The 130180-nt window shown below is 47.6% G+C and overlaps 3 protein-coding genes and 2 long non-coding RNA genes across 22 annotated transcripts; 2 read left to right on the top strand and 3 right to left on the bottom strand.

Moving 5' to 3' along the window:
* Positions 1-12785: 12785 nt before the first annotated feature.
* Positions 12786-19749, bottom strand: LOC133239505 (spermadhesin Z13). Its single transcript, XM_061403774.1, has 4 exons — positions 19579-19749; positions 17207-17236; positions 16193-16334; positions 12786-13322 (listed from the first exon to the last, which is right to left on the bottom strand). The coding sequence occupies exons 1-4, from the start codon at positions 19622-19624 to the stop codon at positions 13136-13138; spliced, it is 405 nt and encodes a 134-aa protein (XP_061259758.1). The 5' UTR covers positions 19625-19749; the 3' UTR covers positions 12786-13135.
* A 248-nt stretch (positions 19750-19997) lies between these two features.
* On the top strand, positions 19998-25250 carry LOC133239508 (uncharacterized). Its single transcript, XR_009733857.1, has 2 exons — positions 19998-20650; positions 21154-25250. It is a non-coding gene; the product is annotated as an uncharacterized LOC133239508 (long non-coding RNA).
* Positions 25251-26714: 1464 nt separating this feature from the next.
* LOC133239503 (carbohydrate-binding protein AQN-1-like) lies at positions 26715-35043 on the bottom strand. 3 transcript variants are annotated; one of them, XM_061403770.1, is made up of 6 exons: positions 34835-34900; positions 31917-32087; positions 31373-31402; positions 30192-30327; positions 28229-28416; positions 26715-27018 (listed from the first exon to the last, which is right to left on the bottom strand). In XM_061403770.1, the coding sequence occupies exons 2-6, from the start codon at positions 31957-31959 to the stop codon at positions 26981-26983; spliced, it is 435 nt and encodes a 144-aa protein (XP_061259754.1). In that variant the 5' UTR covers positions 31960-32087; positions 34835-34900; the 3' UTR covers positions 26715-26980. The 3 variants fall into 3 exon arrangements, with proteins under 3 accessions (XP_061259754.1, XP_061259753.1, XP_061259755.1); XM_061403769.1 differs by lacking the exon at positions 31917-32087 and having other exon boundaries at positions 34835-35043; XM_061403771.1 differs by lacking the exon at positions 31917-32087 and having other exon boundaries at positions 26715-27004; positions 34835-35040.
* A 10949-nt stretch (positions 35044-45992) lies between these two features.
* LOC133239499 (deleted in malignant brain tumors 1 protein-like) lies at positions 45993-91462 on the bottom strand. 15 transcript variants are annotated; one of them, XM_061403751.1, is made up of 29 exons: positions 91356-91462; positions 80815-80877; positions 79755-79784; positions 77819-77848; positions 75323-75367; positions 73944-74267; positions 73147-73176; positions 72529-72555; positions 71178-71501; positions 70360-70389; positions 69755-69781; positions 68341-68664; positions 67532-67561; positions 66930-66956; positions 65930-65959; positions 65049-65372; positions 64608-64634; positions 63992-64024; positions 63174-63200; positions 62545-62577; positions 61728-61754; positions 61099-61131; positions 60006-60035; positions 59628-59769; positions 57783-57991; positions 56516-56700; positions 49235-49623; positions 48374-48642; positions 45993-46552 (listed from the first exon to the last, which is right to left on the bottom strand). In XM_061403751.1, the coding sequence occupies exons 1-29, from the start codon at positions 91414-91416 to the stop codon at positions 46386-46388; spliced, it is 3297 nt and encodes a 1098-aa protein (XP_061259735.1). In that variant the 5' UTR covers positions 91417-91462; the 3' UTR covers positions 45993-46385. The 15 variants fall into 15 exon arrangements, with proteins under 15 accessions (XP_061259735.1, XP_061259739.1, XP_061259738.1 ...); XM_061403755.1 differs by lacking the exon at positions 65930-65959; XM_061403754.1 differs by lacking the exon at positions 66930-66956.
* LOC133239507 (uncharacterized) lies at positions 88453-118888 on the top strand. Of its 2 annotated transcripts, none has more exons than XR_009733856.1 (3): positions 88453-89505; positions 103055-103236; positions 107907-110026. It is a non-coding gene; the product is annotated as an uncharacterized LOC133239507 (long non-coding RNA). The 2 variants fall into 2 exon arrangements; XR_009733855.1 differs by lacking the exon at positions 107907-110026 and adding an exon at positions 110041-118888 and having other exon boundaries at positions 88454-89505.
* The last annotated feature ends 11292 nt before the right edge of the window (positions 118889-130180 follow it).

Raw genomic sequence — 130180 nt, 5'->3', positions numbered from 1 at the left:
ATTCTGTTGTTTTCCTCTATTTCTTTGCATTGATCGCTGAAGAAGGCTTTCTTATCTCTTCTTGCTATTCTTTGGAACTCTGCATTCAGATGCTTATATCTTTCCTTTTCTCCTTTGCTTTTCACTTCTCTTCTTTTCACAGCTATTTGTAAGGCCTCCCCAGACAGCCATTTTGCTTTTTTGCATTTCTTTTCCATGGGAATGGTCTTGATCCCTGTCTCCTGTACAATGTCACGAACCTCATTCCATAGTTCATCAGGCACTCTATCTATCAGATCTAGGCCCTTAAATCTATTTCTCACTTCCACTGTATAATCATAAGGGATTTGATTTAGGTCATACCTGAATGGTCTAGTGGTTTTCCCTACTTTCTTCAATTTAAGTCTGAATTTGGCAATAAGGAGTTCATGATCTGAGCCACAGTCAGCTCCTGGTCTTGTTTTTGCTGACTGTATAGAGCTTCTCCATCTTTGGCTGCAAAGAATATAATCAATCTGATTTCGGTGTTGACCATCTGGTGATGTCCATGTGTAGAGTCTTCTCTTGTGTTGTTGGAAGAGGGTGTTTGTTATGACCAGTGCATTTTCTTGGCAAAACTCTATTAGTCTTTGCCCTGCTTCATTCCGTATTCCAAGGCCAAATTTGCCTGTTACTCCAGGTGTTTCTTGACTTCCTACTTTTGCATTCCAGTCCCCTATAATGAAAAGGACATCTTTTTTGGGTGTTAGTTCTAAAAGGTCTTGTAGGTCTTCATAGAACCGTTCAACTTCAGCTTCTTCAGCATTACTGGTTGGGGCATAGACTTGGATTACTGTGATATTGAATGGTTTGCCTTGGAAACGAACAGAGATCATTCTGTCGCTTTTGAGATTGCATCCAAGTACTGCATTTCGGACTCTTTTGTTGACCATGATGGCTACTCCATTTCTTCTGAGGGATTCCTGCCCGCAGTAGTAGATATAATGGTCATCTGAGTTAAATTCACCCATTCCAGTCCATTTAAGTTCGCTGATTCCTAGAATGTCGACATTCACTCTTGCCATCTCTTGTTTGACCACTTCCAATTTGCCTTGATTCATGGACCTGACATTCCAGGTTCCTATGCAATATTGCTCTTTACAGCATCAGACCTTGCTTCTATCACCAGTCACATCCACAGCTGGGTATTCTTTTTGCTTTGGCTCCATCCCTTCATTCTTTCTGGAGTTATTTCTCCACTGATCTCCAGTAGCATATTGGGCCCCTACTGACCTGGGGAGTTCCTCTTTCAGTATCCTATCATTTTGCCTTTTCATACTGTTCATGGGGTTCTCAAGGCAAGAATACTGAAATGGTTTGCCATTCCCTTCTCCAGTGGACCACATTCTGTCAGATCTCTCCACCATGACCCACCCATCTTGGGTTGCCCCACGGGCATGGCTTAGTTTCATTGAGTTAGACAAGGCTGTGGTCCTCATGTGATTAGATTGACTAGTTTCTGTGAGTATGGTTTCAGTGTGTCTGCCCTCTGATGCCCTCTTGCAACACCTACCATCTTATTTGGGTTTCCCTTACCTTGGGCGCGGGGTATCTCTTCACGGCTGCTCCAACAAAGCACAGCCGCTGCTCCTTACCTTGAACGAGGGGTATCTCCTCACCGCAGCCCTTCCTGACCTTCAGCGTGGGATAGCTCCTCTAGGTCCTCCTGTGCTCGCGCAGCCAGGGCTCCTTCTACATGGGGTTGGTCCTCCCGGCCGCTGCCCCTGGCCTAGGGCTTGGGGGCATGGGGTAGCTCCTCCCAGCCACTGCCCCCGACCTCGGACGTGGGGTAACTCCTCTCCTCGCCGCCCCTGACCTCGGACGCGGGGTAGCTCCTCTCGGCCGCCCCCCCCTCCCCGACCTCGGACACAGGGTAGTTCCTCTCGGCCACTGCCCCTGACCTCGGACGTGGGGTAGCTCCTCTAGGCCACGCTTAGTGCGCGGTTCGCAGCCGCCTGACTAATCCTGATATGTTAGAATGTGTATTATGGGAGTGGGTCTGGTAGAATCTTTCCATTGTTAAATTTTTTAATCCTGTTATCCTAAAATGTAAATTGTGGGAGTGGGTCTGTAAAATTTTTACAACCTTGAGACATTCTTTTGATTTATTGTAATAACTAATTTTAAAAGTATATAAGTCCCTTACTAAAGACTAGCAAGGGGGACACTCTCTGTCCCCCTTCTGATGTCTATGTCAGAAACTTTCTCTGTTCCTTTTCTTACTTTGATAAAACTCTGCTACAGGAAAGGTTTTGAGTGATTAAGCCTGGTCCCTGGTCTCAAATCTAAATCTTCTTTGGAGATCAAGACCAACATGGTTCACTGTAAGTTATCATCTTGGGGGCTTGTCTGGGATGTTCAGGACAAGGTAAGAACACTCAGAGCTCTAGCCTCTCTGCTTTCTCAGTATATATGTTTTCTGCTTTACTAACTCTTCAATGTGCATTGTGAATGAATGACATGCCCTGTGCAAAGCAAGTGATGAGCCCTGCTCTGTGGTTTCGAAATGCCTTGTAATGACTGAAGGCAGCCCCAAAAAGGGAAGCCTTGTTGGGGGTTTATACCAACCTGCCAGCGCCAAAAGACACCCAAGGTCCCTGAGAGGGGAGCGACCAGAAATGGGCAAAGCCTGTGGGCCAAACTTTCCTTTCTCAGTCAGCTTTTCCTGGTCTCTTTGACTGTTTCATAATTGCGTGGGAAATTAAAACTACTAACCTAATCTGATGGAGAAGGCGATGGCACCCCACTCCAGTACTCTTGCCTGGAAAATCCCATGGACGGAGGAGCCTGGTAGGCTGCAGTCCACGGGGTTGCGAAGCGTCAGACACGACTGAGCGACTTCACTTTCACTTTTCACTTTCATGCATTGGAGAAGCAATGGCAACCCACTCCAGTGTTCTTGCATGGAAAATCCCAGGGATGGGGGAGCCTGGTGGGCTACCATCTATGAGGTTGCACAGAGTCAGACACGACTGAAGTGACTTAGCAGCAGCAGCAACCTAATCTGATGGATCATAGACTTTCAATGGACTTGTGATTCATGCCGGTCAGTACAGTTCAGTCTCTCAGTCATGTCCAACTGTTTGTGACCCCATGGATTGCAGCACACCAGGCCTCCCTGTCCATCACCAGCTTCTGGAGTTTACCCAAACTCATGTCCATTGAGTCAGTGATGTCATCCAACCATTTCATCCTTGGTTGTTCCCTTCTCCTCCTGCCTTCAGTCTTTCCCAGCATCAGGGTACTTTCAAATGAGTCAGATCTTTGCATCAGGTGGCCAAAGTATTGGAATTTTGGTTTCAACATCAGTCCTTCCAATGAACACTCAGGACTGATTTCCTTTAGGATGGACTGGTTGGATCTCCTTGCAGTCCAAGGGACTCTCAAGAGTCTTCTCCAACACCACAGTTCAAAAGCATCCATTCTTTGGCGCTCAGCTTTCTTCACAGTCCAACTCTCACATCCATACATGAGTACTGGGAAAACCATAGCCTTGACTAGACAGACCTTTCTTGGCTGTCTAGTCTCTGTAATGTCTCTGTTTTTTAATATGCTGTCTAGGTTGGTCAGTACTATTGCCTGGAAAATCCCATGGGTGGAGGAGCCTGGTGGGCTACAGTCCATGGGGTCGCTAAGAGTCGGACATGACTGAGGCGACTTAGCAGCAGGTTGGTCATAACTTTTCTTCCAAGGAGCAAGCATCTTTTAATTTCATGGCTGCAGCCACCATCTGCAGTGATTTTGGAGTCCCCCAAGATAAAGTCTGTCACTGTTTACACTGTTTCCCAATCTATTTGCCATGAAGTGATGGGACCAGATGCCATGATCTTAGTTTTCTGAATGCTGAGCTTTTAAAGCCAATTTTTCACTCTCTTCTTTCACTTTCATCAAGAGATTCTTTAGTTCTTCTTTGCTTTCTGCCATAAGGGTGGTATCATCTGCATATCTGAGGTTATTGATATTTCTCCCGGAAATCTTGATTCCAACTTCTGCTTCATCCAGCCTGGCATTTCTCATGATTTACTCTGCATATAAGTTAAATAAGCAGGATAACAATATACAGCCTTGATGTACTCCTTTTCCTATTTAGAACCAGTCTGTTGCTCCGTGTCCAGTTCTAACTGTTGCTTCTTGATCTGCATACAGATTTCTTAGGAGGCAAGTCCAATTTCTTGAAGAATTTTCCACAATTTGACTGTGATCTACACAGTCAAAGTCTTTGGCATAGTCAAAAAGCAGAAGTAGATGTTTTTCTGGGACTCTTCTGCTTTTTTGATGATCCAGTGGATGTTGGCATTTTACTCTGGTTCCTCTGCCTTTTCTAAACCCAGCTTGAATATCTGGAAGTTCACGGTTCACATACTGTTGAAGCCTGGCTTGGAGAATTTGAGCATTACTTTGCTAATGGGTGAGATGAGTGCTCCTGAAAAGATGAAAGATGATGCTGTGAAAGTGCTGCACTCAATGTGCCAGCAAATTTGGAAAACTCAGCAGTGGCCAAAGGACTGGAAAAGGCCAGTTTTCATTCCAATCCCAAAGAAAGGCAATGCCAAAGAATGCTCAAACTACAGCACAATTGCACTCATCTCACACGCTAGTAAAGTAATGCTCAAAATTCTCCAAGCCAGGCTTCAGCAATATGTGAACCGGAACTTCCAGATGTTCAAGCTGGTTTTAGAAAAGGCAGAGGAACCAGAGATCAAATTGCCAACATCCGCTGGATCATCGAAAAAGCAAGGGAGTTCCAGAAAAACATCTACTTCTGCTTTATTGACTATGCTAAAGCCTTTGACTGTGTGGATCACAATAAACTGTGGAAAATTCTGAAAGAGATGGGAATACCAGAACACCTGATCTGCCTCTTGAGAAATTTGTATGCAGGTCAGGAAGCAACAGTTAGAACTGGACATGGACCAACAGACTGGTTCCAAATAGGAAAAGGAGTACGTCAAGGCTGTATATTGTCACCCTGCTTATTTAACTTCTATGCAGAGTACATCATGAGAAACACTGGACTGGAAGAAACACAAGCTGGAATCAAGATTGCTGGGAGAAATATCAATAATGTCAGATATGCAGATGACACCACCCTTATGGCAGAAAGTGAAGAGGAACTAAAAGCCTCTTGATGAAGGTGAAAGAGGAGAGTGAAAAAGTTGGCTTAAAACTCAACATTCAGAAACTAAGATCATGGCATCTGGTCCCATCGCTTCATGGCAAATAGATTGGGAAACAGTGACAGACTTAATTTTCTTGGGCTCCAAAATCACTGCAGATGGTGACTGCAGCCATGAAATTAAAAGACGCTTGCTCCTTGGAAGGAAAGTTATGACCAACCTAGACAGCATATTGAAAAGCAGAGACATTACTTTGCCAACAAAGGTCTGTCTAGTCAAGGATATGGTTTTTCTAGTAGTCATGTGTAGATGTGAGAGTAAGACTATAAAGAAAGCTGAGTGCAGAGGAATTAGTGCTTTTGAACTGTGGTGTTGGAGAAGACTCTTGAGAGTCCCTTGGACAGAAAGAAGATCCAACCAGTCCATCCTAAAGGAAATCAGTCCTGACTATTCATTGGAAGGACTGATGCTGAAGCTGAAACTCCAATATTTTGGCCACCTGATGCAAAGAGCTGACTCATTTGAAAAGACCCTGATGCTGGGAAAGATTGAAGGCAGGAGAGAAGGGGACCACAGAGGATGAGATGGTTGGATGGCATCACCGACTCAATGGACATGAGTTTGAGTAAGCTCCGGGAGTTGGTGATCAACAGGGAAGCCTGGCGTGCTGTGGTCCACAGGGTCACAAACAGTCAGACACAACTGAGACTGAACCGAACTGAATTACTCTTGGAAATGAATGTTTTAAGGGTAAGGGGAAAGAGGGAACATGAAATTGTCCTCCTTCCTTCTGGGAGCCAAGCAGTTCCAATAACAGAGCCACTTTGTCAGATGTATTCTTGAAGGACTCAAGCAAGCGCGCATGCTAAGACTTTATGCTAAGTTGGTTGACATAGAATGGGGAGAGAGGGACATGCCTAGTAAATTCCCAGAGAGACTATAGGAGGATCTCCACAAGTTTCCTGATGTTGATCCTGCAAGTGCAGAGGAGAAATAATCCTAAAAGATAGGTTTCTCACTCAGTCAGCTCCAGATTTCTGCCATAAGTTATGAAAACAGGTGTTTGAACCAAATCAGTCTTTAAAAAACTGTTACAGCTGGCTCAGGCAGTATATTATGATAGAGAATACAAGGAGGAAAAAAGAAGCAGACAAAAGACTCAAGACCCATTGAGGAAAAATGCCCAGAGGAACCCAGGTGAAAAGGGATGGGCTTGCTATTACTATGATGAGGAGGGGCATCTCAAGCTAAGTTGCTCTCAGGCGTCTGAGCTGCCCCCAGCTCTCTGTCCAGTCTGTAAAGGACCACACTGGAGGAGAGACGGCCCCCAGAGTTGTAGGCCCCAGGGGTCAGGCTCTCAGGACAATCAGGACTGAAGGTGCCCAGGGGTCCCCACACAAACTCCCGTCCCAATAACATGTGAGGAACCCTGGGTATCAGTAACTGTGGGAAGCCAGTCAATCAATTTTCTTTTGGACACTGAGGCATCTTTCTTTGTGCTCACTGAAGCCCCTGGTCCACTTTCCTCCTGATCCACTACTGTAATGGGACAATCAGAGACAAATGCTATTATTTCAGTCATCCTTTAAGCTGCAACTGGGACTCTGGGCTCTTTTCTCACGAGTTTCTGATTGTGTGGAGTCTCTCTCATCTGTGCGGAGTCTCTCTCACCCCTTCTGGGGAGGGATTATACTGAGCAAGGTCCAGGCCTCTATTTTCATCAATGTGGAGACTTCTCTTTCTCTCCCATTAATTGAACAAAGTGTAAATCCTAAAGTGTGGGCTAATGGAAAAACTTGGGTTGAGCACAAAATGCTGTTCCTGTCATTATCAAGCTCAAAGACCCTAACCTATTTCCACATCAAAAGCAGTACCCACGAAAGCCCAAGGTTAAGGAAGAGTTAAAACCCATCATTGAAAAGTTAAAGGAGCAGGGGCTATTCATTCCCTATAATAGTCTATGCAACACTCCTATTTTGGGTGTGAAAAAGTCAAATGATGAACAGAGACTAGTGCAAGAATTATGAATAATAAATGAGGCTGTGGTTCCTTTTACTCATATGCCAAAAACGAACAGATTTTCTTGCTTACAGGCCTGAGTAGACACTGAATGGATTGAAGCCTTTCCCTGCCATGGTGAACAGGCAAAGGAAGTTATAAAATTTTTAATCCATGAAATTATTCCCAGGTTTGGGCTGCCACAGAGCCTCCAGAGCAACTATGCTCCACCTTTAAAGCTGCTTTAATTCAAAGGGTGTCAAAAGCTCTAGGAATGGAATATCACTTACACTGTTCCTGGAGACCCCAATCTTCAGAAAAGGTTGAAAAGGCTAAGGACATTATTAGAAGAATCCGTGTAAGCTAACGCAGGAAACACAGACAGTTGGTTTAAAGTTTTACCCATAGCTTTAATGAGGGCTTGAACTGCCCCTAACAAGAAGGGACTGTCTCTATGGGAGACCATTTTTGCACACAGATATTGTCATAGACCCTAAAGCCTTAGAACTAACTATTTGACTCAGCTTTCAGCTTTTCAACCTCCTCATCAATTGAAGGCTTTCCATGGTGGGTTTCTCTGGTTGAAGAAAAGACTTTCTTCAACTCTGTGAATATCTTCACCATCAGCAACCACGTGTGATGTCTCTCTTTAGTCTAATGATATCTAGCAATCCTAAGATGGACTGGTGTAACATTTTGTACCTTAACTATGGATATACTGTGACTTCCAACTTTGATTATACATTACCTTGGTTTAATGACTGTTTTGCTGCACATAAATAGGTAAATGCATCTAGATCTGGTGGTTTCCTACCTGATGTTTATCAAACATGGGATAAGATCATATGGCTAACTCCTTAAAAGGGATGCCTACTATCTAACACTCCTATATGCTTGTAACAAATGGAGCCATCCCCAGAAGTTAGCTGACAACTTAATTAGAATGATTGGAAACAATTGGGATTTTTGCCTCATTAAATATGCAATGTGATCATTCCTGTGTTTTCCAATCCCAGTTCAGGTCCTCCCTTTGCCTGCCCAGGAACTGATTGGAACTGGATCCCTCAGTCATGCTGGTTTGCTCCAAACGGGACTTACTGGATATATGGCTCTTACCTACAGGCATGGCTTCCCCCTGGCTGGATAGGGAGATGCACCTGAGGTTTACCTTTTACTCATGGCTTTGTATTTTTAGAGCTTCCAGAGAATCCTGCCAATCTGCCACACCTTAAAACTCACTGGGCAAGGTCTGTATTTCACTGGTATGATTATGTGGTTGCAATATTCATTCCCTCTCTGGGAACTACAGATGTTATGCTACAAGTTGATGCTCTAAGTTTACTCAGCAGGCTTTACAAGAGTCTCAAAAAGCTATTTCAGCCCTTACTACAAATTATTATATTAAACAAATACAAATTAGAAAGGTGGTTTTACAAAAACAGATTGGCTTTAGATATTCTAACGGCTGCACGAGGAGGAACTTGTGCTATTATTCATACCCAATGTTGTACATAATACCAGATATGAGTACTAATGTTACTCACTTTACTAAACACATGAAGAAGATGATTCAGGCTATGGATTCTCCTGAAGTCTCAGTCACGTCACTTTTGGAAATGTTAACTAGCTCCCTATGGTGGAAAACTATCTTAATCGTGATAATTCTAATTTTTCTGCTTGAACTATTTGCTCCCTGCACTTGTAGCTGTGTAGCTGAATTTGCTTCCAACCGTTTGAAAGCTTTTAAGTTACGAATGGTTGTATAGCCTCCGAAAAGTACCACAGACTCCTCCAACTATTATTTGGAGTCCCTGGATCAGAGGCCCTCAATATGAGGGTTAGGGGAATATGTTGCCTCAATAGTTAGGGACGATACCCTTCAACAGCAGGAAGTAGTTATGGAATGAAAACGATGCCTCTTTCCCTTGGCAACATAATTCTCCTTAAAGAAAAGGGGGGAATGAGATGGTCAATTCCTAGGCAGGTTGCTAAGAAGTCCGGGGATTCCAAGGACGAGATAGGGGTCTGGAATTCTCAAGGAGGAGGAAAGGACACATGTCTTTTTTTCCCCCGTCTACACTCCTTAGTCTTAGTCACATAAAATGTTTTTTTTTTTTCCTTTAAGCCGGGAACTGATGATTACACAACAAACAAACTCAGTTTAAACTCTGTACTATGGATTATATAACAACAATGTATCCTGTTTGAGAAATCTGTATGCAGGTAGGAAGCAACAGTTCGAACTGGACATGGAACAACAGACTGGTTCTAAATAAGAAAAGGAGTACATCAAGGCTGTATATTGTCACCCTGCTTATTTAACTTATATGCAGAGTACATCACGAGGAACGCTGGGCTGGAGGAAGCACAAGCTGGAAGCAAGATTGCCAGGGGAGACATATCAATAACCTCAGCTATGCAGATGACACCACCCTTATGGCAGAAAGTGAAGAGGAACTAAAAGTCTCTTGATGAAAGTGAAAGTGGAGAGTGAAAAAGTTGGCTTAAAGCTCAACATTCAGAAAACTAAGATCATGGCATCTGGTCCCATTGCTTCATGGCAAATAGATGGGGAAAAAGTGGAAATAGTGGCAGACTTTATTCTGGGGGCTCCAAAATCACTGCAGATGGTGACTGCAGCTGTGAAATTAAAAGAAGCTTACTCCTTGGAAGAAAAGTTATGACCAACCGAAACAGCATATTAAAAAGCAGAGACATTACTTTGTCAACAAGGTCCATCTAATCAAAGCTGTGGTTTTTCCAGTACTCATGTATGGATGTCAGAGTTGGACTATAAAGAAAGCTGAGCACCAAAAAATTGATGCTTTTGAACTGTGGTGTTGGAGAAGACTCTTGAGAGTCCCTTGGACTGCAACGAAGTCAAACCAGTCCATCCTAAAGGAAATCAGTCCTGAATATTCATTGGAAGGACTGATGCTGAAGCTGAAACTCCAATACTTTGGCTACCTGATGTGATGAACTGACTCATTTGAAAGGACCCTGATGCTGGGAAAGATTGAAGGCGGGAGGAGAAGGGGATGACAGAGGATAAGATGGTTGGATGGCATCACTGACTCAATGGACATGAGTTTGAGTAAACTCTGAGAGTTGACAATGGACAGGGAGGCCTGGTGACCATGGGGTTGCAAAGAGTTGGACATGACTGAGAGACTGAACTGAACTGATCCTGCTTGAGGACAGTTTCTCCTTTCTGAAAACCTTCTGACTAATCCTGATATCAAATGTATATTATGGAAGTGGGTCTGGTAGGATCTTTCTGTTGTTAAGTTATAATCCTGTTACCCTAAAATGTAAATTGTGGGAGCAGGTCTGGTAAAATTTTTACAACCTTGAGACATTCTTTTGATTTATTGTAATAACTAATTTAAAAAGTATGTAATTCCCTTGCTAATGACTAGCAAATGGGGCATCCCCCCTCTGATGTCTATGTCAGAAACTTTCCCTGTCCCTTTTCATACTTTAATAAAACTCTGCTACACAAAAGCTCTTGAGTGATCAAGCCTGGTCCCTGGTCATGAAGCTAAATCTTCTTCTTCAGAGATCGAGAATTCAGCATTGTTCACCATAAGCTATCAATTGTTGAGTTATCCATTCAGCTTAATCATGGTGTACTAATTGGGAACCCTCAGAAGCGAGCAGGTGAAACCTGAAGTGCTGTAAGGATGCACTTCTGGCCCAGGGGACAATGTGAACTATGGCAGGAAGATGCCCAAAGTTCTACTGGGCCCAATATTCAGTGTGTGATGGCTCAGCCCTGAGAAAGCGTATAAGGAAGAAGACATTAAGAGGGAGGGAAGGTCAGATGGAAAGGATTTTATAAGCTCTAAACAGGCTTCTCTGTCCATGGAATATTTCCAGGCAAGCATACTGGAGTGGGTTGCCATTTCCTTCTCCAGGGATCTTCTTGACCCAGGGATCAAACCCTGGCCCTCCTGCATGGCAGGTGGATTCTTTACTGATTGAGCTATCAGGGAAGCCCCAAACTCTGCTAAGATGGGTAAATTTAATCTTAATGGCAGAGATTCATAGAAGGGCTTTCAACAGGAAGTGAAAATGGAATCAGATCCTGTTTGGATACATGTGCTGGATAGTGGTGGGTGAACTGGAGGAGATCAGGATGAAAGCTTTCCTAATATCTACAACATCAGCAAAGAAAACCCACCTCCAGGAAACTCACTTGCGGGAGGGAGATCCCAGCATGGCTCTGAGCCGGCCTCATTGGGCATTGTTCCTGAGGGAGTTGATGACCCAGCTCAAGGTCCATGAAGAGGCCCCCACACCACCCCTTCGACTCTGAGCAGAAGTAAAAGACTTGAAGGCAATTTGATCAGTTCCAGGCCTACAAGAGGCTGGGCCATTCAGGCACCATTGTGCTTTTTGATCCTCCTAACATCTGATCTGATAAAATGCTGTGTCACCCAACTTTGATGAACTGACAATGCAGGCTTTATGTTTTACTCTTTTCAGAACTTCAAAAGTAACCCTGATGCAGTACTAGGCTAGGGGGAATCAAAGAGATTCAACACATTCTCATCAAATATTCTTTACCATCAACCATGTTGCTAGAAAGTTTAGCAGAGAGTTGGGCCAGCATCTCGTTTCTCTTTCTGGGGAGGTTTTCGTTGTGAAGGTGAGAGAAAGAGTCAAAATAGGCACAACTCCTGTCTCCAGACAGGCCTCAGACAAAGGAGAATTCCTCTGGTTTTAAAGACCTTCAGAGAGGATTTCAGTCACTCTCAGTGATGCCGGAGGCTCCGACACTGTGAAATGAGGACTCACAAACAAAACAAAAAAACAATTCCAGACTCAGGTAAAGAGACTTTATTCAGAATGATTACAGCAATAAGTAGAATGATCCAACCTCTAGACTGACAAGTTTTTAAAGCTCAGGAGTAAGAAGCGTTTCCTTCCAAAGAGGAGACAGATGACTGGGACAGACACAGAGGGAGGGATGGGGTCAATATGTGATGAGACAGGTGAGCAGAGGACGTCTCTCGTCTTGCTCAGCTGATTCCTGAAATCTGCAAGGACCTTTGTTCTCATTTGTAATGCTTGCCCAGCCTTAGGCACAAGGCAAATGTCACTAATCTCTGGGATTGGAGAGCAGCTTAAATAGACTTTGGGTAAGTCAAATCAATAAGCATTTTCTTCCAACTGATAATTGGGGGAAACTTTCAGCAAAGCATTAATGAGGAAAAAAGCAATTTCGGGGACTGTGTCTTGTTTCCTCTGGGTTACATATGTATCTATATACCTGCATAACACCTATATAATGAACATAAATTTCCATTAGTATACTAATATACATATATATGTACGTATACATATATATATAAAATATATGTACCTGCTATATATCTACATATTTACTATACACCTATAGACCTTATACATATGTATTGTATATTCCCTGATGGCTCAGTGGTAAAGAATCCACCTACAGTGAAGGAGACGCAGGAGATGTGAGTTCAATCCCTGGGTCAGGAAGATTCCCTGGAGGAAGAAATGGCAACCCACTTCAGTATTCTTGTCTGTAAGACTCCATGGACAGAGGAGCCTGGTGGTCAACAGTCCATGGGGTCGCAAAGAGTCGGACACGACTGAGCACAAACATGAGATACTATCTGTACCTCAAATTTAAAATGAATTTATTGGAAAATGCCAAAGGGATTTTTAAAAGATCAGGAAGGGAAATTTTACATTTGGGAGGAAATTTTCACATCATCAAGATGAAAAATACAATTTGTCAAAGAATTTTCATATCAGGACTTTCCACCTCAAAAATCCGGGGTTTGCAGAAAGGCTGGGATAGAACTGGTGGATGATTCTGGAGAGACTCAGTAGTCACCCTGCCTGTCACTCACCCAGTGATGGTCAAGTTTATTTCAACAGTCACGTAAATACCACACACCTAGCTCCCATGGAGCCATTCACAGACAGGGGAGGGCACGGCAGCAGGTCTCTGCTCTCTAAAACCTACCCTACAACACACGACGGAAAATTAAGAAGAAATTAGGCGCTGGGTGGTTGGGCTTTCTTGTGTACTTGACGGTCATGGTGTTGGTACAAGATGTGTATTCCGCGTGTGAAGTGTCACAAATCTTCCGTGAATTAGAAGATTCTGGCGGCCCCTCTATAATCTCGAGAGACTCTTTATTACAGTTGAGGCTGTTGCAGCAGAGGAAAAAGCACGCATCAGCCTTTGGAATTGTGGCCCCTCCAGCAGGCAGCCTCCCCACCTGGACCCGACCCAATCACATAGATTTGCTCACCAGACTTCTCAGGCATGACGCCCACAGGGAAGGAGACTCACCCTTCTGGAGAGGGGCGTCACCCAGGACCCTCCCCTCACATGACTCCACATCTCCTGGGAAGCCCCACTGATGGCTCAGGGAAGCCCACCCTGGTCTTTGGGATCAGGACCCCCTGGAGGGCACAGTATGGCCAACCCCGAGGACCGTTTCCTTGGACAAGCAAAGAGTCAGGTGAGGCTCAGATACGAGAGTGTGACACCACTCCTGGTTCATCCTTTGTACCCCTAGCACAGGGGGCCCAGGACCCCCTCGTGGGCTCCAGGACCTGCAGAGGTGAGAGGGGCGTCCAGCTCTCCCCACTGTGGGCAAAGTGCACACACGGGGTGTCACACTCCTGCTGAGGTCTCCACCTCCTCCTCCTGCCCATCAGACCTGACCCCACCCTGTCTTCCTCTCTCAGCCACCAGCGTGTGTCCCACCCAGGAGGAAGACTGGAGCCTCTCTGGGTTAAAACGAGACACAGAAGGGACATCTCACCAGGACACACGCTTGGCACTCTCTAAGTTAGTTGAGCTAACTTTTAGTTAGTTAGCTGTGCCCTCCCCTGTTTAGTTAGTTTGCTCTTAGACTGATTCCTTCCTTGGTGCCAAGGACAGTGAGAACAAAAATAAACCTCTGCAAAAGTGGAGAGGTCAATCAGGGGAAGTTTTCCATATAACCTATCCCTCTGACCATAATAGAAATATGATGCAGGAAATGCCTGCCTCCTTCAGCCCTGGGGTGTAGTTTGGGGAGATGGTCTGAGCCCTGCTGTAGGGCAGGCATCTCCAGGTTGTCCTCACATGGAGCAGCTCCTCAGCCCAGTGGGAGACCTGACCTCATAGAAGGTCTGGAGGGACAGGGCCCTCAGTCACTAGAGAACATCACCTGTCTCAACCACCACCCTGGGCCGCATGTGGCCAGCCATGGAAATGTGGCTCCTGTGTTTGTATCTATGAAGACTAACCTGCTATAGAAGTGCTGTATTTTATTGCTACATTGCAAATGCTTGCTGTTGCCACATCATTTCATTCACTTTTCCCGTTATCATTCCTTTACTCTTTCTTTCAATGGTTCATTCATTCATTTATTCAGTCATTAGTTAAAAAATTATTCCCTGACCCCCCAAAGATTAAGCTGCTTTCTCTAGAGCAAATTTAGACATAAGCAGGAGTGATGTTATGCTGTCAGTCTGAGAGAGTCATTTCCTAGGCAGGTTGATAAGAACTCTAGGGGTCCCCAAGGAGAGAGGGGTCCAGAATTCTCAAAGAGGAAGAAAGGACAAACTTTTATTTCCTCATGAAATTAAAAGACACTTACTCCTTGGAAGGAAAGTTATGTCCAACCTAGATAGCATATTCAAAAGCAGAGACATTACTTTGCCAACAAACGTCCGTCTAGTAAAGGCTATGGTTTTTCCTGTGGTCATGTATGGATGTGAGAGTTGGACTGTGAAGAAGGCTGAGCGCCGAAGAATTGATGCTTTTGAACTGTGGTGTTGGAGAAGACTCTTGAGAGTCCCTTGGACTGCAAGGAGATCCAACCAGTCCATTCTGAAGGAGATCAGCCCTGGGATTTCTTTGGAAGGAATGATGCTAGAGCTGAAACTCTAGTACTTTGGCCACCTCATGCCAAGAGGTGACTCATTGGAAAAGACTCTGATGCTGGAAAGGATTGGGGGCAGGAGGAGAAGGGGACGACAGAGGATGAGATGGCTGGATGGCATCACTGACTCGATGGACATGAGTCTGAGTGGACTCCGGGAGTTGGTGATGGACAGGGAGGCCTGGCGTGCTGTGATTCATGGGGTCGCAAAGAGTCGGACACGACTGAGCGACTGAACTGAACTGACATTCCTTAGGATTATATAACAATAATATATCCTGCCTGAGGACAGTCTCTGGATTAAACCTTCTGGCTAATTCTGTTATCTTAAAATGTAAATTATGGGAGTAGGTCTGGTGAGGTCTTTACAACCTCCAGATATTCTTTGGATTCATTGGAGAGTATATAACTTGATTGCTAACACTAGCAAGGGGGTACTCTTTCTTCCCCCTTCTGATGCGTATGTCAGAAGCTTTCTCTATCTCCTTTATACTTTAATAAAACTTTATTACACAAAAGCTCTGAGCAATCAAGCCTCATCTCTGGCCCCAGATTGAATTCTTCTCCTCCGGGGGCCAAGAATCCTGGTGTCTTCGCGTGATTCAACAACAACCTTTCAAATTCCCCCAGAGTTTTGCACGGATTAATGGATGGGGCACAAATCCGAGAAAGATCTGCCCAGCTGTGGACAGAGTCAGAGCAGGGGTTTGAGGTGTGATGGAAAAGTTCTTCCTCCAGTGAACTTGTGAACTAGGAAATGAGGACCCTAACCAGCAGGTGGTGAGTCTAGGAGAGGTGGAAGATACCTTCTAGGCAGAGGGGACAGTGTGAGCAAAGGCTCAGAGCTGCCCAATAGTCTGATGGGTCCACAGCTCAGTGTGCTGGCTCAGCTCAGAGAGAGGGCAGAGGGGAGAAGAAGTTAGAAGGGAGGGGAGATCAGGGGTCCCCTGGAGGGATCTGAAAGTCATGCAAGGAGGGTCAGCTTTATGCAGAGGGCAGAGGGCCACTCAGGGTCATCAGCAGGAGTGAGCTGGAGTCAGGATGTGTCCGAATGTGTGTGCTGGGTGGTGCAGGGGGAACGGGAAGAGGCCAAGAAAGACACCTTCCCATAAAACCACAACATCAGCAAAGAGCACTTACTGGACATCGCGTACTTCCAAAAGAATTCTGTAACCTGGGTCCATCTTGATGATCCAGAGGCATTCCGTATGCAGTCCCAGATAGGGGAAGATCACTCCATATTCCTCTCCATAAAGGTCCCCACACAAATGTTTATCTTTAACTGAAGAGAGAATTACAGGTGCCCAGGAGCAGCACCAGGCCGGCGGGGAGGGTACCACCCCTGGGCGCCACACCACCGTACATGGTCCTAACTTCCCCTTCCGCCAATCACAACGGAACCTCCAGGGTCTAAGTCTGGAGTCCCCCAAAAGTGAATCTTATCTTGTACTCTGCAGAACATAGCAAACCCACACACACGTTACTGCAATTTGTTCTGACACCTGAATATAGAAGAACTTCAAACTTGCATGATGAAACATTTTTCATCAAGTGAGGATAAAGACAGTACTTTCTTCAGGGGTGTTTATCATCAAAAGACTTCCTATTTGTAAAAAATGCTCATCGAGTACCTGGGCCAGAAGTCACCAGGGAAATCAATCGATCATCAGTCGATCAATTATCAATCATCAGTCAGCCCTTTCATCAGGAGGAAGCCTGTCCCTCTGCCCAGAACCCCTCCTGCTGCCAGCACACCCTCTGCCTGGACACGGTGACGCTCCTCGGCCCTCCAGGCTCCAGCCATTGGAGGCGGCTCCGTCATCCTGGGACACCGGTGCTGTGGAGAGGTGGTCCCACCCCTGCCCAGTGCGGTTGTGCAGGCAGGAGGGCAGGGGAGGCTTTTGGGCTGTGGAGGAGGAAAGGTGGGGAGGGGAGGAGGAGCACGGTGGGAGTCATGAGAGGTCAGGGTGTATGGGACCCTAAGGACTGTTAAAACCAAGGCTGACGGTCAACTCCGGAAATGCCAAGTTCCTTGGCCTTGGTTTACCAAGGTAAAATGGTAAAGTGTTTTCAGGAGAGCTATTGAAACTGCAACCCCCAAGCACTTCTCTGTGTGATGAGCAGGAAAGGATGAAATAATATCTGTGCACTTACCGAGAAGCCCGTCAGTTGAATCCGATGAGGCTGAAAGAAACAAACAAAAACACGGAAAGTCAAGATGACAAGGTGGAAGTTACGGAAGAGTCGAGCCTTTCGCATAGACAACGTGGAGAAGGGCTGAGTCTCAAGGAAGATGCAGAGCACAGACAGAGAAGCCTGGCTGTCCCTGTCCCCGGGACGAACCTGGTCTCATGGGGCAGGGCAGCATGGAGGCCTGGCCCTCCACCTTCAAGACTCCCTCATCCAGCTGCTTTCTCCTCGTCTCTCCGATTGCACCATGTCTCCTGTGATGCCCCCACTCCGGAGCCAATTAGAGGTCAGCACTCGGGGTGCTGACCCATCTGTCCTGATTTCCCCAAGAATTTCCCAGTCTGAGCATTGTAAGACCCTCTCCCAAGAAACCTCTCCAACCTGGTCACAACAAGACATTTCATCACTCTAATGAACGTGAACTGTTTGGACAATTCTTTACTGAGGTCAGCGACCAATCTGAGGTTGAACAAAATGAAATCGATTTTCCGCTAGAGAGAAGTGAATCATCTGAATTTATGAAGTTTCACTGTAGCAGGGAACTGAGTCCAGGGCTTCTGTCAAGGGTGCTGATCCAGCCCCTCAGGCGCCACCATTGATGAGATCCTGGCTTGTCCTCACGATGTGATCAGTGGGCGCAGACAGTGCCTGAATCAATGGCCCTGGGGCTCAGAGCAGCTCAGATGAGAGCTGGATGGCTTTAGACAAGGCATTTGTTGTCACAAACCTCAGTCCTTTCAGCTATAACCTGGAAATATAATAGTAACAGCCTCCTTGGTTCCAGAGGACAGTCCACGCATACACAGCTCTATGCCCATCCCAGAGAGGCTGTCCACTATGCTCCCTGCCACTGGCAACCTCCCACCACATTCATTTCCTTTCCCATAAACACTGCTTTCCTCAGTAAATTGAAATCAACAAGCGCTCTGGAAGCTATGTGACCATAGATGTCAACCAGGACACCGGGATCTGTCTCCAGCTGCCCGTCCTGAGTACTGAAGTGGCATAGGACTGGGGGCCACAAAGGAAACCTCCCTACCCTCCATGGATGGATGGGGCATCCATCACATCGGCTCTGAAAATGCAAATCAAGGTTATTCTGAAAGCAGATCTCAAAGGCAGAATCACACATCTTCCCACCGTGGACCCACACGTCTGGTGACCTCCTCTGATTTGAATCTGAGGTCCCGGCTTTGAAGCAGGGGAACCAGGAGCCCCATGTAAGAGTTCACCCCAAAACACGCTGCCTTGATCTGTTGATTTGAACTGATGTTGCTTGAGAAACGGCAGAGGCAGGAAGGCTCTGATGGACCTGTTTTTACCTATAAGCTGCCCACAGACTGTCCCAGGAGAGAACCGTGACCCCCCCTCACCCAAGACCAGGAAGATGGGAAGGTCCTGATCACAGGAGACTGGGATAAATGCTGAGACGGATATGTGCTCACATGCTGACAGCATAAGCCCGTCCTCCCCACCTGCCTCCCACCGGGCTCCTAGTCATGACCACAGTTGCCTGCAGGGGAGCAGGGGATGGGGAGGGAAGCAGAGTGTGGGTTGATGAAAAGAGCAGTCTGAGCAGAAAAGGGGAGAGAAGAGGGAAGGACAGAATGAGACCCACAGAGAACAAGTAAAGAAGGAGACAGAGGCTTCCCTGAAGGCACAGCTGTCCTCTGCTTTCCCTCCAGCACTGAGAATCCTCATGGGTCCCTCCGTGTTCAGTGCAGGCCCAGCGCCCAGCCCCCTGCAGGGCTAAGACCCCCGTCAGGAGCTCCTCAGCCCTGCTGGAGCTGCTGCTCCTGCGGGTCATTCCTGAGCTCACGTTGCTGCCACGTCTCCCTCCCTGGGGGGCAGATGCTGAGCACCCAGTCTGTCCTGGGACTTCTCCAGGAGCCTCTGTTTCCCCTTGGATGCCCCCTCCAATCAAGTCCAGCCTGAGTCCCACTTCCCGCACCCACACCATCACACTTCCAAGACCCCTGAAAAGCTGCCTACGACTGGTTCACCTCTAGGTTTGGACTGAGGACTGGCTGTCCCACCGGGCATCACAGGGGATATTGGCATAAGGCTGAGGTAGAGGGGAGGAAGAGGCCCAGAAAACACATGTCAGAACAAGGAGGGAGAGCCCAGAAAATGTTTAAGAGTCATTATATGCTCAGCCCTGGGTCATGGCCGTGCTGCTGAACCCTCCTTCTCCAGGCCAGGCTGAGGGTGGCATCTCCTTGGAGGGGGGCAGCTTGCAGACCCTTTTCTTGGGCAACAAGCGAACTGCACAGAATCTCTAGGTTGAACAGGAAGCAGAGAGGCCTGGGGGCAAGGGGCTGGGGGCCAGGCTTTACCTGTGCTTAGCAGCAAGGCCCAAGGGATGACACTGGACAGCTTCATCTTCGCAGCCTGGCACCAGCCTCAGCAGTGAGCCCGGCCTCGGAGGCCTGGGGCTATATACACACAGCAGCTGACACCTGACCTCCTCCTCCCCTGGAGCCCAGCCGGGCAAGGCTACAGGAACCCCGGGTTCTTTAGGAGAAACGGGTTGCCTGCTGCTTGCCCTTGTCTATGTCAGAGATTTTCTGTGTCCTTTCCCACCCAGACTGGGAAATGATGGCCTGTTTCTTCTCTCCCTCTCCTGTTTTTGTGGTCCTCAATGAAGGTTGGTAAATTAGCCACAGACCACCAGGATGCCCTGTTTGCAGGGCTCTCTTCCCTGAGGTTCAGCTGCAGCGTGTCCACCTCTAGTTACTTCATAAAGCTCAGTATGACCTGGAAGGAGAGGAACTGAGACCCAGAGAGACCAAGGGACTTGTCCACATCCCAGGGTGCCAGTGGCAGAAGCAGGACCAGTCTGATATCTTGGCTGCCTGGTCTTAAGAGGCCTCCTGTGTCACTCAGGGCAAAGGCAGGTAAACAGCCCCCCATCTGCTCCAGGTGTGGGTCACAATTGGTGGGGCAGCTGGAGTACATGTCAGCCTGTGTGTGGTGTGTCCACAAGGGAGAAGGGTGTGCATATGTTGGCATTTATTCTATACTTATACCAAGACCCACATGGTTCAGACTAGTGAGGGTGTTACAGTTATAAGAACCCAGAAGAGCTCCTTGTTGAAAACATGCATCAGAATCTCAACACGAGGAGGATATATAAGCCAACTTTCTACCAGGCATTTATCCAAGGAAATGAAAAGATGTCCACACAGAATACTGTGTATGAATATTCATAGTTGCCTTATTCTATCAAAGAGTGGTAAAAACCCAAATGTCCATCCATCCATCCGTCGTCCAATGCATAAATTAAACATGGTCTGTCTATACAATGGAAGTCATTCTCCCATTTAAAGGAACAGCAAGTCAATTGCCTTTCAAGGACCATTACAATTACATACCAACCAGGAGAACACGATGTCCATATTCCTGAAGGTAAGCAACTCTGAGTTTTATTAAATTTTTCAGAATTCCTTGCAGATTAGAAACGCTCATAAATCAACTTTTAAAATGTGCATTTCTCCAAATTTCAGTAATTTGGTCTCTTTTCCATGTGTCTTTAGCTCGATGCTAGGCCTTTGGTGACATGCATGTTCTTGCATATCTTTGGGCCAGTTTCTATTAGTATTGCATCACTCACTTTTCCTTATGGGTTGTAGAAACTTCCTGTTCTAAGTCATATCTTTCTTTACAGAAGCCCTAATGGGTTCACAGTGGGAGAAACATTCCACCTCAAGCAGAGCCCAGGGAAGCTGCCTGAGCCATCTGGTCACTCAAGCTCTCCTGAGGAGTAGGCTGATTAGACAGGGTCTCCCTCTCAGAAAACAATGCTGGTTCTGCGCCGGTGGTTAAGCTCCCTGGTTGTGACTATGATAACATGCAATAATTCCTCACAGTTCCCCTTCCATCTAGAATCTCTCTTTCCTCATCATTTCCAGGTTCCTTTCACACTCCACTACACACAGAATGCTTCCTGGCCCTGGTCTGTGGAGAGGCCAAGGAGCTGCCCATGGATGGAAGTACCTGGATGGAGGGAATGCGGGAACCATGGAAGGAAGGCAGTTCCTCATCTTACCTCCCAGCCCAAGCAGCCTGTCTTCATCCTACGTCATCCCACATCAGGCTCGCTGTCCTCCCCTGCAGTGTCCGTGCAGCGCTGCGGCTGCCTGGGGTGAAAAAACCAGTCTCTTTTCTAAGGGCACTCAGGAATCAAAGTCTCAGGTTCCTAAATTCACAACAGCCTCTGGAGAAAATTTATGGGGTAACAGCAGCTTTTGAGGACTTCCGTCTCTCAGATGGTTGTCCCAAACCTCATACCTGGTTTCTGAGGTTCCTAAACAAGCCTGGTCTCCTTGCTTCTAGCCCCTTCCCCGTGGACTGCTCCCTGGCACACCTCTCCTCTCCTCTCCATGAGATGCACTGGGTGTCTGCACCTGGCTCAAAGACCCTCTAAGTACCTCCCTCTCCATCAGAGCTTCCCAGCTGCTCTCTTTCTAGACCGTCCCATGGGTAGGCATCATCTCCTTCTCAGTGACCATGCTTTTATTCTCAGGGAGGAGCTGAAGGGTCTGCTGGGCATTTTGTAAGCTGCCTTCCCAGAATCACAGGTTTATTCAGCATTTGTTCCCCTTGCATGTGTCACAGGCCTTGGGAGAAGCTGATCCCAGACCCAGCTCCAAGGACTGGCCTCAGTGGTGAAGGAGGTGGTGTGAGTGTCCCCAGGAAGCTCCCCATCCTGGCGATGTGCAGGAATGAGCATGTCCCCAGGTGAAGGGACAGGGGAGGTCTGGCTGCAGGGGAGGTGGGAGAGGTCTGCTCCACGTCCTCCCCACTGAGGGTGAGGCCAAGTCACAAGGGAGGCAGAGCAAGAGGATGGTGGGCTGCCAGCCCAGAGCCGCTGGGCAAGCTCACCCCAAAGCCCCTCCCTTCCAGCTCCAGGAAGGAGCTGCCCGTCCTTGTGGTTGAAGGCGTTTGGGATGGCATGTCAGTCTTTTGAAGGAGGAAATATCCTCACCCCTTCAAGGTGCCATGAATCCCAGAACAAAAAAGTGTTCCTAAAATTTCTTAGAGAGTCTTAAAAAAAGAAATACATTCTATCCCCTTTTTGAATCCCCAAGCTGGCAAACCTGCTCCAGCTCTGTTTTGGTGTGTGTGTTTGTGTAGAGTAAAAGCAAAAATTTCAAATCCTGCAACAGAAAATTGACCAAGGGTGATGCCAGCCATTCTGTACTGCTCGTAATGTAATGGAATTCTTTCCAAAGACTCATCAGTAAAGAAGCCGTCTTGCTAGGTGTTTTTCATAGCTGCACTTTATGATGTTAAGCTTGTACCCGTCAGTGAGTGGTTTCTAAGAGTTTTATTTGACATCATTAATAGTTACAGAATTTTGTTTCATTTGTTTTGAATCTATTGATGTGTCATTATAGATTTTATGTTTATTCTGTTAACATGACAAGTTCCTCTAAATAGGTTTTTGGTGTATCGTTGTACTCTTGGGATAAATCCTTATGCTTTACAAATATTATCACACTACTAAGTCCAGTTTCTAAAACTGTATTCTATTTCATTTTTTGCTCTTTTATTGACATCCATGTTCTTGAATTAGATTGCATGACATTTTCTTTCCTGTATTGTTCTTTCCCATTACTCGTATCAGATTATACTTACATCAGATTATTCTAAATTTATAAAATGAGCTGGGTACCCTTTTCACTTCCTCAAGATATCTTGGAAAAGTTAAAGGTCATCGAAACAGTGATTTTCATTGTTAAACTCCCTGGAACTATCAACTTTCTGAAAAGAAATCTTCTCATTATTAATTCCATTTTTTTTTAATTATGAAAGTATGATAACATATTTACAGGAGATTTGGAAAATGTAGAACAAAGTTTTATATAGGTTATGTTCAGCTCAGCCTAGAATGGAAGAAATATGATTCCCAAATTAACCTGTGTGAAGACTGGCTGGAAAGAAATGCAGTACTTTACAGGATCATTGAAAATGCATGTGTGAACCTATACTCATTCACTCATTCATTCATTTAAGAATTGCAACTTGGACATTGGAGTCCCACAGTGGTACAGCCACACAAGGAATAAACAAATGATAAGTTAAATGACCCAGGGATTTATACAAGGTAAGTGAGGGGGGAAAAGGAGCGAGATCCCTGCACCTAAGAGGTGTCAAGAAGATGATAAGGTAACATTAGCCCTCAATCTGAACCATGGTATCCTATATGGGGGTGGGGGGGGCGGTTCTGGCAGAGGGCATGTGAGTCAAAAGGTTTGGACAGATGCGATCCTGGCAGATGAGATCATGTGACAAAGGCATGGAGTTGCCCCAAATTCTTCAGTCTCCAAAACTCAGTATGTGATGGTCCAGCATTGAAAGGAGCAGAGGGGAGAAGAGGTTAGAAGGGAGGGAAGCTCAGAAAAGGAAAGATTTTGGAAAACTAGGCTAAAGTGGGTAAACTTTATCCTGAAGACAGAGATCCAGAGAAGGGTTTTCAACAGGAAGTGCCAATGGAATCAGATGTGTTTAGACGCGTGTGCTGGATGGTGAACTGGAAGAGACCAGGGTGGGATCTTTCCTAAAATCTACAACATCAGCAAAGAAGCCCCACCTCCAGGGAACTCACCTGAGGAAGGGAGACTCCAACACGGCTTCTGAGCTGGTCTCCTCAGGATGGTCCAGATAGACGAGTGCTGCTCTCAGGGGAGCTGATGACCCTGCCCAAGTCTGGGGAGAGACTCTACATCCCCCACCTGACGAGTGGTGCTCTCAGGGGAGCTGATGACCCTGCCCAAGTCTGGGAGGAGACTCTACACCCCCACCTCTCCAAAGAGAACAAGGTAACACAGAGGAGGATCCGGTGTGCCCTCGTGTGTGGGGTTTGTGTCACGCAGGCAGATATTATGCTTCTTGGTCCTCCTAACATCTTGGCCTCTGGTAAAATGCAGCATCAAAACCTGAATCTGGGAATATTACTAAGCCATAAAAAAGCACAAATTTGAGTCAGTTCTAGTGAGGTGGATGACCCTAGAGCCTGTTAGAGAGAGTGAAGAAAGTCAGAAAGAGAAAAATAAATATTGTATATTAGCACATGTATATATGGGATTTAGCTTCCAAGGTCAGACGAGATTGGCCACGTTCAGGATGGCATGGGCATATCAAACCCATCAATCCTAAAGAAAATCAGTCCTGGATGTTCACTGGAAGGACTGATGCTGAAGCTGAAGCTCCAATACTTTGGCCACCAGATGTGAAGAACTGACTAGTTGGAAAGGACTCTGGTGCTGGGAAAACTGAAGGCAGGAGAAGGGAACAACAGAGGGTGAGATGGTTGGATGGCATCACCAACTCAATGGATAAGAGTTTGAGCAAGCTCTGGGAATTGGTGATAGACAGGGAAGCCTGGCATGCTGCAGTCCATGGAGTCGCAGAATTGGATATGACTGAGTGACTGAACTGAAACTGATGGGATTTGGGGCTTGGGTTCACATGGTAAAGAATCTGCCTGCTAATGCAGGAGACCTGGGTTTGATCCCTGGGTCTGGAAGATCCCCTGGAGAAGGGAATGGCAACCCACTCTAGTATTCTTGCCTGAAAAATTACATGGACAGAGGAGCCTGGCAGCCTACAGTCTATGGGTTTGCAAAGAGTTGGACATGCTGCAGCAACTAACACTTTACTTATGGGATCTAGAAAAATGGTATAGATGAACCCAGTGGAGATGCAGATATAGAGACTGGACCTGTGGACACAGTGGCACAGGGAGAGAGTGGGACGAATGCAGAAAGTAGCATCAACATATATACACTAACACGTGTAAAATGGGTAGCTGGAGAGAAGTTGCTCTATAACATGGGAAGCCCAGTCTGGTGCTCGGTGAGGACCTAAAGGGCTAGGATGGAGGAGGGGAGGGAGGCTCACGAAGGAGGAGATATATGTAAAATTACGGCTGATTCATGCTGTTGTATGGCAGAAACCAGCACAACATTGTAAACATTAAAAACCAAATAGCAAATGAAGCAACTGACAAACAACTAATCTCAAAAATATACAAGCAACTCCTACAGCTCAACTCCAGAAAAATAAACGACCCAATCAAAAAATGGGCCAAAGAACTAAATAGACATTTCTCCAAAGAAGACATACAGATGGCTAACAAACACATGAAAAGATGCTCAACATCACTCATTATCAGAGAAATGCAAATCAAAACCACTATGATGTACCATTTCACACCAGTCAGAATGGCTGCGATCCAAAAGTCTACAAATAATAAATGCTGGAGAGGGTGTGGAGAAAAGGGAACCCTCTTACACTGTTGGTGGGAATGCAAACTAGTACAGCCACTATGGAGAACAGTGTGGAGATTCCTTAAAAAACTGGAAATAGAACTGCCTTATGATCCAGCAATCCCACTGCTGGGCATACACACTGAGGAAACCAGAAGGGAAAGAGACACGTGTACCCCAATGTTCATCGCAGCACTGTTTATAATAGCCAGGACATGGAAGCAACCTAGATGTCCATCAGCAGATGAATGGATAAGAAAGCTGAGGTACATATACACAAAGGAGTATTACTCAGCCATTAAAAAGAATACATTTGAATCAGTTCTAATGAGGTGGATGAAACTGGAGCCTATTATACAGAGTGAAGTAAGCCAGAAGGAAAAACATAAATACAGTATACTAATGCATATATATGGAATTTAGAAAGATGGTAACAATAACCCGGTGTACGAGACAGCAAAAGAGACACTGATGTATAGAACAGTCTTATGGACTCTGTGGGAGAGGGAGAGGGTGGGAAGATTTGGGAGAATGACATTGAAACATGTAAAATATCATGTAAGAAATGAGTTGCCAGTCCAGGTTCGATGCACGATACTGGATGCTTGGGGCTAGTGCACTGGGACGACCCAGAGGGATGGTATGGGGAGGGAGGAGGGAGGAGGGTTCAGGATGGGGAACACATGTATACCTGTGGCCGATTCATTTTGATATTTGGAAAAACTAATACAATTATGTAAAGTTTAAAAATAAAATAAAGTTAAAAAATAAAAAATAAAAAAAAATAAAAACCAACCAACCAACCAACCAACCAACCAACAAAAACCCCTGAATCTGATGATCCCACAAACAAAACATGTTTTATTCTTTGCATATCTTTTAAAGACACCCGAATGTAGTTCTAGTTGGCCAGTGGGCATTTGAAGAAATTTAATGTATCACCATCAAATATTCTTTATCACCAACCACATTGTCAGAAAGTTTAGCAGAAAGATGCTCCAATGTCTCTACTCTGTCTTAGAGGTTTATCTTGGGCACAAGAGGGAAATAGTAAATAGGCAAAGTAACTATCCAAAGACAGGCCTCAAAAAATAAAAACCTCTATGATTTTAAAGAACTTCAGAAGAGGTTCCTGTCATTCTCACTGATGTCTGATTCTCTAACCTGTGACATGAGGACATTTAGAGTAAAAGAACAAATCAAGACCAGGTAAAGAGACTTTATTCAAAATGATTATAATAACAAGTGGAATGATCCAACAACAAGACTGGCAAGTATCGAAAACTCAGGAATAAGGAATCTTTCTTTGCAGGGAAGAGACAGAAAGCTGGAAAGGATGGAGGAGACTGGATGGGACAAGCAGATGTGATCAGATAGGTGACCAGGATGTGTCTCTCCTCGTGGTCAGCTGATTCCAGAAGAGTCTTCCAGCAAGATTGTTTTCATCTGCAACACTTGTCCACTCTTAGGTGTGAGCACGATCACTAAGCTGTGGATGGAGAACTTAACTAGAGTTTGGTTAAGTCAGTTACACAGGGGCATCCCTCATAGCTCAGCTGGTAAAGAATCCGCCTGCAATGCAGGAGACCCTGGTTCAATACCTGGGTTGGGAAGATACCCTGGAGAAGGCATGGGCTACCCACTCCAGTATTTGTGGACTTCCCTTTTGGCTTGGGGCGCTTCCCTAGTGGCTTAGACGGTAAAAGCATCTGCCATGATGCGGGAGACCCGGGTTCAATCCCTGGGTCAGGAAGATCCCCTGGAGAAGGAAAGGACAACACACTCCAGTATTCTTCCCTGGAAAATTCCATGGATGGAGGATCCTTATAGGCTACAATCCATGGGGTCACAAGAGTCAGACATGACTGAGTGATTTCACTTTCACTTTCTTGCCCTTGTGGCTCAGCTGGTAAGGAATCCGCCTGCAATGCAGGAGACCTGGGTTCAATCCCTGGGTTAGGCAGATCCCCTAGAGAAGGAAAAGGCTACCCACTCCAGTATTCTGGCCTGGAGATTTCAGTGGACTGTACAGTCCATGGGGTCGCAAAGAGTCGGACATGACTGAGTGACTTTCACTTCACTTCAATTAAACAAGCATTTTCTTCCCATTGATAAGTGGGGGAAAAGTTTAGCTGATCATTAATGAGAAAAAAGAAACAGTTTTGAGAAACTGTCTGATTTGCCCTAGGTGACACATGTATACATTTGTACGCATAAATGTTTGGTGAACATAATATACATTTTGTGTAGTAAATGGCGAATATCCATCCTGCTATATCTATATCCTAAGATATATATGTGCGTTATATCTACATATCTGGTAAATATATGCGTTTTATATAGTATACTATGTAGTACACATTTTAAATGTACACACTAGAAATGCTTAAGGTTATAAGATCCAGAAAGGGAAATTTTCTATTTGGGAGGAATATGGGACATAATCAAAGGGAAGAGTAAAATTTGAAAAGAATTTTCATATGGGTCTTTCCAATTCCACTATCTCAGATGCAGAATGTTGAGAATGAGCGGGTGGATGTCTCTGGAGAGACTCACTGGGTCATCCTGACTCTCGCTCACCCAGTGATGATCATGCAGAACTTAGATTCCACCTTATTTCAGCAGTCATGTAACAGCCACATGCCCAAGTGGCCACAGAGCCACGCACGGACAGGAGAGGGCACTTCAGCAGACCCCTGTCCATCTCACCTACCTGATGGACGCCCGTAGTAAAATATATCAAAAGAAGATACTGGCTGGTTGGAACTTCTGTAGTACTTCACGGTGATGACATTGGAAGAAGATCGAAACACCAGGTGTCCCCCTGAACAGAACTTCCCAAATGTAGTACTGTCTGGCAGCCCGTCTGTGATTTCCACATACTCTTCATTACAGTTGAGGCTGTTGGAGCAGAGGGAAGGGCAGGCATCAGCCTTGGGAATCGTGGTCCCTCCGGCAGGCAGCCTCCCCAGTCCAGACCCCACACAATCACACAGCTTTGTGCACCAGACTTCCCAGGCTGGTGCCCACGGGGAAGGAGACTCATCCTTCAGGAGTGGGTGGTGGCCACCCAGGACCCTCGCTCCCACAGGGGCTGCAGGTGACTCCTTGCCTCCGGGGCAACCCCCCTGACGGGGCTCAGGGAAGCCCGCCCAGGACTCTGGGATCAGGAGCCATGGGAGGGCACAGTACAACCAACCCTGAGGACCGTTTCCTTGGGCACAAGCACGGAGTCAGGTGAGGCCCAGACAGGCGTGTGTGATGCCACTCCTGCTTCACCCTCTGCACCCCTGGCACAGGGGGCCCAGCACCCCTTCTTGGCCTCCAGGATCTACAGAGGCGAGAGGGCCGTCCAGCTCTCCCTGCTGTGGGCAAAGTGCACACTCGGGGTGTCACACTCCTGCTGAGGTCTCTGTCTCCTCCTCCTGCCCATCAGACCTGACCCCACCCTGTCTTCCTCTCTCAGCCACCAGCGTGTGTCCCACCCAGGAGCGAGGCTGGAGCCTCCCTGGGCTAAAACGAGACACGGAAGGGACATCTCACCAGGACACACACTCAGCTCCCTCTATACTAGCTCGCTCTTGGACTCACTCCTTCCTAGTCCCATATCCAAAACTTGTCTTGGGGAGTGTCAAAGAGACAATAATGAAAACTTTTAGAATAATCTATCCCTCTGATCCTAACAGAAATGGTGATGTAGGAAATGCCTCCCTCCTTCAGCCCTGGCGTGTGGGTTTGGTAGATGGTCTGAGCCCTGCTGTGAGGCAGGCATCTCCAGGTTGTCCTCCTCACATGGAGCAGCTCCTCCGCCTAGTGGGAGACCTGATCTCACAGAAGGACACGGCCCTCAGCTATAAGATGATAGAACTAATCTCAGCCTCCCCTGACGGTGACCTTTATTCCACAAATGAGAATGTCACTTCCAGGTTGAAATATATGAAGAATAACCTGCTACAGAAATGGTGTAACTATTGCTACTTTGGAAATACCTTCTGGAGCATTATAACTTCCTTCATACTTTCAAACATTTATTAGATCTTTCATTCAGTTATTCACTCCTAGGTAAAACAAGCAAACAAGCAATAGACACGCATCCTAGGAGAGACAAACTCAGACGTCAGCAGGAGTGATGTTATGCTGTCAGTCCCCCAGAGTTTTGCACGGATTAATGGATGGGGCACAAATGCGAGAAAGATCTGCCCAGCTGTGGACAGAGTCAGAGCAGGGGTTTCTGGTGCGATGGAAAAGTTCTTCTTCCAGTGAACTCGTGAACTAGGAAATGAGGACCCTAAGCAGCAGATGATGAGTCTGGGAGAGGTGGAAGGTGCCTTCCAGGTAGAGGGGACAGTGTGAGCAAAGGCTCAGAGCTGCCCAACCGTCTGATGGGTCCACAGCTCAGTGTGTGCTGGCTCAGCTCAGAGAGGGGGCAGAGGGGAGAAGAGGTTAGAAGGGAGGGGAGATCAGGGGTCCCCTGGAGGGATCTGAAAGCCATGCAAGGAGGGTCAGCTCTATGCAGAGGGTAGGGGGCCATGCACGGTCATCAGCAGGAGTGAGCTGGAGTCAGGATGTGTCTGGATGTGTGTGCTGGGTGGTGCAGGGGAAACAGAAAGGGGCAAAAAGGGACACCTTCCCATAAAACCACACCATCAGCAAAGAACACTCAACTGAGCACTGACCTGAGAAATGGAATTGTCAGTACAATTCTATAACCTCTCTCCAAGAGGATGGTCCAGGTACACTTTGGCTCCCATGAGGAATAGCTGGAGATCCTCCCAGAGAAGTTTCTGCGGACTCCCCCACATTTTCTAGCGTCTACAACAGAAGGCAGTTTTCTTGGTGCCCAGAGGCTGTGACAACCCCTGGGTTGGAGGGCGGGGGTTGCTGTACCATTCTTGGGGCCCACACCATCATTAAACCTTGTGATTTCCGGATTCCAGAAATCACAAATCAACATCAATGATCCAAGTCTAATGACCTCCAAAAAAGTGATTTTGATGTTTTACTCTTTTAAACATCATAAAGGGAACCATACCCATCACTGAAATTTGTTTTGACCCCTGGAAACAGATATATTTAATCCCTCTTCAGCAAATAAATCTTTATCATCAACAGCATGGTCAGACTGAAAGTCAAAAGGTGCACACAAACCCCTCCTTCTGGGTGCTGTGTGTCTCTTCCCAGTGAAGCCTGAGAAATAGCAAAGGAACAGCCTGAGGAGCCAGACCCCTCAGAGCCATGAAAACCCACTCACTGTGCAGACCTGCAGGGAGCACCGGGACCCACTCAGTGACGCTCAGGCTCCACATCTGTACGTGAGGATAAAAGGAGCATTTTCCTTCGGGCATTTGGATCTAATGAGCTCCTGGTTGGAAGGTGCTCAGCCAGTGCCTGGGCCTGGAAACCTCTAGAGCACACAGCACATCTCTGGTCAGCTGCACCCTCTGACCCGGTCCATCACGATATCCTCACTCCCTCTCCCTGTGAAGCTCTCATCTCTGACCCTGAAGATGGTGATGTCCCCCAGCCATTAGGAGGCGGCTCCATCCTCCTTGGCCACCTGCTTCATGGAGATGTGGCCCCTTCCTCCTCCCCGCAACCCCCAGTGAGGCTTCTCCTGATTTTGGAAGATGCGGTGGGGTGGAGAGAAGGAATGAGGCAGACGGGGCGTCCTCAGAGGTCAGGAGAGACTGGAGTTAGGGATTGTGATGACGGAGCCAGGCTGTGAAGTACAGAAAGCTATGTTCTTTTGGTAACGGGTACGTACATCTCCCTTGTAGAGAAGCCACTTGCACCTGAACTTTAAGGCTCATCTCTACGTGATGAGGGGAAGTGGTGAAATCACATCGTCTACACTTACCTTCATCCGATTCTGTTGAAACCGTTGTGGCTGAAAGGTAGCAAAACAGAAAACATCGTGAAAATGAGAGGTTACAGAGGGGTCAGGGTAAGAGAATGGAAAACGCACAACCCAGTGACGACGAGCCGTGTGCCAAGGGATGGCCGTGAGAGGAGAGAAATGCTTCGCTGCCTCCACCCTGGGGACCGTCCTGGTCACACAGGGGAAGGGCAGAGGGACGGCCTTCGAAGGCTAGCCCATTCAGCTTGATGTCTTTGTTTTCCCCAGATCTACTCAGTTTAGGGCCAACGTTCTCTCTCTGCAGCCAGAGTTGGAAGAGTCAGCCCCCGGGAAGGTGACCACCTTGTCCCTTTAGCCTAGGGTTATCCAGGTCTCAGCACTGAACCACCTTCTCCCAGAAAATGTCTCAGTCCCGGCCAAACGAAGAGAGTAGTTCACCCAACTAGGACATGAATGTTTCTCATTAATCCTTTGGTGGTGAATTTGATGTTGTATTGAACACATTGAGTAAAATTTTCAGTTAAGGAGAAGTGAACCATCTTACTTTGTAGAAGCTTCACTGTATCAGGGACCTGAGTTAGGTGCATGGATCCAGGGCCCTGCTTTCAATCACGTGGCCTCCCAGAGTGGACCTGCACTGTGGCTTATCTTCACGATACAACAATCAGGCGTAGCAAAGCTTAAGAATATCTGATTCTTGGCCCTCGTCACAGCCCTGTGGGGATGAGAGATGCATGGCTTTGGACAAGTCATTTTCTCTCCTTAAGCCTCAATCCATTCATCTCTAAAATGGAAATGAACAGTAAGAGCCTCCTTGGTTCCAGAGGACAGTCCACACACACATAGCTCAGTGCCTGGTGCAGGGATGCTCCTCACTAGGGACCCTGCCACTCATTCATTTCCTTTCCCGTAGAAACTGCTTTCCTTGGTAAATAGAAATCAGCAAGCCCTCTGGAAACTATTTGACATAAACGTCAACCAGGACACTGGAGTCCATCCCCACCTACCCTTCCTGAGTCTGAAGTGTCATTGGATTGGGGGCACAGTTACTTTCAAATTTCTTTTGATATTGATTTCTAACATAATTCCACAGTGATAAGAGAACAGACTATGATTTCAACACCTTTAGACCATGAAAGTTTTGTACCTTGTCTTATGTCCCTGGATATGTTCCAGTGTCTCCTAGTTTATCGTCTATAGGAACCTGAATAGAATTGGTATCTTACTGTTGTGTGAAAACTGTATAAATCTTAATTATGCTGAATTGGTTCACAGGGCTTCTCAGGTCTGTTATATTCTTTTACTTCTCTGTATATTCTTTCTATTAATTTTGAGAGTTTGATATTAAAACTCCAATGAAACATCTTATTTATTTTAAAAAATAACTGTAATAGATAGCGGAACTATATGTAACTTTGTTCTGTATTTTCCAAGTCTCCTATAAATGTGTTATCATACTTTCATAGAGGGATGGTATGGGGAGGGAGGTGGGAGGGGGTTCAGGATTGGGAACACGTGTACATCCGTGGTGGATTCATGATGATATATGGCAAAACCAATACAATACTGTAAAGTAATTAGCCTCTAATTAAAATAAATTTAAATTCAAAAAAATAAATAAAAATTAAAATATAAAAAAAAATCCTCCCCACCCTGGGGCATCCATCACAGTCTGCTTAGGAAGACACAGATTAAGGTTTGCCTGAAAGCAGGCCTCAGGGACAGAAGCAGAAATCATTCCTGTCCCTTCAGGTGACATATCTGGCCTGGACCTACACATACAGTGACCTCCTCTGATCTAGAGTCTGAGGTCCCGACTTTGAAGCAGGGGAACAAACAGCCCCTTGTAGGAGTTCAAGACACATCACCCCAAAACATGCCATCTTGATCTACTGACGATTTGAACTGAAGGCACTTGAGAAACAGCAGAAGCAGGAGGGGCTCTGATGGACCTATTTCTACCTACAAGGCGCCCATGAAGTGTCCCAGGAGAAGGGCTGCCCCTCCTCACCCCCACCCCGGGCCTCATCACAGGAGCCTGGGATGGACCCTGAGAAGGATCTGGGCGCACACACTGACTGCACGACCCTCTCCTTCCGCTCGGCCCCCACTCAGCTCCTAGTTGTGACCCACCATTGACTGTAGGGAGAGAAGCGGGGAGGGAAGAAAGAGCCTAGTCATGGGGACAGTCCCTGATAGGAAGTGTGAGGGGCAAAGATGAGCAGCGGAGGAAAAACAGGGAGAGGGGAGGGAAGCTGAGTGAGGCGAGAGGAAAAGAGGAGACGGAGCTGAAAAGGGCAGAGGAGGAATCACAAAATGCGACAGACAGAGAGACCCAGGAAGGAGGAGACAGATTTCCCTGAAGAAATGGCTGCCTTCCTATTCTTTCCCACCAGCACTGGGAACCAGCATGAGTAGTGAGTCCCTCAGTCGTGTCAGACTCTTTGAGACGCCATGGGCTGTAGCCCACCAGGCTCCTGTGTCCAAGGAATTTTCCAGGCAAGAATACTGGAGCAGGTTGCCATTGCCTTCTCCAAGGGATCTTCTCAACCCAGGGATCGAACCCGCATCTCTTGAGTTTCCTGCATTGGCAGGCAGATTCTTTACCACTAGCGCCACCTGGGGAGCCCAAACCAGCGTGGGCCCCTCTGTGTTCAGTGCAGGCCCAACGGCTAGCCCCTTGAAGGATTATGACTACCTGTCAGGATGGCCTCAGCCCTGCTGGGAGCTGCTGCTCCTGCTGGTCATTCCTGAGCTCATGTTGCTGCCACGTCTCATTCCCAGGGGCAGAGGCAGAGCAACCCACTTGTCCAGGGGCTTCTCCAGGGGCCCCTGCTTCCCCTTAGATGCCACCCTCCAATCAGGTCCAGCCAGGGTCCCACCTCCAGCACCCACACTGGTCACACATCCAAGACCCCTGAAAAGCTGACCACGACTGGTTCACTTCATCCAGATGTGGGTGAGGGCTGGCTGTCCCGCAGGGCATCCCAGGCGAGTGAAAGTCACTCAGTCGTGCCCAACTATTTGCGACCTCGTGGACTATACAGTCCATGGAGTTCTCTGGGCCAGAATACTGGAGTGGGTAGCCTTTCCCTTCTCCAGGGGATCTTCCTAACCCAGGGATTGAAGCCAGGTCTCCCGCATTGCAGGCAGATTCTTTACCAGCTCAGCCACCAGGGAAGCATCCCAGGGGACATTGGTTAAGGCAGAGGGGCCCAGGGAATGCGTGCCAGAACAAGGACAGACAGCCCAGAAAATGCTTAAAAGTCATTATATGCTCAGCCCTGGGTCACGGCCATGCTGCTGAACCCTCCTCCTCCAGGCCAGGCTGAGGGTGGCATCTCCTTGGAGGAAGGCAGCTTGCAGATCCTCTTCCGTGGCAACAAGCAAACTGCACAGAATCTCTAGGTTGAACAGGAAGCAGAGAGGCCTGGGGGCAAGGGGCTGGGGGCCAGGCTTTACCTGTGCTGAGCAGCAAGGCCCAAGGGATGACGCTGGGCAGCTTCATCTTCGCAGCCTGGCACCAGCCTCAGCAGTGAGCCTGGCCCTGGAGGCCTGGGGCTATATACACACAGCAGCTGACACCTGACCTCCTCCTCCCCTGGAGCTCAGCTCAGCAAGGCTGCGGGAGCCCCGGGTTCTCTAGGAGAAGCGGGCTGCCTGCTGCTTCCCCCTTGTCTATGTCAGAGATTTTCTGTGTCCTTTCCCACCCAGACTGGGAAATGATGGCCTGTTTCTTCTCTCCCTCTCCTGTTTTTGTGGTCCTTGATGAAGGTTGGCAAATTAGCCACAGACCACCAGGATGCCCTGTTTTCAGGGCCCTCTTCCCTGGGGTTCAGCTGCAGCATATCCACCTCTAGTTACTTCATAAACCTCAGTATGACTTGGATGGAGAGGAACTGAGACCCAGAGAGACCAAGGGACTTGCCCACATCCCAGGGTGCCAGTGGCAGAAGCAGGACCAGTCTGATATCTTGGCTGCCTGGTCTTAAGAGCCCTCCTGTGTCACTCAGGGCAGAGGCAGGTAAACAGCCCCCCACCTGCTCCAGGTGCCGGTCATGATTGGTGGGGCAGCTGGACTACATGTCAGCCTGTGTGTGGTGTGTCCACAAGGGTGACCTGGACACACATGTCGGAATTCTTTCTGTTTATGATATAAAGACCACGTGGCTCAGTCCGATGAGTGTCAAAGTTGTGAGAACCCAGCAGAAGCCCCTGTGGAAGACAGTCTAGCAGGTTCTCAAATGTTCCACACTAGTTTGTATATGGGCCCAGGTTTCTACCAGGTATTTACCAAGGAAATGAAAACATGCGTCCACACAGAGAATTGTGCATGAATATTCATGGCAGCGTTATTCATTAGAGACAGAGTGAAAAAAATCCAAATTTCCATCATCTGATAAATAAATAAAACATGGTCCATCCCTAAAATGATAACCATTCAGCCACCAAAAGGAATGGCAGCCCACTGGCCTTCCAAGCATCATTACCAGCTATATACACACCAACCAGGAGAAGCCGATGTCCAGTTTCCTGATTAAACAGCTCTGAATTTTACCAAGTCTTTCAAAACATCTTGGTGATTACCATTGTTTGAAATAATATCTTCTATTAAAATGTGCATTTCTCCAACTCCAGTGCATTTGGCCACTTCTCCAGTGTTTCTAGTCCAACCCCACTTCTTCTGAGAAATGTCTGTTCATATATATCTTTGAGCCAAGCTTTTATTACTGTTGCATCACTCACTTTTCCTTATGAGTTGTAGAACTTCCTGCTCTTTCTAACTCATACCTTTCTTTACAGGAGCCCTAATGGGCTCCCAGTGGGAGGGACATTCCACCTCCAGCAGAACACAGGGAAGCTGTCTGAGCCATCTGCTCACTCAAGCTCTTCTGGCTGATGAGAGGAGGAAGTTTATTGGACAGGGTCTCCCTCTCAGAAAACAATGCTGACTCTGCTCCAGTTGGTTATGCTCCCTGGTTGCTATTTGTATAAAATGCAATCATTCCTCATAGTTCTCCTTCCATCTAGAATCTCCCTTCCCTTACCATTCTCTGTTATCCGTTACAGTCCCCTACACACAGAATACTCCCTGGCTCTGGTCTGTGGACAGAACAAGGAGCACCCCATGGCTGTAAATGGCTGGATGGAGGGAATGCAGGAGCCATGGGAGGAAGGCAGTTACTTGTCTTCCATCCCAGCCCAAGCATCCTACTTCAGTCCCCATGTGTCAGCAGCATCCAAGCAGGGCTGTGACTGGCCTGGGGAAAAAAGAAACTACAGTCCCTTTCCCAGGGACACTCAGGAATCAGTCTTAGGTTCCTGAAGTGTCTGTGCCCCCTGGAGGAAATTTATGACGTAATAGTTTTTGAGGACTTCCGTCCTTCAGATGTTTGTCCCAAAGCTCACGCCTGGTTTCTGAGGATCCTAGACAAACCTGGTCTCCTTGCTTCTAGCTCCTTCCCTGTGGACTGCTCCCCAGCACAGCTCTCCTCTCCTCTCAATGAGATGCACTGGGTGTCTGCACCCGGTTCACAGACCCCCCCTAAGTGTCTCCCACCTCATCAGAGCTTCCCAGCTGCTCTCTTTCTAGACCGTCCCGTGAATAGGCATCATCTCCTTCTCAGTGACCATGCTTTTATTCCCAGGGAGGCTCTGAAGGGTCTGTTGGGCATTTTGTAAGCTGCCTTCCCAGCCCGGATTCCCTCCTCATTGATAGAGAACTGCTATTTCATTCCATTTCTATTCCCCTTGTGTGTGCCATGGACCACGGGAGAAGCTGACCCCAGACTCAGCTCTGAGAGGAGGTCAACAGGAAGTCCCCGTCCTGGTGATAGTGCAGGAATGAGCATGTCCCCAGGTGAAGGGACGGGAGAGGTCTGGCTGCAGGGGAGGTGAGAGAGGTCTGCTCCACGTCCTCCCCACTGAGAGTGAAGCCAAGTCACACGGGAGGCGAGCAAGAGGATGGTGGGCCACTGGTCCAGAGCCACTGGGCAAGCTCGCCCCAAAGCCCCTCCCTTCCAGCTCCAGGAGGCACTGCCTGTCCTTGTGGTTGAAGGCGTTTGAGATGGGGGTCCCAGTCAGAAGGAACCTGACTGACAGGTGCAGAAAAGACAACCTTACCCCTTCAGGTTCCCAGGATACGAGGGACACAAAGTTTTTCTAAGATTCCGTAGAGAGTCTTAGGAGAACAACAATTATCTTCCTTTTGAGCCCCCAAGCTAAGCAGACCTGCTCTAGCTCTGCTTTTCTTTGGAGGAAAGGCCATAATTCCTAAATCTTTCAGCACAATATTGATGAAACATGATGACAGCCATCTTGTGGTGTTCTTAACTCTACTGCTGCTGCTGCTAAGTCGCTTCAGTCGTGTCCAACTCTGTGCGACCCCATAAATGGCAGTTCACCAGGCTCCTCTGTCCCTGGGATTCTCCAGGCAAGAATACTGGAGTGGGTTGCTATTTCCTTCTCCAATGCATGCATGCATGCTAAGTCATTTCAGTCGTGTCCAACTCTTCGTGACCCCATAGACAGAAGCCCACCAGGCTCCTCTGTCCACAGGATTCTCTAGGCAAGAATACTGGAGTGGGGTGCCATTTCTAGGGATGCTCTTTATATCTTAATCACAAACTATATGTTTTGCTGGATGTTCTTTCTAGTTGTGATTTATGAAAGCAAACTTGCTTCTTTCAATGACTAATTTCTAATAGCTTTGTTACAACGTTAACAGTTATTCCATTTTTTTTGAGTTTGCTTCTGTATCCATTGAGGTGTTAATATGGATTTCAGTGTTTATTCTATTAATATGAGAAGTTACTTTCACAGATTTTTTTATCTCAAGTTATCTTTGTATCCTTAGGATAAATATTTATTTTTAAATTATGGAATTTAGTTTCCTGAAGTTCTGTCCTATTCTTTTTTATTTTATGTTCGCACCTATGTTCATAAATTTTATTTACTGATTTCCTTTCCTGTACTATCCTTGCCTATTACTCATGTCAGATCATAGTTTTTTCAGATTTTTCTATATTTAAAATGATTTGGGTAGGCTTTTTGAGTTCTCTAAGATATTTTGAATAAGATAAAGATGATTGAAAACAGCAATATTTCCTTGTAAAACTGCCTGAAAGTATGACCTTTGACGACAAAACTTTTTTTCACTCTGTGGACAATTTCAGGGCATCAGTCATCACGTTTTATTAAATAACCTCTGATGTGATTATAAATGGATTGTTTTCTTAATTTCTTTTTCTGATAGTTTGCTATTAGTGTATAGAAGCACAATAGATTTCTATACATTAATTTTGTATCCTGCAAATTTACCTAGTTCATCAATGAGTTCTAGTGGTCCTTGGGTGGCATCTTCAGGATTTTTAATCTGTACTATGGGGCTGCCCAGATAGTGCTGGTGGTAAAGAATCAGCCTGCCAGTGTACGAGTCCACTTCAGCTCAGTTGTATCTGACTCTTTGTGACCCCATGGCACGCCAGGCTTCCCTGTCCATTACCAACTCCTGGAACTTACTCAAACTCATGTCCATTGAGTCGGTGATGCCATCCAACCATCTTTCAATCCCTTCTCCTCCTGACTTCAGTCTTTCACAGTATCACAGTCTTTTCCCATGAGTCAGTTTTTCGCATCAGGTGGCCAAAGTATTGGAGCTTCAGCGTCAGCATCCATCTTTCCAACAAATACTCAGGACTGATTTCCTTTAGGATGGACTGGTTTGATTTCCTTGATGGCCAAGGGACTCTCAAGAGTCTTCTCCAACACCACTGTTCAAAAGCATCAATTCTTTGGCACTCAGCTTTCTTTATAGTCCAACTCTCACATCCATACATGAGTACTGGAAAAACCATAGCTTTGACTAGACGGACCTTTGTCAGTAAAGTAATGTCTCTGCTTTTTAATACACTATCTAGGTGTGTCATAGCTTTTTTTCCAAGGAGTAAGCATTTTTTTAATTTCATGGCTGCAATCACAATTGCAGTGATCTTGGAGCCCAAGAAAATAAAGTCTCTGACTGTTCCCATTGTTTCCCCATCTATTTGCCATGAACTGATGAGACTGGATGCCATGATCTTAATTTTTTGAATGTTGAGCTTTAAGCCAACTTCTTCACTCTCCTCTTTCACTTTCATCAAGAGACTCTTTAGTTCCTCTTCATTTTCTGCCTTAAGGGTGGTGTCATCTGCATATCTGAGGTTATTGATATTTCTCCCAGCAATCTTGATTCCAGCTTGTGCTTCATCCAGTCTGGTGTTTCGCATGATGTATGCTGTATATAAGTTAAATAAGCAGGGTGACAGTATACAGCCTGACATACTCCTTTCTCAATTTGGAACCAGCCTGTTGTTTCATGTCTGGTTCTAACTGTTGCTTCTTGACATGCATACAGATTTCTCAGGAGGCAGGTAAAATGGTGTGGTATTCCCATATCTTGAAGAATTTTCCACAGTTTGTTGTGATCCACACAAAGTTCAGTGCAACACATTTGACAAAATTCCTGCCAATGCAGGAAAAGCGGGTTCAATCCCTGGGTCAGGAAGATCTCTTGGAGTAGAAAATGTCAACCTGATCCACTACTCTTGCCTGGAAAGTTCTATGGACAGAGGAGCCTGGTGAGTTACAGTCCATGGTGTTGCAGAGTTGGACACGACTGAGTGACTGAACACATCTATACTATGATGACATTTGTAAGCAGTGACATTTAACTTCAGCCATTCCAGTTTGAATTCCTTTTATTTTTCTTTTCGGCTTGCTGTAACTAGGAATTCCAATACTATGTTGAATAAAAGTGGTGAGAGTGAGCATCCTTGACTTGTTCCTGATCTTGGATGGAAATGCTTTCAACTTTTTACCACTGAATATGATATGAGCTTGGAGAAGGCAATGGCACCCCACTCCAGTACTCTTGCCTGGAAAATCCCATGGATGGAGGAGCCTGGTAGGCTGCAGTCCATGGGGTCGCTAAGAGTCGGACACGACTGAGTGACTTCACTTTCACTTCTCACTTGCATGCATTGGAGAAGGAAATGGCAACCCACTCCATTGTTCTTGCCTGGAGAATCCCAGGGATGGGGGAGCCTGTTGGGCTGCCGTCTATGGGGTTGCACACAGTCGGACATGACTGAAGCGACTTAGCAGCAGCAGCAGCAGCAGCATTATATGAGCTGTGGACTTGTTGTATATGGCTTTTATTATGTTGAGTTGTGTTCCCTCTATATACACTTTGTTGAGAGTTATATTTCTTTTTAAAAAAACTCTCAGGAAATTGTAATCCATTACATCCTGTGACGAAATTTGCACCAAGTACCCTTCATTTCTCTGTCAAGTCTTTCTTATAATTTACGTGAAATTATCTCGTATGTTAGGTGCTAAATAAAACTCACTTTGTATTATTATAAAAAACTCTCAGGAAGCATCGCTTTTTGAAGCAGAAAACTTTGAATTGCTAGTTCTTTTTTTGACAAACAATATTTATTAAATCAAAGAAGTAATGAATGGATGAATGGGTAAAATACTTATTTTTAAAATCTGTCTCATTATGCTTGTTTTCATAAGACCATTTTTTGACCATGCCATATCACTTGTGGGATCTTTGTTTCCTGACCAGGGATCAAACATGGGCCCCAGCAGTGGAAGGGTGGAGTCCTAAGCACTGGCCCACCAGGGAAGTTCCATCATGAGACTGCTTTTTAAAGCAGTTTTAGATTCAGAGCACAATTGTGAGACAGGAACAGAGGTTCCCCACATAACCCATGCTCCACACATGCACAGCCTCCTCTACTACATCAAAACTCAGCAGAGTGGAACATTTGTCATAACTGATGAATCAGAGTTGAAGCATCACAATCATCTGAGGTTCATAGTGTACATGAGGGTTCACTCTTGGTGTTGAACATCCATGGCTTTGGACAAAATATATGACATGGATCCATCGTTATAATAGCACATGGAGTATTATCACAGTTTTCAAAATCCTCTGGGCTCCACATCGTCATCATTCTCCCTTAAGCCCTTCAAACCATTGACCTTTTTATTGTCTTCATAGCTTTACCTTTTCTAGAATGTCCAATAGCTATAATGGTACAGTGTAGAGCTTTATCAGATTGGCGTCTTTCACTTATCAATATGCCTTTCAGTTTCTTCCAAGTGTCTTTTTGTGGTTTGATAGCTCATTTCTCTTTAGTGCCACAAAATGTTCCATTTCTGGATGTACTGTACTTTACCGACCCGTTCACCTTCCAAAGGACATCTTGGTTACTTCTGAGTTATGACAGTTATTAATAAAGCTGCGTAATATCTGAGTGCAGACTTTCGTGTGAAAATGTTTTCAACTCTTGTGTGTAAGAACCAAGATATATGATTAGATACCACATGTAACTGATACCATATGACATTTGTCTCTCTCTCTGACTTACTTCACTTAGTACGACAACCTCTGGATCCATCCATGTTGCTGCGAATGACATTATTTCATTCTTTTACGGCTGAGTAGTATGTATGTATGGAGAACGGCACCCCACTCCAGTCCTCTTGCCTGGAGAATCCTGTGGACGGAGGAGCCTGGTGGGCTGCAGTCCATGGGGTCACTAAGAGTCGGACACGACTGAGCGACTTCACTTTCACTTTTCACTTTCGTGCATTGGAGAAGGAAATGGCAACCCACTCCAGTGTTCTTGCCTGGAGAATCCCAGGGACGGGGGAGCCTGGTGGACTGCCATCTATGGGGTCACACAGAGTTTGACACAACTGAAGCGATTTAGCAGTAGTAGTATGTATGTATCTCTCTATATATGTATATATACACCACATCTTCTTTATTCTTTCACCTGTCAATGGGCTTTAAATTGCTTCCTTGTCATTCTATTGTAAACAGTGCTGCAATGATTTATTTTATTTAATTAGAGTGCATATATCTTTTAAAATTATTTTTCTGTATTTATTTTTGACTGCACTGAGTCTTCATTGCTGTGGGCTTTCTCTAGTTGTGGAGATCGGGGCTACTGTTCGTTGAGGTGAACAGGCTTCTCATTGCAGTGGCTTCTCTTGTGGAGCACAGGCTTCAGTAGCTGTGGTGCACAGGCTTAGCTGCTCCGTGGTGGCATGGGGGATCTTCCTGGACCAGGGATCAAACTCATGGCCCCTGCATTGGCAGGCAGATTCTTAACCACTGTGCCACCAGGGAAGCGCATGTATCTTTTTTAATTAGAGCTTTCTCTGGATATATGCCTAGGAGTGGGATTTCTGGATCATATATTAACTCTATTTTTAGTTTTTAAGTACAGAACCTTTGTACTGTTCTCCATAGTGGCATCACCAATTTACATTCCCACCAACAGTGTAGGAGTGTTCCCTTCTCTCCACACTCTCTCCAGCATTTGCTATTTGTAGACATCTTAATCATGGCCATTCTGATCAGTGTGATGTAATAATTCATTGTGGTTTTGACTTGTATTTCTCTAATAATTAGTGGTATTGATTCTTTTCATGTGCCTATTGGCCCTCTGTGTGTCTTCTTTGGAGAAATGTCTGTTTAGGACTTCTGCATTTTTTTGAGCAATTTTGTTTTGTTTTGTTTTAATTAAGCTGTGTGAGCTGATCATACTCTCTTGGTAACTGTAGCATTGTAGTAAATTGTGAAGTCAGATAGTGTCAGTCTCCCAATTTTGTTCTTCTCCTTCAATAATTTCTCATCTATTTGAATCATTTCCCTCCACAAATAAAGCTTTCAATCAGCTTGTCAATACCCACAAAATAACTTGCTGGGATATCAAAGGAGTTGCATTGAATTCATAGCTCAATTTGGGATCTTGACAATACTGAGTCTTCCTGGCCTTGAACATGGATTGTCTCTCCATTCACTTAGCTGGACTTTGATGTCTTTGAACAGAGTTTTGTGGTTTTTCTCATATAAATCATGAAATAATTTTGTTTAATTAAAACCTCAGCATTTCATTTTGGGGTTCTAAACTAAATTATATAGGTTTTATTTCAATTTTTTTGCTTGTTCATTGCTAATATATAGGCAAGCAATTGACTTTTGTGTATTAACCTTTTTATTCTGTAGCCTTACTATGATCATATATTACTTCAAGTAGTTTTTTTTTAAACAATTCTTTCACATTATCTAAGAAATGATCATGTCATCTGTGAACAAAGTGTATATCTTCCTTACCAATCTGAATGTTTTTTACTTACTTTCTTTGCCTATTGCATACTGGAAACAAAACTTTTCAGTAATTAGTATGATACTGAAAATGAGTAGTAAGAGAGGATATACTTGCCCTGACCCAGATATTTGTGGGAAAGCATTGTCTCTCAGTAAGTATGATGCCAGCTATGGGGTTTTTATACATATTCTTTTACAAGCTGAGGAAGTTTCTCTCTGTTCCTATTTCATTCTGAATACTTCTGATGAATGAGCTGAATTCTTTCAAGTGTTTCCATGCATATATTGTTCTGATCATGTGATTTTTCTTTTTTGCCTTTTTGATGTGCTAGATTACAATAATTGACTTTTGAAGGTTGAGCCAGACTTGTGTACTCATAACAGACCCCATATGACTGTGTGCATAATTCTTTTTAAACATTGCTGGATTCAGTATACTATGATTTTGTTGAGAATCTGTGCCTGTATGAGTTTTAAGTTATTTCAAAATAATTTTTTTTAGAAATATTAAAAGTTATGCTTTCAATAATACTATTGGTCACCTTTAAGATTCCAATTACAATCTTTGCAGGAGTGTTCTTAAAAATTAATCTTAAAAAATTAATCTAGAATGCTAGGTAAATCCATAAAGACATAAAAGATTCATGGTTTCGAGGTAGTGTTAATCTTCCAATTGGATGGAGGTGGAGAGGGATGACCGTTTATGGGCACAGAGCTTCATTTAGGGCTGCTGAAAATGCATTGCAAGTTGACAGAGATGGTGGTTGCCCAACATGGTGATTTGGAAAAGGCAATGGCAACCCACTCCAGTACTCTTGCCTGGAAAATCCCATGGACAGAGGAGCCTGGTGGGCTGCCGTCTATGGGGTTGCACAGAGTTAGACACGACTGAAGTGACTTAGCAGCAGCAGCAACATGGTACTTATACCAAATTCCACTGAAGTACACACTTTAAAATGGTTCATCCTATGTTACCTAAAATTCACCTTGTTAAAAGTGAAAAGTGAAGTCGCTCAGTCATGTCTGACTCTTTGTGACCCCATGGACAGTAGCCTACCAGGCTCCATGGTCCATGGAATTTCCCAGGTAAGAATACTGGAGTAGGCTGCCATTTCCTTCTCCAGGGGATCTCCCCAACCCAGGGATCGAAGCCAGGTCTCCTGCATTGCAGACAGACGCTTTACCATCTGAGCCACTAGGGAAGCCCACCTTGTTAAAACATTCACCCAAACAAGCTAATCCGGAGTGAATATCTGTTCCAATTGTTGATTTCGTTGGCCAACGTGTTTAGCATTTCGTCTATTTTATGTGTTGTCGTTTGGTTTCACAGGTCCATTTGGAGTGGGATGTTTTTGTGAATCTCTGTGTCTTTCTTCCTCTGCCCTGTCCCCATCCTCCATCCCCACACTCTCCTCTCCTGTCTTAGCAGTTTTGCAGTGACCTCCACATGGCCCTTTCCTGGGCCATGAGTCCAGAACCAAGGGCAGCTCTAGTAGGAGATCTGGTCAGAGATCCAAGAGCACCAGCTGTGTCTGTCTTCTGCCTCCCACAGTGGGGCCCCAGATCCAGCAGAAGATTTTCATCAGCCTCTCTCGGTTGATGGTCATTGGGTGGGTTGATGCTCATCAGTCCCCATGAGGTTGGCTGGCTCCTGGTCCTTCCAGTAGGTCCTGCCTGTAGGAGAGACAGGGGGTCCCAGCTCCCATGTAACCCCTGAGCTTCACCCCACCAGCCATTAGTATTTCATCAAACAAGAGTGATTTAAATGAGGATCCACTGGCCAAAGGACAGAGGTTTTATTGGCCACATGGCCAACCCTCTGCCGCAGCGTCAACCTGGCCCCCTGTCAGCCTGGCGGGAGATGCCTTCACAGACTTTAAAGGTTCCCACTTCCTGTACTCCCTGACCCTCCACCAAATCCACTCTCCTCCTCACACCTCCCAGGAGATCATATGGGAGGAAGGAGATGTGTCCAGGGTCACTGCTGGTTTCTGTCCTGTGACCCCTTGTAAGCTCCTAACATTTCACCCTCTCAACCCACAGCCCCAGCTTGATGCTGCCCCAGGGTCCTCAGGTCAGCCTTGGCCTCCTGAAACTACCTGCTCCATCAAGGACTCGTAGCAAGAAGGAAGTGTCCCCAGGGCTCTTCTACAGAGGCTGTAATGGGTCTGGGAGGGGAGGCAGGCAGATATGGGGGTGGGTGGCAGTCTGCCCACCCGCGGTCACCTTGCCTATGAAGACCCCCAGGGGCCGTGACTGGAAACAGCTGGGAAGCTGTGTCGGTCCTGTCTGTCCACTGCTCACTCCACAGTCTCCCCAGTCTTGGGGTCACTACAGCGCAGGGCCCTGCGGCCATTCTCATTCCTGCGGGAGCCCCTCTACCCGTCTACCAAACATGAAGAGGTCCATGCTGGGTGCAGCCTCGGAAACAAGTGACCAATCTGACAGTTGCTTTGAAAAAAGTTCTTTATTCAGCTTGCCCTATAACAAGGAAAGGCTAAGATATATACACCACAGGCCGAAGAATCTGGTTCCTAAAAGGTCAGAAAAGAAATTCTATCCACAACAAGTGCTCCTAGTGTGTAAGATCCCTGCTACAGGCAGGATTTTTAGGTCCCTGACCTGCTTGCCTGACATTTTGTCCCTGTGCCGAGCCCATGTTTTGGGGGAAACCTGCTCTCATTTTTCTCACCCCCCTCCTCCATCCACCCCCACCATGCACCAGGCCAGAGTTTAACACAGTTGTGTGCTCTGGGTACCAAGCTCTGGATGCTGGTTTCTTCCCTCCTCACATGGCTCCAGAGCACAGGGACTTGGGTCTGAGCACCACATCCTCCTGCTTCACATCTTAGTGCTTGGAGGCTGGGCACAGGCCGCCCGCACTCTCCGCCCCAGTGCGAAGGCTGCCACGGCCACGACCATAACCACGAGGACCCCGGCAAAAATGGCGGCAGTGTGGTAGCTCCCGTGGGTGCTGGTCTCCTCCTCTATGTCCACCACCTGCCGGTCTGGGAAGGAGAGGAGACTTGAGGTCAGGATGAGCCCAGCAGGGAAGGAGAAGGGGAGACAAGTAAGCGCAGGGTGGGCGGGGGGGTCCCAGGGCTCGGTGATGGCAATCAGAACCATTTGGTGGGAGGGAAAAAATAAAGGGAGAGAGGAGTGCTTTTCAGGAAACTGAAGCCAGATTCCCCCCGCCTCGAGGGCAGCTGAGTGTCAGCCTTGGGAGATTTCAGTGTCTTGTCAGCTCTTAGGAGCAATGAAGGATTCTAAACATAAGGGCAGAGATGGGCTTTGGGATAGTCTCTCCGGCTGAAGGCGCCTAATGGATGTGAAGGGAGGGAGTTGGGGCATTTGACCCCATCTGGGAATGGCTACAAAGGTCCCAGCAAGAGGCAGAGACACAGACCTTGAGCTACTGCTGTGTCAGTGGGAATAGAGAGAGAGGAGAGACAGGAGCGGTGCCCCATCGGCACCCTTTGTCCGGTCCCTGCCCCACCTTCCTTCTCTCTGTAGCTCCACCCGCCATGGCAGGTGACCTGTGATGGAGCTGTGTCTCCTCCTGCTGGAGCTGCAGGGGTTTTGATCTATTTAGTTCTATCTCCTAGCACATAATAGACCTTCCAGAGATGATCTTCCAAAGATCACACCAGTCCACCCTAAAGGAAATCAACCCTGAGTATTTACTGGAAGGACTGATGCTGAAGCTCCAATACTTTGGCCACCTGATGTGAAGAGCCAACTCATTGGAAAAGACGCTGATGCTCGGAAAGATTGGATGCAAGAGGAGAGGACGACAGAAGATGAGATGGTTGGATGGCATCACTGACTCAGTGGACATGAGTTTGAGCAAGCTCTGGGAGATAGTGAAGGACAGTGCCTGACGTTCTGCAGTCCATGGCATCTCAAAGAGTCAGACACGACTGAGCAACTGAACAACAACAAAAATGCCCGGAATGCTGAAAATGTGAGGGAAGAGCCTGGAAGCAGCCAGACTAGGGGAGGGCCTGGGTCTGGGCCCTGGGAGGGAGGGAGCTATCAAAGAACCTCTGTGAGGATGAGCCTGTGCCTTCAGGGGGGATTGTGGCAGCTACTGCTGCCCCACCACTAACACCACCACATTTGTTGACCTGGCCCAGCCTGGCCCAGAAATGATGGGAATCCCTCTGCAAACATAACCTCATCTGCACCCACAACAGCACAGCACAGCAGGGGAACTCTGCTCCCCATTCCAGGTGCAGAAAATGAAATGGCTTTTCCAGGGTCAGCCGCTAGGAGCTGTCAGAATAAACCAGTCCTGCCTGGATCTACACGGCCCTGCACAGACCCTGAGGTCACAACCCTTAAGGTACAGTTTGTTATCATCATAGGTAATAATGTGATCATTAATGTTAACATTGATGACAATATGATGGTAACAAAGTCACTGATCTTTGCAGCCAATGACTTGTACCAGGCAGAGGCCAAAGCAGTGTAACTAATGGTGTTTTATGTAACCCTCTCTGCAGTCCTAAGAGCTAAGTATTAACGTTTTTGTTTCATGGATGAGTGTGAGATCGGTATTCAGAACTCACAGGATAAAGGTGTCAGGTATGCTGTGTCCCAGGTTAGAACTGTCTTGACCAAACCCCTCACATGCATCCCCCCCACAGACCAGAAGCCCTTGGAAGAACATGGGAACCAGGTCTAGTTTGACTCTGTATCGACTCCATGTCATATAGCACAGGTGCCCTATTCAAGGGGAAATAGGACAGCCACGGAAGCAGCCTGAGTCCCTGTGGCCCACAGTCCGGGTCCCAGGCAGATGGGGGGGTGGGAGGGGGGCCACCTACCGAGGTTCCTCTTCTGGGGCGAGGCCTGCAGCTGGATGGGTCCCAGGACGACATCCACCTTCTCCTGGTAGGAGCTCACATCCCTCTTGGCCCTCACAATGCAGCCTCTGTTGCAGCGGGAGAAGGGGTCATACGCCCTGCACACGACCATCTTGCACTTCAGGTACACGGAGGGGAAGCGGTTCAGGAAGTGGAAGGAACTGAACTTGAAGCGGACGATGTTGGACGAGGGCTGGTGGTAGGTTTGGTAGGTCTCATCCTTCACACACCTGGAGGAGCAGAGGAGTGGCTGTGAGCTCTCAGCAAGGCGCTGCGCTCCTCATGCCACCCGACCACGCAGTGCACGTCCTCTGGGGAGGATGGCGGTCACGGGGTCACCTGCTCCCTTCACAACCCTCCTGTGGACCACCTGCTGGGCAGCCTCTTTATCCACTGTGCCATCTACCTCTTGTTTAACCTTCCCAACAGACTGGGATAAGGGCTTCACTACACTCATCTGATGGCTGAAGAAACTGGCTCAGAGAGGTGCGATTTTCTATCCAGGGTGATGCAGCTAGCATGGCACTGCGCTGGCTTCTCAACTGCAGTCTGCTTCAAAATCAATGTTGCTCCTGCTACATGCATATCTTTGGAACCTTAAGACTGGGCTGGAGTTTAGTCACTTGGTCTAGTGTTACTTTATAGCTAAACTGCTGGATGACAACTGACAACTCCCTGAGTTCTCCAGATACCCAGAAATGATAGCCTGGCTGCTGAAGCCTGAGCTACTGGAGCCCAGTCTGCATTCCTTGTGCTCTGGGCTAGCTGGGCATGAGTTTATCAGGTAAAAGCTGAAGTCCACTCCCAGAAGACGCTACTTACCCGCTCTGGATGAGATCGTAGGTCAAAGATGTAAAGTCATTGGGATTTGGTGATGCCACACAGGTGTCCACAAATAAGGCTAGGGAAGGGTTAGAACGGAGGATTTCAGCCTGAAGGTACAAATTCTGGTTTAGGTCCACATAGTATGGGCTGCTGGTCACCGGATACAGGAATGAAGAGGATGTATAAAAGGAAATGTTCACGTCAAAATTGCCGTATTGTGTGTTCTCAATGTCTATGGTGTCATTAGTAACATAGACCGTGTTAACCCAGGTGTTCTGGAGCATCTTGCAGCTGACGTGAATTTGGAGGTCCCTCTTCCTATTGATGATGCTTCTTGAAGCAGTCGCTTTGAGGAAGTTGGAGTAGGTAATGGTGTCGTTATCCACCTGGGAGGGGCAGGAAGGAGAGCAGAATCAGGCAAATGTCATCCACTAAGGGCATCTCATTGCTGGTTTGGGTTAGGAGGAGATTGAAGTGTTGCTGCAAGACTGCAAAATGCTTCCAAAGCCTCAGAGAGATGGGAGGTACCTGTCGCTATGGCTACCGTTACCCGGGATGGACACACTTCGCAGCAAGATCCCCTCCTTTCATACCTCCCCTTTCCTTTGCCTCAGGATACAGACCACAAGGCTGGTGGTCCTCCTGGGAGCTGCTGCTCATGGAAGGATGGGTGTGTCCGGATGACCCCTACCCCGGCTGCATGACTAAGTTGAGTTTGGTCTTCCTGGCTTGGGGCCCTTCGGGCTGTTCTGTTTCAGTCTCACTCTTGGTGGGAGAAATCAAGGGAGGCAGTTGTGAGGGAGGGGTGGCTGGCAGGATTCGATTTCACTGTGCTGTGGGGATGCGTGTGGCTATTGCAGCTTGGTGTCTGAAGCTGCCGGAGCCCAAAGCAGCAGAGATCCAGACTTATAGCCGTGGCAGCTCTCTGACCTCTGGGCAGGAACCTCCCCAGAGGTTCTTATGGAGCACGGGGTGGGTGCCATGGCAGTGCAGGAGCACTTGCGTCACGCTTTGGCTCTCCGCTCCCCAAACCACAGCACCATTTCCTACTGCACCTTTCAGGAAGCAGCAAACTCATATGATTGTTGGTCTCTCATGCTGCTTGATGTGCTTATGTCTTGTAAGAGCAACCTCTCCAGGGAAAAGGGTCTCGCAACCTGATGGTCTATGAGCAGCTCAAGGAAGGGTGATGTCTAAGCATCTCTCTTTTCCCAGAGCTTGGTAGTGCTGATGATAGCATCATTAGCATCAATACAAATTCATGGAATGGAGGAAAGGCCTGGAGCATAGAAGCCCAGCCAAAGTACTGTGATGGAAGAAGGATGGAGCTGGCAGTAGCAAGCCCAAATGGCCAAAAGGTCACAGGTGAGCAAGTGCCCCTGGAAGCCCTATGGTCACGACCCTCTGGCCGCAGGTGAGGTGAGCACAAGAGCAGCATTCCCAGGTGGAGACGGGCGGGGCGGGGGGGGACTCTCCCTCCCAAACACTGTGATGGTCAGAACCTTGCCTGGTATGAGTTCCCACCAGTTGTGGGCGCCTTTGCAGGAATGGACACAAAAATAGTGGCCTAGATAGAAGCCCTTGTAATATGTGAAACAACCGTACTCTTTAAAAAACAAAACAAAAAAAAAACATGGAAGGGGGACTTCCCTGGTGGTCCAGTGGTTGAAGGGCAGGGGATGAAGTTTCAATGCCTAGTCAGGGAACTATGATCCCACATGCCCTGCGGCTGAGTCAAAAGAAAAGTGAGTCGTTGAGTCAGTTACACATGTACACCATGAGAAGCAAAAGTGCATTCCTGGCCACTTGGGAGATTAGACAAGTTCCCTTCTGAAGCCAGCACTTGTACAACTTAAATATAATTATTCTTTAGAACAGCATGTATTGCAGAGGCTTTCACTCCATGTCTGAAGTCGCAGAGCTCAGCTCTGAGTTAGTTCCTTCCAGAAAGACTTGTGAAAAGAGAAAAGTTTAACAAGTAACTAAAGTGGCCAGATATGCAGATGACACCACCCTTATGGCAGAAAGTGAAGAGGAACTAAAAAGCCTCTTGATGAAAGTGAAAGTGGAGAGTGAAAAGTGGGCTTAAAGCTCAACATTCAGAAAACGAAGATCATGGCATCCAGTCCCATCACTTCATGGGAAATAGATGGGGAAACAGTGGAAACAGTGTTTATTTTTTTGGGCTCCAAAATCACTGCAGATGGTGATTGTAGCCATGAAATTGAAAGACGTTTACTCCTTGGAAGGAAAGTTATGACCAACCTAGATAGCATATTCAAAAGCAGAGACATTACTTTGCCAACAAACGTCCGTCTAGTCAAGGTTATGGTTTTTCCTGTGGTCATGTATGGATGTGAGAGTTGGACTGTGAAGAAGGCTGAGCGCCGAAGAATTGATGCTTTTGAACTGTGGTGTTGGAGAAGACTCTTGAGAGTCCCTTGGACTGCAAGGAGATCCAACCAGTCCATTCTGAAGGAGATTAGCCCTGGGATTTCTTTGGAGGGAATGATGCTGAAGCTGAAACTCCAGTACTTTGGCCACCTCATGTGAAGAGTTGACTCATTGGAAAAGACTCTGATGCTGGGAGGGATTGGGGGCAGGAGGAGAAGGGGACAACAGAGGATGAGATGGATGGATGGCATCACTGACTCGATGGACGTGAGTCTGAGTGAACTCCGGGAGTTGGTGATGGACAGGGAGGCCTGGCGTGCTGTGATTCATGGGGTCGCAAAGAGTCGGACACGACTGAGCGACTGAACTGAACTGAACTGAAAGTGGTTTTAGTGGAGAAGGAAATGGCAGCCCACTCCAGTCCTCTTGCCTGGAAAAGCCCATGGACGGAGGAGCCTGGTGGGCTGCAGTCCACGTGGTCGCAAAGAGTCGGACACGACTGAGTGATGTCACTTTCACTTTCAAAGTGGTTTTGCTGCTGGGGGAACCTTGCCTCTTCTCTGACCTTGGTTTCCCTTTTCTCCTGTCAGAGGGAGGCTCTGGGCTACAGGGGATGCCAGAGCCTGCACTTTGGCCTCAGGTCTGGAGAAGAACCTAGAAGGGGCTCTATGCCTTCCAGGCCTCCATGGGAAGTGTTACTCGCTCGGTTGTGTCTGACTCTTTGCGACCATGTGGACTATAGTCCACCAGGCTTCTATTGTCCGTGGGGTTCTCCGGGCAAGAATACTGGCGTGGGTAACCATTCCCTTCTCCAGGGGATCTTCTGGACCCAGGGATTAAACCCTGGTCTCCTACATTACAGGCAAATTCTTTACCACCTGAGCTACCAGGGAAGCCTCTATGGGAAGTACGCTGTATTTATATTTTCTTTTAAAAAATGGGGAACTTTATATTGGAGTGCCAGTGATTAGCACAATAAATCACATAAATGTTGCCATCTTGTTACTTCTTCAAAGATGAACTGAAGTGTCTTCAATTTGTACATTCACATGAAAGTGTTTTTGAATCCACATTTGTCTTTGGTTTCCATGGTCAAGCTAGATTCTGAACGCACACCAAGCCACGTGGCATGCGAGTTTAGTTCTTGATCATAAGAAGCCGTTCTGATTTTAAAATTCATTATTAGACATCTGCCCAGGTGGCACTAGGGGTAAGGAACCCACCTGCCAATGCAGGAGATGCAAGAGAGGTGGGTTCAATCCCTGGGTTGGGAAGATCCCCTGGATGACAGCATGGCAACCTACTCCAGTTATTTTTGCCTGAGAAATCCCATGGACAGAAGAGCCTGGTGGGCTGCAGTCCAAGGGGTCGCAAAGAGTCGAACACTACTGAAGTGACTGAGAATGCACGCCCACACTGTGCAAGGTGTGGGATGGGTGGGGAGACCAGGCTGTCCTGGCCTCTACATTTGCCCGACACCGACTAAACAGGGTACCTGGAGGAGATGCAGATAGTTCCAGCTACGGATCACACTATCCTGTCTTTGAATCTCAGCTCTGCCACTCGTGACCATGTGGCCTTGAGCAAGTGGCTTAACCTCTGTAAGCTTCTGTTTCCTCTTGATTAAATGGGAATAAAGTTTGTCTCAAGAATTTTGAAAGTCTCATTGAAACTCAGAGTTCAGTGTCTAACACGCAAACTAGCCGTTAATAATCTGATTATAAAGGCTGAGGCTCTGCACCAAGGGGCGTAGGCCATGGCAAAGATGAATGAAATGTGGGCCTGCCCCAGAGGCATGGTTTGTAGAGGATACAGGTATTTAAATAAGCAGAGGAATAAGAATTAACCTACGCGGCCCACGACCATCCAGGTTAGAAGACCAGGGCTGCCCTGTGGCTTTGGCATCTCCTAACAGAAACGAAGGAACACAGATGGAATAGCCCAGACATCAGAGGCTCCAGGCCGTACATTTGGAGCCTGGAGGGGTGGTTGCCTGTGGTGGACCAACTTCCCCTGACTAAACTCAGGACAAACCAGAATCCAATATGACTGATCTGTGAAATGTAAAAGCCAGGTGGACTAGAGCATTTGCAGGGTGTGACTCATCTTCTCTGCACTTATGCCTCCATGACCCACTCAGATCCTCCCAGAAGGAGATCCTATGGGAGCTGGGTGGCCACAGTGGTGACTGCAGACCCTCGGGCCCAGGCACCCATCCGCCGCCCACGGGCTCACCCGGTTAGCTAATCAGCATCCCTGCCTCCATCACTGTTCCTTGTGACTGAAACAGACGAGGCACTGCACCCTTGGGGCCCCTTGCCTGGCACACAGCAAATGGGTAGAATGTCTTTGGTGACTGACAAACCCTCTGATCATGTGTGTCACACACACTGCACACATTTGAGCACTTCATGCTGTATATTTGCTGCAGACCTAAACCTAATAAAAAACTTCCTAGGTGGCTCAGTGGCACAGAATGCGCCTGCGAATGCTGGAGACACAGGTTGGATCCCTGGGTCAAGAAGATCCCCTAGAGTAGCATTCCAGTATTCTTGCCTCGGAAAATCCCAGGGACAGAGGAGCCTGGGGGGCTACAGTCCATGGGGTCCCCAAAGAATCGGACACGATCCAGCAACTAAACAACAACAAACCTAATAAAAGTATTTGCTCTGTGTCTGTTTCCTGACATCATGAGAAATGCTGAGCTGGATGAAGCACAAGCTGGAATCAAGATTGCTGGGAGAAATATAATAACCTCAGATAGGCAGATGACACCACCCTTATGGCAGAAAGTGAGTAAGAACTAAAGAGCCTCTTGATGAAAGTGAAAGAGGAGAGTGAAAAAGTTGTCTTTAAGCTCAACATTCAGAAAACTGAGATCATGGCATCTGGTCTCATCACTTCATGGGAAATAGATGGGGAAACAGTGGCTGACTTTATTTCTTGGGGCTCCAAAATCACTGCAGATGGTGACTGCAGCCATGAAATTAAAAGACGCTTACTCCTTGGAAGGAAAGTTACGACCAACCTAAACAGCATATTAAAAAGCAGAGACATTACTTTGTCAACAAAGGTCCATCTAGTCAACGCTGTTGTTTTTCCAGTGGTCATGTATGGATGTGAGAGTTGGACTATAAAGAAAGCTGAGCACCGAAGAGTTGATGCTTTTGAAGTGTGGCGTTGGAGAAGACTCTTAAGAGCCCCTTGGACTGCAAGGAGATCCAACCAGTCCATCCTAAAGGAGATCAGTCCTGGGTGTTCATTGGACGGACTGATGCTGAAGCTGAAACTACGATACTTTGGCCACCTGATGCAAAGAGCTGACTCATTTGAAAAGACCCTGATGCTGGGAAAGATTGAAGGTGGGAGGAGAAGGGGACAACAGAGGATGAGATGGTTGGATGGCATCACCAACTCAATGGACATGGGTTTGGGTGGACTTCGGGAGTTGGTGATGGACAGGGAGGCCTGGCGTGCTGCGATTCATGGGGTTGCCAAGAGTCGGACACGACTGAGCGACTGAACTGAACTGAACTGTTTCCTGACAGACAAGATCTGGAAGTGGTTACTTAGGTGGCACTCAAAAATTCAGATCTTGAATGGAGAGTTTGAAATAAATTTGCATGAAGTTAAATGCAACAACTCTCGAGTGCCAGCAGTGCCATACTGATGGCAGTAAGAGGCCCGACATTCTCATAATCCCAGAGCTCCATCTGCCTTTGCAGGCATCTCCCCCACCAGGCTGGCCCATCACATGCTGACTCTCCATCTCTAAGCTTCGCAGAAATGGAATCACAGGGCAGGGCATCTGGTGTGCCTGCCTTCTTTCACTCAGTGCCACATTTTTGAGATTCTCAGAGTCTGACGTCAGCCCTGCCCCTACCTACCTGGCTAAGGAGCCTTAAGCAATCTGCTTGACTCCTGGAAGCCCAGTCTCCCCGCTTTTCAAGTGGGGTGATAATGAGGGAAGGCTTGTTGCATCTTGTTGCTGGGGGACTCGGGGAGTTTGACAGGGACTGATCTCAGGGTCTGTCACTTGTAGGGTGACAGGATCGAGGAGTTTCTCGGGACATAGGACTTCTCCCTAAAATCGGCCAAGCCCCAGGTCAGCCAAGACAGCTGGTCACCCTAGGTGGTGACAGCTCAGCAAGTGACACCTGCGGAGGCAGATGTATTGTGAAGCTAATAAGCTTAAGGACTTCCCTGGCGGCTCAGTGGTAAAAAACATCTGTCTTGGTTTGATGCTTGGATGAGGAAGATCCCCCAGAGAAGGAAATGGCAACCCACTCCAGTATTTTTGCCTGGAGAATCCCATGGACAGAGGAGCCTGGTGGGCTACAGTCCATGGGGTTGCAAAAGAGTTGGACACGACTGAGCAACTAAAAAACAATTAAGTTTTGGCTTTAGCACCCCCATCCCCACCCCGACCCCAAGCACAGGTCCTCCCAGGGGTCAGCAATATGCTGGCACCACCATGCGTTTCTGTAAGATTTCTAAAAGTAAGATATGCTTGCTTTCTTTCCATGAAGGAGGCACCCATCCCTCTCACCCACCCCAACCTCAACCTATATAAGCTCTAGGACCTTCAAAACCTGGAACGGCCCCTGGGAGTTGCTACTGTTCTTGCTGACCTGATGGCAGCCTGCCAGGCACCCTCTCTGATGGACACTGTGGGAAAAAACTCCCCGCTGACCTTCCTTCTTTTTCTGTTTGAACGTGGCTGGAGCCACATCATGACACCAAGGAACACATTTATATCCTCACCCAGATTATGTTCTGGTTATACCACAGTCATGTTTTCTGGGTCCCCAGGATTCCCAAAGCATAGCATCCTCCGCTAAGAAAGCTTGCTTGGCAGGAGGTGGGGGGAAGCTCCAAGCTTACCTGCTGGATGGTGCCGCAGCCGGAGTAGGGGATCATGAACGTCACCAGGCTCGACGTAATCTGGGGCTGACACTGGTAGCTTGAGTCCGAGCCGGGAATGGCAAGGTCCCTGACAGAGTAGCCCAGGGATTGGAGGTAGCTCGTCCTCACTCTGGCTTCCATGTGATTTTGCAGGCAAAGCAGCTCTGGGGGCCAAAGGCAGACAGTGCAGTCAGTCACCGCACCCCCGCTAAGCCCACAGAAAGACTGAGATGGCTGGCCCATGGTCTTCCTGTGGACACAGCTCACCAACCCCCCTCCAGATGCCCTGGGGCTCAAGTCAGTTTCATTCACCTGAGACCCCTATGAGGGCACAGGGACTAGGATTCCTCTGATGGAGAAATGGAGGCAAGATGTAAAACAACAAAATGTTTCTGCCAGGTTGCCATTTATCCTTTTAGTAGGATAGCACTTGGGCTTTGCTGGTGGCTCAAATGGTGAAGAATCTGCCCACAATGCAGAAGACCCAGGTTCAATCACTGAGTGGGAAAGATCCCCTGGAGAAGGGAATGGCAACCCACTCCAGTATTCTTGCCTGGAGAATTCCATGGACAGAGGAGTCTGATGAGCTACAGTCCATGGCATTGCAAAGAGTCGGACACAACTGAGTGACTAACACACATACACACAGAGTAACACTTGGGGCAACTTGCAGGGATGTTGGGAAGTCAACATCCTTAGCTATGGACTTAGCATAGGTCCTGCAGCTAAGGGCAGGTCAGTGCTTAAAATCCTGACTGCAAAGATAGCCAGCACATCTCTTTGCCCGGCCTCTGGTCAATCTGTACATCAGTCCATTTAACAGATACAACCATGGCTGCCATCCTCTGCTGGATGTGGCTGAGAGAGCAGCTCAGACCACTTTCAGGAATCAGCTGAATGTGCTAGATCTCAGGACAAGGTCACAGTGTCCCTCACTCTGGGAAGGCCACAAGGTCTCAAGCCAGGTGGTCCCCTCTGTCCTTGGCACTGACATCTCACTGTCTGATGACAGCATCTTCTCACCCCTTCTACTTCGTCTCTGCTGACCATAGAAAGGCCAACCCACCACCCATCGGCCAGTCCTGGGCAGCCAGAGTCCCCAGATCCCCTGCTCTTGGCCCCCTTCTGCCCAACACCAAGCCTTGGCGGCCTGATGGGGTGGCTCTCGTTTCTCCTTCCACAGCCCTGGGATGGCTGAGCCACTGAAGGCGCTCAGAGGTGTCACCCCGGATGGGCGGGGACTTACTCGTGTTCCCATTGGAAAGAATGGAGAAATATTCAGCTGAGAACCCTCTCTTGGTGATGGAGATGTCGCTGATGAAGCGGATGGAAATGAAGTTGGACGATGAGGTGAAGGAGCCCCTTGACCCGTCACAAACCCGGGCGAGCAGCGGGGAACTGTGGTGGGGGCCGTCGTACACTTCGATGTAATCATAGTTACAGCCGCCTTCCAGCCTGCAGAGACGGAACACACAGTCTGGCTTCACTTCCAACCAGGATTTGATGCCGGCGGTCAGAGGCCTTACGCCTCTAAGCCAGAAACTCCGACAAAATTAATAATCGAAAGGAATAGACTTTCATTTTTCACCAGAGTAGAGTCAATGTACAATATTACACAAGTTATGGGTGTAAATACAGTGATTACAATGTTTAAAGGCTATACTCCATATATACTTATTTAAAAAATATTGGCTATCCTCCCTGGGCTGTATTGAAAGCATAGAGCCTTGTAGCTTGTTTTCTACGTCATGGTTTGTCCCTTTTCATCCCCTACCCTGAGCGCCCCTCCCTCAACCCCTCTCCCCACTGGTAACCATCAGTTTGTTAGACTTTCTTAAATCCAGTGGAGGTTCATCCTCCCATGACCTCCATACATCGGTCTTAGTCCTGCCTTTTGGGGTCATGCATATGAAATCTACAGCTCCTCTCTTGACAGCCCTTCGCAGTACGTAAGAAAGAATGACAGCCCACCTTCGACTTCTTCTTTGATGAAAAAGACCCCAGTTTCCCATAGAATTTTTTTCTTAAAATCCATGAATTCATAGTGACAGAAACAAATAATTGAACAAGTAAATATTGGGCAAATGAGATAACCTCTCTGCAGCTCGGATTTCTTATTTATAAAGGTGAAATCTCCCAATGCAAGTGTACTGAAGAGAGCTATCAGGAGGCTCTAACAGTGGAAAAGTGCTTCCTAAGATGCCACAAACGGTGGTCACTGATATTAAGATGCTGGCTCAGAACTAGTCACGGTCAACCTTCCTCTGTAGAATTTCATGAGCTTTAAGTACAATCCCCCAAATGAATAGTAATGATGAAGAGATTAAAATAACATCATATCTTTTGCAAAACTTCACGCGAATTTCCAAGGCAGAAACTCCCAGGCCACCGCAAGCAGAAATCAAGAAAAAAAAAACTACTTTGTTCAGTGGTGACTGTTAGAGAAAAAATGACGGTACCCCCTTTCCAGGACTCTACAAGCTACTGGTGTCTCAGTGTGGTCACCCCTGCCCCTTGAGCCAGTCATATATCCTGGTGGTTCTGATGTTGTCTCCTCTGCTTAAAACAAGGATTCCCACCCTTCACTGGATGAGGAACAGATAACCTAAGCTCTGTCACAGGAATTATTCCTCTTCTGCCCGAAACCACTCCCCCAAGAAAGAGGGAGCAGAGAGAAAAGAGTTCAGAAAAACTAGTGTGGTTGTTAATAGGATTCTTTGTGCTATTACTACTTCTAACAATAACCCCTCCCATTGGGTAACACTGCCCGAGTATTTTCATATATTTCTCCTGTGACTTTCCCAGGAACCAGGAGGGGAGGGGAGCGGATATTATATTCTCCTCTTTTGAGGCTCAGGAGAGTTAAATGACTTCCTGAGGTCACACAGCAAAGCAGTGATGGACCTGCAACTTGACCCAGGACTCTGATCCTGGCGTCCCCTCCACGGCTGCTTCTAGGCTCGGTCAAAAATGGAACCCATAGAAAAAAAGGGCAGTGGGGCAAATATCTCTCCTGAAGTGCCATTTCTCTCCTCCTAGAATGTCTGCAAGGGGCTCACCACATGGCCCTCCCCGCTGCACATGCACTCACTGGACATCTCTGAAGGTCACAGTCACTCGGTAGTTGTTTTGAACTTCAATGTCCCACACACACTTGGCGTTGTTCGGATAGTTCCTAGGGTAGAATGGGCTGGAAAAGTTCCCTGAAAACTGGGTCAGGAAGCCTCCGCAGGCTGTTGGGACAAAGGGAGAAATGCCGATGACCCGCAGTGTACACTGTACAGTCACATGGGGGAAATCCACCGGGAGGTGCCTACACCTGGACTGCCTACTGAGGGTCGGGGCGGTGCCCCTACAGGGAGGCCATACCTAGGGAAGCCCTCTCCTCACTGTTCTCCTCATCCCTCCCCAGTGTCACTGTCATCAAGGAGAAGGGAAGGGGGACTGGTCAGTGGGGCTCAGAACTTACTGGCTGGGCCGGTGACGTTGTAATCAGGATCTGTTGACAAACAGAAAAGATAATGATCAGTTTCCTGGCAACCTTGGTTCAGCTGCTGAGTCCTTGTCAGCTCTGCGCTGGAAAAATGCCAACCCCAAGTTCCCAGAGAGATGCCAGATGCGGGACTTGCCCTCTGGGAGCTCACAGCCTAAAGAAGAGGATGGAAAAGAGCAAATCCCAGCCTCCAGGGATGCGACTGTGATGGAGCAGAGCCCAAGAGGTGCTAGGAGCTGGGAGATTTGGCTCCTGATCCAGACTGAGGAGGGAAAGGGGACGGGTACACAGAGAGGTGAGGCCAAAAGGTCAGAAGTGTGCTCTAGGCAGAGGGAACAGCATGTGTGAAGGAACCTAGGTATGAGAGTAGCTGGCATAACTGGGGACCCCCTATGTGGATGGAGCAGGGATGGGAAGGATGGCAGGAATCAACTCCACAATGGGAAAGAATTTTCAAGCCCTAGAGATTATCCTGAGCACTGAGGATCTGGGTCCAGACGGTGCTGAGGATTCCAGCCTCGAGGCCAGGACAGACCTTGGCATTTGATGAAGATACCCTAGAGCACTGCAGAGAATGGGTCAGGGGGAGGCAGCCTGAAGCTGCTGCTGCTGATGTAGAAGACAAGGTGGTGAGGAGGGGAGGCTGTGGATGCAGAGGAGACATATGGGGCAGGGTGGGGGCAGTGAGCGGCGGTTCAGCACCCACTCAAAAGCAGGCTATTGGGAACTTTTGTTGATTACATGCCAGGCTCCATCCAGGCTGCACTGATCTGGGACTAGTGTCCCAGACGAGGGGTGGGACCTACACAGTGGGAGACTTCACCTAGACATTGACCAGAGACCCGAATCTTAGGATGGTCAGGTGATTAAAGGACAAAGAAGAGCCTGGAGAGAGGCCCAGCCCTCCTGGGGTTGGGACATCAGCTACAGAGACGCCACGTGGCAGGAAAGTCAGGAGCAGTGAACTCATTGGAGAGTGAGTGCCGTGACTACAGCCTGGAGACCAGCAGCAAAGCCTGGGGAGAGGAAACGCAAGGCCTGCGGGTCAGGTGAAAAATGTGATACTTACTCTGAGTGGGTGTAGTTGTTGGGGACAGCCAATCTAGAAAGAAAACCAAGTGATTTTAGGATATTGCTGGATCATTTTTTAATTCCATACTCAAGGGTTTGATGGAGAAAGTAAATCGTTCTCCTTACTTCAGGACTTCTCAGAGACTTGATTATACCAATTTACACTGACCAGACAAAAGGGGTTAGAGACACACCACATCCAAACATACTAGAACCAGATATTTTCCTTGTGTCATAAAGATCATTTGGGGAATCGCTCTCAACATGAAGGATTATTTAAGAGATAAACCTCTGTAGGGCTGCTATTCGGTCATAGTTCTACAATGGTGACAGTTCTGCTTGGCATGACTGGGACACTTATTTTCATAGAAGTGATCACAGGACATAATCCTCTCCACCCCACAGCAGCTCTGAACAGGCGCAGGCAGCAGGAGGTGCCAGGGGATCAGAGGTTCCTCCAGGGACAGCTGAGTGACAGCCCTGGTCCTGAGGACCCAGAGGGTCACTGAACAGCCTCCAGAGTCCTCGGAGGGAAATGACTCTTCAGGAGGAGGCTGCTCTTCTATTGGAAACCTGAGAGGTGGAATCCCAGAGAGGATTTGGCTGGGTGGGGCTGCTGGGGCTCACCTGGAGTGGAGAAGTTGACTCCTGGTGCTGCAAGAAAAGAGGTAGCATGATCAGCTTCAGCATCCACAATGGGCTGCAATGAACCCATCAGTTTCCTGAGAGATGCTGAGTGCCCGGCCCCTCCATGGCCAGAAAAGGGCGGCCTAGGAGTTGCACCCAGGAGCTGAATAGGAAACATCAATCTCGCATATCGTTCTTCACAAACATCAGCAAATATCTGGGCAATTTCACTCTTACAAACTGGATGTCCCCTCCTCGATGTGAGGGATTGACCTTGCCATTGGCTGAAGACGACCATCACTGAGAGAATGGATCATGGGGAGGGGCAGGCTGAAGCTGCTGCTGCTGTAGGGAGCCCGGTGGGGAGGAGGGAAGCGTGAGCATGCAGAGGAAATATCTGGAAGCAGGGTGGGGTAGGGAGTGGTGGTTCAGTGGCAACTCAGAAGCAGGCTGTTGGGAGCCTTTGCTGGTGACACACCAAGCTCAGCAGTGAAGCAGAGTCCATCCAGTCTGCTCTGACCCCCGACTAGTGTCCCAGGCAAGGAGTTGAACATAAACAGGTGGTCAGCATCATCTAGAGACTGACTAGATGTAGGAATCTCATCCTGGTCAGACGAGTAAAGGACAAAGAAGAGCCTGGAGAGAGGCCCAGCCCTCCTGGCGTTGGGACATCAGCTGGGGTAATCATGTGGCATACAGTCAGGAGAGGTGGACTCATTGGAGAGTGAGCACCCTGACTGCAGCCCGGAGACCAGCAGCCAAGCCTGGGGAGAGGAAACCCAAGGCCTGCGGGTCAGGTGGAAAATGTGATACTTACTCTGAGTGGGTGTAGTTGTTGGGGACAGCCAATCTAGAAAGAAAACCAAGTGATTTTAGGATATTGCTGGATCATTTTTTAATTCCATACTCAAGGGTTTGATGGAGAAAGTAAATCGTTCTCCTTACTTCAGGACTTCTCAGAGACTTGATTATACCAATTTACACTGACCAGACAAAAGGGGTCAGAGACACACCACATCCAAACATACTAGAATCAGATATTTTCCTTGTGTCATAAAGATCATTTGGGGAATCGCTCTGAACATGAAGGATTATTTAAGAGATAAACCTCTGTAGGGCTGCTATTCGGTCATAGTTCTACAATGGTGACAGTTCTGCTTGGCATGACTGGGACACTTATTTTCATAGAAGTGATCACAGGACATAATCCTCTCCACCCCACAGCAGCTCTGAACAGGCACAGGCAGCAGGAGGTGCCAGGGGATCAGAGGTTCCTCCAGGGACAGCTGAGTGACAGCCCTGGTCCTGAGGACCCAGAGGGTCACTGAACAGCCTCCAGAGTCCTCGGAGGGAAATGACTCTTCAGGAGGAGGCTGCTCTTCTATTGGAAACCTGAGAGGTGGAATCCCAGAGAGGATTTGGCTGGGTGGGGCTGCTGGGGCTCACCTGGAGTGGAGAAGTTGACTCCTGGTGCTGCAAGAAAAGAGGTAGCATGATCAGCTTCAGCATCCACAATGGGCTGCAATGAACCCATCAGTTTCCTGAGAGATGCTGAGTGCCCGGCCCCTCCATGGCCAGAAAAGGGCGGCCTAGGAGTTGCACCCAGGAGCTGAATAGGAAACATCAATCTCGCATATCGTTCTTCACAAACATCAGCAAATATCTGGGCAATTTCACTCTTACAAACTGGATGTCCCCTCCTCGATGTGAGGGATGGACCTTGCCATTGGCTGAAGACGACCATCACTGAGAGAATGGATCATGGGGAGGGGCAGGCTGAAGCTGCTGCTGCTGTAGGGATCCGGGTGGGGAGGAGGGAAGCGTGAGCATGCAGAGGAAATATCTGGAAGCAGGGTGGGGTAGGGAGCGGTGGTTCAGTGGCAACTCAGAAGCAGGCTGTTGGGAGCCTTTGCTGGTGACACACCAAGCTCAGCAGTGAAGCAGAGTCCATCCAGTCTGCTCTGACCCCCGACTAGTGTCCCAGGCAAGGAGTTGGACATAAACAGGTGGTCAGCATCATCTAAAGACTGACTAGATGTAGGAATCTCATCCTGGTCAGACTAGTAAAGGACAAAGAAGAGCCTGGAGAGAGGCCCAGCCCTCCTGGCGTTGGGACATCAGCTGGGGTAATCATGTGGCATACAGTCAGGAGAGGTGGACTCATTGGAGAGTGAGCACCCTGACTGCAGCCCGGAGACCAGCAGCCAAGCCTGGGGAGAGGAAACCCAAGGCCTGCAGGTCAGGTGGAAAATTGTGTTACTTACTCTGAGTGGTTGTGGTTTGTGGGGGCTGCCAACCTAGAGCGAAAAACAAGTGATTTTAGGAGGCTGCCCCAAATTGTTAAATTCCATCATCATCATTTTCATGGAGAAAGGAAATCCTCGTCCTAATAAGGATTTCTCAGAAGCTTGACTATTCCCACCTACAGTATTACTGACCACGTGGGCTAAGTACATAGAATTCCCACCTGATTCAGGAGCAGATATTATCACTGTGGGAAAAGATCATTTGGGGAATTGCTTTCAACCTGAAGAAATTTTTTAACTGATAGATATTTGCGAGTCTGCTACTTGGTCATGGTTCTAAGTGGTCAGACTGGGACACTTATTTTCAAAGAAATGATCAGAGGACCTAATCCTGTCTCCCCTCATAGTAGCTCTGACCAGGCACTGGCAGCAGGAGGTGGCATGGGGCCAGAGGTCCCTCCAGGGACAGCTGAGTGACAGCCCTGGTCTTGGGGATTCCACTGGTCGGTCACTGGACAGCCTCCAGAGTCCTCGGAGGGAAATGACTCCCTAGGAAGAGGGTGTTCTTCTTTTATAAATGTGACAAGTGGAATCCCAGAGAGCAGTCTCACTGTGTGGGGCTGCTGGAACTCACCTGGAGTTGAGGAGTTGATCTGTGCAGCTGCAAGAAAGAGGAAGCATGATCAACCTCATCACCCAGGCTCAATGCAAGAAACCCATCAGGTCCCTGAGACAGAGATGCTGAGTGCCTGGTCCCTCCATGGCCTGAAAAGGGCAGCCTGGGTTTTGTCCAGAAGAACTGAATATGAAACATCAAGCTCAGAACATCAGCCTCTACAAATGAAAAAAGTCTGAGGGGAATTTGCTCTTACAACCTGTAATCACACCCCTGCTCTGGGGGCCCAGTACAGAAGGGGCTGCAGTGGATACATGAAACCCACCCGCCATCTATCAGTGATAGAGGAAGGGAAATAGCCCATCTTCCATGGAAGCTCAGTGTGATTGGAGCACAGTGCAAAGAAGAGCTCTTGTTGGGAGAAAATCACTCACTAAAATGGCGGTCATGGAAACCAACCTGAGCAGATGACGCTGGCATCCTCGCTGTGTCCACAGTTGTGTGTGTTCCAGGGGCTGTGGGAGCAGCTCCACAGGTAGGTCTCATAGCCTGAGCAGCCCACGTCGTCCAGGACAATGGGCCCTGAGCCCTGACCGAACCGGGCATTTCCTGGGGCTGAAATGGCCCAGCCACAGCCCAGCTGCCTGCAGACCACGTTGGCGTCGTTGGTGTCCCAGCTGTCGTCACACACGGTGCCCCAGGAGCCTCGGTACAGGACCTCCACCCGGCCCTGACACCTGTCACCTCCGTTCACCAGCCTCAGGGCCAAACCCGACTCGGTTCCTGGAAGGAGACAGGAAAAGTCAGCCTCCTGTTTCTCCTGAAGGAAAAGGCACTGAGGACTGAGATTCAGATTTCTTCCAGGGGAAGGCTGCTGAGGTCTAGGCAGTGAGTCCATAAGGACTGGACTGAGCGTGGTCCTCACTCTTTATCTCCGATGGCGTGTGTAGAAGCCTTGACTGTGCACTGTGGACTAGCTCTGCAGGTTCTCTGATGGCATCCCCAAATTCAGCAATTCAGGCACTGAATCCTGTCTCAGGATGCAGGTGGGAAGCCCACAGCTTACATCCCAGACCTCTGGGATAGAATGACCTTTTGCAGCTGGAGACCACTTACACTAGCTACCCATTCCCAACAGGGTGCCAAGTTCGGCCATTCACCCCTATGTGGAACCCACTCCATCAGCCCAAGGTTATTCTGAAGACTTTTCCACTCAGTACGTATTCAGGTACTTTCACACACAAAGTGTAGCTTGAATCTTTTTTTTTTTTTTAAGCTTGAATCCTGGGGGTGACGGTGGGGGAGGGGACGTCCTGGAGTCAAAAGGCAGCAGGACCCACCTGGCACAACCGTGGTCTGGGTCTCGGTAGCTGGGGGAGAGAGAACGCAGGTCAGACACAGTGCACAGAAGGGGCTTCACGTGGGCTAAGGGGGGGATGCTAAGTTGCAGAGCAGCTGAGGTGTCAGTCCTTGCACCTGCTCTGCCATGGCTGGGTGGGGGGCCCTCTGCCATCCTCAACCCTCCAAAGAGGCTCCTCCTGAGAAGTCCCAACAGACCAGCATCTCTTATTTCCAATATCAAGGTAATTGACTCTATGTCTTGATGACACAGTGGACCCGGAGCCAGTCGTCAGCCTCACAGCTTTTATAGCTCCACTGAGGCAGAGACAGGGCTCCAGCTCCAGGTCAAGTCCCGTGTGTGATCTGTCAGGCTCGGCCTTAGGGGATGACAAGGCGGTGCCTGGCAGGTCACACAGGGGCCACTGCCCTGCTCACAGCAGACCTGGTGCCCAGACCGTGCTTCCCAGTTCCTTGGGGGAGCCATGGTCCAGGACTCAGGAGGCAGAACCTGAGTCTGCCAGTCTCTCCAGGACTTGTCAGCTGAAGATCTAGAACAAAGAGGCTCTTTCTTCCTGTTGGGATGTAGACTTGGAGCTGACCCCTGCCCCCATGACAGGAATGAAAGTTAGAATGAAGCCCAACACATGGAAATCAGAGGGCTCAAAAGTGGTTAAGACAGGTAGTCCTGGAACCTCTGGATCCAGCTGTACCTGAAGGTTGCCTTATGGCTCAGTATCCTCGATGTGTAGGCCGTGGCACCAGCCCAAATTAAGAGAGCACGAGTGGCCATCCTAATACTTGCAAACAAAAGCATTCTGAGTAACATATGGCACAACTCATAGGTAAAGCTTATCCATAACTCTGGCCAGTGAAGGCAACCGTCCAGAGTGGATGAGGTGGTGACCTCAGAACCCGGACCCAAGAGGCAAGAACTGCACCCAGGTCTGTGGACTGGAATGTTGCATGCTGGTAGCTGAGCAGGATCTGAATGACGCTCACCATAGTCAGTTGTTGGATACCACCAATCTGGAGGGGAAACAGAGCAGGATTACAAAGAAGGTCCGTAGAATCCTGGTCTAGTTCCTGTGACTGGGATCAGGACAGTGGGTTCTGAGGGGCTCCACAGTCCGGGGAGAAGAAGCCTTTTCTGAGAGTTTGCTGTGAGCCCAGATCATGTCATCAAAGGTACATACTCATCTAATGAGGCGGCACAGCCCACAGAGCCATCAGCATGTCCTGCTGACTAGATACTTCTTGGTAATATAAACACCTGGACTCGGCCTTGGGTGGAGGACAGGAGAAAGCTCTGTCCTCTCCATACACATAACTCTTCGTCCAGAGAATGGATTCAAGCAGAAATGACCCCAGGACAGACCATCCTGTCACCCAAAGCTCTGGGGAGTCTGAAATCACTGAGGCAGTCCAGAGCATCAGATGCCTGTGTTATGGCTCATCTGGAACCGTCTACATGCTCTAGAGTGACCAGAGCAGGTACTGAGAGGTGGAAAACCTCCACAGTCCCCTCCTGGGGCTGCCGGTTGGGGGCCCTGAGGGTTACTGGGGGGAGGGGACATCCAGAGTCAAGAGGCAGCAGGACTCACCTGGCACAACCGTGGACTGGGTCTGGGAAGCTGGGGGGGAGAGAAGGCAGGTCAGACACAGTGCACAGAACGGGCTCCATGGGGGCAAAGGGGTGATGCTAAGATGCAGGCCAGGTGAGGGGTCAGTGCATGCACCTGCTCTGCCATGGATGGCGGGGCCTCTGTCATCCTCAACCCTCCAAAGATGCTCCTCCTGAGAGGTCCCAGCAGACCAGCATCTCTTATTTCCAAAGTCAAGGTGATTGACTCTGTGTCTTGATGACACAGTGGACCCGGAGCATTCGTCAGCCCCACAGCTTTTATGGATCCACTGAGACACTGAGACGGGGCCCCAGCTCCAGGTCAAGTCCCATGTGTGATCTGTCAGGCTCGACCTTAGGGGATGACAAGGGGGTGCCTGGCAGGTCACACAGGGGCCAATGCCCTACTCACAGCAGACCTGGTGCCCAAACCGTGCTTCCCAGTTCCTTGGAGGGGCCACGGTCCAGGACTCAGAAGACAGAACCGAGGCCACCAGCAGCCCCAGCCCATGCCCTCTGCTCAGAGACCTCCTGGCAGACCTGTGCTCTTCTGCCCCTGGTTTGCACTGGGGCATGGAGCAAAAGGCTTAATGTCACTTTTGGTGTGTGTTTCTGTTCTAATTCTCTGTCTACATACCCAGGGGCCAGACAAAAGCCTATATACTAAATAAGCAAAACACTAAGGGGATTTCAAGGGAAATGGAAAGGTAGAGAGTGTTTCTCGAGGGGATCAGAATGTGAGCAAGAAACCACCTCCAGAGAAGCGCACCCAGCTTATTTGAGACCCACCTGAGCAGATGACGCTGGCGTCCTCGCTGTGTCCACAGTTGTGTGTGTTCCAGGGGCTGTGGGAGCAGCTCCACAGGTAGGTCTCATAGCCTGAGCAGCCCACGTCGTCCAGGACAATGGGCCCTGAGCCCTGACCGAACCGGGCATTTCCTGGGGCTGAAATGGCCCAGCCACAGCCCAGCTGCCTGCAGACCACGTTGGCGTCGTTGGTGTCCCAGCTGTCGTCACACACGGTGCCCCAGGAGCCTCGGTACAGGACCTCCACCCGGCCCTGACACCTGTCACCTCCATTGACCAGCCTCAGGGCCAAACCCGATTCGGTTCCTAGAAGGAGACAGGAAAAGTCAGCCTCCTGTTTCTCCTGAAGGAAAAGGCACTGGGGCCTGAGATTCAGATTTCTTCCAGGGAAAGGCTGCTGAGGTCTAGGCAGTGAGTCCATAAGGACTGGACTGAGCGTGGTCCTCACTCTTTATCTCCGATGGCGTGTGTAGAAGCCTTGACTGTGCACTGTGGACTAGCTCTGCAGGTTCTCTGATGGCATCCCCAAATTCAGCAATTCAGGCACTGAATCCTGTCTCAAGATGCAGGTGGAAAGAGGGGAAGCCCACAGCCGGTGTGGGCAACCTACATCCGAGACCTCTGGCACAGAATGAGCCTCTGCAAAGGAGACCACTGACACAGCTTCCCTTTCCCACCAAGGTGCCGAGTTCTACCATTCACCCCTACGTGGGAACCCACTCCACCAGCCCAAGGTTATTCTGAAGACGTTTCTACTCAGTACGCATTCAGGTACTTTCACACACAAAGTGTAGCTTGAAGCTTTTTTTTTTTTTTTTTTTTGCTTGAATCCTGAAATAACCTTGGAATTGTTGCATATCATTGGAGGACTTGGAGATGACTGGGGAGAAGGCACCTATTACCAGCAGGCTGTTCACAATCCCTCCAGGACTTGTCAGCTCAACATCAAGAACAAAAAGACTCTTTCCTCCTGTGGCAGGAGACTAGTGGCTGACAGGCGCCCCCTGGCAGGAAGCAACCTGACAGTGAAGCTCATAAACAAAACCAAGCAGAGGTCAGAAAAGTGCATGGGGACAAAGAGTATTGGAACTTCTGGATCCTGCTGTACCTGAAGGTTGCCTTATGGCTCAATATCCTCGATATGTAGGCCGTGGCACCAGCCCAAATTAAGAGAGCACGAGTGGCCATCCTAATACTTGCAAACAAAAGCATTCTGAGTAACATATGGCACAACTCATAGGTAAAGCTTATCCATATCTCTGGCAATGAAGGCAACCGTCCAGATTAGATGAGGTGGTGACCTCAGAACCCGGACCCAAGAGGCAAGAACTGCACCCAGGTCTGTGGACTGGAGTGTGGCATGCTGGTAATTTAGCAGGATCTTAATGTTGCTTACCATAGGCAGTTGTCGGATACCACCAATCTGCAGGGGAAACAAAGCAGGATTACAAAGAAGGTCGGTAGAATCAAGGTAGGTCTCGTTCCTATGACCAGGGACAGGACAGTGGGACCTGAGGGGCTCCACCGTCTGGGAAGAAGCCTTTTCTGAGAGTTTTTGTGAGCCCAGATCATGTCATCAAAGGTACACAGTCATCTAATGAGGCGGCACAGCCCACAGAGCCATCAGCATGCCCTGCTGACTGGGTACTTCTTAGTAATAGCATCACCTAGACTCCATCTGTGGTAAAGGACAGGAAAAAGCTCTGTCCTCTCCATACACAGAAGTCTTGGTCCAGGAATACGTTCAAGCAGAAATGACCCCAGGACAGACCACCCTGTCATCCAAGCTCTGGGAGACACTGTGTAGCCACGAAGTCCTGAAATCTTGAGCCAGTCCAGAGGATGCCTGTCTTATGGCTCATCTGGAAGTGTCTTTGTGGTCCTGGGCAGGTATTGAGAGGTGGAAAAATCCTCAGTTCCCTCCTGGGGCTACTTGTTGGGGACCATGGGGCTGACTGCTGGGGAGAGGACATCCTGGGGTCAAGAGGCAGCAGGACTCACCTGGCACAACCGTGGACTGGGTCTGGTCAGCTGGGGGAGAAAGAGGGCAGGTCAGACACATAGTGCAGAAGGGGCTCCATGGGGGCAAAGGGAGTGATGCTAAGCTCTAGAGCAGGTGAGCTGCCAGTCCTTGCACCTGCTCTGCCATGGGAAGGGGTGGGCTCTGCCATCTTCAACCCTCCAAAGAGGCTCCTTCTGAGAAGTTCCAACAGACCAGCAGCTCTTATTTCCAATGTCAAGATAATTGACTCTGTGTCTTGATGACACTGTGGATGCAGAGCCAATCGTCAGGCTCACAGCTTTTATGGATCCACTGAGGCAGTGAGCCAGGGCTCCAGCTCCAGGTCAAGTCCCGTGTGTGATCTGTCAGGCTCGACCTTAGGGGATTTCAAGGCAGTGCCTGGCAGGTCACAGAGGGGCCACTGCCCTGCTCACAGCAGTCCGGGTGCCAGACTGTGCTTCCTAGTTCCTTGGAGGGGCCACAGTCAGGACTCAGGAGGAAGAACCGGGGCCACTGGCAGCCGCAGCCCATGCCCTCTGCTCAGAGACCTCCTGGCAGACCTGCGCTCTTTTGCCTCTGGTTTGCACTGGGGCATGGAGCGAAATGTCACTTTCCATGTGTTTTGGGTTTTTTTTTTTTTTTTTGGTAATTCTCAATCTACATACCCAGGGGCCAGACAAAAGCTAATATACTGAATAAGCAAAGCACTGGGAGGATTTCAAGGGAAAGGGAAATGTAGAGAGTGCTTCGCAAGGGGATCAGAATGTGAGCAAGAAACCACCTCCAGAGAAGCGCACCCAGCTTATTTGAGACCCACCTGAGCAGATGACACTGGCATCCTCGCTGTGTCCGCAGTTGTGTGTGTTCCAGGGGCTGTGGGAGCAGCTCCACAGGTAGGTCTCATGGCCTGAGCAGCCCACGTCGTCCAGGACAATGGGCCCTGAGCCCTGACCGAACCGGGCATTTCCTGGGGCTGAAATGGCCGAGCCACAGCCCAGCTGCCTGCAGACCACGTTGGCGTCGTTGGTGTCCCAGCTGTCATCACACACAGTGCCCCAGGAGCCTCGGTACAGGACCTCCACCCGGCCCTGACACCTGTGTTCTCCGTTTACCAGCCTCAGGGCCAAACCCGATTCGGTTCCTGGAAGGAGACAGGAAAAGTCACTCTCTTTGTCTCCTGAAGGAAGGAGTCCTGATGTCTGAGTGAGATTTCGATATCTTCCAAGGAAAGAGACTGAGTCTAGTTCTTGTTCCTTATCGGGAGCTCTTGACTGAAGTCTGGCCATCATGGCTGACCCACCAGGGACTGTGTCAGGGAACCATGTCTGTGTGCTGAGCTATGCACATTCTCTGATTGGTTCCCCACAACTCCTGGAATTCAGGAGCAGAGCTCAGCCTTGGGATGCCAGAGGGAGAGGGTGCCCACGTCCTGCATCCCTAATGACCCCTGAGATGGACAGGAGCCCATGCATCAGGGTACCACCAGACACAGCTTCCCAGCCCCCCAAGGTGCCTCTTTCTGCTGCTCACCCAACTTGGGTCTCTACCTCACTTGACCCGAAATTTTTCTGAAGGCTTGCTTTCCACTGAACTCCATGTTGTTTTCAAACACAAAACTTAGCCTGGATATAAAATAAATCACAGACCCACAGCCTATCACCAGAGCACATGGAGATGATTGGGGGAATGGCACCTGTTGCCAGCAGGCTGCTCACAGTCTCTCCAGGACTTGTCAGTGGAAGGTCTAGAAAAGAGACTCTTTCTTCCTGTTGGGATGTAGACTTGGGCTGACCCCTGCCCCCATGGCAGGAAGGAAAGTTAGAGTGAAGCCCAAACACATAAAAAAGCAGAGGTATAAAAAGTGGCGAAGACAGCTAGTCCTGGAACCTCTGGATCCAGCTGTACCTGAAGACAGAATTATGACTAAACATCTTAGACAAGAAAGTAACTGGATCCTCGTCTGGCTGAAGTGAGTGTCAGCTGAAATCCTACCACTAGCAAGCTAAACCAGCCAAACGAATACGTTCTCTAACGGATAGGTGAAGGTTATCCACAGATCTGATGAGTAAAGGGAATCCCCAACGTTGAATGAGGTGGTGAACACAGAGCCTTAATCCAAGATTTAGACACTGAACCCTGATAGTTGGCAGTATCCAAGTGATGCTTACCATAATTAGTTGTCGGGTACCACCAGTCTGCAGGGGAAACAGAGCAGGATTACAAAGGTCGGTAGAATCAAGGTTGGTCTAGTTCCTATGCCTGGGATCAGGACAGCGGGATCTGAGGGGCTCCACAGTCCGGGGAGAAGAAGCCTTTTCTGAGAGTTTGCTGTGAGCCCAGATCATGTCATCAAAGGTACACACTCATCTAAAGAGGTGCAACAGCCCACAGAACCATCAGCATGCCCTGCTGACTGGGTACTTCTTGGTAATATAAACGCCTAGACTCGGCCATGGGTGGAGGACAGGAGAAAGCTCTGTCCTCTCCATACACAGAACTCTTGGTCCAGAGAATGGATTCAAGCAGAAAAGACCCTGGGACACATCACCCTGTCACCCAAAGCTCTGGGGAGACACTGTGTAGCCACAAAGTCCTGAAATCTTGAGCCAGTCCAGAGGATGCCTGAGTTATGGTTCATCTGGAAATGTCTATGTGCTCTAGAGTGACCAGGGCCGGTACTGAGAGGTGGAAAACCTCCACAGTCCCCTCCTGGGGCTGCTGGATGGGGGCCTGGGAGTGACTGTGGGGGAGGGGACATCCCGGAGTCAAGAGGCAGCAGGACTTACCTGGCACAACCGTGGACTGGGTCTGGGCACCTGGAGGGGAGAGAAGGGAGGTCAGACACAGTGCACAGAACGGGCTCCATGAGGATAAAGGGGTGATGCTAAGATGCAGACCAAGTGAGGAGTCAGTGTGTGCACCTGCTCTGCCATGGACGGCGGGGCCTCTGCCATCCTCAACCCTCCAAAGATGCTCCTCCTGAGAGGTCCCGGCAGACTAGCATCCCTTATTTCCAACGTCAAGGTGATTGACTTTGTGTTGATGACACAGTGGACCTGGAGCCAATCGTCAGGCTCACAGCTTTTATGGATCCACTGAGACACTGAGACAGGTCTCCAGCTCCAGGTCAAGTCCCGTGTGTGATCTGTCAGGCTCAACCTTAGGGGATGACAACGTGGTGCCTGGCAGGTCACACAGGGGCCACTGCCCTGCTCACGGCAGTCTGGGTGCCCAGACCGTGCTTCCCAGTTCCTAAGGTCCAGGACTCAGGAGGCAGAACAGGGGCCGCCAGCAGCCCGTGCCCTCTGCTCAGAGACCTCCTGGCAGACCTGCGCTCTTTTGCCTCTGGTTTGCACTGGGGCATGGAGCAAAAGGCTTAATGTCACTTTCAGTTTGTTTTTTTGTTGTTGTTCTAATTCCCATCTACATATCCAGGGGCCAGACAAAAGCTAATATACTGAATAAGCAAAGCACTGGGAGGATTTCAAGGGAAAGGGAAATGTAGAGAGTGCTTCACAAGGGGATCAGAATGTGAGCAAGAAACCACCTCCAGAGAAGCACACCCAGCATATTTGAGACCCACCTGAGCAGATGACGCTGGCATCCTCGCTGTGTCCGCAGTTGTGTGAATTCCAGGGGCTGTGGGAGCAGCTCCACAGGTAGGTCTCATAGCCTGAGCAGCCCACGTCGTCCAGGACAATGGGCCCTGAGCCCTGACCGAACCGGGCACCTCCTGGGGCTGAAATGGCCGAGCCACAGCCCAGCTGCCTGCAGACCACGTTGGCGTCGTTGGTGTCCCAGCTGTCGTCACACACGGTGCCCCAGGAGCCTCGGTACAGGACCTCCACCCGGCCCTGACACCTGTGTTCTCCGTTTACCAGCCTCAGGGCCAAACCCGATTCGGTCCCTAGAGGGCAGCACAGGGAACCACTTCATGTTTCTCTTGAGGTCACAGGACTAAGGCAGGTTCTACTCAGGGGACTTCTAATGGCTTTAGATCAAAGCAGTCCATCCTAAAGGAAATCAACCCTGAATATTGACTGGAAGGACCAATGCTGAAGCTGCAACTCCAGTACTTTGGCCACCTAATGGAAAGAACTGCCCCATTGGAAAAGACCCTGATGCTGTGAAAGATTGAGGAGAGGACGAGAAGGGGTCAACAGAGGATGAGATGGTTGGCTGGCATCACCAACTCAATGAACATGAGTTTGAGCAAGCTCGGGGAGATGGTGAAGGACAGGGAAGCCTGGCGTGCTGCTGTCCATTGGGTTGCAAAGAGTCTGACACGACTAAGGGAGTAAACAACAACAAATGGCTGCAGTTCCCTGGGCTGGGGGTCACCTTTGAACAAGGCTGTGAGTTAACCTTCATCACAAGGAAATAAACAGAGACTTTCTTCCCCCAGCCCAGACTACCAGGACCTCAGGCTCTCCTGGCTGTAACTCTCAGCTCTCCTACTGGAGGAGCCCCCAGGGTGGGTTACAGGACCTCTGCACCCCAAGCTAAAGGACCATGGTTCCTATAGAGTGAACAAAAATCAATGAGGCCCCATATGGACTCAGGTAGAGCCCAGACAAGCTGGCATCCTCAACAGATTTCAATTGCCTCTCCAGGCTCTGTAGCCAGTGACCTTGAATCCTAGCTTGACCCGAGGTCAGCATGTATCAGTGAGGATAACATGGTGGGCATGGAGCACGGGGAACAGGACTCTCTTAGAGACAGAAAACCAAGCTCCATCTTGGATCTCCTTAGAGATGTCTCTGCAGGTTGATCCCTCCCCTATCTCAGAGTCAAGATCCGTGGAAGAGACACCCATTCAGTGAGGCCTTGTTCAGAGGACCTCCCTGTTTGAGAGCTAAGCAACCCCATCCCTTATGCCTTCTGCACCTCTTCTGTACCAGATATAGACCTCCGGGTGCAGCAGGGGAATGAGCCCACAGGATCCCACATAACAAACGTTACCTTCTATTGGGTTCACTGTTGAGAGTTCCTCCGTGGCAAATATAACTGCAGAGTGGAGAGAAGGAAAGGTCATTGGGTTGTTGCTCTCCTCCAGGGAGGACTGGCCCTCAAGCTTGGCTCGGAAATGGGGCTGGAGGCAAAGATCCAGAAGCCCTGCCCACTGCCCCAAGGCTGTGTTCCTCCTGCAGCAGAAGGCAAATCTGTCTCTTTGCCAGCCCTCATTCAATGTTGGAGGCCACCAGGGACATTCTTGGTTCCTGTTACCACCTCCTATGCTTCCACAATCTCCATTCAAAAAAATCACCCTGTGGATGAATGGCCCAAATCTATTCACAAGACTAACTTGAAATGGGCTTCCCTGGTGGCTCAGCAGTAAAGAGTGTGCCTGCAATGCAGGAGACGCAGGAGACCTGGGTTCGATCCCTGGGTCGTGAAGATTCCCTGGAGGAGGGCATGGCAACTCACTCCAGTATTCTTGCCTGGAGAATCCCATAGAGAGAGGAGCCTGGCGTGCTACAGTCCTTGGGGTCACAAAGAGTCGGATACAACTGAAGCAACCGAACATGCATGCAAACTTCAAATACCAACTGCCTGTTTCTATGGTGCAAACATACTCTGAGATGACGACATCTACTGTCACTGAGGTATTCCCGAGGGTGGGCCCAACTAGGAGGAAAGATGTTCCCAAAGGTGCATCTCCAAAGCAAAGATACCTGCTGCAACGTGACTGCTTAGACAGAAATGCTCTCTTGGGGGACATATTCTTAGGTGGTGACTGGATTTCACAGCCACATCCTGTGCTTAGTGACATGTATGTGCACACAGCAGCCCACATAGTAAATGCCACAGGTTGCTCTGAGAGTGTGTGTGCTCAGTCGTGTCTGACTCTTTGCGACCCCGTGGACTGTAGCCCACCAGGCTCCTCTGTCCATGGAATCTTCCAGGCAAGAATACTGGAGCAGGTCACCATTTCCTATTCCAGGGGATCTTCCTGACCTAGGGATCGAACCCGTGTCTTCTGCATTAGCAGATGGACTCTTTATCACTGCGCCACCTGGGAAGCAGGAATAGTCAATCGGATGGCCTGTAGGCTTTTCCCAGGGTGCACTCTGGGGTTTTTTTAGCTCCAGCTACTGATCTCTTCTGATCATTTCTGTGAATGGTTCCTGCAGAAATCCAGCTTCCACCTGTGCCTTTCTCCTGGAGGTCAATCACCAGAAACCTGCCCCTCAAGTCCCTCCCAGGCCATTCCTGGACCCTCAGGGCATGCTCTGAAAGGGCAGGGATTGGCCTCGACGCAGCCAGGACCCAATAGCAGGGTCAGCTGCCCTAAGTGAGCGCGTGAAAGATGCTAATGTACCAAAGTCGGCACAAAGGGTGTGTATGCTCACTGTGGAGAAGGAGGAGGGAGGATCCATTTAGAAAGAATCGTGGACAGAGCCAAAGAGACCTGTTCCGGGTTCAAATCCCTGCCCAGCCACTGGACCACCACGTGATCTGAGATATAGAACTTGACAAGATACCTAAGGATGCCCTGGTTCCTCCATCTGCACAAAGGTAATTATCCTACTTACCTCAAAGTGCTGTTGGGAAGATTTCATGACAGTAGCACTTTCTATGTGCACTAGTTGAGCACTTACTCTGTGCCAGCCAGTCTTTTAAATGCTTTTTTTAAAAATATATATTAACTCATTCTTTGTAAGAAAATAATTTTGTGCAGGGTACAAAGCAAGTCCTTGGGAGATATTAACTGTGTTCGATAGAACTGGCATTCATGGCAAGAAGAGACACTGATTCTACCCTCCTCCCACCACCTCCTGACTCCAAGCTGAAGCCAATCTCATGCAATGAATAACTGACAGGTAGAGAGAAGAAAGCTGAGTGCCGAAGAATTGATGCTTTTGAACTGTGGTGTTGGAGAAGACTCTTGAGAGTCCCTTGGACTGCAAGGAGATCCAACCAGTCCATTCTGAAGGAGATCAGTCCTGAATATTCATTGGAAGAACTGATGCTGAAACTGAAACTCCAATACTTTGGCTACCTGATGCGGAGAGCTGACTCATTTGAACAGACTCTGATGCTGGGAAAGATTGAAGGCAGGAGGAGAAGGGGACGACAGAGAATGAGATGATTGGATGGCATCACCAACTCAATGGACATGAGTTTGAGTAAATTCTGGGAGTTGGTGATGGACAGAGGCCTAGCATGCTGCAGTCCATGGGGTCGCGCAAAGCGTCAGACACAACTGAGTGACTGAACTGACTGACTGAGAGAGACGAAGGGAGAAGAAGGACACAGGGGACTTGTTGGGTGTGTGTCTAGGACACACCAAGGGTCTTGGCACCCCTGGACTCCTCCTGCTCCATCCTTGCATTCTAAACGCCAGGCCCTTTTCCTGTGGCCCAGGCTGCTCTCAACCTCAGTTCGCCGCATCCCTGGCCGACCCGGCCAACAAGCAAAGCTCCAGGGAAGGCAAGTGAACAAAAAATGTCTTACCATCATTTATAGTCTGGAAATTCCCCTGATCTAGAAAGAAATACAGATTCATCTTAGTCGGTTCTGCTGTTTCTAAATGACACGCGGTCACAGCAAAGGGCTTGAGGTCCACCTTACAATCACGCCAGGGGGCGCTGTGATTCAGTCTTGAGCTTGTGAGCCTGTGGCATTCTTGCTAAAAGCGTTTGGGGTTTTGGAATAGAACTTCAAACCAAATGGGCCGTTTGTTTTGAACTACTATGGGGCGTTCAGTAGCTTTAGACGTAAAAAAGTACGTGTCTGTTTACCATGCCCCTAACACTAGTTAACAGTCCCATGCGATCTATGCTCAGAAACCACCCAGCTTATTTCATTCTCCTGAGTACTATCTTTTCTGCCGAGCAGACTGCATCGATCTCCAAGTCTGAGGATTTTGTGGATGGGAACCTTGTCTGAGCCCTCTCCATGGACTAAGCGGAGGATGTCCAGCCTAAGGGGATGGTAGAGACGGACAGGATGGCACAAAAAGGAGGCTGTAACAACAATTCAAGACGTGACCAAGGATTAGCATCCCGGAAACGTGTTCACGATCCTCTTCTGAATTCGCCTCCATCGTCTCCATGCAGATTTAGACAAGGACTTAGAAGGCAAATAAGAACTGCGTCTGGGTGGCAGCCGCCCACCTGCCTGCTCTTCACTCTTTTGCCCCCAAAGATGAACGCTGTTCTACCGCTAATGGCAGCTGACACTTCTGAACTCCATTGATCAGAAGTCCTTTTTTTGCCCTAGAGCTTCAGAAAATATGTCAAAGGTACAGTTTGGGAAATGGAACTTAGAGATAAGCCCCCATCAGGGAACTGTGATGCTTAGATAAAATATTAGGGTGGGGGTGAGGGTAGGGTGACTAAGTCAGCCTAAGTCTATATCTGTTCCCTCGAGTTCCTGGCACCAGTGCCAGGAATAACAGAAAAATGCTCTTCCTTCCTCCTCTGTCTGGCCAAATCTTACACCAGCCCTATACCTCCGTTTACCTGTGACTTCCACCGGGTGGCTCTCTCTGATGGCTTGAGCACAGGCCTCTTGCCAAGGACATCTCTCCCCAGCACCCATCACAGCTGTACTTGTAACTGTGTGCTCAGAGATTACTGTCTTTCTTTCCATAAAACCCTAAGTCGCTCCAGGGGCCTGTCCTGTTTAGAAGGATCCTGGTAGGACTCGCTCTTGACGGACAAGGTGGCATTGATGTTGAGCCCATTGTGAAAGATGTGTGAAAGTTCAATGTTAGCAACTCTCTTATGGAAAAGTCTTTACATCAACAAGCCAGACTTAACGATGTACCCAATAACCATTTGGGAAAATGTTTAAAAGCTGCATTTACTTGACATTAAGCAAAACGTAGACATTAAGAAAAAATAAGTTTAAAAAGGTAGCACTTAAAATATATGCATAGATCTCCTGTCACTTGCTTTGGAAATTCTTAGTCAAATCTTATAAGTACATTGCAAACATGAAAGCTTAATTCAATCCTGGGCCATGTAGCAGGCTTGATCAAAATGGGGTCTGCAGACCATCTTTATTTTCAGTTACATAAAAATTCAGATACCCAAGTCCCACCCCAGACCACCCAAATCCAAGTGTCTGGGGTGGGGAGGTGAATTCTAAGGACCTGCATTCAACCAAATACCCTAGTTGATTCTGATGTGCACTGAAGTTTGAGGTGAAGGCAAAACAAAATCAAAGAAAAAACTAACTGTGTAACCACAGTCCATTTGTCCTGCAGCTGAAAGAAGTTTCTATTGCCTTCGTATTTCCATGAAGGACGCAAATCACATTATTACCCAATCCTCATACCATTCACTAAGTTCCAGAGAGGCTGTGTGTATTCTTCAGATATAAATAGCTATATAGAATGATAAACTTTAAACCAAATACACCATACCATTTTCAAAATACTTACCATGTGTTCTGGGAGAATCTGACTCAGAAACTATAAAAGAATAAAAGAAAAATCAGACATGTGCATGTTTCATGCATAAGGACCCTAACCAAGAAATCCACCTTTGAGCCATTGCTTTTTTTATAGTTGACTCTCAATTGCAGATCTAGTGCAATGAGAGATCTAAGCTTGCTTCCAAAATGCCTGCAGGGTGAAAGTACACAAAGACTTGTTTTTTTTTTTTTTAAAAAGGAAGTCTACACTTATGCCATCTCTTCTTCCTTGCACACATACCCAAGGAGGCCCATTTTTAAAAGCTTAATCATGGCAGATGATGTTGAACATTTTCTAGCCTGGGAACCTGGAGTCATACTCCAGAGTTCTACATCATACTCAAGAATTTTACAAGTGTCATCTCAGCTCATCCTCATAGAACCCCATAGGGAAGCTGGCTTGAGTAGGTGACTCAGACCAACTGACCAGTAAGTGACAGCTGGACCTGTACTCAGATGGTTGCTCTTAACCATTTCGCTCTTCTACCTTCCAGTGTATATATATTTACCAATTGTATTATTTGTATTTGGCTCAAATCATAGTCTGTGCTTTTGCGCAAGCAGGTATGCTCATGCACACACAGGACTGCCATAAAAGAGGAATTAGGGAGCAGAAGCAGTTAGCACTTAGAGCACTGACTGAGGCCAGGGTACTCCTTATTCCCCCAAGACTTGTAGCAGTTCTAGAGAAGAAAAGGAATGTGATTCTCACCAGAGAGGCTCAGCTACATACGCTGCCCCACCACTGCCCCTGCCGCCCTGCTGGACACCCAGTGGGGCCGCCTGAGGGCCAGAGACCTTAGGAAAGGAGTGTGACCGGACAGACACGGCCTCGGGGCCGATCTCATGGTCAGGATGGAACCTCACAAGGAAGGAGCTAAGGGTCTAGGTGGACCCCATCAGAGGAAACCCTTCCTGTCCCACATCTAAAACCCAGCAGAATTCTCTGTGGCAGTCCCTCCTGAGTCCTTGGGGGTGGCCTTGGGCACCACAATTGCCCAGCCTATCTGGAGTTCAGGTAGACTTACCAGAGCTGAGTAACTCCCAGAAAGCACTTTCTGTGGTGTGTCTCGTTGCTGATGTTGCTGGAACTACAAAGAAAAACAGGCAGATGAGAGCTCTTCCAAAAACAAGCATTAAAGCCAGACCCACCCTCCCTCCCATCAGCTAATTCGAGCAGCAGAGGGAGTTGCTTTGCTCTTTGCTTCAGAGGGTAGCTGGACCCATTATTCATTAACTCATTGATTCACTCAGGGAATATGGGCCTGTCTCTGACCACACAAGGGGCACGGAGGAGAGGGATCCATCACTGAAGGTAAGATGTAATCCTCTGGAGCTCAGAGGCCAATGGCAGCCAAACCTCGTGAGCGTGATCAGTCGCTCAGTCGTGTCCAATTCTTTGTGACCCCATGGACTGTAGCCCGCCAGGCTCCTTGGTCCATGGGATTTCCCAGGCAAGAATATTGGAGTGGGTTGCCATGCCCTCCTCCAGGAGGTCTTCCTGACCCAGGGATTGAACCCGTGTCTCCTGCATCTCCTGCATAGGTAGGCAGGTTCTTTATCACTGAGCCACCTGGGAAGCCCCTGGCAGCCAGACTTGCTAACCAGTAATTCTCCATTTTGGCCAATGAGGAACACAGTGGAGGGGAAATGGAAACCTCAAAAGAAGCAATTCCTGGGCTTGGAAGAAGGGCAGGAGGACTCCAGAGAGGACAGGATGTTTCAACAAGGCTTAGAAGAAGGCATAGATATATATCAAGAAAGAACAGGGTGAAAGTTGTTAAGTTGCCAGATGAAACTCAGAATGCCCAGTAAAATTTGAATTTCAGATAAACAATGAATTCTTCTTTAATGTAAGTATGTTCAAAATATTACATGGAATGTGTATACTTAAAATTTTTATCTAAAATTTGAATTTAGCTGGATGTGTTATATTTTTGTTTACAATATCTGGCTACTCTCCAGTATTCTTGCCAGGGAAATTCCATGGGCAGAGGAGCCTGGCGGGCTACGGTCCATGGGAGATCCCAAAGAGTCAGACATAACTGAAGTGACTTAGCACTCACTAGATGGAAGGCATCCCAGCAGGGGCAGCAGACAAAAAGTTGTTTTAACTGTCCCTTAGGTAACTAACCCCCGAGCCGGGTCCACTGAGCTCTCCATCCTTTCTGTAAACCTACTGACCACTAGCGCTAGGGGGCTAATTTCTAGTACACTTGGCAACTTGCATTCCAACCAAGTTGTGTGATCAGGGAATGACAGATATGAGCCCTGAACCTGTTTATGTTGATTGTACTTGACACTAAAATAAATATTAAGTAAATTGATCAAATATGGTACAAATAGAAAGATGTCCTTCAAAAAAATAAGGTGAATGCTTTGGAAATAAAACTAAGGTGCTCAAAAGAAATTGAGTGGGTTAGGCAGCAAAAAGGAGAAATATATTTAAAGCAATTGAACTTATACCCTTTGTTCATTCAGTCACTCAGTCATATCCTGCACTTTTGCAACCTCATGGACTGTACCTTGCCAAGCTCCTGTGCCCGTGGGATTTCCCAGGCAAGAATACTGGAGTGGGTTGCCATTTCCTACTCCAGGGGATCTTCCTGAGCCAGAGATCAAACTCTCATCTCCTATGTTGCCAGGCAGATTCTCTACCACTGAGCCACCTAGGAGGCTGCTTTGCAAAGGTCTTTCATTTCACACTCTACTTTAGAGAGACTAAAAATGAAAAGTTATAGATATGCCAAATGGGAGCAATTTATGCAAGAAAGGTGCTGCAGAACTGCAGAAGACCTCTGCTGAGAGAGAAGCCTACAGCAACAAATTGGCGAGTCAAAGTGTGTTTATAAGTTTTAAGATAAAAGGAAACATTTTAAATGTGTATCTATCATATTTTTTATTTTAAACAATATTTTTGAAGGAAAAAAACAACTCCCTGACCCAGTCACATTAGAAAAGGGTTCTTTTAGAACAATGGCTCTTAAAATGGTTCCATGAATCTTCAGTACCAACCAGCACCTGGGAATTTGTTTTTAAAAAATGCAAATTCTTAGGCCTCCCCCAGACTTAAGAATTTACCCTTGAGGTGATGCCCAACAATATGTATCCATTCCAGGTGATTCTGACACACATTCATGTTTGAAAACCACTGTCTACTGTGCAGCAGAAGTGTTTTGACAGAGTGGTAGGGAATAATGTATTCAACAATCACGCTCCTTGTAGAAAGTGAAGAGGAACAATGGGCTGTTGATGAGGGTGAAAGAGAAGAGTAAGTTTCAAGCTGGCTTGAAACTCTGCATTAAAAAAACTAAGATCAAGGCATCCAGTCCCATCACTTCATGGCAAATAGAAGGGGCAAAAGTGGAAGCAGTGACAGATTTTATTTTCTTGGGCTCCAAAATCACCGCAGATGGTGACTGCAGCCGTGAAATTGAAAGACGTTTGCTCCTCGGAAGGAATGGCAAACTTGGACAGCAGGTTAAAAAGCAGAGACATCACTTTGCAGACAAAGGTCTGTAGAGTCAAAGCTATGGTTTTTCCAGTAGTTGTGTACAGATGTGAGAGTTGGACCATAAAGAAGACTGAGCGCTGAAGAACTGATGCTTTTGAATTGTGGTGCTGGAGAAGACTCCTGAGAATCCCTTGGACTCCAAAGAGAACAAACCAGTCAATCCTAGAGATCAGCCCTGAATATTCATGTGAAGGACTGATGCTCCAATATTTTGGTCACCTGATACAAAGAGCTGACTATTGGAAAAGACCCTGCTGCTGGGAAAGACTGAAGGCAGGAGGAGAAGGGGGCAGCAGAGGGTGAGATGGTTAGACGGCATCCCTGATCCAATGGACATGAATCTGTGAAAACTCCGGGAGATGGTGGAGGACTGAGGAGCCTGGCGCACTGCAGTCCAAGGGGTGGCAAAGAGTTGGACATAACTTAGCAACTGAAAACAACAACAGCTGGATGCCTGACCCAGCAGGCAGGGGAATGTTGAGATGACACAGTGCTGCCTCTGGAAATTGGCTCTAGTGGACGAAACTTAGAGACAAACAGAGGACAGGGAACTGAGAGCTCCGATTGTGGGATGTCGGGAGTCCAGAAGAAGAGCTCACGGAATGGAACCAGGACTTCTGAGCAGAAGTGCACCGGGCAGAGGGGAAGATGTGGATGAAAACAGGCTCCAAGGAAGTAAAACACTATAAATAAACTTCCCTTGAGGAGCAACCCAGAAGAATGAAACTACCAACTCTGTGTAAAGCTTCTTGGCTGTCTCCTCAGATGAAGAGATGAAGCGGGTTTCCGGATGGAAGGACTGAATATAGGACTATCAGTCGTTCTAAACTAATTCATAGGTTTGATATCATTTCCACCAAAAAGTTTCTCTTGGATTGGTCTTTAAAAAACAATTTTGAAGTTTATCAAGAAAAATAAATAGGCTAGAAATGACTGATAAGTTCTTGAAAAAGGAAAAAAAATCCTGCTGGGGAGAGGGAAGGGACAATGTGGGTTTGGGACTGGGGGTCTTGGCCACCTACGAACCTGGGAGACAGGAACCTTGAGTTCAAATTCTAGCTCTGCTGTTTATTTGGTCTCTAAACTTGGGCAAGCCATTTATTCTCACCCAGTCCTAGTTTCTTCATCTGCAAAAAGATAGTTATACTAACCTACTTCACAAGGTTATTGTGAAGACAGAGTTAGAAAACTATATCAGATGCTTAATTAATATAGTGTTTGCCATGTTGTCAGCATTCAAAAAATTATGATTAGCTCCAAAATATTCAAAATAAAGCTATAAAAATTAAAGCAAAATTTAAAATTTAAATTATTTTAGAATCATTTTAGATATTTACTTCACACCAGAAGGCAAAATAATTTTCAAAACCAAAGAACAGGATTTTATTAAACAAATGAAAACAGGAAACTAATTAAATGTTTATTTGATTTTTGTGAAATGTCTAGATTTTAAATCAACAGGAAATTACAAAGAAAAATAGCAATAAATTTAATTATGTTAAAATATTTGTGCAGAAGGAAATCAAAATTTAAAGGCAAATAACAAATTGGGAAAATATTTGTCATCAATATAATGGACCAAGTGGAGAGAGTTTGTTCAATATAATGGACAGAGAGAGTTTCTATAAACCAACAAAGATGATACTAACTTTCACACAAAAAAATAGAGGATAAAAACAGACAGTTCAAGTAAAGGAATTCAAATGGCTTAAAATTTTTCACCTTCACTATAAAGCAAAGAAATGCAAATTAAAATAACTACATCAATTTTTATCCAACAATTCAGCCAAGAGTTTTGAATGGTAATATTCAGATTCAGCAAAGTTGTAGAAGATTGCATTCTCCTTTTTTACTATTGGAGAAAGAATTGGTAGATTGCTAGAAAAAATGTAACAGTATGCTTTAAAATCTTAAAAAGATCAACTCTCTGACTCAGTAATTCCACATCTAAGAATCTAGCCAAAGGAAATCATAATTTACTTAATGTGGACAACGATGCATGAACAAACATGATCTTCACAGTATTATCTGTTATAATTACAGAAAGAATCGGAAAAAGGGTGGTAGAAATAGGAAGAGGTTGGTAAAAGGGCACAAACTTTCAGCCAGGTGATGAATAAGATCTTAGGATCTAATGTAAAACATGGGGACTACAGTTGATAAAACTGCATCTGTTATACATCTGAAATTTGCTAAGGGAGTAGAACTTAAATGTTCTCACCAAAATAAAAATAGACATGTGAGGTGATGGCTATGTTCTCAACTAGATGAGGGAGAATCTTTCCACCACGCATATGCATATCAAATCACCACAAGGTGCTCTTTAAATATCCTGTACATTTCTTGGCCATTCATACCTCAATAAAGAGAAAATTTTTTAAAAAGAATAAAACTTGAAAAAAAAAAACTTCAATCTCCCAAAATCATGAATGCATGTTAAAATGTTCAGAATACAAACTATAGAAAAACTGTATGTTAAATGCTATCCTTTAGGGACTTCCCTGGCTGTCAAGTGGTTAAGACTCTGAGCCTCCACTGCAGGGGACATGGATTTGATTCCTGGTCAGGGAACTAGATTTGGCATGCCACTCGGCGGGTGGGGGGGTGCGGCGGGCGTGGGGAGCGGGGAATGATATCACTTCCATACACATGTAATTGGAAAGAAATACGTATTTTAATAAAGCCAATCTCAGGTGATAGGACGAGGTGTGTTTTCATCTTTGCTGTGTTTCTCTGGTTCCTATACTCTCCACCCTAACTGTGCATTAAAAGCTGTGGTTTGAGGCTGAATGCGGGAGATGTGGTGGCAGGTGATTTAGAAGGCAAATTCTTTTAGGTTCAGGAGGAAGTGTGGTTGTAGGCTAAAGGAAAAGAACAAGGATGAAAGAAAAAGAAGATAAGGAAAAAAAATGAAGCTAAGGATAAAGCAGAGAGGGAGGAAGAGGAAAGAGAAGGAGGGGAGAGGAGGGGACGTGTAGGGAGGGAGATAAGCTGCTCTTATCTCTTGGCAATTACAGCTTTCCCAGCGTTGAGCTAACTGTGCTACCTGCAGTATCTCGTTTTATCCTCAGGATATCCTTTATCAGATTATTACAGTGTCAGATTATTACACAGTCTACTTTATGGAAGGGAAACCCAAGGCTTAGGGATGTGAAACAGCTTGTCAAAGGTCACACAGCGCTGACAGTGAAACTGATGCCGGAAGTCAAGGGCACTGACCCCAGAGTAAATGTGCTCATAGCTCAGCTCCGCCGCTTCCCAAGATTCAAGTGCAAACGAGATTCCGTTTCAACTTGTCAGAAAGCAAAGCATTCTGAAATAATAATCTTTAGTGATGGAGAGTTTGTGGTCAGCATTGCCCCTGACAGCACTGGGGTTGGTGGAGTTTGGGGTGGTAACAGCGTGGAAGGACATAAGTGCAGTCATCGGGCAGCAATTGGGCCATTTCTAGGGAGGAATTTGAGGCACAGGGAGGGTGTGTCTTCTAATTATTACCTCCCAGCAATGGACAGGTATTTGGGATTCAGTGTCAGGTTGCCTATCTCAGGACAAGGGGAGTCTGGTCACTGTAGTCCTCTTTCCCTTCCAACCCAGCTCTGGGGACTCAAAGAATAGCTGGTCCACCCTCCATCCCTGCCCTTCCCTCCTCAAGAGCCCAGCTCATATGCTGCACTCCATGCTCAGTGGTCACGAGTATCCGCTGGGAAGCAACATTTCTGGCTTTCCTGTGAATGACCCCATTATCTACCTGGTGATGCTCTGTCCCCACCTCCTCCATGCCACAGCATTGCATGGGTTTAGAGCAGCCAAGAGTGGAGAAGAGACTTGTAGGATACTGTATGGTATCACTTACATACAGTTTTAAAACAACACAAATGAATACACATGCAAAAGAGAAACAAACTCAGATTTAGGGGCTTCACTGGTGGCTCACTGATAAAGAATCTGCCCGCCAATGCAGGAGATGTGGGTTCGATCCTAGGTCAGGATGATCCCCTGGAGGAGGAAATGGCAACCCACTCCAGCATTCTTGCCTGGAGATTCCGACAGACGTGGGAGCCTGGCAGGCTGCAGTCCACAGGGTCGCAAAGAATCAGACACGACTTAGCACCTATACAGATTGCTCCTGATATGGGGTCTTGTTTAGTTACTAAGTCATGTCCGACTCTTTTTGCCACCCCATTGGACTGTAGCCTGCTGGGCTCCTCTGTCCATGGGATTTCCCAGGCAAGAATGCTGGAGAGGGCAGCCATTTCCTACTCCAGGGGCTCTTTCAGAACCAAGGATTGAACCCGTGTTTCCTGCGTCTGCAGGCAGATTCTTTACCACTAAGCCACCTGGGAAGCCCCAGTATGGTGTCTGGCTCCCTTTAAACTATACATAAGGATGAGAAATACTTTTCAGGACCTGGCCCAGGGCACAGAGAATGGCTCAGGAAGGGTCCTCCTGCCCCTCCATTACGGCCAGCAGGAGCCTCTGCTAGGCTCTAAGGGATGCATGCTGTTGTACTAAGTGAGCCAGACACGGTTCTTGCCCTCCAGGATCTCCCTGCATAGCAGGATCTCTAGAAAAATCCATAGAGTTAAGATGCTATCGGAGAATAAGAGTGGCAAGCATCGGATGACACATGGCTTGTGAGTGTGTGTGGTTGTGTGTTGAGCGTACACGTCAGGGTTCCTGGATGGGACAATGCCCATGGTATTTAAAAAAGAGCAGCTAGATTTAGCCAGAGCTGAGGAGGTGGGGAGGGGAAGAATAAGACTGTGTTCCAGGTGGAGGCAACAGCGTGAGAGCAGTCACCACAGCAAGAGGCAGCTCCTGAGGGTGTAAGGTGGCCGGGACAGAAGTGCTCTGCACTGTAAGACATCCTGCTGGAAAGCATCCTGCTGGAAAAGGGGCAGAACAAATAAAATCATGGGGTGGAAATAGCAGGGGACAGGTTGAAACTGAAACCCTGGTGGGGGTTGTCAAGCCAGCTGTGGAGAGACCTGAGGCTGGAAGCAAGGGTCCTGAGTGCCTGGCTGAGACTCAGGCTCTGGGCGTGGCCTTGGACTTCCTCTTCATTCTGGAACATTCCACACCTAGATTGGGCTGAGTGACCTAACACCCAGAGGGTAGCTTGTGCAGTAAAGACAAGTTGCAGCCAAGAGAGCTGATGAGGGAATAATTAGACATCTGTGGGACCTATTTAAAAGATAACAGAAGTGCCTACCCCAGCCCAGTGTCAGCCACCTAAGGACATCTTACAATTTCCTCCTTCTTTTTAATGTGTTAATTATTGCCCAAATCCCTGATAAACTGTGAAAAGGGGAAGTACAAGCATTAACTAATTGTAAGCAATTATTACTTTCTCATTTTGACCTTGAAGAAATGAGACCAGGGAAGTTGAGTTTAAAAAAAAAAAGATTATTTTGAAATAATTTTCCAGAAAAGTTGCAGAAAATACAGTTTCCATATCCTCTTACCCAATTTTCCTTCATGATAACATCTCCTATGACCAAGCTACATTTGTCACAATTACCAACCGACAAGGGTACACTCCTACTGATAAAACTCTGGGCTTTATTTGGATTTCACCAGTTTTTCCTTTTTCTAGGATCCAATCCAACATGCTGCCTTGCATTTATGAAGTCGTGTTAGGATTATGCCCAGAAGAGTAACGGTGGATGGTGCCCAGACACTCCACATGCCAGACACCGAATGGGTGAGCCCATGTCTGTACAACCTTATGAAGCTGGAACACAAGCCCATTTTAAAGTGAGTAAACTGAAGCTTGCAAAGGCCCAGAGTTGGTAAATGGCAGAACCAAAGACATTGCCAGGAGCAGAAGGAGTTTCATGGCTGCTTTAGACCAGCACAAACCTGAACTCTTTGACTTTTTCTCAAGAACTGGTGCAGAGACTAGAACTGGGCAGTGTCTGCTGCCTGGGTTTCCCCAGCACGGAGCTCCTCCACAGGGCTCCAGCGCTGACCTGAAAGCCACCGTTCATCTCCTTAGCCGAGTTCTCCGCAAGAAACAGTGGGAGCTAACCGGACAAATCCTTTACTCAAATGCCAGCAGACCTCCTCCAGGTTCAAATCCTGGCCCAGCCCTGCAACAACTGCTGACCTTAGACAAGACACAGAACCTCTCTGAGCCTCAGTTTCTTCATCTGCAGGGTGGATACCCAACTTGGGAGTTGTCAGCAGATTTAGACAAGAAAAGGTAGGTGTCTGTCTCACAGAATACCTGGTACAGAGCAACCACTTTGCAGAGGTTTAATTCTCAAGGCTAAAATGCAAATGCAGGCATGCGTGTCTGTGCACGTGTGTGCACATGCACAACCACAGCCCCCTCAAGCCACTTGTAGAGGGTGCCGTAAGCCCCTCTACATAAGCCTTTGTAGATAGTGAAGTGAAAGTCACTCAGTCGTGTCCGAATATTTGTGACCCTGTGGACTATACAGTCCATGGAATTCTCCAAGCCAGAATACTGGCGTGGGTAGCCTTTCCCTTCTCCAGAGGATTTTCCCAACCCAGGGATCGAACCTGGGTCTCCCACATTGCAGGCAGATTCTTAACCTGCTGAGCCACCAAGGAAGCCCAAGAATACTGGAGAGGGTAGCCTATCCCTTTCTTCAGCGGATCTTCCTGACCCAGGAATTGAACCAGGGTCTTCTGCATTGTAGGCAAATTCTTGACCATCTGAGCTATCAAGGAAGACCCCTTTGTAGATAAGGACAGGTCAGTTCATTCCCTGTCCCATAGGGGCTGACGTGAACCCCCTGTCACTTTTCAGAGCCAGTGCAAGTCTGGGGATGCACTTCATATTGATAAAAGCCAGAGCTAAGAACACTGCCTTCCATTTCCCAGTATTCTGATGGAGACATAGTCTCTGGCCCCTAGTCTGTCCAGAGCCAGTACCCACCGAGGTCCTCCTGACAAGAGGGGAAGGCAAGTGTTGCCCGTCAGTGAGTTTCCTGTCACAGACCTAGACACAGAGACAGCGAAAGATAAGAGAACGAGAGAGAGAGACAGACAGGAAGGGAGGAATGATAAACAGACTGGCTAAATGTCCTGTTCACTGAGCATCTCGGTAAAGCGACATTGCAGTTCAAGGTCTCGGTGATTTGCCCAGGGCTCTTTCATGTCCATTTTGTCACTTGACATTCTAAGAACACAAAGATGTGCTTGAAACTAATCTCCAGATCATTTATCTAAAGCAGTCACAGACAGGGACTTCCCCGCTGGTCCAGTGGTTAAGAGTCTGCCTTGCAATGAAGAGGATGCAGGTTTGATCCCTGGTCAGGGAACTAACAGCAACCCACTCCAGTGTTCTTGCCTGGAGAATCCCAGGGATGGGCGAGCCTGGTGGGCTGCCATCTATGGGGTCACACAGAGTCAGACACGACTGAAGTGATTTAGCAGCAGGGAACTAAGATCCCATATGCCTTAGGGCAGCTAAGCTCATGTGCTGCGACGGAAGATCCCATATGATACAGCCAGGGTCCCACGTGCCCCAGATAAGACCCCACATAGCCAAATAAACAAATAAAAATTTAAAAATAAAGCAGTGACAGACATAGATTTGGAATCTTAATGATCTTTTCTGTGCTCAGCTATGTGATCTGATTTTGCCTGGTAATTGTTAATTATCAAGCCAGACACACCTGCAGATAGAAGTCACATTATGCACATTTACAGGGCAATCTTTGCTGGCCATGTTCGTCAATACACAAACCGCAGGCTTAATCCATGATAACAAAGTTTTAATAATATACATTTTTCCTTAATTTCAGGAATTTTTCTAAAACCAATCAATCATTTCCTTAGTTGAGTGACTCACTGAAGACAAGTGACATAGTGATTGGCTTTGTCTAACTACAACCATTGCATTTCTCAGCCAGAAACAAAGCAAAAAATCTTTGCAATTACAATGATCACCAAAGAACTATCCCCCCGTTCTTGATATAAAACTCCTCTTGAGATGAAGGAATAGCACCAAGAAACAGATATAATTTGCCACGATTCAGATTTTCAGCAGTGAAAAACAAATGTAATAATTAAATATAATACCTGTAGATAGAATTTGACCCAATAAAAGACATATTTGAAGGATGACTGTGGAGATCCCCATTTTGCTGGGTTCTTCTCAATCTCAGTAAAAATGCCTTGATATTTATAGGTTCGTAGTTAAAAGGAGGCGTGTCCTCCAGGATACCATATTTGTATTGGTGCCATAAAGATAAAGGAAGTCAGGGACTTTTCTAACAATCGATGGCTAATCTGTGGAACAATTTAGGTGGGTTAGACTGATTGTTGTATGACAGTCTGGCAATTTCCCAACTGCAAAAGTGCTGATATTAGCAGTGCAATTTCCAACTTCCTTCTAGGTGAACCTCTAAGTCTCTCAAGCGCTCCCTGAATATAGGCTTGACTTTAATCTGGGAGAATGTGAATGAATTTGTGGGAAGTCTGCTCCAAGGCTCAGGGCAGAGCAGGATGTGGGCTGCTGAGCAAATACAGGACACGGTGCCAAGGGGAAAAGCATCTCTGGGATGGTTTGTGCTGGCAGGGCACTCTTCTGTTGGCCCCTGGCCTTGAAGAAATGAGGAAGACATTGCAGACATGATTGGAGAGGAGAAGACATGAGAGATATCCATGGATTCCATGGGCTTATATTAGCTTTAGCCATCGACTTCCGGGTCTCATACTCATTCCATAACCCAGGAACTGAGAAATATGTGACCTTGAACTGAACCACTTCCAACCATTCACAGGCTTGGATTCACGTTGCCTGACCCTTTTTTTGTTTAGTTGCTCAGTCATGGCCAACTCTTTGAGATCCCATGGACTGCAGCACACCAGGCTTCCCTTTCCTTCACCATCTCCTGGCATTTGCTCAAACTCATGTCCACCGAGTTGGTGATCCCATCCAACCATCTCATCCTCTGTCATCCTCTTCTTCTCCTGTCTTCAGTCTTTCCCAACGTCAGGGTCTTTTCCAATGAGCCAGCTTTTCCCACCAGGTGGCCAAAGTATTGGAGCTTCAACTTCAGCATCAATCAGTCCAAGGAATATTCAAAGTTGATTCCCTTTAGGATTGACTGGTTTGATCTCCCTGCTGTCCAAAGGACTCTCATGAGTCTTCAGCACCACCGTTCAAAAGCATCAGTTCTTTAGCACTCAGCCTTTTTATTGTCCAGCCTGGCAAACCCACCAAGCCTGCCTCCAACCTCCTCCAACTTTGCCCACAATCCCTCTCTTACATAGATACAACTTTGGGATCCCTGGTGTTTATCACCAGACTCTGGTAAAACTCCCTGGTAAAACTCCCCAGAACGTTTCCTGTTGTTCTATTTTTTTTTTTCCCCTCCCCAAATTCTCTTGATGGTCAGTAACTCTCGGTCAGAAGCATATGGCTTTTCAGGACTTGCCTTTGTTATCCTGGCCTGAGTGAGCCCTGTCTTGCCTTTCAGCTGAGATGTCGACACTATGAGATGGCACCTCAGCTTCCTTGCCATGAGTTGTTAACCCCTGATCTCCTGCAGCTTCGTTCTGGAAGGATACTAGGAACCCATGCCTTGTATTGGTCACCAGGCAGGATTTCGGGCCAGATGTCTGCATTAGGCTCCATCCAGATGAAAGTTACATTCAACCCTGGATTCCTTTTTTCAATCCTATGGCTTTTCCTGTTGTTCCCAATTCCTCCTCTCCCCTTGATGAGAAGAGGCACATTTCCGAGGGACTTGACTGGTTCCCATTGTCCTACTGGCAGCCCAACAATTGATAAGTGTCAGGTGACAGGAGAGGAGAAGCAGGATACACATCTGCTAGGGAACCCGTAAGACCAGATACCACAGTGGATTCCTCTTATGTTTATGACAGGAATGGTTATGATCGTTTGTTATTGCTTATTATGTTATGATGGTTATTATGAGAGGGGGTTATGATTGTTTGCATTCGGAAGCGTTAGGTTTAGGATCATAAAAAAAGGGTGCCATGATTGTGCACCCATCCTGCACACAGCAAAACAAAGCAATAAGAGGCAGGAATACAAAATATCCACAGGGGAGGAGGGGGGTACAAAAGGTCCCTCCCCCACAGAAGCAGACTGTCTTGTCTTAGAGACAGACCTGCATGGTGACCATTGCAATAAGCGAGAGTATTAGTGCAAGTTGCTAAGGGGGAGAAAAACCATGTGACTCAATGGCAGAGGCAGTTTCTCTAAGGAAGTGAGACGAAATGCAATCGGGAGTCATTTGGCAACCAAGAGTGGGAAAACCAGATGAGGAACAGGAGTGACCTTCACACAGGACAGTGTGACAGTGGAGGCTGGGGGAGGGGAATCCTGCCCTAAAACTGGAGAGGAAGCCCCATGGATCACTCAGTTCAGAGCATGAAGGACAGCAGCCCTTCCTCATTCTTGTCATTGCGATGACTCCATCCTCTACCCCCTGTGGTCAGCAGTAAAGATCCTAACACAACAAAGGCTTGTGAGCTTTTTGTTCAGAAGATACCAGGAAGAAGGAAGTGGAGGGGACCTACCCGTCATTCCAAAGCCCACTGGGGAGGCATCCAGGTGGGAAGATGGGTGAGGTCAGTGGAGCAGGAAGGAGGTGGGGGTCCTGGGTGTGCAGGAAGAAGACCATGGGGCCACGACCCACATGCCACCCCCATGTGGGTCCTTCATCACCAGGACCCCTTCCTGGCCCGAGGCCCACAGCCCTTTATCAGACCCTGTTCAGAGAGGGCTTCCTCTTGTGCAGAAAGGAGGGTCCCGGGGGAACGCACCCCTTTCAGAGGGCTCACCTCTCTCTCTCCATCCCGCTGATTAGAAGCATCTACGTCAGCAGCGTGTCTGGGTGGAAAAAGAGCCACAGAGCTCCATTTCCTAGCAAAATCCTAGCCACAGAGCTCTATTTCCTAGCAAAATCTGCCATTAAGGACAGCGGGAAGAAGGAAAACTCATTGAAGCTCCAAGACTCGGCCCTCAGACCCTGCTTTTCAATGACCTTCCCCAGGTGGTTACGACCTGTTGAACACCTGCTCTTGCAAATCCCGGAAGGTAGAACCCAGGGCTGGACCTCAGTCCAGGAGGCATGGCCTTGGGAAGAAACCTCTGTAGGGGTCATTCACAGCTTTATTTAAGCAACAGAACCCTTTCCTAAACTGAAAATCACAGGGAAGCTCCAAGTAGGAACAGGTCAGTGGAACCCTCTGGGTGTGGCAAGGGAGTCCCTGCCAGCTCAGCGAGCACCCCCAAGCCCTGTCCTCCCAAAGGGCAGCCTGTGGCAGGGCTGGGGATTCCTTGAGGGAAGCCAGCCCCTCTCTTCACAGGACCTGGAGGCCCAGCGAGGCTCCTGGGGTTGCCAGGGCTCCATCTGGACACTGTGCTGGGGTCCCCAGGGGGCTCCCCAGAGCAAGCACCTGCCCTCACCTTGGGTCATCTAAGCCCCTTTCCCCAGAGGTTGGCTCTACATCCTACCTGCCACCCTGTGACCTGGAACAGACCTGGGTGGGAAGAGTCAGGGCCTGTGGCCTCTGAGGCATCACCGTTTGCTTCCGGACCTTGGAGGTCTGGGTGACCATGGCTCCCCTTCGGGGGTCAGGTTGATCCCTAATATCTAATTTCACTGTTGCTGAGTAACCCGACTTAATTGTCAGCCACTGTTACCATTGTAACAACCCTTTGGGCACGGTGTACATGATGCACTGTTGCAATGTCACTCAGCTTTGCCCTCTGAGAGCCTGCCTTCCCAACCAAGCTACCAGGGACCCGCACCCCACCCCAACCTCCAGCCTGAGGACCAAGCGGAGTCTCATCCTTTCCTCTGTAATCGGATGCCTCAAGCTGAACAGGTGCTCAGTGGGCATTGGCTGCTAAAGGTGGTCATCAAGAGCAGAAACCTGCCCTCCCGCCTTCCAGGGTCACCAATAGCCTCGAGGAGGGGACACCGAGGTCCAGGGAGGGAAGGGACTGGCAGAACCAAGCCAGTGTCCAGGGTGGCAGAAACTGCCTCCCATGAGAAGGATGGAGAGCAGGAGGACTGATACAGCTCCCTGCTGAACATGGTCCAACCTCAGAATCTTCCAGTCACAAACACAGCCCTCTAGTGGCCCTTGATAATAGGTAATAGCAGGCTCATCACATTCTTCTCATCTTTCTCAGGATAACACTGAAAGCCCTCACCATGGTCTATAAGGCCCCACTCAACCCCCATGGCCTCTCTCCACCCAGCCCACCCTACCAATTGTCAACCCCAAGGCCTTTGCACTTGCTGTCTTCTCTGCCCAGAAGACTTTTCCCCCAGGAAGCTATGAGTTCATCCCTTCCCCTCCTTCTTTTCTGACCTATCGTCTCCTTTGGGCAGCCTTTCCTGACCACCCCTGCACTGCACTCCCTCCCACTTCCCTGGCTGTTCCTCTCTCCACAGCTCTTTTCACCAGATGGCCTTCTTATATATTACTTCCTCATTCTTTTGCCTGTCTGCTCACACAAGCTCCACAAGGCAGGACTTTGTGTCTGTTTTGCTCACTGATGTATCCCCAGAATCTCAGAACAATACTTAGCACATCATAGGCGCTCAAGAAATACTTGTGGAATGAGTTGACTGAATGAGTGTGGACAGAGGAAGAGGAAAGAGGAAGACCAGGGCTCTTTACTCAGATGGCTTGAGTGAGTTCTACGTCAACAGAGTGTGAACCACATGCTATAGATTATGCTATCCATTCACCTGTTCAGTCAACAAATAAGTGCTGATCACTTACAATGTTCCAGGCACTGCTCTAGCTAATGGGGCTGAAGTCCAAAGTTAAATAGACATGACCCTTGTTTTCATGGGCTTGCCAGGTGAGGCTAGTGGTAAAGAACCCGCCTGCCAATGCAGGAGACATAAGAGATGCAGGTTCGATCCCTGGTTTGAGAAGATCCCCTGGAGTAGGAAATGGCAACCCACTCTAGTATTCTTGCCTGGAAAAGTTCATGGGCAGAGGAGCCTGGTGGGCTACAGTCCATGGAGTCTCAAAAGAAGGAGACACAACTGAGCATGCAGGCCCTCGGAACTGCCCTCATGGGCCTTATAACTAAGGTAACATAGACAATAGGCAAGAGGTAAATCCATAGGAAGAAACATTTCAGAGTGGGAGGAGAATTAGGAAGGAAATGAGCAAGGTGATAGAATGGTGAGTATGTGTGGTAGGAAGGGCTATTTGGATAGGGTGGTCAAAATCTCACACTAGCTCAATAACTGCTTCAGGGATTCCTTATCTGAGGCTCAGAGAAGTTAAGTAACTTTCTGAAAGTCACAAAGAAAGTGGTATAGCCAGAGCTTGAAGTGAAGTCTGACTCTAAAGTCTGGTATTTTCCCGCTGGACTCCAAAGCCTTTCCCTTTCCCCCAGAAGACTCTTTCTATTCAAATAGTGGGCCTCGTGTCTAAGTGCCCTTCACCGCAGGATGCCCTGCTGTGCAGAAACATTCAAAGGAGCAGGTAGAGCAGGAAAACTGGCACTAGGGTCATCAGAACAAGCGCAGAATTTTTTGACATATGCCCCACGAAAGATGCTAAGTGGCTTCTCCCTGGAAGAGTGAAGGGAGAATAGTTTTAAAGGCAACACTACATCTAGACCGACACAGTTAAAAGTGGTATAGGCAGCTTGTGGTGCCCAGTCGTCTTGCAGCAAAACCAGGGAGGAAAAATCATAGTTGTGACCATCTCCATGAAGTTATTTCCTCCTTCACTTTTTCCTGTTAAGGTACAAAGGTTAATGAAGCCCAGCACACTCTCCCTCCAAGGGGGTTATTGCAACTGAGCGGGGAACCCTCCCTCGGGAGTTGTCATGCCGAGTAAAATAAGTCAGAGAAAAAGAAATACCACACAGCATCCCTTATTTGTAAAAATCTACAAAGAAATGACGCAAATGAACTGATTGACAAAACATAAACAGACTTAGAGACGCACTTATGGTCACCAGAAGGGATAGGTGGGTGAAAGTGACTCTTAGGGCTTTGGGCTGGACGTGTGCACACTGCTCTATGTAAAATGAATAGTCAACAAGGACCTCCTGGATAGCACAGAGAACTCTGTTCAATGTGATACGGCAGCACGGATGGGAGGGGAGTCTGGGGGAGAATGGATACATGTGTATGTATCACACCACTGTTAACTGGCTATACTCCAATATAAAATAAAAAGTAAAAAAAAAAAAAAAAGTGAAGGTCCAACAGCAAAGTGAAGGAAACCCAGGGTGTCGGGGAACGATGGGAATGGCTGTTTCAGGCAGGGATGCCCATGGGTTGTCAGCATAATGGAGTGTTAGCCTTTTCAAGTTCAACTCACTCCAGTGCGATCAGATTCTAGAAAATCCAGTTACACTAAATACACTCGCCAGACACTAACTGGTGAGCCAGGAAGACCAATTCATTCATTTGCAATAGGAGTATCCTTTGACTAAAGGACTGTTTTGTTTGAAAGATCAAATTATATGCCAATAATTTGCTTGGGGAACAAAGAATGAGAACAAGGAAACTGCGCGATGCCCAAAAGAAACTCTTATCGAGATAGTGGAGCCTGTCATTACCCTTTGGACGTCTCTGCATAAAGAACTGTTTTGGGTTCCTCTAAAGGCTCGTCATTATGGTCACCCTCCTACATCCCCAACATGGGGCCCCTGATAAGTGAGACCTAAAGAGATTCAGATAGACCACCTCCCACCAGAGCACAGGAGAGCTTGGGCCACAGCCAAATTGGTTCCTTTCATAGTTTTTCATGTTCAATTCCGTTGCTTCAAAAGGGTGGCACTTGACAGTCTTTTGTTAACTTAAAAGACAAGAACTCAGTTACCTTAGGAGGAGAAGTCTTGTGGTCCAGAGGCACTGGTGATGAGTCTAGAAGAGTCCTGAGCTGTAGGAAGGCCCTTCATCCCCATCTCCTTCAACGCCTTCGCCTGTGACTGGGAAATAACACAGAGGGAGGGATGAAACGGAAATGGAAGACACCGCTCGCATGCATGACCGTCTAGAAACACTGAACCACCAGCCAAGCCAACCGTGAGTAAACACACCCAAATCACTCTTGTCCTTGAGTCTCAAAACCAAGTGTACCGGTCCTGGAAGGCGGAGGTGGGTGATTTTTACACACGTCAGAATCGACCAGAAGTGTAACAGGAGTGCAGCGGGAAAAGGCGCTGCCAAAGGTGAATGGGTCTAAGGGCACCTTAATTGTTGCTCGAGGGCACCTGAGTGAGGAAGAACCCCTTTCCTCTGGATGGGCCAGACTTTGTCGCAAGTACTAGCGCAGGTTCATTGGGCCATTTGATACACTAACCCACTGGCTCCCACAGTGTGGTCCCTCGACCACCAGCATCAGCATCAACCAGGCACTTGTCAGAACTGCAGAGCCTCAGGCTGCAGAGTGGGCCCTGTCATCTGGGCTTCAACAAGCCCCCCACCCCCACCCCCAGGGACTCCGAGGGTCATTCTGCACTAAACAAACCTGCTGGCTTCCCCACCCAGGTGAGTAAAGCAGGGCTCTGAGCTGCAGGGATGAAGCAGGGCCAGTGGCAGTGGGGAAGAAGATAACAGTAGCTGAAGTCAGGAACGGAAGCTGGGGGCCAACTGGATGGCAGTGGCGTGGCGACTAAGGGGACAAAGGAGCACAGGATGACCAGTTCTGCTCCAAGTCACACGGAGACAGGGAGCCCAGGAGGAAGGGTGGGCACTGGGGACAGTGAGATTTTGGGGGCCTCTGCCCCTCTTCTTTCCTCCTCCTGATGGACTCCTTCTGCTCCCAAGGCTTCAGGGACCTTGACATACACACATACCCCAGTTCTCTCTTCCCAGTCCCTGCTTCCCCCTCAAACTTCTAACTTCCTGCTGGTCACCTCCACTTGCACAAAAGCTTAACCTGCCCCTCCAGCAGATGCAGCCCTGGAGGGGATGGGAGAGGGGCCCCCAGAGAAGATTCAGTGAAAGACAAACAACCCAGGGCCCTGGATGGGGGTGTCCTCCTCACCCAGCGTGGGGCGGGTAAAACCTTAGATGGTTCCAAGGGCGGGAGGTTGGAAGGCAGATGAAACGGAGGGGTCATGAGTGTGATGAAAAGGGAGGGTGAGGCTGGGGATGGAGGAGGTGAACTTGGGAGGCACCAGGGAAATGAGGTCCAGACCTGTCCCCATCCGTGTGGGTGTCCTAAGACAGGGAGGCTGGCTCCCCATCCGTGTGGGTGTCCTAAGGACAGGGAGGGTGGCTGCCCATCTATGTGGGTGTTCTGAGGACAGGGAGGCTGGCTGGAAGTGGAGTCTGGGAGCATCGCGTCAGCCTGAGGTTCTGGACGTGGCTGTGGTCTGGGTGTGGCCACGGGACTAAAGGAAGGCCACTGGGCAGAGGGCGTCCCAGCACCGAGGCTCTGCTGGGCTCTGCACTCCGACACGATCCCGACCTGCTGTTCCCAGACATTTGCTTTCTCAACCCCGTCAGGTTTCAAATAACTCTTATTTGAGGGGCCTTTTTGTCCCCACAAAGCTGCCATGTTTTATTTGCTAAATGATGATGTTTTTAAAGCCCAGTTTTCATTATCACTGTTTCATAAACTAACAGATGTTTAAACAAAAAGAATCAGGGGTGATGGATCCGATTCAGGGACCGCCCCTCTGAGAAGGGGGTCTCCTTTTTGCCACAGGTCGGTCCCTCTTCATCTTAGTAGTGCTGTCCACCTGCCAGCATCTGGGGGCAAGCGGCAGGTATCCTAGTTGAGAGACACCAGGGCCAGCACAGTCAAAAAGCTAGCCCTCTACCCCAAGCCTGGCCAGGCTCACAGTCCTTCTGCCCCCTCCAATCTTTTATCCTCACAGAGCTGGAGTGAGCTTTAAAAGCCATGAAATGAATCCTTGCCGAAAGCCTCCGGAGGCTATCCTAGGGCATTCCTTGTAAGACGGAGCCCCGCAGCAAAGCCTCTGGAGCAGGAACTATGCATCCAGTCGTCCCCAGGCAGCTCTGCTGGCACTTTATTCCGGGGCTGTGACAAGTGCAGCATCCCCCCACTTACACCAGAGTCCTGGTTTGGGATAAGCTGATATGGCCACCTCCTCCTCCCATGTCTGGCCCCTGGTCACTGGCCTCCAACCTGGCTGGCCTTCCTTCTTGTCCTCAGCCGTACTCCATGCCCTTTCCCCTCCAGGTCTAGAACTCTCTGCCCACCTCCTTCTCTCTCCTTCAACAAGGAGTATGGGTCTTTCAAACCAGTGAAACAGCACCGATTCAGAAGAGGAAAGTGATGTGGGCATCACAGGAGGGGGTGTTGCTGGGGATAAATGATCCAGATCCAAACCCAGACTGACCATTCCCAGTGCTGTGGATCGCCACACCTCTCCGTGCCCCAGGGTTGGAGGGAAAACACAAGGGGAGCCCAGGTCTTAACAGGCGCCCAGCAGGTCCCCACAGGGCCCCTGGGAAAGGCATCAGGCCCAAGCCATCACTCTCAGACTTGGAGATGCCGTCTCGGTCCAGCCTCTTATTCTGATCCTGAGAATGGAGGCAGTGGTTCCAAACAGCAGTTGGAGCGGGCCAAGTGGAGCGTCCTAAAGGACCCTCATCACCCAGAAGGGGAGCGTTTTATTTACAAAGGAGGACCATCTGTTGCCCACATTGGCTGAAGAGCCCAGTGTAGTCCAAAGTCAGCTCAGGCGCCACGTGCAGCCCCAGGGACAGGGAAGTTGTATCCATGGCCCCTCGGCTCCAGAGAGCTGGTTCACATCAGGTTCCAGGCAGTGGTTCAAATCCACTGCTTTGTTCATCAACCACCCTCAAGTCAGTCTTTGCTGTGGCCTTGACAGGGGGTGTTGAAAACCACAACACATGCTGTAAAAACTCCAAGGAAATTGGAACAAAAAAGAGTCGTAAATGGGTACAGGGCAATGACAAGCACATAACACTCAGCCAAACCAAAGAAAACAAAACTGCCTTAAAAACAGTATAGCCATAATGGAGTTCTTATGCATGGCCAGTGAAGAAGGAAACGTGATTGATGGCTCCACAAAGGTATCACCGACTCTCAGCTAGTTCCTTGAATGGGAAATGTTTTGTCCATATTTCCTTCTTCCTTGTTACAACACAAGACCCAGAGAGCCAGTGCACATGTGTGTGTATGTGTGTGTGTGCTCGGTCGTGTCTGACTCTTTGCAACCCCATAGATTGTAGTTCACCAGGCTCCTCTGTCCATGGAATTATTCAGGCAAGAATACTGGAGTAGGTTGCCTTGTCCTCCTCCAGGGCCTCTTCCCAACCCAGGGATTGAACCTGTGTCTCCTGCCTTGGAAGGTGGATTCTTTACCACTGAGCCACCTGGAAAGCCCACTGCACTGCACACACACATGGGCAGTATCCCCCAGAGACCACCCATTTGGCTCTATTTAACTGAATGAACATTTGATCAGGTTGAGAATTGAGCAGTGGGAAACCCTGTCCAGTAGGGAGCTGGCTCAGGTCAAGGGAGCCAGCCTGCCTTTATCCAAGGCTGGGGGAGAACTGTGTGTCCTACATCAAGACATTGGAGGTCTGGGCTCCACGGAGGGGCTCCAGACTGGGAGGACCCAGTGCCAAACCCTTTCCTCTTGCAGAAAACACCAGGGTACAGGGCAGGCTTTACCCGGTTCTCTTCACCCAGAAAAGGCTGCTCAGAATTCTTTCCTTTCTCTGTCATTGCATCACACATTCTCAGAAAAATGGATTAATCCCTCTTGCTTCCTCCATGAAACCTTTTTCTCCACACCCATGGGGTCAGCCCCCCTCCCTCTCCACCTTCCTCTGGCTCACATGTCATATTGAACTGAGCCCTAATTATTCCGTGCATCACTACTTAGGCTCCCCTTTTGAAATCAGGAAGCACAACTTCCATTTCTCAGCACTGCACACCCAGCAAGATCTCAAACAGCACTTGAGGACAAACTGCAAAAACTGCTGTGCTCTCAGCACCCTGAACTTGACAACCAAGCATCATATACACTCTTCAGGTGAGACTCAGCCCACATCACAGATGAGGAAAACTGAGGCTCACAGAGGTGAAGTAGTTACTCCCACGATCATAGTTAATAAGTGAGTAGAGTGGGGAGAGCTCAGGACACAACTGCCTGACCCAGACCCTACAAGCTTCCTGATGATACTGTTCTTGCCTGAGATTCCCAGACAGGATGTGATATTCCTCTAATTTGTTTGCACCTGCCTTGTTCCTAAACAGTGTGATGCAATTTTCAAAATCATATATGGTGCAACAGCAACAAAAGAAATGTTTAACAAGACCATAAAAAGTAACGGTAGGCTAGGAAAACAAAGGTGGAGTAAAATTTCAACCCAAAATTGAGAAATACCATAAGGGGCTCCACTAAAGGAACTTAGTTAGAATTGTGACTCCAAGCTTCCTAGCAGGCAAAGCAAAGAAGGAAACAAGATCAGTGTAAAACTGAACTCACCTGCTTCTCTTAGAGACATTAGTTCTCTTGTTTCCAAGGCCTTGAAAAAATGTCTCCCAAGTGGTCTCATGGACAGATTACCCAGGTGAAGGATGGTGCCTGGAGTGTGATGAAGAGGAGGGTGAGGAAATCGGCTCTTCTGTACTGCCTCCTCCAACCCATCTCAGCTCCAGCAGAGCAGAGGTTACACTTAGAATCCTATGGTGGCCCATGAAGCCCAGAGATAGACAGCTCCTGCATGTCAGTTCATGGCCATCAGGAATTTTGACTTTAATGCTAGTAAAATCTTCCATCCTGTCCTATTTTCTAGGACTTGAGGACAAGTTGCAAAAGCTGTCATGCTCCCAGCACCCCGAGCTTGACAACAAGGCTTCATATACACTCTTCAGGTGAGATTCAGCCCACTTCACAGATGAAGAAAACTGAGACCCAAAACTCCCAACAGGCTTTCACTTTTCTGTGCAAACAGACGCACAAGAATCTCAGTCCCAGGTAAGAAACCCCACATCCGGACCCCCATCCATTTCTCATCTTCCTCCTCCTCCTCACTGCTAGCACCATTTGGTGCCTTTTCTGGGATGAAAAACCCCGTTGGAGGTGGGTTTTCTTCTTAAATTGTTATTTTCTCAAGAATTCTCATGTAGATGTATATGATGGAACATTACTCAGCCATTAAAAAGAATGAAATCATGCCATTTTCAGTAACGTGGAGAGTGTCATACTGAGTGAAGGAAGTCAGAGGAGTAGAAATATCATATTATATCCCTTATATGTGGAATCTAAAAGGAAATGATACAAATGAATTTATTTACAGAACAGAGACAGACTCAGACTCAGAGAATGAACTTATGGTTACCAAACGGGGAAGGGTGGGAGAAAGGCATATTAAGAAGTTTGGGGTGGACATGTACACACTGCTATATTTAAAATGTATAACCAACAAGAACCTACTGTACAGCACATGAAACTCTGCTCGATGTGGCAGCCTGGATAGGAGAGAAGTTTGGGGGAGAATGGATATATGTATATCTGTGGCTGAGTCCCTTTGCTGGTCAACTGAAATATCACATTGTTAATCAGCTATACTCCAATCCAAAATATAAAGTTTAGTATTAAAAAAATCAACTACAGAAACATTAAATGTAGGACCAGAAAAAAAGGTCAAGTGTTTTTGAAACTCAGTGGGAGCAATTTTGTTTCAACAAAACCACATTATTCACTAGATTGGATTAATATCGTTCAGTTGAGTGTTCTCAGGTGGGTAGTTCAGTTAGTATTCTGAGTATACATCTGTCTTTAGTGGGTTGAGTTCTATAAGCACATTTGAATATCGCATTTCTTCTTTGTATACATTTAAATAATAATAGAATAAAAATTATTTAAGTCAACACCAGAGGTACTGAATGGCTGAATCTCTTTGCTGTTCACCTGAAATTATCATAGCATTGTTTGTTAACTGGCTGTATCCCAGTACAAAATAAAAAGCTAAAAAAAAAAAAAAGAAAGAAATTCTCCTGTAGAACTTTTCTCTCTTCTCTCCTTGAAAGCAGAGAGATGGGAAAAGTGCTCCACGCTCAACAAAAGAGGAGGGCTGGGTCCCCCATGTAAAATATACAGAATGCCATGATGATGGTTGGAGACTTACCTGGTGGTCCAGTGAAATGCTGACTTTCTATAAAGAATATTAAAAAGAAGAGACATTACTTTGCTGACAAAGGTCCACTTAGTCAAGGCTATGCTTTTTCCAGCAGTCATGTATGGATGTGAGAGTTGGACTATAAAGAAAGCTGATGCTTTTGAACTGTGGTGTTGGAGAAGACTCTTGAGAGTCTCTTGGACAGCAAGGAGCTCAAACCAGTCCATCCTAAAGGAAATCAGTCCTGAATATTCATTGGAAGGACTGATGCTGAAGCTGAAACTCCAATACTTTGGCCACCTGATGTGAAGAGCAGACTCATCGGAGAAGACCCTGATACTGGGAAAGATTGAAGGTGGGAGGAGAAGGGGACGACAGAGGATGAGATGGTTGGATGGCATCACCGATGCACAAGATTTGAGCAAGCTCTGGGAGTTGTTGATGGACAGGGAAGCCTGGCATGATGCAGTCTGTGGGGTCACAAAGAGTCGGACACAGCTGAGCGACTGAACTGAACTAATGATGATCATATGGCGTGGATTATACTGAAGTCTTGCCACTGGATTAATAGCCAAATTGAAAGAGGAAGAAGGAAGAAACAGCACAGTAAAAGTATCTCAACTGAAACGATTTCTAATTTCGAAAATGTTAAAAATGGAACCCAAAATGTGTGAGTCAACAAAATAATTCGATTAGAAAAGATTGTTTCCTGGTATTTCTTCCCAATACAAAAGGAGAGTTCAGATATCGCCTACTCAATGCCTCTCCCAAACCCCTCACTAGTCAAAGCTCTTTTCTGCTCCATCCGTTGCCTCCTTATAGGTTTCTAGTGGATCTTAGAATCTGGCAACTCTTTGATAACCCCTGTCTTTCCAGTAGTAAACTATAAAGATTGTTTCAAGATAAGAGGAGGTAAGAAAGCCAGATTTTTTTAAGTTGGCTTCCTGGTTGAACCAGAAATCACTTTGTCTCTGTTGCTTTGTGGCCCAGAGGTGAAGAGGTCCCTCCCTGCGGATGGGGATGCTTCCTCCAGGATCTACTGGAAGCTCCTCATTGAACCATAGAAACTTACACAGGACAGGAGCTCCACAAATTTCCCTTTTGTTTTTCAACAGGGCTACATGCAGTGGTAAACTAATGAGGTTGCTTTGGACTGGCTCTAAAATCAGAGGCCAGAGAGCTGTGCTGGGGGTGGGGGTGAGGATGGGGGTGCAGTTGTGGTTAATTGCTAAGTGGTGTCTGACTCTTGTGACCTCATGGACTATAGACCACCAACTCCTCTGTCCGTGAGATTTCCCAGGCAAGAATACTGGAGTCGGTGGATGCGGTTGGGGGCAGAACCATCAGGGTTTAAAATACAGATGCCTGGGTCCCACACCCCCAAGATTCTGATACATCAAGTTTGGCGTTGGACCTGGAGATCTTTTGCTTAAACTTTCCGGATTCTGATGGTGTGGATTCTGATCCACACCAAAGTGTGGGAACTGAGAAAGGACGGCTCTGAGCAGGGCCTCCTGGCTGCAAATACGGAAGGAAATTCACATTGCAGCAACAGGTTTATTTGGGAACAGGAGAAAGGTGGTTTGGGGGCTTCCCTGGTGGCTCGGTGGTAAAGAATCTGCCTGCCAATACAGGGAACATGAGTTCCATCCCTGGTCCGGGAAGATCCCACATGCCACGGAGCAACTAAGCCCATGCACCACAACTATTGAGCCTGTGCTCTCGAGCCCAGAAACTGTAACTATTGAAGCCCACATGCCCTAGAGCCTGCGCTCTGCAACAGCAGAAATCAGTGCAATGTGAAGTTCACACCCTGCAACGAGAGTAGCCTCTGCTCGCCATGAACTAGAGAAAAGCCCACGCAGCGACAAAGGCCCAGCACCACCAAAAATAGATAAATGAATGAATGAATAAAGATATCAAAAGAAAGGTGGTTTGGGCTGCAAGGCAACGGCTTCAAACAGCTTATGGAGAAGCCTACATTTAATGGAGTCCTGGCAGGGTTTTGAGGAGGACATGGAGTCCTGGCAGGGTTTTGAGGAGGACAGTGAAGGGGGACCTCTTTTATGAAGAAACGAGAAATGACTGTGTGGATCAGCACGTATGGAGCATCCTGTTTATCAAGGACGGCCACACCTGCCATACTGTGCAGGGGTCTGGAAATCTACCAGGAGGAATAGAATAACCCCTGCCTCAAGAAACATACAGTCCAGGGGGACGGAAAAATCACTGGCTCGTCAGAGAGTAACAGGTGGGAACCTTTCAGTTCCTCTGAGACCTTAGAGACCATGGAAGATTTTGACTTTAAGAAAAAAGACAGGGAATTCCCTGGTGGTCAAGTCATTAGGACTCCACGCCTTCACTGCTGAGGGTGCGGGTTCAATCCCTGGTTGGGGAACTAGGCTCCCACAGGCCACACAATGTGGCCAAAAAGAAAAAAAATTTAAAAAGACTTGGATGAAATCGAAAACCTTTAAAAACGTGAATCTGGGGAACAGATAAGAGTCAGATCTATAACAGTGAAAGATTTGGGAGATGGTACCTGGCAGTGCCTAGGCATGTGTAAGTTCAAATCTTCATCTACATTATGTATTCATTTTTTCATAGCTAGAAAATCACTGGGTGTTTTGAGTTATTATTGGCATATATACATTTTATTTAAAAGGCAAAAATGAAATCATCAGCAGTTCATAGGTCACCCGTGCTGTTTGGGGGGTGAATGTACCAGGTGGCTCTCTGAAGCCATCTTCCATGGATTCAAGGGATCAGCTGAGGCTTAGAGCAGTTTAGGGCTTAAGCTGGACCTCATAGATACTGTCAAAATCCTTGACATTTCTGGGAGGTATATTTCCAGATCCTGTAAGCGTCTGATCACAAACTACTTTAGAAAACTCTAATGTATTGACAGAACAGCAGCCAGAGTGAATTGAAATAAACTATAATTTGAATCATGAATTATCACTGTGCATCAATTTAAAATAGTCTCATTGACAAATTGCTGCAATGAGTGATAAAAATTTAATTTTCTGGTCATTTATAATTTCATAATGAAAGAAATACTCCAATTAAAAAAAAACAGCAAAATGTTTCATTTTTATTAGAAAGGGAAAAATATGTGAATATAAGCTCTTTTCCTTTGTGCAAGCTCAGTCACTCAGTTGGGTCTTTGCGGCTCCATGGACTATTGCCTGGGAGGCCCCTCTGTCCATGGGATTTTCCAGGCAAGAATGTTGGAGTGGGCTGACATTTCCTCCTCCAGGGGATCTTCCCCACCCAGGGATTGAACCCAGGTCTCCTACATTGCAGGCAGATTCTTTACCCCTGAGTCACTTGGGAGGCCCCAAACTCTTTCATTTTAATGTTTTTTTTAAGAAGAATATGTTTGTGGCTTTATCACAAGCCATGGTGATAATTGCTCTACAATATTCAGATGGAATAAACACCACGTTAATATTTCTTAACCCAATCAAATCTATCACAAATCTCCCACTCACTACTTTTTTTTTTTTTTTGCCATGCTCTGTAGCTTGTGGGATCCTGGGTCCCCAGTCAGGGATGGAACCCAGGTCCCAGCAGCGGAAGCTCGGAGTCTGAACCACCAGACCACTAGGGAAGTCCCCTGTTCATCAATGTTGATGAGAAGGCCAACACCCATTGGCCAGAGTGAATTGAAATAAACTATAATTTGAGTCATGAATTACACTTGTGCATCAATTTGAAGTAGTCTCATTGACAAACTCACAACATTCCCCAGGCATCCCCCTGCTTCCTGAGATGGTACCAAGGTCCCAGGCTCTTCCTAGGTGGTCTCAGGTTCCCCCCACCCCATCCCACCTCTTATCCCTGCCCTGTGGTTGACGGATACTATGTTAATTCTGATCCTCCTCAACCAGACATCACTATAACTGTAGAAACAAGCCTTGCTTGATGTGCATCCTGCCCAGGCCTCCTGGCTTACTCAGTGGTGGGCAACTCGAGTGTCCAAGCCCCAGGCTTAGTGCCCACATCTTCTCTGGCCCCCAGTCTGACAGCCCCAAAATTTTGGTTTGTGATTTAAAGCAGCCATAGCACTCTCCAGCACTTCTACAGAGCACCAGCCTAAGTTTTCTTTCTGGAACAGGAGACAATACCCTGACAAAAATTTTAAGGGACAAAGACAAAAAATAAATTTGTGTTTTGACCATACCATAGACTATGTTTATTCAATGTATCAATTGCTTGGTGCTCAGTTGTGTCCAACTCTTTGTGACCCCATGGACTAGAGCCCACCAGGCTCCTCTGTCCATGGGATTTCCCAGGCAAGAATACTAGAGTGGGTTGCCATTTCCTCCTCCAGGGGACTTTCCCAACCCAGGAATCGAACCTGTGTCTCCAACTCTTGCATTGACAGGCAGATTCATTACCACTGAGCCACCTGGGAAATGTTTTGATTGCACCACGTGCGTGTTAGTCACTCAGTCATGTCCGACTCCATGGACTGTAGCCCACCAGGCTCCTGTGTCCATGGAATTCTCCAGGCAAGAATACTGGAGCGGGTTGCCATCCTCTTCTCCAGGAGATCTTCCCGACTCAGGGATCAAACCAGGGTCTCCTGCATTGCAGGCAGATTCTTTAACATTTGAGCCAAGATTACACCATAGAGTATGTTTATTCAATGTATCAACTATACAACAACTTTCTAAAGGACAAGTATGATTTTTAAATGTTACAAAATAATAAAATGAATGGCTTCCTATCTTAACCCAGATTCTGACCCATTCCCCTAAAGAATATATGAGTCTCGAAAAGGCTCCAGAAAGGATTTTAATTATATTTTCTTCATACAGTAGAAGTGTCCTTTAAACTTCATGAGTCACACTGTGTGAATAGAACCCTATCTGTATGGAAACTAGGGAAAGTGGCCATTTAAAGGAATCCATCAGCTTCCCTGGTGGCTCAGCCGGTAAAGAATCTGCCTGAAATACAGGAGACCTGGGTTCAACCCCTGGATCCAGAAGATCCCCTGGAGAAAGGAATGGCTACCCATTCCAGTAGTCTTGCCTGGACAAAGGTTCCATGGACAGAAGAACCTTGCAGGCTACAGTCCATGGGGTCACAGGGAGTCGTACACAACTGAGCCACTAACACTTTCAACACTTTCAATCAGGACCCCACTATTATTACACTGAAAAATTGTTTGTTAGTGATTTGGGGATAAATGTAGCTCAGTTGCTAAAGAATCCAGTTGCAATGCAGAAGACCCCAGTTTGATTCCTGGGTCAGGAAGATCTCCTGGAGAAAGGATAGGCTACCTATTCCAGTATTCTTGGGCTTCCCTGGTGGCTCAGATGGTAAAAAAAAAAAAAAATCCACCTGCAATGTGAGAGACCTGAGTTCAATCCCTGGGTCGGGAAGATCCCCTGGAGGAGGGCATGGCAACCCACTCCAGTATTCTTGCCTGGAAAGTCCCATGGACAGAGGAGCCTGGTGGGCTACAGCCCATGGGGTCGCACAGTGTTGGACAGGACTGAAGCGACTGAGCAGCAGCAGGAGCAGGCTTCTGAAGCACCAGGTTGCTCAAAGGTTTAGTTGACTTTACTTTTCTAGATTAGTTAAACCATTCTTTCCATTTTGGCCAAAAAACAGAAATTTAAGAGGCAAATTTCTTGTTCTTGTCACAGCAGAGCAGGAAGACCCAGTATTAAACCCATAGGAAGGCGTGGCTCCTTCACTCAAGTTTTCAAGACCTCTTGGCTTCCCTGCGTGGAAACTGCCCATCTGCCATTCCAGGTCCCCTCTGAGTCTCAGGATCCCAGAACTAGGAATGACCTCAGCGAACATCCACCTCCAAACCTTCTCCTGCCCCCATTTTACAGATGAGAAAACTGAGCTCCAGGGAAGTCAAGCCACACACCCAAATTCAAAGAAATGGCTCCAAGCTCTCCTGCCTCACACGGGTCACCCTGCCTCTGCGAAGGCCTCTCAGCTGCTGCAGGCCAGACAGAGATGCTTGTCATCGAGAATGTTCAGCTGGGGGAACACGTGTGCCAGGAAGGGCAGGTCACATGAGGCCACTGTAGGGAAAGGGAGGCCTCTCCAGCAGCTTCCAAGCTATTCCCCGGGTCACTCAGGTGAGTGTGCTCCGGAAAGGCGGAGCCAGCCCTATCGGTGAGAATCCACCGCACCCCGGAAGCCCCAGGACAAGAGGCAGATTATCTGAGTGCTCTTTGTGTGGCAGGGGCCATGGCAAATGCTGCACAGGAGTGGGGGGCAGCTTCCTGTTCCCGCTGCCAACACCGATTGCCCAACTCCCCTCTCTCACCTTAGTCCCACACCCAAGCTGCCAGTGCCCGAGGGACAATCCTTCCACATGGTGAGGCCTCAGTCTTTTCCAGCCTTTTCCTGGTCAGCCTCCCTTTCTTTTTTAATCTGCTCTTCTGGAGCCAAAGCAGCTGACCTCCTAGCCTGCCCTTGGCTTGATTTAGGGGTCTCGGTACTCAACCTGTCATCAGCTTACTCCACATCTGGGTAGCCCCATCTCATATTCAAGTGTGGGCCTGCCAAAGAGCCAGCCTGAGGCCACCCTCCACTGGTACCTGCCTGTCTCCATCTTGATTACTGTCCTGCTGGCCTGGGCCTGAAACAGGCAGCCCTCCCCACGTGTCTTTCACAGCTTTCCTTATCAATCCCACTCTGGTTTTCTTTCGCCTCCAGCTGTGTCCAGGGGGTTGCCACCAGTGGTCATCAAGAGCTTGGGAACTAACACTCAAAGTTTCAGGGGGTGCATTTAGGGGGCCTTTGTCAGGGCACTGGGCTGGGGCTTTGGCAACCACACCATGTTCATCACAGAACATGTGTGTGTAATATCCAGGAATCTTTGGACAAGAAAGGACTCACAAGAAGTCAACATATCTGTCCCAAAGTCTTCAGCTTAGAATATTACTTTAATATCATATGGCATCCCTTATGTGTGAAGTCTAAAAAGAAATGATACAAATGAACTTACTTACAAAACAGAAACTCACAGACTTAGAAAACGAAAGTCTAATGGTTTCGGGGAAGAGGGAGTGTTGAGGGGGAGGGACAGTTAGGGAATTGGGAAGGTCATGTACACACTGCTATATTCAAAATGGATAACCAGCAAGGATCTATTGTATAGCAAATGGAACTTTACTCAATGTTATGTGCAGGTTAGATGGGAGGGGAGTTCATGTATCCCTTCACTGTTAACCTGAAACTACCACAACATTGTGAATCAGTTAGGTGCTGCGCTGTGCTTAGTCACTCAGTCATGTCCATCTCTTTGCGACCCCATGGACTGTAGTTCACCAGACTCCTCTGTCCAAGAGGATTCTCCAGGCAAGAGATCCCCATGCACAGATCCCCTGGATTTATCCATGGGGATTCTGTCCATGAAGATCACACTCTTCTCCAGGGAACCTTTCCAACCCAGGGATCAAATCCAGGTCTCCTGCATGGTGGGGGGATTCTTTACCAGCTGAGCCACCAGGGAAGCCCAAGAACACTGGAGTGGGTAGCTTATCCCTTCTCCAGGGGATCTTCCCAACCCTGAAATCAAACTAGGGTCTCCTGCATTGCAGAAGGATTCTTTACCCACTGAGCTACCAGGGAAGCCCTAATCAGCTATATACCAACATAAAATAAAAAGTTCAAAGTTTTAAAGGAGAAAAAAACTTTTTTGGTTTGAAAAACCTTTAAAACATGAGGCTCCACTACTCTTAGCTATCCTTTTTCATGGGAAATAAAACACGAAGGATATGAGAATAAAAGTTGCTAAACCCTGCCCCAAATAAGGAAGTGTCTCTTTGTCCCAGTACTGCAAGGGTGAGGTTCCCTCCAACTTCCTGCAGAAACAGGAATGGAACGGATGGTCCAAGTTCAGGCTGGCTGAGAGGCACCCTTGCCCTAAATTAGCACATGCCCATAGGTGTGCAGGCACAAACACAGGCCAAGAACAAAAAAAGATTCAGGTAGAAGCTGGATATTAAATGAAAACTGTCATCCGGGATTTTTTAAAAATTCATTTTGAGTATTATAGATGGTGGTTTTTCTCAGGTCCACTTGTGATATGAATTTACCTTCTGCCATCTAGCAGATTTCATGGTTCCTTTCCTAGTTCTAAGTGGGCCACTCCTGGACTGCAGGGAGCATGCTGATAGTCCTTGTGTCATAGCTGACCCATCACAGTGTGAGGGACAAGAAAGGATGAGCCTTTTTATTTTTTTTTTTCAGTTCCAATTAAAAAAAAAAATCGAGGAAGGACTCTGACTGGCTGAATTTAAGTCCCAGTGCTCACACTGAGCCAATCAGCAAAGGCCAGTTGTTTTGGTCTCTAAGAACATGGGAATTCCTGTCCCAGTGGATGAAGCAGTTTCCAGAGCCAAAAGGAAAACTATCATCAAAAGAATTGAAGGCAAACACTCAAGACAACAGACATCCACAATAAAGTATTTGTAAACCTGCATGTAGCTGTAGTGAGCTATGACAACACCACTGCCTGAAGACACATTATAAAACATAGTAAATAGATATACCTTGAACAGAAGGTGTCAAAATGCCAATAGCTGTTACATTAAGATGGTAGGTGGTAGGAACTATATACCTTTATATTTTTCTAAAAAGAGTTAGAATTATGTATTAAGCTTAGACATTTAAAGGCAAAAATAAAATAAAATATGCAGAATTTATAGCTTCTACATCAGCAAAAGAGGAAAAGGCAATATGAAAATATTTCATCAATCTAATTGAAGGCAGGACTGGAAAAAAAATGCAAACAAGAAGGATGGAAAGCACCAGTCGTAAAAGAAAATGCTTAAAATAAGTTTAAATATATGAGAAATAACAAGAAATGTAAATAGGTTATGTTCACTCTTCAATAGAAACAGACTATCCATTCTTTTTTTTTTTTTAATGAAGCTATATCCTGTCTATAAAAGTCACGTAAAACTGTTTCTAAAACAAACTGACATAGAAATACTGAGAAAAGATACACTGTAGAAGTACTAAAACCATAGTTTGCATAGTGGTATTAATTTGTAATAAAATATGATATTAACTTGGGCTTTCCTGGTGGCTCAGTGGTAAAGAATCTGCCTGCAATGCAGGAGATCAGGGCTTTGATCTCTGGATTGGGAGGATCCCCTGGAGGAGTGCCTGGCAACCCACTCCAGTACTCTTGCATAGAGAATTCCAAGGACAGAGGAGCCTGGTGGGCTACAGTCCATAGGGCTGCACAGAGTCAGACAGGACTGAAGCGACTTAGCAGCAGCAGCAGCATGATATAACTTATAGTAAAATCAATATAGATAAGGTAGAATGCTACATAGTAATAAAAGAAACATTCCACCAAAAAAGGTCCATCTAGTCAAGGCTATGGTTTTTCCAGTGGTCATGTATGGATGTGAGAGTTGGACTGTGAAGAAGGCTGAGCGCCGGAGAATTGATGCTTTTCGATGGAGAAGGCTCTTGAGAGTCCCTTGGACTGCAAGGAGATCCAACCAGTCCATTCTGAAGGAGATCAGCCCTGGGATTTCTTTGGAAGGAATGATGCTGAAGCTGAAACTCCAGTACTTCGGCCACCTCATGCGAAGAGTTGACTCATTGGAAAAGACTCTGATGCTGGGAGGGATTGGGGGCAGGAGGAGAAGGGGATGACAGAGGATGAGATGGCTGGATGGCATCACTGACTCGATGGACGTGAGTCTGAGTGAACTCCGGGAGTTGATGATGGACAGGGAGGCCTGGCGTGCTGCAATTCATGGGGTCACAAAGAGTCGGACATGACTGAGTGACTGAACTGAACTGAACTGACCAAAATAATCTGGAAACGCGTTAAGTAAAAACGGATACAATTGGAAGGTGAAAGTAATAAAAACACAATTGTGCTGAGGGATCTTAGCAGGTTTTCTCAGACACAGATCAAGCAGGCATAATATTCATGTTGATGTATGGCAAAACAAATACAATATTGTAAAGTAAAAAAAAATAATAAAATAAAATAAATAAAATAAAAAAATATAGAAGAGTGGTTTAAAAAAAAGAGAGGGGTGTCAAGGGGAAGCTATTAGTTAGCAAACCCTGATTAAAAGCCAACCATTAATGCAATTTCAGGTAAATCATAAAAGGCAGAAGTTTTCATGCTGTGACTTTCAATGTCCTTTATCTTATCAATCTGAAAATAATTAGTTAAGAGCATGACTGAAAAATGATGTCTATTGAAAAACAACAATTTAATTATTAACCTAATACAAGACACAGTTATAAAACTTGTCAAAGGGTAACGATTTCAAAAAAAAAAGAACAAGGCAGTCCTTGATTTAAACCTTTCATTGCTTTGAAAAAATGGCATCAAACTGAAAGAACAAGAAGTCCATTAATATCACCTGTTGGTATCTGTTGTAAGACTTGCTACTTATTGACCAATGGCCTGGTCATCATTCAGAAACTCTAGGGCAGTGATTCCCATGTAGACTTTTGGCAGCAGTTTGAAGAATAAAAAGACTCAAACAACACTAAAGATTACAACAGAATGCTATGAAAGCCTTCACAGTTAACGTGATATTCACTCGGCTGGTCATCACCACCATATCTCTGTTTGATCAGAATGTTTGTTGCTCGGACTGTATTCTCTTATATACTCATGCCCACATCTGCCGCTGATCCAGTTTCATGCTAAGCCCTGCAAGTCTTCTGGGAAAGAGCTACCTTGGGTCAAATGCCCTGCTTAGTTCACTGAGCCTATGATCAATACCCCTAACAAAATAGATCTTTTAGTATTCAAAAAAAAAACCATTTTAAATGTTTATCTGACTCTTATCCAAGAGTTCATAGCCCACTGAGGTTCCATTTGAGATCCATAGTTCCAGAGTCTCATTACCCTGACATCCTTGAAGTTTTCCTTTATACCATTTTGTTTGGACTGTTGCCTTTCAGGTTGCTCTGTCCATGGGATTCTCCCGGCCAGAATACTGAAGTGGGTTGCCGTGCCCTCCTCTAGGGGATCTTCCCTACCCAGGGATTGAACCCAGGTCTCCTGCATTGCGGGAGATTCTTTACTGTCTGAGCTACCAGGAGAGAAAAACATTTTGCTTTCATTTAAGTCAGTTCCTGGAAGGAAAACAAAATTGAGTAGTTAACTTGCATGATCCATTCAATAAGAATTAATAGAGTGCCAGCTCCATGTCAGCTCCTGGGCCAAGTGTTGGGCTTGAAAATGAACAATACAAGGTCCCTGCCCTTAAGGAGCTTCTGATACAATGGGGAGAATTATAAAGCAGATAATAACAATACAGTGTGATAAGGTAACCAAGGAGACTCCGCTGGCACCAAGAGGCCTCTTGCTGGAGGGACTGGAACACAGAAAGAGCATTAGTCACCAAGGTAAAACCTCAGCCAAGTCACGAAAAAAAAAATGTAAGTAGTAAGGAAGCAGAGGAGGGGATGGTGGGTGGGGAGGGTGGGTGGGAAGGGCTTTCCAGACAAAAGGATTAGCATGTGCAAGGCCATGAAGATAAAAGAAAGGAAGGGCACCCTGGGAGAACTGCCAGGGAAGCCTAGAGTGGGTGGAGGTATGTGGTAAGAGATGGCAGGTCTCATGTGTGCCCCTGAACAAGGACAACAAGGTGTGTTGTAGAAAGAGGCTTGGCTTCATCTCTGCAGCCATTTCTCCTGGATCCAGAACCTCTAGTACTCACCTCTTTGCTTTGTCTTCTTTGGGGTTTGAGTCAATTCTCTAGCTTTCAATCTGTTCCTAGCTACCACCAGACACATTGAGAACCTTCCATGCCCATTGTCTACAGAACAGACTTCCAAGTTTGACATTCCAGGCCGTCCACAACCCCTACCCAATCTACCTGCCTCCACACACACTTTCTCCTCCTGATCAACCATGTCCTAGTAACAGAGCTTACCCTTCTTCAGCTCTTCTCATTTGATTACAAGAGCCAGCTTGCCTTCTGCAAACTCATTTGCCTCCCAAGACTCACCTCAAGCTGCCACCTTTGATGGAACCCGAGAATACTTTTGCCTGACATTTCATATATGCCATCTTGCCATTGTCAAATTTCTTGTAAGTTTCTCTCTCCTTTCCTGAGCTAAACTGTGAGCTAAACTGGATATTTTTTTAAAAAATAGATTGGGTTAACATGGGTCAGAACTTGATTTTGGCTCTATCATTGTTAAAACAAAGATTCAAGGCTAGGGAATGTTAAAACCTAACACCAGAGATGACTCGACTTAACAAGAGTGCAGGAGAACAGACAAGAACCCATGCTCTCACTGTGAGATTCAGACTATTTTATAATGCTTTGTGCTCTGCCAAGATTATCTCCCAGCCACCAGTCATATCAGCAAATGCATCTGACATCTCTAAAGGCCTGACTCACTAAGCAGAAAGATACGGAGACTACTTAGCTCTGAAAGTGATCATGTAAATCTATGAGGGGAATTTCTCCTCTTACTGTATAAACTTTGGCCTTGTTTGACTATACTGTACATACATAAGATATAGTCATAATAAAAACAGCTCTTAAATTTTTTTCTAGTGCAAAATGACCAGGAAGCTCAAAAGAAATAATGTCATAGTGTTGCAAAGAAAAGGAAAAAAGAGGAATGAATTTTTCTCTTTCCCTTTCCTGAGAACAAAGAATATAAAGAGAACAGCGAGCAGGCCTGAACATTCCTAGTTTTTTAAAAATTTTAATTGCTCCTAACTCTGAATGTCTGTAACTAAGTTTGCTTTTCTGCCCCCTAACTCTGCAGGAGCTATACTTCGAAGCTAATTTCCTTTGACTCTATGCTAAATACATCCCCTAGCTGGTGTTTTGGAGAAGGACATGGCAACCCACTTCAGTACTCTTGCCTAGAGAATCCCGTGGACAGAGGAGCCTGGTGGGCTGCTGTCCATGGGATCGCACAGGGTCGGACACAACAGAAGCAACTTAGCAGCAGCAGCTGATGTTTACCCTACAACACCCTTCGCCTTGTAGTTACCTATCAGAAAGGAGGACGCAGAGCCCCCGAAAAGCCAGACTCAGTTAGTGGGTTACTGTCACCAGTTTATGACTGTCTTTGAAACAATCCAAGAGGAAGAAATCAGGATCTTATCACCTTTGCTCCTCATCACTGACTCCTGACTTCGAGTCCTTGCTGTATAAGCCCTGGACTCCTCATAGGGGCTGGGGGGACACAGTTGTTTTGGGCCATGAGCCTACCGTTTTCCCCTCTCCACTAGCTGAGATAAAAGCCACCTTTCTATTTCCTCCAAACTCTGTCTCCATATTTTTCATTCAGCTTTGGTGGACAGAGAAGGCCAAGATTTTGGCCAGCAACAGCCACAAAGACCCAGAGCAGCCAAAAATAAATATAAATAAATAAATATTTAAAACTGAATAGGAGTAGATAAAGGGACTGAATGTCATTTCAGTCCCTCTTTACCCATCTCTTTGCTTATTTAAGGTTCTTCCTCTTGTCTGGAAGCCCCAGGAAGGCAGGGCTCCTGTGTTCTTTGTTCGCTGTACAGCACCTCACACAGAGTACATCCAATAAATATTTGTGGAATGATTCCTGGTTCTCAAACTGCTGTTCTGGGCAGAAACTCTGCCATCAACCAGTAGAAGTGTTTCTATGAGTCTTTTTTGAATGGATCCACAGAATGAGTCAACTTTGAAAGAGTCAAAGATTGGTGAAAAGTACTAACTGCCCATGTCATTTTGCATCCCGCCAAACGGCAAGCATTGTGCACTGGTATGCACTTGAGGGCTTACTCAGTTGTGTCTGATTCTTAGTGACCCCTTGGACTGGAGCCCACCAGGCTCCCCTGTCCATGGGATTCTCCAGGCAAGAATACAGGAGTGGGTTGCCATTCCCTCCTCCAGGGGATCTTCCTGACCCAGGGGTTGAACCAGCATCTCCTGCGTTTCCTACACTGGCAGGCAGATTCTTTACCATTGTGCCACCTGGAAAGCTCATGTGGTTCATTGAAGCGCTCCATAATTCCTTTCTGATTAATTTCCTTTGAGCCAGGGATTCCAAAACCTGGTCCGATGGACCTATGGGCTTTAAAGCCCCATGAACACTTAAAACATACGGCTGTGTGCTTCTTCCTAGGTATAAAATTCACAGCTTTCATCCACGTATCAGAAGAGTCTGAGCTTTAGAGGTTGATGTTCTCATCTAACCAGCTATTACGAATGGAGGCCCAAAGTGCAGGAAGCAGAGCAATGAATTCAAGTTCTGCAGTCAAGGTCACTTCCAGGAGGGCACCCAACTGGCTCTGGGAGACCAGACAACAATGATAGCAAGAAGTTTTGTTAGGCTCAGTGCACTGTGCTGCAGTAACTCATTTATCCTCCCAAAGCTTATGAGAAAAGCACCGATGTTATCACACGCCCACTTTACAGATAAGGAAACTGAGGCTTGGGAAAGTTAAGTAAAGTAGCCTGTTATCACTAATAGTAAGTGAGTGCTTGGATTCAGTCCCAGGTCTAAGTGGTGTGCAGCCTGCATGCTTAACCACTGCCTCATATTTGTTCTTCCCATGGTCAGAAGAACTGGTCCTCTTTTATGGAAACCACAGAGCACTCTGATTACAAAGAGCCGCTAGCTGCCCCCTTTGCTGTAAAAATCAAGTTCAAGCCTGGTACCAGAAGGCCCCAAAGGTGTCTCCAGCAAACTTTGATTTTTTAAAAAAGAAAGGGAATCCAGACAGGTTCCCAAGACTTCACAGTGCCTGGAGCTCTGACCCTGGAGCACGCATATTTCAGAGCCTTTGTGTCCTAATTACAGGTAAACAGGTGGACATAATAGTCTCTGTTGACTCTTTTCAGGTCTAGTCATTTAATTATGGTCTGCTAAAGGGTGAAAAAAGCCCATGTTCTCCACCCACTGTCAAAATCAAAAGCTTACAATTCAGCTCAGTTCAACCACAATCTAACAATATATCATTTACAAGTCAGTAGGATCCAGGCAACTGTGGGTGGGAAATTTAAAAATGGTGGGTCATTTTAAAGATGAATAAGTCATTTCATATGCCCCTCCTGGCAAAAAGTAAGGACGCAGGATACTTTTATGTAATCAATAGAGCCCTGAACACGAGGCACAAATCTATGGAGTCAGATGGAAGCATGACGGCAGTGATGAAGATGACCCCTGTCACCTCGATTTCACAAGGACCAACGTGGGGTTGGCATGTTAAACACGCTGTCCCCAAACACCACCACAATTCTAGGAGGTAAGTTTTCTTGGCCTGTTCTGGAGCTGAAATAAAGTGGAGAAAACTGCCCAGTGGCATAACGTAATAACTAAGTGGCTGAGTCAGAGCTTGAACCCCATTCTCTTTGCCCTCGGAGTCCTGCCTTCTTCCAACCCTCTTGTCCTACAGACCTTGTGCTCTACTGTGAATACCCTCTGTTTTATCTGCTTTGTGTATTCAATACTTGGTCTGCCAAGAAGCATATTCAAAATAGTAATTTTTAAAACACAGAGCAATTCTAGATTTGAGTACCACACGACATGGATTTGTGATCTAGGAAGAGTTAAGGGTTGCGTGCTGACCTTTCCTTTTCAATATCATTTTAAGGAGTCTTCCATGTGCAGTTACCCATTCACTGGGTCATGAGCAATTCTCATCTTCCACCTTAAGCCCAGGGCTGGTGTTCTAGATGCCCTTCTTGGGGGGAGATGCCTAAAACTAGCTGATCAAGCTGGTTTCCTTAATATGAAAATGCGTTTGAAACACCTACCTAATATCCAGCATCATCCAGTGTATTCCTCTTTGTTGTTTAGTCACTAAGTCATGTCTGACTATTTGCGATCCCATGGACTGTAGCCCGCCAGGATCCTCTACCCATGGGACTTCTCAGGCAAGAATACTGGAGTGGGCTGTTGTTTCCTTCTCCAGGGGATCTTCCCAACTCAGGGATCGAACGCGCATCTCCTGCAATGCAGGAGGATTCTTTACCACTGAGCCACCAGGGAAGCCCGTGTTCATCTTTACACGACAGTTAATCATTTACAGTGTTTTGTTACATCTTAGACCATGCCAGTAATGCACAGCACAAAAATAATTTGCCAGAAAGATTAGTTTTCATTGCTCCAACATGTTATGAAACTACCAAATTGCTGACATATAGGTTATCGACCATTTAGATGATAAGAAAACACCATGTCCCAAGAGTGACTTTATTATTAATAACTTTGATTCTCAAACATTTATCAGGCAAAGTCAAGCATCCTCTATCTGTCAAACGTCAGGCTCCTAAGAGTCAGATATTGTATTATGAAGTAGTCAGCTAGTGACGTAAATTAAAAGGTGGAATAATAAATGTCTATTTAGGAAAACTGATATCTGCTGGAGATGCCATAAAATGCTTCCTGTTGCTACTCATAGTAACTGTTAATAGAGAGCAATTAGGAGATATCTTTTATCCATACTGTACTGTATTCTACAAAAATCGAAGAGGATAATCAGACATAAGAAGTAATTGGTCCACCCCAGGGGTACTGAGGTCCCAAACTTCATGCTGATTAACTTCATAAAACTGCTGAAATTGTTGCTATTTTGAAAATTTTCTGTCCAATAAACAGAAAAGGCACACTATTCTCAAATCTTAGGTACCATTGGAATCAAGGGGTCTGGGAAAGGGTTGGGAATCTTAATGGTTGCTCAGGCAATTCTGATACAGGTGACCTTTGAGACTGCACATTAAAGGGCCCCTCCCCACCCCTGGCAGGATGCCCACCAGCAATGCCCTGGGACTGACCCGCAGCCCGGTGTAAGGGACAGTAATGTGAACAGTTCCTGGTCCTTGTTCCTCACTATTCATTTCAGAGGCGAAAGCTGAGGTCTAAGGATAAAGGCCATTTTAACCTCCGGGAAGGTGGCTAATTTGTTCAGTTGGCGGTGCAAAGGCAGGGATAAGTGATTGTGAATCACAGAGGCAGGTAGGCTCAGAGCAGTCTCCTAGAAACCCCCAGAGCCGCGGCCTCACTGTCTTTACCTTACCCCCCCCTCCGGCCTCTCACCAAGTCTTCCCCTCGTAGGACCCCTAGGCTCCAGAGCCTCCCCTTCTTCTTGTTCCGCTCATTTAAAAAGTGGAGAACGTCTATTTTATTTTAAATTTTATTTATTTATTTATTTTGGCTGTGCTGGGTCTTGATTGCTGAGCATGGCAAGTGGGGGCTATTCTGTGGAGCACAGACTTGTCACTGCAGTGGCTTCTCTTGCTGCTGAGCACAGGCTCTAGGGCACAAGGACTTCAGTAGTTGCAGCTGGAGAGCTCGAAGTTGCAACTCATGGGCTCTAGAGCATCGGCTCAGTAGCTGTGGCTCATGGGCTTAGTTGCCCCTTGGTGTGTGGATTCTTCCTGGACCAGGGATGGAACCCGTGTCCCCTGCATTGGCAAACTCTTACCCACCGTGCCCCGAGGGAAGTCCTGAGAACACCTATTTTAATTTTGCTAGCCAAAGTTGCTTCACTGTCATTGTGTTTTCCTTGTGTGATGGGGCCCGCAGTCACTAGCTAATTCCTACTCCTCTCTTTTTTGCCAGGTTTGGAGCTGGGATCTTTAAAAGTACAAAGATTTTAGATGTGCTTTTCTTGAGGGCAGAGAGATGTTTAATTCATCTCAGGTGAGCGCTCAGAGATGGGGAAAGTGCTCAAAATATAGCTACTGAATAAGCTGGTCCAGGCTTCAGAAACTCGTATCCTGGATGCGGGCATAGACACAGGTGCGGGGGGAAATTTTCCTCATTGCTGATGTAAAAGACTACCGAAAACTGGATGGTTCAAAACAATACAAATTTATTACCTTATGGTTCTGGAGGGCAAAAGTACAATATGGGTCTTATGAGGCTAAAATCAAGGTCTTAGCTGGGCTGCATTCCTTCTAGAGGCTCTAGGACAAACCCTTTCCTTTCCTTTTCTAGTTTCTTATTGTTTAGTCACTAAGTTGTGTCTGGTTCTTTGCGACCCAATGGACTGCTGCACTCCAGGCTTCCCTGTCCTTCACTATCTCCCGGAGTCTATTCAAACTCATGTCCATTGAGTGGACGATGCCATCCAACTATCTCATCTTCTGTCACCCTCTTCTCCTCCTTCCTTCAATCTTTCCCAGCATCAGGGTCTTTTCCAATGAGTCAGCTCTTCATATCAGGTAGCCAAAGTATTGCTATAGCATCAGTCTTTCCAATGAATATTCAGGGTTGATTTCCTTTAGGATTGACTGGTTTGATCTCCTAGCAGTCCAAGGGACTCTCAAGAGTCTTCTCCAGCACCACAGTTTGACAGTATCAATTCTTTGGCGCTCAGCCTTCTTTATGGTCCAACTCTCACCACTGTGCATGACTACTGGGGAAAACAAAACAAAACAAAACAAAACATAGCTTTGGCTATACAGACCTTTGTTGGCAAAGTTTCTCGTTTCTGGAGGTGCCCATAGTCTGTTTGCTCCTCTCTGCCAAGCATTAACCTAAGTTTTCATCAGCAAAACTTTAGCTAAGTTTGGGGATACTGAAGGGGGTTTACAGAAGAGCAAGGGCTTCTGTTGGAAACACCTCCCTCATCTCTCTGCATTTTCAGGAAATTTCTCACCGACTTCCTGCCAAGGTCTGTATCTCTTTGCCTTTTTCTGGGCTTGTTAACTTCTGTCTCAGGGCTGCCCGGGAAAGACCCAATCTGCTCTCGTCTTCTTTGACAAAGCGGCCAACTCCTCCTTTTTCCTTTCTCTCCCTCTGGATCAGGAATTTCACCCGAGTTGGTGAAATTCCTTTCAATCCCAAAGGCCTCCAAAGTTTTCCCCCAGACAAAGCACTGTCTGGTGTGGTGTGAGCCGGGCTGTTCCTAGGGCTGTATGGCAGCCGCAGACAGCACTGGATTCAAACAGCTGTGTCTCCTTTTCTCATCCAAGCTGTAAAACCACACTGGCTCTGAGTGGCCGTGAAGTGTGGGTACACACCCCTGTGAGCCAGCATCATGCTGCCTTCCAGCATGAAGTGTGCCTCCTGGAAGAAGAGGATCGAGTGTCTCAGGAATAAACCTGAGTTTACCTGGAGTAAACCTCCTGCTCTTATTAGCTGAGCGTCTGGGTTAATGAGAAAAACCTCACTTTGCTCACCTCTGAAATAGGGCCGATGACACCTACACTTCAGGGTGTCATAACGACCAAATACAAAAGCCAACACATTTCTTTTTAAAATTGAAGTATAGCTGATATATAATGTTATATAAGCTATAGGTGTACTATATGAGAGAGTGAATCATTCGGTCGTCTCTGACTCTTTGTGACCCCCATAGACTGTAGCCCTCCAGGCTCCTCTGTCCATGGAATTCTCCAGGCAAGAATACTGGAGGGGGTTGCCATCTCTTCTCCAGGGGATCCTCCCGACCCAGGGATCAAACCCACATCTCCTGCATTTCAGGCAGATTCTTTACCACTGGCTCACCAGGGAAGCCCAATATAGTGAGCTGCAATTTTAAAAAAGGTTATACTCTATTTATAGTTGTTATGAAGTACTGGCTACATTCCTGTGTTGTGTATATCCTTGTAGCTCATTTATTTTATATACGGTAGTTTGTACCTCTTAAACTCCAACACCTGTATTGTCCCTGCTCCCCACTCCCCACTGGTAACCACTAATTTGTTTTCTATATCTGTGAGTCTGTTTCTTTTTTGTTACATTCACTAATTTGTTTTCTTTTTTGGATTCCACAGATAAGTGATATCATACAGTATTTGTCTTTCTCTGTCTGACTTATTTCACTTAGCACCGTGCCCTCCAAGTCCATCCATGTGGTTGCAAGTGGTAAAATTTCATTTTCTTTTCTTGGCTGAGTAGTTTTCCATCGTGTATGCGTGTCACAGCTTCTTTACCCATTCATCTGTCAGTGGACACTTAGGTTGCTTCCATATCTTGGCAATTATAAATAAAGCTGCTATGAACACTGAGGTGTGCGTATCTTGTTGAATGAGTACTTTTTGGGTTGTTTTTTTTTTTTTTTATAAACATCCAGGAATGGAATTACTGGGTCGTATGGTATTTTTATACTTGCCATTTTTCTGAGAAACCTCCACACTGCTTTCCACAGTGGCTGCACCAATTTACATCCCCATCAATAGTGTATGAGGGTTCCCTCTTGTCCCCATCTTCACCAACACTGAGAATCAACACACTTCTATCTTCAGCAAATGGTCATTTTTGTCATTATTATTATAACCTGGCAAAAACTCCCTGATCCATTTTTTAAAATCTTATCCTCTTAAAACTCCATGAGATAGCACACACACGTGCACACACACACACACACACACACACACAGAATTAAAGGTTCCCTTGGCCAAGCTCACCTAGCTAATGAGTGGCTAAGCTTGGGCCAAAAGCAAGGTGCCCCCCTTCCCCCATGCAGAGCCACTCCTTGGCACAGCCTAAACCCAAAAGCCTCCAAGCTGACGCATGGTGTGACCAGAGGTGAGGCGGGGAGGAGAGCGGACTTCCTTCTCAGATTACTCAGTTCGTCCAGCAGCTGGGTGTGGCTAATGTGGGTGCTGACCCCGGCCTGACCCAGACTTCAGCACAGGTCCTGACGCCGTGGGCTGCACAGTCCTCCTGGCTTCAGGAACTGTAACTCAGTTACAAGGACACATGTTTTCCCATCTGGCAGCCGAGTTTCTTCTCTCTGGATCAGATGCAGTGGTGGAATGAGGTCCCTAACAATGTCCAGGTTGAGCCTTTGAACAGGCAGCTTCCCCTCTGCTCCTGTGTTTCTCTGGTTCCAGGGTCCTCCCCTACCGACTTCTGAGGCGATAGGGGCGGCTTAAAATAAAAACACGGTACAACAGTGGACATTCGAAAACTCTGGGATAGAAGCCACAGGGAGAGGGGAAGAGTGAACAGACGTGATTGACAGTGGGTCCCATGGCCATTTCCGGCTGTGGAATCAGCTTGGCTTCCAGCCTGCATGAATCAAGTCTTGTGGTTGCAAGACATAGAAAGTGACTGGACGCAACTCACACACAAAGGGAGATTCATTATACATCTGGGGTGTCTCGTGGTCTCCAAGGTGCAGGAGGGGCTGGAAGGCAGGAGCTCGGACTGCTTAGGACTCTCCTTCCCTCATCTCTGCTCCACCAGAGCTCTCCCACTCGCCTCTTGTTTCACTGTCTTCCCCTCTCTCTCCTTGGATTTCCTCTGCTTATCAAGGAAATCCCTGGCTGCCAGCAGCTCTCCAGTTTGAATCTGCTCTGTTAAAGTGACCCACAGCCTTAATCCAGAATCTCTTGGTTCCAACCTAAGAGGCCAACAGATCAGAAAGCAGAGCTTGACACTGCATTTGCACAGCCATTTACATAAGGCTGAGTCAATTGCCTACAATAAAGCATGGCTGTCCTCAGCAATGAACATCAGGGCACTTGGAAAGGAGGGCTGTGGAAGCCCTAACCACTCTCAGAGTTTCCAGGGCCCTGATCCCCTCACTGTGCCAGGACACAGGAAATGGCTCTTAGAAAAGACAGCCTGGACACCCATTCCACTTTCCACGTGAGTTGGGTGAAGAGGTAATCTTGAGAAAAGTGGTGAATGGAGAGAGGATGCTGAACAGAAAAATCAATAGATGCTCAGTGCAAAGTTATTAATACTTAAGGAAAACAGCATCCACAGAGGGTACCCCATACTCATTTCTGGCATTTGCTGCAATCCCAAACATTTCAACAGAAACTCAGCTCACCAGGAATCTCTCATCTAAAACTGGAAACAAACACATTCAGAGGATGAGCGGGATGGTAAAGGGGTGGGAGACTGCACCCAGGAAAGCTGCATCTCCTTCTTAAATTGTGTCTGGTTAGCCTAGCTATCTGGAGAAGGCAATGGCACCCCACTCCAGTACTCCTGCCTGGAAAATCCCATGGACGGAGGAGCCTGGTGGGCTTCAGTCCATGGGATTGCCAAGAGTCGGACATGACTGAGCAACTTCACTTTCACTTTTCACTTTCATGCATTGGAGAAGGAAATGGCAACCCACTCCAGTGTTCTTGCCTGGAGAATCCCAGGGATGGGGGAGCCTAGTGGGCTGCTGTCTATGGGGTCACACAGAGTCGGACACGACTGAAGCGATTTAGCAGTAGCAGCAGCAGCAGCCTAGCTATCGGGGCTTCCCTGATAACTCAGTTGGTAAAGAATCCGCCTGCAATGCAGGAGACCTCGGTTCAATTCCTGGGTTGGGAAGATCTGCTGAAGAAGGGAAAGGCTACCCACTCCAGAATTCTGGCCTAGAGAATTCCATGGACTGTATAGTCCACAGGGTCTCAAAGAGTCAGACACAACTAAGTGATGTTCACTTCTCTTCACTTCACTTAGCCTAGAGAATGGGGCTTCCCTGGTAGCTCAGGTGGTAAAGAATCCTTCTGCAATGCCGGAGATCTGGGTTTGATTCCTGGGGCAGGAAGATCCCCTGGAGAAGGGATAGGATACCCACTCCAGTATTCTTGGGCTTCTCTGGAGGCTCAGATGGTAAAGAATCTGCCTGCAATGTGGGAAACCTGGGTTTGATCCCTAAGTTGGGAAGATCTCCCGGAGGAGGGCATGGCAACCCACTCCAGTATTCTTGCCTGGAGAATCCCCATGGACAAAGGCAGGCTACAGGCCATGGTGTCACAAAGAGCTGGACACAACTGAGCGACTAAGCACACAATCTAGCGAGTGAAAGACAGAAGTAGGGATGGACGTAGCTGCTGCCCTTGAGTGTGCAACGTGCTGGGGTTCACAGGGGGGTTGGAAGACCTGTGTGACCCCTGCAGGCAGAATCGGGGCAAAAAGGTAAAATTTACCAGAGTACAGATTTTTTGACCCAATATAAAACAGAGCTGCTTTTTAGAGATTGGAAGGAAAGGATAGCCCATGGTGCTAACTTGTGTGGGAAATTGGGCTAGAGGAGTCCTAAAATCGCTTCCAATCTTTGAGGGATACCCCCAGGGCGGACCCTGTCCCCTGGGTCACAAGCCCTCCTTTTATGGGGCCAATCGGAAGGGCTGCCATCCCCGGCCCCTGGGAAAGATACTGGAAACAGTGTGTCCTGCAACAGGACTCATCCAGGGGCTGGAAAATCACTCCTTGTAGGTCTTAAGAAGGGCCAAGGGAGGTGTCTTCACCTGTGTCCCCTCATGTAGGCGCCGCAGTGTACAAGCAAGGTTTGAGGACTCCCACTTCATAGATCAAGACCCTGGACCTCATCACCATAAGGGTCCACCAGTCAGGGAACAGCTCACCCTGGCATATTCAGATGATGGAGTACCATGATGGTGAGATATACATCCAGGTATAGATATATCACTGGAGAAGGAAATGGCAATCCACTCCAGTGTTCTTGCCTGGAGAATCCCAGGGATGGGAGAGCCTGGTGGGCTGCCATCTATGGGGTCGCACAGAGTTGGACATGACTGAAGCGACTTAGCAGCAGCAGCAGCATAGATATATCACAAGAGGATACAGCTCAGAAAACAAAGCTGTATAAAAACAAAACTACAGAAAAAGACCCACTATGACAGCATGAATGAAACTCTTAAAAGCTGGCATAAAACAGTACATGTTGCCCATAGATATATATGCAATATATAAATGTCTGAAAAAGTGACATATCAAATTAATAACAATGGTTGCCTCTGGGGGTGAGGAGGCAGGAAGGATTGGGATTGGGCAAAGGTGGTCAAAGGGAAGTTCAGAAGTTTGTACAGCATTCCCTTGGTATTTATAAAAAAGCAAATCTAGCAAAATGGGAGCAATTGTTAAACCTGGTTAGATGGAAGGTGGGTGTTTGCTCTCCTGAGAGACAGAGACAGGAACAGACTGAGGCCCCAAGAGACTAAATAACTCTCCACATCACCTGGGATGCAGCCTGAAATGCGATTTCCAGGCTGTGTGCTTCACAGCAGGTGGATTCTGACCCAGTTCTGCTCAGCTACCTCCTCTGCCTCACACTGGCCTGGAACCATCCTGCCCAATGGCCCCGCTGTGTACCCCCACCATTCATTGTCTGGAACCCCAGCAACCTCAACCTTTAAGAACAGGGAAGATTCCAGAGGTCAGGAGGGTGACTCGCTCAGCCTCCCTGCAAAGAGTGAGTGGGTCACATCACAGCCTGAGCAAACATCAGCGATGGGAGAGGCCAGGAGGCCCCGAGGGGTGTGGGAACAGAGCAGGGCAGAAGTTGTAAATCAAATGTTCTCAGCCTGACAACTCACCACCCTGGAGATGCCTGCCTTCCATCTCAGTTCCCAGGATTTCTTGCTGGGGGGAGGAGGGCCCAGCATGGCATGGAACAGATCTGATCTCCCGGGCAGGGGTTCTCAGCTACAGGACTGGTTAGCACACAGGTTCCCCAGCTCAGCTCAAGGGCGGGTCTGTCGAGTCAGGGATCCACAGTGGAGGGGCTCCTCAGACAGGCATGCCCCTGGGGACAGACACACAGTGGGCAACCCCAGATCGCAGCCCAGTGCCACAGGGGAGACTAAGTCCTGTTGATCATCAAGAACGGGAGAGATGCTTCACAGGTAAAGAGAACTCTGACCAGAGGAGATGGCTATGGCAGGCGAGGAAACCAGCTACGCAAATGAAAGCTCAGAGAGGTGCTCCTGGTGGTGCTCCCCTGCCCCTGGGTCTAGTAGTTCCAGCTTTCAAAGTACAGGAAGCCAGGGGCAGCAGGACGCTTCCTGTCGGCCGAGACGGACACTGCAACCACCGGATAGCGTGCCAGACGGTTCTCTACGGCCGCTCATTTCTTCAGCATTCCTCAGCCGTTCGTCGACTCCTCCCTGCCCCGATGGAGAGGCTGTATGTGAGGTTCCTGCTGTCAGGAGGCTTGTATGTTAGGAGGAGAAAGAAGCAGAAAGCAAGCAGACAAGTGCATGAGATCAGTGTGTGTGCACAGAGGAGACGGGGGCTGCTGCGGCCGGAGCCCAGAAGGGAACCGGGAGAGGCGGGGGCTCTGAGCTGCAGCCCCTGGGCTTGGCGGTGCTGCCCACCGTCATGGCTGGAGGAAGCTGCCCATTCCTGCCCGCAGGCTGGCTGGCTGGTCCTCCTGCTCCCCCTGCAGGGTCCTCTGACATCTCCCTGGACTTTCATGAGGTCAGTTCACCCTCTAGTGGACACATCTATGCCGTCATCCAAGCCACAAAGTTGAATGGGATTTTCCCTCCTCTCCCAGTCCAGTAATAAACTGTTCAGGGGTTCTGGACTTCAGATGCCAAATGCCTGCTTCACAGATAGTGGAGGTTATAAAATGAACTGGAAGGAGGGGAGAGGCCCTGAAGGAACCAGGAGGTCCCAGACCTAGTAGCCTCACACCCCTAAGTGGGCTCGGCGGGGCATTCATGGAAGAAAGGGGCATGTTAGCCAGACAGGGGCCCCTGGGGCAGACGGACAACGCCAGAGGCCTAAAGGCACTGCCTGAGAGTCCAGGAGGGAGGAGACGGTGGCTTCACGGAGCAGAGGCAGCTCTGGTCCTCAGAAGCCTCCTCCATCCTGCTTGGGCTCTGAGGGATCTTGTCACAAGGACAGGTGACTGTCGCAGGAGAGGGGTGTGCTCCCAGGGCACAGAAACGCACACAGACGTAGAGCACCTCACAGCACCTGCCCCGTTCTGCCCAGCCAAGGCATAGCGCTCCACGCCAGCCCCCGCCCCGCCTCATTAGTCAAGGACAGATTTTCTTCCATCAGAATGTGTGCTTCTGTCCCAGACAGAGGACGCATTGGGAAGCAAGTGGAAGAGTAGGTTGCAAGGAACCTGGCTTGCAGCTACAAGAGGGCCACGTAGGG

This window comes from Bos javanicus, chromosome 26 (genome assembly GCF_032452875.1).
Source record: "Bos javanicus breed banteng chromosome 26, ARS-OSU_banteng_1.0, whole genome shotgun sequence".
Lineage (NCBI taxonomy): Eukaryota > Metazoa > Chordata > Mammalia > Artiodactyla > Bovidae > Bos > Bos javanicus.
This window is presented reverse-complemented; position numbering and strand designations above follow the sequence as displayed.

Excerpts from the sequence above, each read along its gene's own strand:
- LOC133239505 (XM_061403774.1), bottom strand. The coding sequence starts at position 19,624 with ATGAAGCTGTCCAGTGTCATCCCTTGGGCCTTGCTGCTAAGCACAG. Across the intron at positions 16,335-17,206 it reads TTCAACTGACGGGCTTCTCG|TTAAAGATAAACATTTGTGT; the intron begins GTAAGTGCACAG and ends TTCTCTCTTCAG. Across the intron at positions 13,323-16,192 it reads TTGGAAGTACGCGATGTCCA|CCTCAACTGTAATAAAGAGT; the intron begins GTAAGTGCTCTT and ends CTGCTGCAACAG.
- LOC133239503 (XM_061403769.1), bottom strand. The coding sequence starts at position 34,880 with ATGAAGCTGCCCAGCGTCATCCCTTGGGCCTTGCTGCTCAGCACAG. Across the intron at positions 31,403-34,834 it reads GGCCTTGCTGCTCAGCACAG|CCACAACGGTTTCAACAGAA; the intron begins GTAAAGCCTGGC and ends GCTACCTTTCAG. Across the intron at positions 30,328-31,372 it reads TTCAACAGAATCGGATGAAG|ACGCTAGAAAATGTGGGGGA; the intron begins GTAAGTGTAGAC and ends CTTCTGTTGTAG.
- LOC133239499 (XM_061403751.1), bottom strand. The coding sequence starts at position 91,416 with ATGGGGATCTCCACAGTCATCCTTCAAATATGTCTTTTATTGGGTCAA. Across the intron at positions 65,960-66,929 it reads GTATCCAACAACTGACTATG|CTACCGAGACCCAGACCACG; the intron begins GTGAGCGTCATT and ends TCTCTCCCCCAG. Across the intron at positions 62,578-63,173 it reads AGTCAACTTCTCCACTCCAG|ATTGGCTGTCCCCAACAACT; the intron begins GTGAGCCCCAGC and ends TTTTCTTTCTAG.